The sequence below is a fragment of the Siphateles boraxobius genome, unplaced genomic scaffold (genome assembly GCF_051911475.1).
Source record: "Siphateles boraxobius isolate OS27281-9 unplaced genomic scaffold, OSU_SipBor_1 8, whole genome shotgun sequence".
Taxonomy (NCBI): Eukaryota; Metazoa; Chordata; class Actinopteri; order Cypriniformes; family Leuciscidae; genus Siphateles; species Siphateles boraxobius.
This window is the reverse complement of record NW_027509208.1, coordinates 35,491,521-35,635,699: the sequence shown is the minus strand read 5'-3', so window position 1 is coordinate 35,635,699 and position 144,179 is coordinate 35,491,521. Positions and strand designations below refer to the sequence as shown.

The 144,179-nt window shown below is 42.8% G+C and overlaps 1 protein-coding gene across 1 annotated transcript; it reads right to left on the bottom strand.

Moving 5' to 3' along the window:
* Positions 1 to 52,331: 52,331 nt before the first annotated feature.
* slc16a10 (solute carrier family 16 member 10) lies at positions 52,332 to 116,127 on the bottom strand. The gene is made up of 6 exons (XM_077220596.1): positions 115,645 to 116,127; positions 80,241 to 80,385; positions 77,552 to 77,981; positions 63,424 to 63,567; positions 62,715 to 62,943; positions 52,332 to 54,648 (listed from the first exon to the last, which is right to left on the bottom strand). The coding sequence occupies exons 1-6, from the start codon at positions 115,952 to 115,954 to the stop codon at positions 54,434 to 54,436; spliced, it is 1,473 nt and encodes a 490-aa protein (XP_077076711.1). The 5' UTR covers positions 115,955 to 116,127; the 3' UTR covers positions 52,332 to 54,433.
* Between the last annotated feature and the right edge of the window lie 28,052 nt (positions 116,128 to 144,179).

The window sequence follows — 144,179 nt, the reverse complement described above, 5'->3', positions numbered from 1 at the left end:
TGGTCCGGCGGGAGCTGAGGCGGCTGCGGGCGGACGCCCTCGGCGACGAACAGGCGGAGGATCTGAACTTGGCGGGCGGGTGAAGGCAGCAGCGTCCCTCCGAGGCAGGATGTGCCGGATGGCCTCCGTCTGTTTCTGAGCTGTAGAGAACTGTTGGGCAAAGTTCTCCACAGCGTCGCCGAATAACCCAACCTGGGAAATGGGAGAGTCCAGGAACCGAACCTTGTCCGCTTCTCTCATATCGGCCAGGTTGAGCCAGAGATGGCGCTCCTGGACCACAAGTGTGGACATCGCCGAACCGACCGCGCGAGCTGCAACCTTTGCCGCCCGGAGGGCGAGGTCAGTTGCAGTGCGGAGCTCACCCATGAGCTCACGGTCCGAACTTACAGGCTTTAGAGGGGTGACGAGGATCACCTCTCCAGGAAGCGGCCGCCGTTGGGCATAACTGCATCGCAACGGCCCGCTCCACCGGAGGGATAGCCTCGTAACCCTTCACCGCTCCCCCATCAAGGGTAGTGAGGGGGGAGGAGCTACTCAGGCGGTTTCTGGCAGAGAAAGGTGCCATCCATGCCCTCGCAAGCTCCTCATGCACTTCAGGAAAGAAAGGAACCGGGGCGGCGGACTGAGAACCAGTACGGCCCGCCCCGATATACCAATCATCCAACCGAGACGGCTCGGGACACGGTGGAGGCTTCCACACGAGCCCTACCGCCTCGGCGGCCTTTTTCAGCATAGCTGACATTTCTGGATCTGGCTCGGGCAACACTGGTCTACCGGAGGGAGGCAGTGCAGCCGAGTCGTCATCTCCAGAGTTCAGCTCCCCCTCCGATGCTGCGATTGACATCGTATCCCCTGGAGGGGCCCCAAATGACACGGCTGGCCTGTCCATTACAGAGGGACCAGCGGGATCAATGGGGAGCTCCACCGGTTGCGGTGTGAAAGAGGAGTGAGGGACCCACGGGGCCTGGCCGGGCGGATTACCCCTCACTGTGATCCTCAGATCACCCAGCTTGGACGGCACCCCAGTCTTTCTCTGGGAAGGTGACCCAGAGGAAGAACAAGGGCGGGGCCCAGAGGTGGGGACTGCACCAACGCTTTTGACGAAGGCGAGTCTAGATCTCAACACCGAGATGGTCATGTTCCCGCAGTGAGAACATGACTCATCCACGAAAGCTGCCTCGGCATGCTATAAGCCAAAACATGCGACACAACTTTCGTGACCGTCAGAGGGGGATAGTGCCAGACCGCACCCAGAAACGCACGGATGGAATGGCATCTTGAAAAAGACGCACTCACACCCGTGTTGCTCTTTTAGGAAATGGGACCGTCACCAGTGCCGGAGCACACAGGGAATGACCGCGGCAAACACTGAATAGTCTTTCAACCAACAGTGAAGCACTCACTTCTCGCCCTCTAACCAACCATCAACACACAAACAAACAATAGAAATTTGATGCTGTTAAAACAGCAGTTGAGAGCTGAGAAGCTCGCGATCACCGCTGCACCACGCTGTAGAACACCAAAACTCGAGAGGTCTTCCCGTAAGAACACCGACACACTCGCTCGTTGAATACAACAGCACTCTTCAGAGACATCAAAGACGAACGGCTCCGAAGCGAAATGGAACTAGTGCGTGGATCCACTTCCGTATTTATACCCGCGCCGCGGGGGCGGAGTGTGTGATGCAAATCACGCACGCCAAATTCCATTGGCTCGTTCAATAGTAATCGAAGATGATAGGCTCCCTAGCGTGATCCCAATTCAGTCGACGTCGACTACGTCTGACGTTATCGACTGAAAGGGAACAAAATGCTGGCCAAAATATTTTCCTACCGGCCAACATAATTTTTAAGATGTAGACTATAATCCTGTGTTTACTTGGGATGGGATGGGAAGGTAGCCTACATGTACAACAACGTCTTGTTAGCAACATATTGAGTCTGCAATTAATTTTACTGGCCAGCTTTGAATTTCAAATTTTTACCAGCTTATTTGACCGGTGACGTCTTAATAAACTCTGGGCGCTCGGCTCAGATCCTTTTTACCAGTATGAAGCCCATTTCAAAGGTTTCTGCAGCAAGCGCCAAGCACGCATGCTCAGTTCATCACTGGAGTTACGTGTGCACAACTTTGGGTGAGATATCTCAACAACTGACTTAGAATCATCCCTTTTCGATCCTGTACAATTAAGGTGAACTTGAAATAAGTCTTGTGTTCCCTTTCCTTAAAAAGCATCAACATTTCACGCCAAGGATAGTTTCAATCAAGTTCCCTTAACATCCTATATTAACTCTTTAGAACTGTTGCTGAATATGTTGATTATTACCGATCCATTTAAACTTAGTTTGTTTAAGTTAGTTCCTTCGAACTTGTGCTTCCCTCCAGATGAAACGAAAAGAAAGAATTCAGAACTCAAATTTAATTAAGAATTATTATTAAGGACAACAACAGAAAATTATTTATCATGTCCCGTATTTCAAGTTGGGAGTAACTATGAAAGTGGCTCCGACTTTTATGGCGCGAACGAAGCTAGCTACCATTAACACGATCTAGGCCAAGGCAGTTGACTAGTTGGGCTGTTAACTCATGGTTTTCGTTGCAGCTTGGCAAAGAATAAGTCAGAGGGTAATAAGTTAGACGCCATTTTTATTGAATGCAATTTACGTGAATATTATTTTATTAAATTGCATTCAATAAAAATGCACGTTTAGCCTACATAGCGACTGCTTTGTAGGCTAGATGCTATGTAGGCTAAACGCCATTTTTATTGAATGCAATTTACGTGGAAGAAAATAAAGTGTAACAAAATTTTAGCTGGCTTAAGTAGCACTATAGCTAAAACAGGGTTTTTCCTGGGTCAAAATTGGTCTTCGGTGGTGGCCGACAGACATTGCCATCATTTCTTGCCCTCTTTTTAAAAAAAGCTGTGATTTTTACCACTGGATTTCATAGATTTTTTTTTTTAAATCCTTCTTTGCTAGACCTGATAATTATTTTGGTATGTAATCATATCAATATCAAAAAGTAGAATAAAAAAGTAGCATTAAAAAGTTTATTTTAACTAAGTCTAATTTTCTACCATACAATTGAATAAAATTAGCAGCTATAGTTAACTACAACTTGCTTTGCACTGATTTCAATAATGTAGGCTACTAAATAGTGAAATAAACATTAACAAAGATTAATAAATGCTGTAGAAGTGTAGTTTATTAATAGTTAATGTCAACTAATGTAGTTAACTAGAGTTGAATAAATGGAACCTTATTGTAAAGTTTTACCAATTTGTTGTACACAGATTCAGATGTCTTGTGAGTTCAGTGTTGGACAGATCAGTTGTTATAACCATTCATTAAAGTGAATCGGTTAAAATGAGTCAATATAGTTCGCAAATCAGACGAGTCATTAGCGGACCGTGTACGCATTGTGTTATTATCCCGGCAGTTAGGACATCGCACAAGATTTGTGTCAACACAGAAAACGTACTCGGTTACTAACGTAACTTCGGTTCCCTGAGAGTAGGGAACAAGTATTGCGTAGCAAATACGCAATGGGGAAACTCCTTTTCCTCGAAATAATTAAGCAATCATTAAAACGCAGTACAGCTATGCACAGCAAACACAGCAGAGCGTCTAGCTCGCTCATTGGCTGTGCTGCGGCAACTGCACATCCAATGGCTGAGCGTCTCAGATGCACGAACCAATCAACTGACTTGGCACAGAGTACGTCAGAGCGCGCCTGAATAGACGTGGCCTAAGCCTATAAAGATTGCTCATTTCGGCCAATATATCAGGTTTAAATCGACTGAAGCAACACACCTGACAGATTGCAATAGTTTGGCAGGCTACGCAATATTCGTTCCCTACTCTCAGGGAACCGTGGTTACGTAAGCTACCGAGTACGTTCCCTTTCGAGAACGGTCACTTCTTATTCCGTAGCAAATACGCAGTGGGGATGCAATGTAAAACGCCACACATTAGCAACTGGCTGAATAAACTGGAGCCTACAGAACGACCCGAGGCTCGACAGAACAAGCCAAAATAAGTCTCCCAGCATAGTGACACTAACCAGACAGAGTCGGGTTTCATGAATAAAACTGGGCTCATAACAGTCCTAGAACCACTTGTGCTTATGGACAGTAACATGCTAGACAGATAAAAACCAGACACCGTCGGGTCAAATTATCACACAGAGAGGACCCTGGCCTGCAGGCAAGGTACCTCCAGATTTTAAAATCTGACAAACGTGGACGGCGAAGACCAGCCGGCCGCCGCACAAATGTCTTGAATTGGCACCCCACTGGACCAAGCCCACGAAGAGACCATGCCTCTCGTGGAATGGGCTCTAGCGCCTATGGGACAATCCTGGCTCACAGAGGCGTATGCCAGCGAGAGGGCGTCCACTATCCATTTGGATAGCCTCTGCTTCGTGACCGGAACACCTTTAGTGTGGCCACCGAAGCAAACAAAGAGCTGTTCTGACTACCTAAACGGCGCAGAACGATCTAAGTATGTTTTAGAGCCCTAACGGGACAAAGCAGATTAGCCTCCCTATCATCCTCCGAGGGTGGAAGTGCTGATAAAGTAATAACCTGAGCTCTGAACGGGGTTGACAGCACTGTAGGTACATAACCATGCCTTGGCTTGAGAATGACTCTAAAGTAATTTATCCCAAATTCCAGGCAGGAGGGGCTCATGGAGAGCGCCTGTAAATCCCCACACGCTTGACTTATGCCAAAACCAGCAGCAGAGCAGTCTTCAGCGAAAGAGGTTTGAGATCAGCTGGCTGTAGTGATTCAAACGTGGGGCCCTTCAGGGCGCCAAGAACCGTGCAAAGATCCCACGCCGGTACAGTAGGAGGCCTGGGAGGGTTTAACCTCCTGGCTCCTTTTATAAAACAAACCATAAGGTTGTTTCTCCACAATGACTGGCCAGCCACAGGAGCACGGTGAGCTGCCATGGCTGCCACGTATACTTTGACCTGCATCCAAAAGCTCTAGTAAGAAGGAGAGCACCACCGAAACTTTGCATGAGTGGGGCTCAAAATGTCTGGCTGAGCACCAGCCAGTGAATACAGACCACTTCAGAGCATAAAGGCGTCTCGTAGATGGTGCTCTAGCCTCAGTGATGGTATTTAAGACCTTTTCTGGGAGGTCCCCGGATACCTGTTCAGGGGCCATACATGGAGAGCCCATAAGTCGGAGCTAGGGTGCCAGATTGTTCCGTTCGCCTGTGTGAGGAGGTCCTTCCTCATTGGCACTGGCCAGGGAACATTGTCCGTCATCTGTGCCAGCTGGGACATATGCAACTCTCAGGATGCGCAGGTTGGACACAGTTGCATATATAGGACACCACCGACATGTTGTCTGTGCGGACCAAGACGTGGTACCCCCTGAGGTCTGGCAGCAAAATATTCAGGGCTAACCAAACTGCTCTCATCTCCAGGCAGTTGATATGTAAGCTCTTCTCCGGGTTCAGCCAGAAGCCGGAGGCAGGCCTGCCTCGCTTTCCAAGGGACCAGAGCTTCCACACAGAGCTGGTTTACCATAATGTGCACGCGGCCTGACCGCCATGCATGGGCTGGCACACGGCGCTTTAGCCAGTGCTGAAGGGGGCGCATATGCAGTAACCCCAGTTGAAGTAATGACGATGCGGCGGCCATAAGACCAAGAAGCCTCTGAAACTTCCTGAGGGGAACGTGCGCACCTACCCTGAAGGAGGCTTCCAGCTGTTGTATAGAGCAAGGTTATTTTCGTAAAACGAAAACTGAAACTAAGACTAAAACTATCAGTTAAAAAACATTTTCGTTAACTGAAATAAAATTAAAAATTTATAATACATGAAAAACTAAAACTAAATGAAACTAGCAAAAGTTATTGAATTATCAAAAATAAGTATTCGTTTTCGTAATTAATAAGCTCTCATCCCGTGCCGGAAAATCTGACATGGTTCAGTTTAAAACCAAACAGGCTGTATAATATATGTAGCTACCTGTAGATGGCGCTTTATGCATGGGCGGTTAGCTGTGGCTGACTGACAACAACATAAGTTAACTGATAAATACGACAGAGGACAGACATGAATGATGGCAACCGGTAGGAAACAACAGAGTCCTGTTTGGGACTATTTCGAATTTAATTCTGAAACAGGAAAAAGCAAATGCATTGTCACGCGGAATAATACACTTTGTGGTGTTGAAATTAAGGGCAAAAATCCCACAAACCTTAAAGTACATTTGCAAACCAACCATCGTGAAGAATACAAATCCTTCATGGCGAAAGATTCGGAAAGGAAGACTACCATCGATAATGATAAAGTCAACGAGGGTGCTAGTAGTTCTCAAACTCAATTGCAGCACCCGACTCTGACATTATGCTTCCAAAAATCTGAGGTTTGGCCAACAAATTCAAATGAACATAAGAAACGAGAAAAGGCACTGGTAGATTTGTTTATTGAGACTGGCATGTCCACTAGACTGTGTGATTCGGTAGCCTTCAAAACTTTTAATGCTGCCCTGACCGCAGATTCATCACTCCTAGTGCTGCACGGATCAATTCCTTAATTGCGCCTAAAATGCAAACTGCATCTCAGCGAGTAAAAGAAATGCTGAGAGAGACCCGCAAAGTCACTATATGTGTAGATGGATGGAGCAAAAAAGGTTTGACTGCTTCGTTTTTGGGTATCTCTGCATGTTTTTATCATTGCCCATCGAATCAATCGCAGCATGCTTTGCTAAATTTGCGTCGCATTTGGCATCCACACACCGGAGAAGCAATAGCCAATTGCATCGAAAGCACCCCGGACGAATGGGGTATACCAGAGAGCAAAATTTTGCTCATTGTAACAGATAATGGCTCAAACATGATCAAAGCAGTGGAGCTTCTAAAAAAAGCACACAGCGACAGCACAGCACAGAATGATGCTTCGGATAACGTGGATTCTGATGAATCTGAATCAGACTCCCAGGATGAATGTGTTGCTGATGAGGATGAAGGTAAGTTTGATGCTTTTTTACATTTATTTTTTATTAATTGCATTCAAATTGTAATGTTTATCTTTATTGCCATGCAGTGAGATTACATTTGTAGGGTTAAAATGTCCATAGAAAAAAACATGTGCAAAATACATGTTTAAGTATAGCCCTTAAATGTTTTGAACTTTCTTTTATGACAGACTTGTTTCAAGATGGATTCTCGAAATTCCAGCGAATGCCATGCATGGCACATACCTTGCAGCTTGCAGTTAAGGATGCATTGAAAGTTCCTAGTGCAAGTAATGTTCTCAGCAAAGCAAGATCAATTGTTCATGCTATACGGAAGTCCTCAGTGGCAAATGAACGGATGATTCAAAGGTATGCTTTGTGTTTTATATTTAACTTTCTTACACTTAACACACCCACAAACTGGCATATATGGATTATGAGGACTCTCCATAGACTATATTTCATCCCTCATCGCTGTAACTATATTTCATCCCTCTGAAATCGCTGTAACAAGAGCAGACAACTGTTAGAGACGATCAAATCCGGGTTTTAATTAGACAAACAACCACACTTGCATAATACACTTGTTAATACTAATTAAAAATGTAACATGCACAAAGTGTCCTTACAGATACATAAATTTACTTAAGTTGCCTAAATCATTTTAAAGTTTAAAAAGTAAATGTATACAATAACTGATAAGCATCAGAAAAAAACTTAGACAGTCATTAGTTTGTAGAAGGGAAAGATGATATTCTTACATTTTTTGTTTTTTTAAAGGTGTGGACGAACACTGATCCGTGATTGCCCCACACGGTGGAATAGTTCATTTGAAATGATCAAAAGACTGATTGAAACCAGACCTACTCTCAATGAAATCCTAGAAGAGCTTGGGATTGACACTCTTTTGAGCAGTGAATGGACAAAGCTAGAAAATCTCATGAAACTACTGGAACCATTTGCTGCACACACTGATCAACTTCAGACAGATAGCCAGTCCCTATCTGAAGTAGTGCCAGCCCTGCTGAATCTGGAAGCACATCTGCAGCAGACTACCATGGAAAAGCAAACTGTTCAAGTCCTTCTGAGGTCAATACGGCAACGCTTTGCTGGCATACTTGATCCTACACATGCAAAGTTTGATCCAGCAGCAGGTGCAGCATCTCTTATGGACCCATCTGTCTCCCTAGCTCTTACATCTCCAGAGATGCAGCATCTGAAGAGAGCAGCAGAGATATTTGTCTTGGATCAAGCTTTAAGAAATAGCCAAACTTCAGCCACATTGACAAATGATGCATGTGAACTACCAACAACTTCTGGAGGCACCAACAAAACCCTTAAGAAATACTCGTTCCACGCTACAAAGATCTTCAGCACTACTAACCGGGTGAATCCAGTTGATAACTCTGGCAGTGCAGTGCATGAAATGCAAAAATACCAGTGCAAAAATACCTAGATGAAGTGAAGCTAGACAACATTGGAGTCAGGCCACTAGAGTACTGGCAAGGACGGGTAGCTGTGTATCCAAAGCTTGCACCTGTTGCAATAGATTTGGTTTGTGCCCCTGCATCTCAAGCCTTTATAGAAAGAATATTTTCTGTTTGTGGACAGCTTTCATCTGGACTGAGGAACAGAATGAACACCTCCCTGGAACAAAGAGTCTTCTTAAAAGTTAACAGAAAATTTTGTTACTAAACTGATTTGTAAAATTGGACCCTACGCACACACTTGAAGATTGTTCTAGTCTGTTAGTGCACAACTGCATGTAATATTAACACTACACACATGCACATTTGCAACTTTTAAGATTGTATTAGTCTGTTTTTGCTCAATTAATATTCAACACATACACACACAAACTCAAAAAGATTTTATCTTTAATATGTATGTTTGTTCATGCATGTTCATCATGTATTATGTACATTTAAGGTGCATTTGGTTGGTTCTTTTGAATCTCAAATCCTTTTTATTTTTATCAAGAGTTAACTGTAAACTGCAAACATTAAATTTTTCTGAAAATAAATGTCTTGCTTTGCTTTCTTTGGACTTCACTGTAAGTGTTCTGTTAGCTGCCAAAAAACTGTAATTACTAAAACTAAAACTGAAACTAAATAAAATAAAAACTAAATAGAAATGTGTTTGCAAAATAAAAACTACACTAAAACTAACAAAACCATTAATGAAACGAACTAAAACTAAACTGAAATTGAAAACAAAATTGAAAACGATATTAAAATAAAAACTAATTTAAAAAAGCAAAACTGTAATAACCTTGGTATAGAGAGCGCGCGCTCTGGTGTGAGCTGCGCTCTCATTGTTACAGAGTTGATAACTGTGCCCAAAAAGATTAGCTACATTCTGGCTGGGTAACAATTTGCTCTTGGAATAATTGATCCTGAGACCCAGATTTTTCCAATGGCTGAGTATCATGGATCTGTGCGCCAATAATTCGGTCCTCGACAGAGACATAACAAGCCAATCATTGAGATAATTCAGCACGCGCACTCCCCATTGCCTCAGGGGAGAAAGCGCTGCGTCCATGCACTTCATGAATGTACGGAGTGCTAGGGACAGACCGAACGGGAAGATCGTGTATTGATATGCCCGCCCCTCGGAGGCGAATCTCAAGAATGGCCTGTGACTGTGCGTTATCTGAATGTGAAAGTAAGCATCTTTCAGGTCTACCGTAAAAAGCAATACCCCGGGAAAACCTGCGTGAGGATTTGTTTGGTAGTTACTCCGAATGGCCGTCTCATGAGGGCTTTTTTCAGATGTCTCAGATCTAATATGGGGCGGATGCCACCATCTTTCTTTGGTACCAGACAATAGCGGCTGTAAAACCCTGACTGACTCAGCGTGGGGGGAACCGGCTCGATCGTCCCTTTTGCTAGCAGATTTTGCACTTCGGTGTGAAGCACGTGAGTCACATTGAGGTAGCCTAATGAATGGGGACCGGATACCCGGGTGCTGTGTGTTTGAAACATACTCTTTTTGTGCTTTATTTGGGTCGATGTAAAAACAGCGTTTGTTAATCGGGGCACATGCTGCGCAACGGGCCCATTGACTACAGTATGAAAAACTCCAGCCGCCTGAGCTCAATACACACTTATTGAATTGAAACCTTACTGCACAAGTAACATAATAAGGAGCCCTTCCATTTAGACCTTATCTGCATTTGTGTTGACAGACGTGTATGAGATTGCCTGTGCGAAGCTGCTAGAGACTACAATTACCTCTGATCTAAATACTGAAGATGAGGACAACAGGCCAGAGTACATGAAGAGAAAGAATAGGTAGGAGTGGCCCATCATTTCCTTCAAAGCATTTGAATGGCCGCGTAAAAAGTTACAATACACCTGGCCAAACAATTAGGCCACAAGCTAGAGGGGCTTACAATGCACCCCCCCAACCTCCCGACACAACCAACTTTAAATTTGAGGGACCGAGTTAAAAATAAATTTTAACCAGTGATCCCTAACTCCCCCGACCCTAGGAAGGCTGAACAAAGTGGACCTGCAATCCAGATGAAAATAACAACGTTTCGATGGCATTACGGCAACAACACTCCAGCCTACTATACCACAACATCTCTTCTCCAAAGCAATATAAAAAAGCCTCGCCCCCCTTATTTCGTATTCTCGGAGGAGGGGTTTATGTAAATATTGGGGTTAGTGATGTCAGCAACCCTGGAGGAATGTCATGTAGTCCCTACCAGCTATTGCTGTAGTGCTTAGAAATTGATTTCTTTAAAAGCAAATATCTTCCTTTGCTTTGAACTTTGAGCGTTGTGACTTTGCAGATGCTGTTTATGCTCAAACAGCAACATTACACACTAGCTAAAGTTAGAAAAGTGAAATTGTGTTTTACCACCCCTTTAAATAACTAATGAGGTACATGTTTTTTGTTTCAGACTGTTCTCCTTGGAATGGTCGGAGGCATGGCTCTTAAAGACACTGTGGGGCAGATCCTGGAAAGAGCAATGAACACCTCTCGCTGGTGAGACTCATTAATTGGAGTGGGGCCAACCCAAAGCCTGCATTCAAAGGGCTCATTTTGAAAAGTGTGGTTCTGGGTGAGTGTCAGTGCTGGATAACTGCAATATGGTGACATCCAAATTAAGTTTTGGTGGTTGCTGAGTAACATCACATCATACCTGCAAACTAGTCTCTTTTCGGAGGAATTCGCCGTTTTGAAACAAAATGAATGAATGAATGAATGCAAGCACAATAAACTTCACAATAACAATTGTCTAGTTTAATATAGGGGTGATTCTCCAACTAGGAGCACTTTTGGCACTGTGAGCTTATGGAAAATTCACTCTCTTAAAACACAATTAAAACAATCTTCCTAGCTTCATTAATCATTGTCTTCTAACACAATATAACAGTTTTGGAAATTCCATGGAATATTATTATTTTTAACAGTTTTTCTGAAGAGCGGTTTCAATGATGTCATTTCCACCCCTTTTCAATTTATTTTATTACAATATAATATTGTAAAACTGATTATATAAGATTATGTATCAGTCAACAACATCAGTGGCAACCTAATCACTTAACAAAATAAATCTTTATACTTCATGAACTTAATACATTTTTATTTAAAGTTGCTAAATGCCACGAGTTGCCACGAGTTGGGATTTTTGCCTACAGCATTTCATTTTTGCTCAGGTCTATGTTTATTTTAAAGTCACTCACACATAGTGTATGTAATAAACTATTGATACTTGATTTAAAATACATTTAGATCTACATCATTGGTTATTCTTTTTTTTTTTTTTCTTAAAAACTGTAGTGGTGGAAATTATGGTGGAAATATTGTTTCTGTTAATTTTTTACTTAAATTGCCAGTCCAAAATATTTTTAACCATGTATTTTATTTTTAACATATAATAATTGAACAGTATACCACAAATGCAATTATATTAACCTGCTCAAAACATTAATTTCATTCAAAAAAGCTGTAGTGTGTGTGTGTGTGTGTGTGTGTGTGTGTGTGTGTGTGTGTGTGTGTGTGTGTGTGTGTGTGTGTGTGTGTGTGTGTGTGTGTGTGTGTGTGTGAGAGAGAGATAGAGAGTCTGAATGTAGTGTCATAGTCTCTGTGTGCATGAAACATAAAAATGCATGGAATGCCCCAGCTTTCTTGGAACGATATTGGGTGGTTGGCCCATCACTGACAACATGAAGAGTAGTCAATCCTGGGTTTTGCTCTTTCAGAAAATGCGAAACTTTGTTTGTGTGGGCCCAAATGACTGCTGGATCATGCCTCATGGAGGCGCTCAGGGAACATATGGACATCACTCCCTGTGTCCACAACCGTGTGCAATGTGGCCTGTTGGTGAGAGTCACCATACTGCACAGACTGGATTTCATTCCCATATTTGCTTCTCGGAGAAATCCAGATGCAAAATTAAGTCTCCCTCTCCCATCTTCTCCTTGAAATGGTGGATTGCCATGTATTGGTGCTTCATGTTGTATGTGTGTCTCCCAAATTTATTTTTCAGCAAAGATGAGAATTTTTCCAGTAAAGATTCCAGTGTGGCACAAACTTTGGTCTTGACTGTCAAATGTGTTTGAAACTTTACATTTGGCCCATTTTTTTTCTTTTTCTCCCTCTCCTCAGTAATGGACTTCCACTCATGCCACCAAACATTCTCACCACCATCAAAGGAGGCTGTTTGCAGCTCTTTTTCTTTGCAATTAACACAATCACGGAACATGCATTCTTTTGTGCTATTCTCACAACAGAGAGAGGCCATGAGGTCTTCAGCGTTGTTTGTATTAGTCACTTTACAATGCATCAACTTATCGGCCATGAATTGTGTATTGGCGCGTCTTTTGGCGCGTCTTTTGTCTAACCACCCAAAAGGGTCCGTGTATCTTTTGGTCATTTGATTTCCTGTTTGGAATGGAATAATGAGAAATGAAAACCAGCTCGTTTATTCGTTTTTTTGTTTAGTTTAAATAATGAAAAATTTGATTTTAGCTCGATTTTTCATTTTTCGTTTGTGGTTTACAAATCGGTTTATGGGTTCGATATTTCATTTGCACACGTGGGCGGCGCTGAAACGCCCCTTTCATCTGATTGGTCAAACCGCACCGCCTTCAGTACAAGCTTTTCTTTCTGTCAGGCAGAATAAGAGTCACGAGTGCGGCACAGACAAATGCACTTTAATAAAATAATATCTGAAACCACCACTCACTGTTAACTACGGACAATATTTGAAGCAGAAATATGTTGCTGGTCACGTAACTCGCGCTGCTGCGACTTGCAAGCGACCCCAGTAATGTGAGCCACAGTAGGCCTACATATGACAGATTATTTTAGCATGATGTATTTCCCATTGATAAATGGGTGGGAGACATATAAGAAAAAAGTGTTTATTTTTTACTTCAAATATTAGGCATAAATAGTATTGAGTTGTGTTGTAATGACTCTTGCATTTCCCAAAATATATGTGGTCTTATAGATTTTGTATTTGAAATTGGATTTATTCACCAATTTGTTGCATTCGTGCCTAAAATTGTCATATGGTGTGACATAAAAGTTATTTTATATAAAATGAAAATGGGATATACTCTCCCTAAGTAGCTAACTTCAACATAAATCCTTATTATTACTATCTTAAGATTTAACATTTATTTTGTGCAGATTTATTATATTTTGTATTGTTTTTCTAAATCATCATGCAAAGTAAGTCATCTCTCCTCAGCCTTTCCAAATATTTTAGATTAATTATGTTAAACCCGGTTTTAAATCTATGAAAATGCTTGTGACTCTTGCTGATACTATTTCTCTTGTGTTCCATTGACTTTTTTATGATTTATAAATAAGAAAGTATTTTTACTGGCACAATTCTCAATGTCACACAAAATTATATAGTGTCACGCTATATGATGAACTGCACCACTCCACAATTTGTCAATGCAAAAAACTGTATTCATCAGCATTATCTTCATTCAGTGATGCTTTAAAGGGATACTCCACTTTTTTGGGTAATAGGCTCATTTTACAACTCCCCCAGAGTTAAACTGTTGAGTTTTACCGTTTTTGAACCCATTCAGCCGATCTCCGGTTCTGGCGGTACCACTTTTAGCATAGCTTAGCATACATCATTGAAGTGGACAAGACCATTAGCATTTCTCCAAAAAAAAATGACCAAAGTGTTTCGATATTTTTCCTATTTAAAACTTGACTCTTCTGTAGTTACATCGTGCACTAAGACCGACGGAAAATGTAAAGTTGCGATTTTCTATGCTGATATGGCTAGGAACTATACTCTCATTCCTGCGTAATAATCAAGATACTTTACTGCCGTACCATGAGTGCAGCAGGCGTAATGATATGACGCAGCGCCTGAAAATAGGCTAACTTCTGTCAACTGCGCTGCGTCATATCATTACGCCTGCTGCACTCATGGTACGGCAGTAAAGTATCTTGATTATTACGCAGGAATGAGAATATAGTTCCTAGCCATATCAGCCTAGAAAATCGCAACTTTACATTTTCCGTCGGTCTTAGTCTAGTCAAGTCACCTTTATTTATGTAGCGCTTTTTACAATACAAATTGTTTCATAGCAGCTTTACAGAGATAACATGAAAGTAAAGTTGTAATAATATTGTTAAATTCAAAATTAAATGTTAAATGTCCCCAACTAAGCAAGCCAAAAGCCAATGGCGAATTAAGTCGAAAAAAGGCGACAGTGGCAAGGAACCAAAACTCCATCAGGTGACAGAACGGAGAAAAAAACCTTGGGAGAAACCCAGGCTGAGTCGGGGGGCCAGTCCTCCTTTGGCCAACAAATGAACAGTGTATGATTATGATTTAGGCGGCATAATAGGTCAGAAGTCAGATTGGATTCAGAACTTTCACAATATTTATCCAGTTCATCTGGTTAGGGGTCAGAGTCATCACGCCGGTATGGAGATGAGTTTGTTAGTGCACGATGTAACTACAGAAGAGTCAAGTTTTAAATAGGAAAAATATCGAAACACTTTGGTCATTTTTTTTGGGGGAAATGCTAATGGTCTTGTCCACTTCAATGATGTATACTAAGCTATGCTAAAAGTGGTACCGCCAGAACCGGAGATCGGCTGAATGGGTTCAAAAACGGTAAAACTCAACAGTTTAACTCTGGGGGAGTTGTAAAATTAGCCTATTTCCAAAAAAAGTGGAGTATTCCTTTAAGAGATGGAGGGGTTCATAATGCCATTCACTTCTTTTTTCCTTTTTCTGTATTTCTTTGGTGCATCTCTCCACATCTCTCTCATTTTTGTTCTTGAAGGAGGAAGAGACTGTACACTGAATGCCTTGAGTTTTCCCTTTTGTTTCTTCTCTTTATACCTGGTAATGAAAAATATGTAATTAAGACATTTCCGTTCCTTTCAGTTTCACCATCTTGATAATAGTATCATGTGTTGAAGTTACACTATGTTGTGGCCTAGACTTTCATCCCTATAGTAGGTGTCTGTTCTGTGTGAACTGGCATGATCTCTTTACATTTTCCTCCTTTCCCTCAGGACCTCTCTCCTTGCATGGTAAGCATTGAGTCTTTCCCTGTATTTTTGTGTCATCTCTTTACTTAAAATTTCTGCCTGACAGACAAAACATTGCATCTTTTAATAGGCAAAGCATTGCAAATATGGTGAAACATGGTTAAATTAAGTATAAATTTGAAAAGAAATACATTAATTGTATAGGTAATTTAATGTTCACTATTAAATTCATTGAATATGTTTTGAATAGTTATTTATTTATCATTAAAAAAGGTGTATGTAATATTGTGTGACAAATATATCATATGGTGTGACACTGTATCATATTACTGTTTTTCTAAGTCACACCATATGATACAGTGTCACACCATATGACGTTTTGTTCAGTTAAGCTAATCTCTTGGTTAACTAAAAACAGCTAGCTTATACTTAGCATGTAAATTGCCACATGGCAGGAATGATTTTTAAGAATTAATAAGTAAATTTGTATAAAAGTATTTAATTTTTATGTAAATAATGTCACACCATAAGACACAAAACATTGACCACTAGTGAGCATATCAGATACAGAGCTTTTTAATTAAAAATGAAAAAGCCAGAACTCACCTCTTGACCTTGCAACCACTCCAGAGATGACACTGCAACTTCCTGGTTGAGTGTGGACCTCTTCATCATAGTGATGTCCAAATTATTGCTCGTTCAAAATATAAATTGCAGTGTCACACCATATGACGCCCATTTTACTGACAAAATGTATTTGGCCAGAACTTGCTTTAAAATCATGCACAGACATCAACACTTTCTGTGTCTGTTGAAATAGCCTAATTCTGTTACTTAAACTGTAAATCTATCAATTATTTATACTTTGCTGATATATATTGTCATATTAGTAAGGTCACACATATCCCCGTCAGTCACACCACATGACAATTTTGATGTTTAGATAAAATTTTGATGTAGAGGTCTTTATACTCCAACTACAGCTATGGTATGCTGTAATAATATCTTGTCAGAGGAACAACATGAAGATATATATTTTTAACAAATACCCATTTTTATCAGGTTATGACATCATGGACGGGTAGAATTGCATGTCATGTCTCCCACCCAAATACAGTGCAAATAGTTCCGTCTCTTTGGATAAAAGGCAGTGTTGTGCCTGAACGCGTTCATTGAACGATAGTTCATGAACTCGTTCATATTTTGGGTGAACGTGAACTGAACGTACTGTATTACTGCCTGGTGAACATTACTGTGAACTCGTTCATTCTGGTGTCTGTGAACGGCACGCTCTCTCAATTTAACTTCGTTCAATAGGGTGCCAGATTTTTATAGAGCCTTACAGGGGAAAACACGGCTAAAACACACCGTAAACAGGCCTTAATATATAGCGGACAACAAAAAGCAGCAAGGAGGCGTCATACGATCATTTAAACGAGTTTTATGACAAGGTTGGTGAGGATGGGAAAAAATCTTACATTTCTGTTCAAACTTTGCCCGCCGATAAAATAATTGCTGTCTTTGGTTCTATATCGGCTGTGGTGGCAATAATTTTGAAAAATCATAGCTCGGAAAAAAACAACTATGAATGAACTAGTTAGAAAATTTTAACTATGAACTGAACTAGTTCATTTTAAAATTTGTGAACTGAACTTTGAACTAGTTCATGTAGATAGACTGAATAGACTGAACTGTACCATGATAAAATATGTCCGTAACATTAGATGTCCGTAGATCCCTTACGGAACAAAAATATATGGGAATATACTAAAAAATGCAAAATAAATTTCCATATGTGGGAAAGTAGTGCTTATATTTTTCAATATACTGCAATATATGCTTTGACCATGTATGGCTATATATTAATGAATATAAAATATTTATAAATCAAAACAAAATAGCATTACATGTAATATTCACAAAGTTTTATCTTTTATTATGTAGCCTACATATATTGCACATACATGTTCCCATATAAATGTGAATGTATGTTCACACATATATTTACACACACATTCACGGAATGAGTTACTTACAACAGATTTCTAGTTCCCAGCATGCATTGGTTCTGACTATTAAATGAGAGCAAATGTTAAAATTGAGTGTTATTTAATGTGTTTTGCTCAATATTAATATGGGGAGATCTATCAGTGTTTAGTGTTTTATTATTATTATTTAATTTAAAAGGTTTTCTGGTATGTCAGAGTTTTTGGGGTTACCATTGTGCTGAAGAATAGAGCCTGGTTAGGTTGATGATTGGCCTAATATCATCATTACTATAGTTACTATATTTTATATGTAATGGCTGTGCACTCCTCAGCACAGTGATAGTGTCTTGGCTAAATACTTTTGCTTCTGTTAATCAGCTTGGAAATATGAAACAATTAATGTAACTAATTAAAAAACATAAGTAATATATTACATTATACATTATTATGTTTTTATATTGCATGAGTAAATATATCTGCAATATATTACACATGCAGGGCCAAATCTGATCACATATACATAATATATTATGAAGTGTATTGCTGAATATAAAATTATATATATTATGATATATTAGTAAATATATTGTCACATATTTTTAATATATGAAAAGCAGCAATTCCTTATGTATTATTCAATATATTATAATATATTAACACAATATATTATTCTATATATTTTCAAATATACTGTTAAACCATTTAATATATTGATCATTCATATATGGGAAATATATTTTTGTTCTGTAAGGGTTGACCTACCCATAACGGTTACATTAGAGTTAGGAGATAACACAGTTTGTACAGTATAAAAATCATTATGTCTAAAGTTCCCTTAAAACATGAAAACACAACAACCCAAATGGGATATATCCTTGTTGTGTAAAACATCTGTTCATAATCTGTGAATACACAATTCCAATACGAATAGCACTGGGAGACGTCTGGAATAACTGTGCTATGATCAATATGCATTTTTAAGCCAGCTAATTTTACAGAAGGCTAATATTCAGAATGTCCTTCTCGTATACAAATGGTCTTCCTTTGTGAAATATGGCAGACCACCTTTTTTAAACTGTTATTTAAGATATATTTGTGCATAAATGTTTGCATTCAAGTTTTTCGTACAGACAGACAGACAGACAGACAGACAGACAGACAGACAGACAGAAAGAAAGAAAGATAGATAGATAGATAGATAGATAGATAGATAGATAGATAGATAGATAGATAGATAGATAGATAGATAGATAGATAGATAGATAGATAGATAGATAGATAGATAGATAGAACCTTTGTCAGATATTTTAAGATATGCGCTCGTCTTCACAAAAACTACATGCAGGGTTTTTAAACATCTCATGTGGAGAAATATAGGCCTATAGTTTATTCTGGGCAGTATGGCAAGCCATGGCAAAAAGCAGGCTAACTTGTAGACTATAGCCTTGAAAGGAAAACAAATTTGCTGAGTTAAAACAGAGTTTTTGTTGTTGAATCATATTTTTTCTAGTAAAATATTGAGCTCATGACAAATAAAAGTTCCAGATGGACAAAAATTAAACGCAAAAACTAACAATATCTTAAAAGAAACTGGAGAGTGGCAAACTTTGAAGTAGGGTTCAAGTTTTAATTAGTTGTACAGCTTGAAATGTAAAGCTTGTTCTCATACACAGATATGGCCTATTTCTGAATAAAATTCATGCTTTTATTTGTCATTTAAACTGATGCAAACAGGAAAACAGAGTAGAAAGACGTATTATCCTGTCGCCCCCTCTAGTGGACAGCATTAAGTATTACGCCTTCATTGCTCAGATAACGCAAGTCAATGGATTTTTTGGGGAAAGTAAGTCTGACCAGTTAGAAAAGATATAAGTGAGTCAGACCAGTCTGAAGGTCTGAGCAGAGTTTGGGGAAGCATTAAAGTTCTAGGCGGAGTCAATTTCTCATAATAATATTAAATAATAATGTTTAAATATATGCTGCCTTTCTCAAGCCAACATAATAAACAGAACTCAGAGAAACACCAACCAATTCAGTATGTAATAAAATTGTAATAATAAAATAATAGTTTTATAGTGTAAAATAGTTTTATAATAAAACTAATAACATTTTAAAGGTATGCCGTGCTCTTCAACTGACTTGATTTGAATTAATCCCATACCCTGCTAATTGTGTATACGTTCTGTACATTCACTGATTCTGTTCTCTCTTTTCTGTCTCTTTATTTTCATGTGAACTGAGTAGGCTACACATGCTTACATTTATAATATAAACTTTATTTCTATTAAATTTTCAAAATTATTTAGGCCTATAGGCCTACTGTAAATGTGTCACACACAACTTTTGATGTAAATAAAAGACCAGAGTGGTAAATGTTATGAACATATGATCATGTTACAGTTCAGCCTATTATTGATTTTTATTTCCACTTCCCTTTTATCCAAAGAGACGGAACTATTTGCACTATATTTATCAATGGGAAATACATCATGCTAAAATAACCTGTCATATGTAGGCCAACTATGGCTCACATTACTGGGGTCGCTTGCAAGTCGCAGCAGCGCGAGTTACGTGACCAGCAACATATTTCTGCTTCAAATATTGTGCGTAGTTAACAGTGAGTGGTGGTTTCAGACATTGTTTTATTAAAGTGAATTTATCAGTACCGCACTCGTATTCTGCCTGACAGAAGTAAAAGCTCGTACTGAAGGCGGTGTGGTTTGACCAATCAGATGAAAGGGGCGTTTCAGCGCCGCCCACGTGTGCAAATGAAATATCGAACCCATAAACCCGTTTATAAACCACAAACGAAAAATGAAAAATCGAGCCAAAATCAAAAAAAATAGTTTTTTAAACTAAACAAAAAAACGAATAAACGAGCTGGTTTTCATTTCTCATTATTCCATTCCAAACAGGAAATCAAATGACCAAAAGATACACGGACCCAAAAGGGACGCCTCTTGGAGAATTGTGAGTAAGTAATCTTTTCCTCAGGAAATTATTTTAGGAACTTCTCACGAAGACGTTGCATAGATTCATTCAAGAAACGCTACTGCATTTTATTTTTATTGCTTGTCAGCGTTTCTTTTTTTGCTGTTGTGGCCCTTGAATTTTCATCCCATGAGAGAAAGGTGATGATTTTCTCCTAGTGGTGGTGCTAATTTAGTTAAATTGCAAACCTCAATTATACTTTAAGGTTTCTGCCCCTCTCGCAGTCATCTTCAAGAACTTTGCTGAGATGCCCAATTCTCTCTGTGCAAATTTCATTAGCCTGTACTTCTGGAGAATTTTAGAAGACACAATTGCTGTTTTTTTGGCAGATGTTTCTTTCCTATATTTCTCCCTCAACTGAGAAATGATGGTGTTTTGGAAGGTTATTTTTCTTGGTCCCTCCACCATTTGTCTTGCCGCTTTACTCCGTGGTGAGTCATTATGACAGATTTTTTTCTGTAGTCTGGCGAACCTTTTCTTATACTTCGGGTCGGGTTTTCTGGGATAGTCCTAAAATGGTTCAGGTCATACTTCTTGACAGGCTGGAAAACTGGGTCGGGTTTTCTGGGATAGTCCTAAAACGGTTCAGGTCATACTTGGTAGGGAGAGGTTTTTATGTGATTATAGGAGACCATACGTCTGAGTGGAGATCCATGACGTGCAGAGTCCCTCAAGGCTCAATTCTTGCGCCACTCCTATTCAACCTGTACATGCTCCCAATGAGCCAAATAATGAGATATAACCAAATCGCTTACCATAGCTATGCAGACGATACACAGCTCTACTTAGCCCTATCGCCTAACGATTACACCCCCATTAACTCTCTGTTCCAATGCATTGATGAAGTAAACAATTGGATGTGCCAAAACTTTCTTCAGTTAAACAAAGACAAAACTGAAGTCATTGCGTTTGGAAACAATGATGAAGTTCTCAAGGTGAACGCATACCTTCAGTCTAGGGGTCAAAAAACAAAAAAATCAAGTCAGGAATCTTGGTGTGTCTCTGGAGTCAGACCTTAGTTTCAGTAGTCATGTCAAAGCAATAACTAAATCAGCATACTATCACCTGAAAAATATTGCAAGAGTTAGATGTTTTGTTTCCAGTCAAGACTTAGAGAAACTTGTGCATGCTTTCATCACCAGTAGGGTGGATTATTGTAATGGACTCCTCACTGGCCTTCCCAAAAAGACCATAAGACGCAAGGTGAGCTGAGCTGCAACTGTCTTATTTTTACATTTATTCATTTAGCTGACGCTTTTATCCAAAGCGACTTACAATTGCTATACATGTCTGAGGTCGCACACCCCTGCAGCTCATACAGAACGCTGCCGCCAGGATTCTGAGCAGAACCAGAAAATATGAATACATCACACCAGTCCTCAGGGCTTTACACTGGCTGCCAGTTACATTTAGGATTGATTTTAAAGTATTATTACTGGTATATAAATCATTCAATGGCCTAGGACCTCAATACATTGCAGATATGCTCACTGAATATAAACCCAACAGATCACTCAGATCATTAGGATCACATCAGCTAGAAATACCAAGGGTTCACTCTAAGCATGGCGAGTCCGCTTTTAGCTACTATGCCAGCCGCAGCTGGAACCAGCTTCCAGAAGAGATCAGATGTGCTCCTACAGTAGTCACATTCAAATCCAGACTCAAAACACATCTGTTTAGCTGTGCATTTACTGAATGAGCATTGTGCCACTGTTCGTCCGACTGTTTGTACTGTATTCTATTTTATGTTTTTAATTATTCTGATTTCTTTTGATTATTTCTGTATTTTATCTTTTACTCTAAACTGTTTTAATTATTCTGATTTCTTTTGATTATTTTAATTTCTTCTATGTAAAGCACTTTGAATTACCATTGTGTATGAAATGTGCTATATAAATAAACTTGCCTTGCCCTAATTTCTGTTGATATTTAACTGGATCAGCTTTTATTCTGTCCCTGTATTCCTGTGACTTCTTGGCCACCGAATTCGGCATCTTAAATATAAATATAGATACATACAAATAAATATAGAGTGTACTGGAATGGTGATATATAAAGTTCTCAGTCCAAAAGCACAAATATGTAATGAGAACACACAAATAGCACACAAAAACGGCATGTATATTATGTCCAAAGCTGCGCCTTTAATTTCTTAGAGGTGGAAATGATGGAGGTGGACATTTTAGGAGTTTTTCTGCAATATTAGCACACCCTCATGTCATGCTTAGCTACTTTTGGACTTAGCATGTTGTTTACTCCTAATAAACATAAATAAATTACTTTCATATTTGTTGTACATAATTCAACCGAACTACAGCCATGATGGAAATGACGCTGAATAAAAATACTCTGTATAAAAGCTTGAGTTACCTTGATTTATTTTCTTGTGCTGAAGTGCACTTATGCCTGAAGTTTCATCTTCAACTAATAGGTCCTTTCACTAATAATTCCATGGTTACCAAGTAAATAAAATATTTAAGGTGGATGTATTAGGGTGGATTTTGTTGAGGGAGGTGGAAATGACGGAAAACCTGGGGACAGACATATTTTATTCCAAAAATAGTTTAAAATTGTGATATACATATGGAATTTCGATGGTATGATATTATTTTATTTGTCCTTAAGACAAACATGTTAAAAAATATTTTTTAAATCGATCCTTTAATATAAATTTTTAAAATTCAAAGAGGGCCAGTCTGGGCTGGGGACACGCATACAACTGCAAAATCTGCTAATAAACAGCCTTGCAAAAGCATTTTTAAAAGAAAACAGGGGCAAGATTTGGTGGTTACTAGGATGTTGGAGCATGAACTTCATAATGAAAATGTATTTGTGCATTTGTTTGTTTATTTATTTACAAAAAAAAGGCCAAGGACACAAAAGTGCCAGTAGTACACCCATAGACTGAAGTGAGACCATAGAAGTCTCTCATTCTTTTTCTGCTCGATCACTGTAGCACCTCAGTTCAAGCTAACGGCAGCGCAAGCGCACATGACCTGATCATCTGTTCCTCTTTACAGCACGAAAAACATCGAGAATGAACACAGGGCTCCACATTAACACTTGTCTGCTTGCCTGGGGAAAGTGGATTTTTCCAAGTGAAAGAGAGTTTTACTTGCCCCAGCGATCGAAACGCGAGAATGATTCTGATTATACATTCAGTGTAAACAGCGATTGGTAATGGATAGTGTATTTCTGGTCGCTGCGCTGCCTGTCTATTTGTGAGAGACATTAGTGGAGAAATCAAAACAAATGAGAGTAACAGCACACACAAATAATTCACAGAAAAAACATACAGAGGTAAAAAATTTGAGTTTTTTTATTTATAATATATGATATAGTTAAGTAACATAACACGACTAAGGGAGCTGTTCTATAATATCACGATTGCAAATGTTACATTGAATTTATAGTTTAATAAACAAGTAGCCTATTTAATATGTAGTCCCTTACAATTTAGACGCAATATATGCTGGTTTTGTTCTATTTCACAGTCGAAAATAGTTACAAAAGAAAAGCTGATTGATTCAGCATTTTGAACAAATCGTTTTAATGAATGACTCAATGATTCATTTATTAAGACGGTCACTTGCCGCCACCAATTGGCTTTATGCACAGCTTCACTACTTCCTGAACTTCAGCCAGCCCTTTGTTTCCTGTCTGTCATTATTGGACAAACTGATTAATTCAGGTGTGCCTGGCCTCAGTAACAATAATCAGGCACACCTGGACTAATCAGTTTGTCCAATAATGACAGACAGGAAACAAAGAACTGGCTGAAGTTCAGGAAGTAGTGAAGCTGTGCATAAAGCCTATTGGTTTATTGTTTAAAGGTAACATTGATTTTATTTTATTTTATTATTTGTTTAAACCTCAATCTCATAAAATAATTTATTACAACTGTAATTTTGCAGTGTAAATTAATTAATTTGATTGATTACAGCCCTCATTATTAAAACTGAATTTGATCATTTGTAAGAATTTGACATGAAAGATAACACATATTTAGTAAGGTTAGAAAAAAATGTCCTTTATAAAGGTAAATGACGCCCTGGTGTAAAAATGACAAATATGCAGATTTAAAGTCCCTGTAAAGGCAATTTAAAAAAAAAAATCTAAACACATTATAAATGTTAGGAATGTATTGCTAAAACACATTACAAAGACTGTGAACTGTGAAGTACTGAATTGTGGAGTTAGTCCGTTAAACAGTTCCCTTTCGTAGTCACTCCGAGTTACGTCGGATGACGACGAATGGGGGTTTCGCTTAGAACACCTATCGACTTCGAGTATTACAAAACGAGCCAATGGCGATGAAATGCCATGGGTCTGCGGAATTTGCATAGCGTAGCTCCGCCCCACCTCGTGGGTATAAAAGGAGGCCGCTCGGCAACATGCAGATATGTTTTCGCTTCGGAGCCAAGAATATTTCTTCACTCCACAATCATCTCTGACTTCGCTCTATGAGACGAGCTTCTCTCTCCGGTGTTGGTGTGACGGCGATCTGCAGCGAGCTCACAGTGCCTGCTGATCTGTGCAGTGATCTGCCAGTGTGTGTGTGTCTTACTGTGCGCTTCAACATCGCGGAGTTTTTTTTTTTTCTCCTCTCATAAAAGAGCTCGCACGCGGCACGTCTTTTTTAAGACGGCTCGCCCGTGCATTTCTGGTTGCAGCGGACTGGTATCGGACTCTGATGGGCACGAGCGCTGTCTAGTGTGTTTGGGCTTTGATCATGCTTGAACAGCGCTCGTGGATGACTCATGTTCTCTCTGGGAACGTGATCATCGCGTCATATATAGGTCGAGACTCGGTGAACTCGCAAGAGTGAGAGTCCCCTCATCCACTACCCGATCTTCGGCTGGTGGACAGGGTGACCTGAGGGTGTTGGTCTGGAACAAGGCGCCGACTCTGTGTCCACGCCCCAGCCCCCCCTCTTTAATGACGGTGCCCGCTAGCAAACTGATGATTCCACGAGTCTACCCTCGGGTGGCCCGTGTGTTTTCATTTGAAGCTACAGAGGATGATGCTGTGTCTGTAGCAGCATCACTAGGTGGGCTTGATTCTTCTGGAAATGACGACTCTTCACAGCTGCCACCCTTTGGTGTGCATACGGCTGTGCCTGAGTCTGATCCGGAGATGATGGCCATGCTTTCCCGGGACGATTGGTTTTTGGGTGAGGCCGCCGACGCGTCCACGGCAAACCCCAATATCTTTCCTCCCGGACGTGCATGATGAGTTCACGGGTCCTCTCGTTGGTCTCATCCGCCTTTCCTCCCCTCAGGGGCCGCTGCCCATGGGTACACTGGGGTTCCCCCGGTTGAACGCTCTGTTGCCATGCTACTGTGTCCTCAGAGTGCTTCCCGGCGCAATCCTAAGCACCCGTCCAAGCCTGTAGTTCTTTTCGTCACAGTAATCTGTGGCGAAATCCTATAGTGCCACAGGACAGGCAGCTGTCTCACTGCATCCCATGACCGTTCTGCTGGTCTACCTGACCCAGACGCTCATGGACATGCAGGAGGGCGGGACTGACCCGAGGCTCTTCAGTGAGCTGCGCGCCGCCACTGACCTTGCTCTCCGAGCGACGAAAGTGGCCGTACGCTCTCGGAGTCAGGTGATGTTCACCAGTTTGGGGCTGACCGGTCTGATGTGCAAGATGTTGGGCGGACCCGTCTGCTCGACACCCCCATCTCCCAGGTCGGCCTCTTCGGCGGTGCGGTTGAGTGCTTCTGCCCAACAGTTCTCAACCGCCCGTGAGCACATTGAGGTTATTCTGCCCGACGGCCCCGCCGTCCGCTCAGATCCCTCAGTCTGCCCACCGCCGAAGGCTCCCTCCCACGGTTCCAACCCCGCCCGTTCACCCGGGCCTGGCTCTGGAAGACCGTAGGGGGATGCCACAGCCCTCTCCAGCCCCGCACCCCGCTAAACGCCGGGTTAAGCGGCACTTTTGAGATGGGCTGCTCAGAGATGAGACTCAGTTCTTTCCAGGAGTTGGTAGCAGGGCCACTCCTTTCCCCGGTGGAGGGCTGGGGAAGAATCCTTATTCAGAAAGAACTGACTCTCTCCTCTCTGAGCATACAGAGTTCTCGGACGACACAGAGCGCCGCCCACAAGCCGTGCTCTCCTCATCCCCCTCTGCCCCAGAGGTGGTTGACACGGCGTGCCGTCCACGGACCGTTTCGCCCCTGTCCCCCTCTGTCGCCAGACCCCTGACAGAGCAGGCCCCCGTGGAACGCTGGTCCTTCCCTGGCCTCCTCTGTCAGGGTGCGGTTATGACCTTGCCCCCACACCGGGCCGCTATGCCACCCTCGTCTGGGCTGGTCATTTCCGCTTCGCTGCACCACCGGGGGGACGTCTGTGGTTCTTCACTCCGCTGGCACAGTTGGGAGCCTGCACTAGAGCTCCCTATCTGTTCCGCTGGGTCGTGCGAACCATCGGCTCGGCTATGCGATTCAGTTCGCACGGTCTCCTCCCGGCTTCACGGGAGTCCGCTCCACTTTGGTCGGTGGCTATGCCCCTATCATGAGAGCGGAGGTTGCTCCCTACTGGCGAAGGGTGCGATTGAGACTGTCCCTCCAGCCGAGATGAGGTCCGGGTTAACAGTCCCTACCTCATTGTCCCGGAGAAGTCTGGTGGGTTACGGCCAATCCTGGACCTATGCATCTGAACCGCTCCCTTCTCAGGCTGCCGTTCAAGATGCTCCTGGCCAAACGCATTTCTGGATGTGTGCGGCCACAGGATTGGTTTGCAGCGATCGACCTGAAGGACGCCTACTCTTATGTCTTCGTTCTCCTTCGACTCAGACCGTACCTAAGTTCTGCTGTCAGGGCGCGCGCATGTCAGTACGCTGTTCTCCCATTCGGGCTAGCCCTGTCTCCTCGCGCCTTCACAAGGTTGTTGAGGCAGCCCTTGTTCCTCCATGGGAACACGGGGTTCGCATCCTGAACTATCTCGGTGACTGGCTGTCTTAAGCTCACTCCTGAGACCAGGTTTGTGAATACAGGGACCCAGTGCTCCGGCACCTAGCTCGTCTGGGCCTTCGGGTCAACTGGGAAAGGAGTAAACTTTGCCCCGTGCAGAGGAGCTCTTTTCTCGGCATGGACTTGGTCGCCTTCTCCACTCAGCCATTAAACAAGAGTGCGGTCCCATTGAAATTGTTTCAGAGGCTCCTGGGGCATATGGCATCTGCAGCTGCGGCAACGCCGCTCGGATTGCTTCATATGAGACCGCTTCAGCTGTGGCTTCGCGATCGAGTCCCGAGGTGGGCATGGCATCATGGCACGCTCCGAGTTACAGTAACTCCGACCTGTCGTCAGACCTTCACCCCGTGGTGGAACCTCAGTTTCTACGGGCCGGTGTTCCCCTAGAACGAGTTTCCAGGCATGTTGTTGTCTCCACAGATGCCTCTTCCACGGGCTGAGGCACCATGTGCAACGGACATGCTGCCGCGGGCTCCTGGACAGGACCCCAGCGCCTTCTGCTTGTCAATTGCCTCGAGTTGCTGGAAGTACGCCTTGCCCTGCACCGTTTCCTCACGTTGCTCAGGGGTCAACACGTACTAGTCCGTTCAGACAATACCGCGACTGTAGCGTACATCAACCGTCAGGGTGGTCTACGCTCCCGCCGTATGTCGCAACTCGCACGCCACCTCCTCTTATGGAGTCAGAAGCACCTGAGGTCCCTTCGTGCTATCTACATTCCGGGAGATCGGAACTTTGCAGCCGACGAGCTGTCACGGTTTCGGCCATCTCCGGCGAATGGAGACTCCATCCCCAGTCGGTTCAGCTGATTTGGGACCAGTTCGGGGACGCACAGATAGATCTGTTTGCCTCTCGACTCAACCCATTGCGCCCTGTTCTATTCCCTGACCGAGGGCTCTCTCGGCACGGATGCACTGGCGCACAGCTGGCCGCGGGGCCTACGCAAATATGCGTTTCCCCCAGTGAGCCTTCTCGCACAGACCTTGTGCAAGATCAAGGAGGACGAGGAGCAGCTCATTCTGGTTGCGCCGTATTGTCCCACCCGGACCTGGTTCTCCGAACTGGTACTCCTCGCGACAGCACCTCCTTGGCCAATTCCTCTGAGGAAGGATCTCCTTTCTCAGAGACGGGGCACCCTTTGGCACCCTCGACCCGATCTCTGGAGGCTCCACGTGTGGCTCCTGGACGAGACGAGGCAGGTTTGAGTACCCTGCCACCAGCGGTGGCGGCTACCATCACTTCCGCTAGAGCATCGTCCACGAGACATGTCTATGCGTTGAAGTGGAACCTCTTCGTCAACTGGTGCTCTTCTCGTCGAGAAGACCCCAGGAGATGCTCGATCTCTGTCGTGCTTTCCTTCCTGCAAGATGGGTTGGAGTGAAGGCTTCTCCCTCCACCCTGAAGGTGTATGTGGCCGCTATCGCCGCATATCACGAAGCAGTTCAAGGTAAGTCTCTGGGGAAGCACGACCTGATCGTCAGGTTCCTGAGAGGAGCGAGGAGACTGAATCCTCCTCGCCCTCCTCTCTTTCCCTCTTGGGACCTCTCAGTGGTCTTAAATGCCCTGCAGAAGGCTCCCTTTGAGCCTCTGCAATCAGTTGAGCTTAAGTTCCTGTCTATGAAGACAGCGCTCCTGGTTGCATTGGCCTCCATCAAGAGGGTAGGGGACCTGCACGCATTCTCCGTTGACGAAGCGTGCCTGGAATTCGGGCCCGGTCACTCTCACGTGATCCTGAGACCCCGGCCTGGATATGTGCCCAAGGTTCCCACCACTCCCTTCCGGGACCAGGTGGTGAACCTGCAAGCGCTGCCCCGGGAGGAGGCAGACCCAGCCTTGGCACTGCTCTGTCCAGTACGCGCTCTCCGCGCTTACGTAGACAGAACGCAGTGTTTCAGGACCTCAGACCAGCTCTTTGTCTGTTATGGTGGGAGACTGAAGGGAAAGGCTCTCTCAAAGCAGAAGTTGTCCAACTGGATAGTGGACGTCATTGCTTTGGCTTACCAACAGCAAGGCCGACCGTGCCCCCTTGGTGTGACAGCCCACTCCACCCGGAGTGTGGCTTCCTCTTGGGCTCTAGCACATGGCGCCTCGCTGGCAGACATTTGTAGAGCTGCAGGCTGGGCGACACCCAACACATTCGCCAGATTCTATAATCTCAGAGTGGAGCCTGTGTCCTCTCGTGTACTCGCTTCAGTTAGCTAGTACTGGACCCGCTCAGGTGTCTTCGCTTGCTCGCCATTCCACTCCACGGACTGGATACGTGCGATTATTCCTCAGGTGAGCCTTCCTCTTTGAAGCCCTGAGTTCCTCCAGCACTGTTGACGCTGGCGCCAGTGTCTAATGCCTGGGCGTCGGCTAGGTGCCTCCGTGTGCATGGTTCCTCCCTGAGTAACCCCCACATGTGTATTTCCACTGTAAGCCTCCTTGAGCATGTGTCTTTCCCTTGGCTAGCCATCTTGCCCTCCTGGAGTTGAAAGTTGCCACCCCTCGGGCTGGTCACTCCAGTGTTCCTCCATATGTAGCCCTCCGGCCATATGTGTATCTTAAGTCCTCCCTAGGGGTAGGCATGCTGCGGCATATCTCCTCTGAGATATGCTTCCCAGTGTACCTTGGTATTCCTGTGTTAAGTAGGACTCCTTCGTCTGTGCCAGTATCACGACAGGGGGATCAGACTTTCGCAGGGCACTGGAAGACAGCTGTGAAGGTGGCGTGATTTCACGGGGACCCCCATTCGTCGTGCGAAGACATATCTGCATGTTGCCGAGCGTCCTCCTTTTATACCCACGAGGTGGGGCGGAGCTACGCTATGCAAATTCCGCAGACCCATGGCATTTCATCGCCATTGGCTCGTTTTGTAATACTCGAAGTCGATAGGTGTTCTAAGCGAAACCCCCATTCGTCGTCATCCGACGTAACGTCTCCGTTTCCTACTCAGGGAACGAGGGTTACATATGTAACCGAGACGTTTTTCACCATTGATATTTTATGGATTTTTTGGGTGGGGCTAAAAGGGTACTCGATGACGCACTGGAGCCCCTGAGCTCCTGGCCCCGCCCCTATCTGATGACGCACTGGAGCCCTTGAGGCTGGCCGCTCCACTAACAATATAAATAGAGCACATTCGCATCAGTTTACCGCTCAATCGCGAGTTACTGTCAGCATTATTAGTTACTACAGCTTACAGTTTGCTAGTTAGCTATGTCTTCGTCAGGGAAATGCGTACTACCTGGATGCGATCACGTACAAAACAGATCGGTGTCCTTATTTAAATTTCCTAAAAACGATCACATCAAGAAGAGGTGGATTCATTTTGTGAAGAGCCACCTTGATGGAGAGCTGAGGATCAGCACCAAAACCCGCCTCTTTAGTGATAATTTTACACGGGATAGTTTTATAAACTTTCATTGGAGACAACTGGGATTCACTGATAATCCGCTGTTGTGTTACTGGTGAATGGGGCCGAACGACTATCTCCCGCCTCGGCCTTCATCCTGTCGCGTCGAAAACTGGTGACATCATTGGCAGTGCGTGCCCACTAATGAGTGTAAGATGCCTTGTGCGCTTATGTTAGCCTATAATTAACCAAATAAGCTGCTAGGAGCATCCATTCCGGCTGTAGCGGATGACAGTTGATTGTGGCGACGGCAGCTTTACCACGAGTGGGCGTGGTTTCAGGGCAGCCAGTGGACACGCCCCCAGCGTTTGAAAGCAGAGACTACTGTTCATTTTTTCAAGATTTTGATAGCTTATTTTATGTACTTGGCGGCTTTTTTTATCATTCAAATTTGGCTGGGTGTCTAATAACACATTTTTCTGTGATATGACAAACTCAGAACACATACTTCATTTTGACTTTACAGGGACTTTAAGTGTAAAAGCTGATGAGAATATTTCTTCAAAATAAATTATATTTACTTATGACAGACACCATTTAAAAAGTTTGACAATTATGTCATTAAAATGTATTATAATATTATTATAAAAACTTCTTTATGTGTGATTTAAATGGAAGTAGCTTACAAAATAATATTTTTTACTTTTAATATTAGAATGATGTACCAACTGGGGTTACCAACCTTATGGTCTACTTTACAGCATTAGTTGAGAGATATTTTTTTCTTGTTATGTACTGTACCTGATAGGCCCCAACTTAATCAATATGGAATCAAATTGTGTCAATATTTTATTGTAAAATAAATTCCTTATGTGTGACTTAAATGGAAGTAGCTTACAAATAAATATTTTTTTACTTTTAATATTAGAATGATGTACCAACTGGGGTTACCAACCTTATGGTCTACTTTACAGCATTGGTTGAGAGATATTTTTTTCTTGTTATGTACTGTACCTGATAGGCCCCAACTTAATCAATATGGAATCAAATTGTGTCAATATTTTTATTTTTATTTTTTTTTAACTTGAAGCAAAATGTTTTCTTGTCAGAATGCACCAGAATGCTTCATTTTCATGTTAGCATCATAAAAATATGTTCCCATGGGGGATGATGCTCCAGACTCCCCTACAACACATTACTTCGTAAACATGTCACCTTTTTCACCACTTGTGAGTTTGCAGGTCTGTCACATGTCATAATGCCCTTTTCTGTCTTGTGTTTTTCTCAGATGCAGTGCGCCGGAATGCCCTGATTAAAGATTCTACAGAAAGGAGTAGAGCTCCTCATGACCAGGGATCTCATGTACAAAGACTTGCGTTGAATTCATACTCAAACATTGCGTACGGACAAAGCTGTAAATGTGCGTACGCCCAATAAAAAACAGATGTATGAATCTCTGCGTACGAAGGATCCCACACATATTCTCTTTGTACATCCCAATTAACGTAAAAATGAGCGCACATGCACGAGCACAATGCCCCACCCAGTCTCCTCTCCTCCCTTAATTAAATACATTTAAATATGGTAATGAGTCCACTTTGGCAAAAGAAAGGAGTAAGAAAATGGCTAAAGCAAGCGGCAAGAAGCGAAACTTTACAGAAAGTGAATTGGAGGTGCTACTATCGGAGGTAGAAACGAGAAAAAAAAATATTTGGAACTTTGTCCTCCGGAATTAATAACAAAAGGAAAAAATATGAGTGGGAGAGTTTGTCTGATGCCGTCAATGCGGTGGGATCTGAAAGTCGCACTGTAAATGACCTTAAAAAGAAATGGTCTGATATAAAGGTGGACGTTAAATGGAGAACTGCTGCGCACCGACAAAGTGTGGGCAGAACAGGCAGTGGTAAAGGGGTCGGTGAACTTACACCCTTTGAGCAGAGAGTTGCCTCAATTATGGGTGACACCTTACTCTCTGGAGTAGTATCTGCTGCTGTGGGAGACTCGGATTTACTACAGGACTGCCACGAAGGTAACCAATATTATCTGCACATTTATTGAATGGAAATGTTTCCGATTCACGTATGCAAATTCTTCTTCAGATGGCGCCTTTATAGCAATGTGTGTGCAGTCGATCGCTCCGATTACATTAGAAAAACCGGCTATCGCTGCAAACTGTGTTTTAATGTTTGGCTGGTCAACTGCATCGTATGGAAACTTTATATACCTGGTAGACATGCGGATGATCCCGACACATACCGCTGGCATTGCGAGGCTCGAAGACGACTGGCTTATTCCTGAGCGGTCTGCCAGTTCCCTTTGGAAAGAACCAGTTGCCAGGAAACCAAGTGTTGTCAGCACCTGCGTGGCTCCTCGCTGTCTCTCTCTCTAGATTTGGACCCAACTCAACACAGAGCTCCAAGAGGATAGCCCTTGGAAATCTGAAACGGCTGATAAGCCAGTCATCATCCTGGGCCAGAAAATTATTGTGGTCCCTAAAAACTCGTTCTCTTCGGATTCTGCCATTAGCAATGTCCTCTAATAAGGCCAAAGCTGCCATTGCCATAGACTAAGGGTTGTATCAATTTGCATACTTTTATACGTTCTTACTTAATTGCATAGTTGATAGAATATTCCCATAAGGCTCGTGTGACAATATATGTAAATTATTTTATAAATTGGAAATTAATAGCAATGCTTCCCACAGGTGGTAGTGCGATAGACTTGTCGAACAATTCGTTGTGTAATGTTTGCAACTTTACTTCATTGCCTGTAAGAGTCGCCAACGGACAAAAAATATGAGAAATGTACGTACGCCAGACATGAAATTGGCGTGGAGGAACGCACATTCTCACGTTGATTTAACTGTTAGTACATCCGACCGTGAGCGTGAAAGCTGGCGTACGCAAAGTTTTTGTACGTACGCAAGATTGATACATGAGGCCCCAGGTGTCTGCAGCTTTAGACTCTGATAGGGATATAGGGGCCGAAGCCCCTATTGGTTATAATAGGGTAATATTGGTTACCTTCGTGGGCGAACAGGCAGACCACGTAGACAAAACTCAGAAAAACAGTGGGCCAGAATGAAATGTTTAAGTTAAAAATAGATATTGTAAAAAAAAAAAGTATTTGAACTCCTTGTTGATTTTACATGAATGCTTTGATATTATTTCAATATCTGTTATTAAAAATGTTATGTTTTTGCGTGGTCTGTGTGTGGGTCTTTCTTGATGCGGACTGTCGAGTGCAGCGTCACCGTGGCAATACATTTTTTTTGTGTCTTAATCACGAGCCCTGTCGAACCGCGTTTGATAAATGAAGGACACAAGTTAAATTACCAGAGGAGATGGTGAGTGAAGTGTGGTCAATAAAAAAAATGCATTAAATATGAAAACTGTCTTCCTTGTGCTGTTTTATTTTCAGTTTATCTTGCATAAAGAACGGCTGTTTAGCAATTTTAGTATTAACCTGACACGAATGGATATCAATAGTTTGACAAACCCAAACAAGGACCTGGAATGGAGGGGGGCTTCACGTATCTCACTCGGGGTTCCGCAACCAGGAACTGTTAAAACTGAGCGCCCGCAGAGCAATCGGACCTAAATAGGCTCTATGCAGCAGGGATTGTGACGTGTTTCCGACTACACTCTCTACTGGGCTAACAGTTTCATGCCGAGGATAGGCCGAGTGTTTTAGCTTTAATCGGGCCGCTTTTTCAGCCGCGCAATTTTTGCTAATTACCTGGGAAAGCCCTAATATTTGAGGATCGAGTTCAGGGCTGGACTGGGACAGAAAATCGGCCCTGGCATTTTGGCCCAGACTGGCCCACTACATATGATCATAAACACCACCCATCTTTGCACACCCTTGAATATGTTCAACTCCTATTCATTGAAACCACTAATGGCATGTAATGAGTGAGTAGGAACGAGTGAGAGTTAACAGATGAAATAAGTACAAAATTGTAATTTATTAATACAATTGAACTATACTCCGCAGTGATGCATCAAAAAACAAGCTATAAGCTGCATTGGCATAGCAATACCAGTGTTTCCCACAGGATCTTTTGTGTGCATTTTAATGTTAAATTCATCAATGTGGTGCACTTTGAGAGTTAAAAATTAAAAGCTCCAACCCATTTTTAGTGTGCAAATTAAACAAAGAAAAAAAACAAACCTCTTTTAGTATAAAACTATATTTACTATATTACACTACTACATAATAATAGTTATAATTTATCTCAAGACAGTAGCCTAATAGCCATATATTGTAAAACAAATGCACTGAAAAATAAAGAAAACTTTCATAATTAGTTTTGTACTAATTTATAAACTTGAAAGAGATAAGCACATGATCTTTTATTTTGACGGAAACTGCATCAAGCTTTTATTTTGGTTGAAAACATGGATACAAACGCGTCTCATTAAACTTCTAGTAAATTGCTGTAATCGTCAACAATGCAGATGTGGAAATAATGCGTAACTAGGTAATGGGTTCCTACACTCATAGCCAAAGTGTTTTAAAAAGTAGTTCTGCTTACCACAGACTCTACACTTTCTCATCTCTCTCTCCTGATCCTCCTCACTATCCTCCTCATCAGCCACTGGAGCTGATGAAGGTCCTGCTGCTGCAGAAAACACATATTTTGACAAATTTTACAGCGTCTGCTTTTCAGGGCCTATATCTATTTTTCACGCTATTTCTTTGCACATTCCTTGCGTTTCTTCTCCATCTCTCAGACTATAGACCAGTGGTTCTCAACCCGCGGCCCGTCGCAAATGCTGATGCGGCCCATGATGCTGATCACGTAAAAAAAAAAAAAAAAAAACGTATTGTTTTACAATTCATATTTCATTATTGTTTTTATTTTATTTATTAAACCAATATAAGTTTGAACAATATTTATTTTTTTGTCAAAATAATTTTGGTGATCATGTATGGTACTGGTTTCACATATGCGCAGTACTGACGCAACTATGAACTCACAATAACACAGTTAACGCACACAATTGCAAGCGCGCGCTCTGGCAGATTTTAAACGCATCAATTAACGATCAAAATGGACAAATTTGTTATTAGAGGAGAAAAAAGATGCGAGGAAAATACTGATAAAGGAACACGTGCAAACAAGAAGAGTCGTAGCATCAGCAGTGAAGGTAGGAAAGTGCTTGAAGAATGGAAGAATCAGTTTGCTGTCAACGAGCGAGATGGACAGCCTTTCTGCTTCCTCTGTAATAAAATACTGGGCGTATGTAAAACTTACAATGTCAAAAGGCATTTCGATACCACCCATGCAACTTTTGACACGAAATATCCACCTGGATCTCGGGAAAGAGCTTTCAAGATAACTAGTCTTGAAAAAAATGCCATTGTTGAACAGAATACAATGCGAGCTAGCTTAAAAGTGTCTCAGGCCGTGACATTAGCAACGTTCAAAATTTCCTGGCTCCTTGCCAAACACGGCAAACCATTCAGTGATGGAGAGCTAGTTAAGAACTGTTTTCTGGAATCACAATGTCTGTTTGATGACCTGAGCAACAAGAGCGAGATAATTCGCAGGATAAAAAGTTTACAGCTCAGCAATGACACAGTTACTCGTCGAATTTCTGAAATGTCTGAGAATTTGACAAAACAACTAAAAATTAAGCTAGCCACTGCTTCAGCACTCAGTTTGGCTGCGGATGAATCGACAGACATCGGAGATGTTGCTCAGCTTTGCATTTGTGTGAGATGCGTGAATTCTGAGACTTTTGAGGTTACAGAAGATTTATTGGCATTGAAATCGCTACATGAACGAACAAGGGGCGAGGACATTTATAGAGCACTTAGTGAAGCATGCAAAGACATGAACGTACCGGAATCCTCAGTTGTCTCCATCACTACTGACGGTGCGCCCTCAATGACGGGAAAACACAAGGGTCTCGTAGCTGAAATGCGAAAAATCTCCCCTGACTTGTTGGCATTTCACTGTATTGTGCATCAACAAGCACTATGCAGCAAGCTCGTTGATGGATACTTCGTGGAGGTTATGAACACTGTGGTCAAGGTGATCAATTTCCGACCGTACAGCACCGCCGTTTTATTACGTTGTTGGGCGAACTGGACAGTGCTTACGGAGACCTCATTCTGCACAGTGAAGTGAGATGGCTAAGTCGTGGAAAAGTCTTGCATCGCTTTCTGGCTGTTCTCCCCGAGATAGTAAACTTTCTTAATGACATTGGCGAGGGAGAAAGATTTCCAGTCTTGAGAGACAATGAGTGGAAAACGTCTACGGTTACGTATGTAACCCTCGTTCCCTGAGTAGGGAACGGAGACGTTACGTCGGATGACGACGAATGGGGTTTCGCTTAGAAAGCCTATCAACTTCGAGTATTACAAAACGAGCCAATGGCAAAGAAATGCCATGGGTCTGCGGAATTTGCATGGCGTAACTCCGCCCCACCTCGTGGGTATAAAAGGAGGAAGCCGGCAGCAAGCAGATATGTTTCTTCGCTGAGGAGCCAAGACTGAGCTCAGGCGATCCCCGCGGTACAGCGGAAAGTGGCAGGCAGACGTAACGTCTCCGTTCCCTACTCAGGGAACGAGGGTTACATACGTAACCGTAGACGTTCCCTTTCGTTGTCACTCCGAGTTACGTCGGATGACGACGAATGGGGTTACCAGTCTAATCACGCCACCTTCTCAGCTGTCTTCCAGTGCCCTGCGTAAATCGAGATCCCTGTCAGCCTGGACAAAGGACTCCATATAACACAGGAATACCAAGGTACACTGGGAAGCATATCCCAAGCTAGGGGAAGTATGCAATTAATGCCAGCCCGGAGGGGGGGGACTTAGAGAATACACATATGACCCGAAGGAAGCATATGGGAAACACTGGGGTGTCCAGCCGCAGGTGGAATATTTCAACCCCAGGGGTGGCAAGGTGGCTTGCCAAGGGAAAGACACACGCTCAGAGAGGCTTACAGTGGAAATACACATGTGGGGGTCGCTCAGAGGAGGGACCATGCACACGGGAGGCACCTAGCCGACGCACAGGCAATAGACACTGGCGCCGACGTCAGGAGTGCTGGAGGAGCTCAGGGCTTTCGGAGAAGCTCACCTGAGAAAAATATCGCACGTATCCAGTCCGTGGAGTGGAATGGCGAGCAAGCGAAGACACCTGAGCGGGTCCGGTACTAGCTGGTTGAAGCGAGTACACGAGAGGACACAGGCTCCACTCGGAGATTATAGAATCTGGCGAATGTGTTAGGTGTCGCCCAGCCTGCAGCTCTGCAGATGTCTGTTAGCGAGGCGCCATGCGCTAGAGCCCAAGAGGACGCCACACTCCGGGTGGAGTGGGCACTCACACCAAGGGGGCACGGTCGACCTTGCTGCTGGTAAGCCAAGGCAATGGTGTCCACTATCCAGTGAGACAACCTTTGCTTGGAGAGAGCCTTTCCCTTCAGCTTCCCACCATAACAGACAAAGAGCTGGTCTGAGGTCCTGAAACACTGCGTTCTGTCTACATAGGCGCGGAGAGCGCGTACTGGACAGAGCAGTGCCAAGGCTGGGTCTGCCTCCTCCGAGGGCAGCGCTTGCAGGTTCACCACCTGGTCCCGGAAGGGAGTGGTAGGAACCTTGGGCACATATCCAGGCCGGGGTCTCAGGATCACGTGAGAGTAAGCCGGCCCAAATTCCAGGCACGCTTCGTCAACGGAGAATGCGTGCAGGTCCTCAACCCTCTTGATGGAGGCCAGTGCAACCAGAAGCGCTGTCTTCATCGACAGGAACTTAAGCTCAACTGATTGCAGGGGCTCAAAGGGAGCACTCTTCAGGGCAGTTAGAACCACTGAGAGGTCCCAAGAGGGAACGAGAGGAGGACGAGGAGGATTTAGTCTCCTCGCTCCTCTCAGGAACCTGATGATCAGGTCGTGCTTCCCTACCGACTTACCTTCGATGAGGTCATGATGTGCGGCAATGGCGGCAACATAGACCTTCAGGGTGGAGGGAGACAGCCTTCGCTCCAGCCCCTGTTGAAGGAAGGAAAGCAAAACACTGATCGAGCATCTCCGGGGGTCTTCTCGGTGAGAAGAGCACCAGTTGACGAAGAGGTTCCACTTCAACGCATAGACGTGTCTCGTGGACGACGCTCTAGCGGAAGTGATGGTAGCCACCACCGCTGGTGGTAGGGTACTCAAACCTGCCTCGTCCCATCCAGGAGCCACACGTGGAGGTTCCAAAGATCGGGACGAGGGTGCCATAGGGTGCCCCGTCCCTGAGAAAGAAGGTTCTTCCTCAGAGGGATCGGCCAGGGAGGTGCTGTCGCGAGGAGTACTAGTTCGGGGAACCAGGTCCGGTTGGGCCAGTAAGGGGCAACCAGAGTGACCTGCTCCTCGTCCTCCCTGACCTTGCGCAAAGTGTGCGCAAGAAGGCTCACTGGGGGAAACGCATACTTGCGGCCCTGCGGCCAGCTGTGCGCCAGAGCATCCGTGCCGAGCGTGCCCTCGGTCAGGGAATAGAACTGGGCGCAGTGGGTCGAGTCGTGAGAGGCAAACAGATCTATCTGCGCGTCCCCGAACTGGTCCCAAATCAGCTGAACCGACTGGGGATGGAGTCGCCATTCTCCAGGGAGGGGCTGAAGCCGTGAGAGCTCGTCGGCTGCACAGTTCAGCGCTCCGGGAATGAAGATGGCTCGAAGCGACCTCAGATGCTTCTGACTCCATAGGAGGAGGTGGCGAGCGAGTTGTGACATACGGCGGGAGCGTAGACCACCTTGATGGTTGATGTACGCTACAGTGGCGGTATTGTCTGAGCGGACTAGTACGTGTTGACCCCTGAGCAACGCCCGGAAGCGGTGCAGGGCAAGGCGTACTGCCAACAACTCGAGGCAATTGACATGCCACAGCCGCTGGGGTCCTGTCCAGGAGCCCGCAGCAGCATGTCCATTGCACATGGCGCCCCAGCCCGTGGTGGAGGCATCTGTTGAGACAACAACATGCCGGGAAGCTCGAGCCAGGGGGACACCGGCCCTGAGAAAATCGAGGTTCGACCACGGGGTGAAGAACTGACGGCAGGTCGGAGTAACTGGTACTCGGAACGTGCCGCGTTGCCATGCCCACCTCGGGACTCGGTCGCGAAGCCAAAGCTGAAGCGGTCTCATATGAAGCAATCCGAGCGGCGTGACCGCGGCTGCAGATGCCATATGCCCCAGGAGCCTCTGAAAAAGTTTCAGTGGAACCGCACTCTTGCCCTCGAATTGTCTTAGGCAAGTCAGCAGTGACTGCGCGCGCTCGCTCGTAAGCTGCGCGGACATGGCGACCGAGTCGATGTCCATACCGAGAAAAGAGATCCTCTGCACGGGGCAAAGTTTGCTCTTCTCCCAGTTGACCCGAAGGCCCAGACGGGCTAGGTGCCGGAGCACTAGGTCCCTGTGTTCGCAAACCTGATCTCGAGAGTGAGCTAGGATCAGCCAGTCGTCGATATAACTCAGGATGCGAACCCCTTGCTCTCGAAGGGGAACAAGGGCCGCCTCGACGACCTTCGTGAAGATGCGAGGAGACAGGGCTAGCCCGAAAGGGAGAACCGCGTACTGGTATGCCTGCCCCTCGAAAGCAAACCGGAGGAACGGTCTGTGTCGAGGAAGAATGGAGACATGAAAGTAGGCGTCCTTCAGGTCGATCGCTGCAAACCAATCCTGGGGCCGTATGCATTCGAAAACGCGTTTGGCGGTGAGCATCTTGAACGGCATCCGATGAAGGGAGCGGTTCAGCACGCGCAAGTCCAGGATTGGCCGTAACCCACCGGTTTTCTTGGGGACAATGAAGTAGGGGCTGTAGAAGCCGGACCTCATCTCGGCTGGAGGGACAGTCTCGATTGCACCCTTCGCCAGCAGGGTGGCAATCTCTGCTCTCATGATAGGGGCATTGCCACCGACCAAAGTGGAGCGGACTCCCCTGAAGCGGGGAGGAGACCGTGCGAACTGAATCGCATAGCCGAGCCTGACGGTACGCGCGATCCAGTGGGACAGACGGGGAAGCTCTAGCCAGGCTCCCAGGAACTGAACCAACGGGATCATGCGGGCCACAGGCGTCCCCCCGGAGGGGCAGCGAGGCGGAGTAACTGGCCCAGATGTGGACGGCATAGCGGCCCGGAGAGGGGGCACAGTTAGCAACCGCACCCTGGCAGAGGGGGCCAGGGGAGGACCAGGCTGGTCGTCCCGCGGGGGCCTGCTCTGCCAGGGGTCTGGCGACAGAGGGGGACAAGGGCGAAGCGGTCCGTGGACGGCACGCCGTGTCAACCGCCTCTGGGACAGAGGGGGGCGAGGAGAGCACGGCTTGTGGGCGGCGCTCTGTGTCGCCCGAGAACTCTGTGAGCTCAGGGAAGAGGGGATTGTTTCTGTCTTTAACCACATTAGGGTGCTGCCCACCCGTGGGTGAGCAGCGGGGAGTGGAGAACAAAAGATTCTCCCCCGGCCCTCCACCGGGGGAAGGAGTGGTCCTGCTACCACCTCCTGAGAAACAATCATCATCCCTGAGCAGCCCGTCTCAGGAGCGCCGCTTGGCCCGGCGTTTAGCGGGGGGCGGGGCAGGAGAGGGCTGTGGCGCCTTCTTACGGCTTCCTCCGCGACCGGCCCTGGGTGGAGGCTGCTGCGTGGTCCGGGCGGGAGGGGCGGGAGCCGCAGGAGGGCGCCCTCGGCGGGAAACAGGTCGAGGCGTCTGCCCGGCCGGCAAGGTGGAGGCAGCAGCGGGCCGGCGGGGCAGAATGTGTTTGATGGCCTCGGTCTGTTTCTGGGCAGTTGAAAACTGTTGGGCAAAGTCTTCAACTGCACCGCCGAAGAGGCCGGCCTGGGACAAGGGGGCGTTAAGCAGACGGGTCCGCTCAGCGTCCCGCATGTCAGCCAGGTTCAGCCACAGATGTCGCTCCTGGACCACAGCTGTGGACATCACCAAACCCAGGGAGCGCGCGGTAACCTTCGTCGCCCGGAGAGCAAGGTCGGTCGCGGCGCGCAGCTCATCAAAGAGCCCTGGGTTTGTCCTACCCTCGTGCATGTCTCTGAGCATCTGGGCCTGGTAGACCTGCAGAGTGGCCATAGCATGCAGTGAAGCAGCCGCCTGTCCCGCCGCTCTGTAAGACTTCGCCACCAGGGTCGACGAAAATCTACAGGCTTTGGATGGGTGCTTAGGCTCGCCCCGAGAAGAAGCACTCTGCGGACATAGTTGCATGGCAACAGAGCGTTCAACCGGGGGAAGCCCAGTGTACCCACGGGCAGCTGCCTCATCGAGGGGAGGAAAGGCGGATGAGACCAGCGAGCGGTCCCGAGAAGACAGGGGGGTCTTCCAGGACTTCGAGATCTCATCATGCACATCCGGGAAGAAAGGTATTGGGGTTTGCCAAGGACGAGGGTCGGCGGCCTTACCCAAAAACCAATCGTCCAGCCGCGAGCGCTCAGGACAGGGTGGAGGCCTCCACTCAAGTCCGATGCTCGCGGCTGCCCGGGAAAGCATGGCCGTCATCTCCGGATCAGACTCGAGCACAGCCGTATGCACACCGGAAGGTGGCAGCTGTGACGAGCCCTCACTTCCAGAAGAGTCAAACCCGCCTAGTGATGCTGCAACAGACATGGCATCTTCCTCTGTAGCTTCAACTGAAGCCCGCGGGCCACCAGAGGGTAGACCCGCGGGAATCAGCAGTTCACTAGCGGGCACCGTCATTGAAGAGGGGGGCTGGGGTCGCGGACACATAGTCGGCGCCTTGTTCCAGACCGTAACCCTCAGATCACCCTGGCCACCAGCCGCAGGACGGGGGGTGGATGAGGGGACTCTCACTCTTGCGAGTTCACGGAGTCTCGACCGTAATGACGCGATGGTCATGTTCCCACAGAGAGAACATGAGTCATCCACGAGCGCTGCTCTAGCATGATCAATGCCCAAACATACTATGCAACGCTCGTGCCCATCAGAGTCTGATACCAATCTGCCGCAACCAGAAGTACACGGGCGAGACATCTTTAAAAAGACGTGCCACGTGTAAGCTCTTTTAGTGAGAGAAAACTCAAGTGTTGAAGCACCCGGGGAGAAACGCACCGACTGGCAGACCACTGCAACAGATCAGCAGGAAGCACGCTCTCGCCGTAGATCGCCGTCACACCAACACTCGAGGTACTCGTTTGTAAAGCTGACAATTCAGAGATGGCTTGTGGAGAGAAGAATACACTTGGCTCCGAAGCGAAAACATATCTGCTTGCTGCCGGCTTCCTCCTTTTATACCCACGAGGTGGGGCGGAGTTACGCCATGCAAATTCCGCAGACCCATGGCATTTCTTTGCCATTGGCTCGTTTTGTAATACTCGAAGTTGATAGGCTTTCTAAGCGAAACCCCATTCGTCGTCATCCGACGTAACTCGGAGTGACAACGAAAGGGAACAAACGTTGCTTTTCTTTCAGACGTCACAGCTCACCTAAACAAGCTGAACCTACAACTTCAAGGTGACGAAAAACATGTTGATGACCTGTTGAGCTGTGTTGAGAGTTTCAAAATGAAGCTAGGGCTGTACACGGCACAACTCAAAGATGATGATTTAACTCACTTTCCACTTCTGAATGACGTGTGTGAGGGTGTACTGGACATACAACAAAAAGAACGATTCGTTAAAACACTCAGTCAAATGCAGGAAAAATTCACCTCACGTTTTTCTGATTTTGAGAAAATAAAATCTGCAGGACATTTCATCGGAGAGCCATTGACTTTCCCTGTGGAAAAAATCAAGGACTTGGCTGCAACTTTCGGTTTGTCCCGCCGCGCACTCGAAGATGAACTGATGGATGTTCAGGCAAGAGGACACAGCCATACCGCGCAACAGTCATCCTCAGTTACAGAAATGTGGCGAAACATCTCTGGACAAAACCTCCGATTATTAAGTTCAAAAGTGCTTTCCATATTTGGGTCGACATACATTTGCGAACGCACATTTTCTGCAATGACGCGCATCAAGTCAAGTTTCCGTGCACGTCTTACAGACTGCAACTTACAGTCACAACTTCATTGTGCTGTTACTCCTTTTGAGCCAAATTTCACCAAATTGGTCTGCTCCCGACAACATCAGGTGTCCCATTAATGGTAAGTAGAATTATACTCTCTAATAATAATAATAAATCTAACTATAATCATTTAGATACCTTAATGCTCAATATCTTAGTTTGCATTGGTGACGCCAAATGTAAATGATATGCGACCCGTGAAACTTGAACTTAGACATAGTGTGGCCCACTGAAAAAAAAGGTTGAGAACCACTGCTATAGACAGATACACACTTGACACTGCTCGCTCACTCAAAGCACAAAGGGGAGGTGTTTAAAGATGTGATTGGGCCAGCCCAGTGTCAATCAAGAAAACAACCAATGGGCCGTTGATCTACGTGTTTCATGGGCCGGTCTGTCATTGGAAAAAAATATGATTTTTTTTTTTGATGTACGAGTTTTATGGGCCGTAAAAAGAAAAAGAAAAGAAAAGATGTATCGGCCCAAAAAGCACGTCGGCCCACCGGGCATTTGCCCGGTATGCCAGATTACCAGTCCAGCCCTGATCGAGTTTAATATGATAGCGTCGCAAATGCGAAAACATTGTACTATAATATGGTGATATCAGAAGCAGATAGATGAACTTAACGTGATGTGATATTTATGAGTTCCAAGACTTCTGAAGGTGAATTTGCATTTCCCAAGGATCTTCTTTACTTTCGGTTTCCGCTCAGAACGCGCATGCACAGAGGCCTCAGAGCGACAACAAATAAACCCCGCCCATCTCTCTTCTTCTTCGTTTAGTTTTCTGGCGGGTTTAATTCTATTGTGAAGAACGTTTAGCGCCTCCTATTGTAAACTAGAGTGTATGACATCATGACTTCCTCAATCGCTAAACCTTGCTTTCATCTGTTGTTCTTTATTTCTATTAATTTCTTTCCACTTGTTTCCTTTTTGAGTTATAATTTCTCTCAATTTAATTATTTCTGAAACATTTTGTAATTAATGTAGGCTACACTCCACATCTCTTTCAATATACATCACATGTAGCCTATCTGTGTTTGTTTTATTCATGATAAATAGATTATTATAATCTAGTAAATGTGATATCTTCTGTTTCTGAAGGGTTTCAGTTTCACTGATTAATGAATCTTGTAATACTCTTGGTAATGAACTGCAAATACTTTTTGCACCAAGCCCTATAAACAGTGTATAAACATAAGAGATGTTTGTGCTGAGATCTTCATTGACCAGCAGGACAGTCAAGCTCTCCAAGAGTTCTTTAATTAAATTGAGAACATTAAATGTACAAAGAAAGAAGCAATCACAACACAGAAGAAACAAACAAGAAAACGGGCAAAAAAAAGTAAAAGTACAAGACGGGTTTATTTCAACGGTTTTAAAGGCTTCTAGATACACGAGTTAGAAAGAGTCCCAAAGTAACTTCAGCAAACAAAACATAAAATACTTTCTGATATTTGTGTATATTCATTTTTTTTTTAATCTTATTATATGTATTGGAAGAAATATTTCAATAATAATAATAATGGCAACGCCAAAATAAACGTACTAGTGTCTCTGAGTGCTGTTTACAAGAAGAACAATTTGTATTAATAGCTTTTTGAATTTCTATAAGAAAGTATTAACAGGATAAACACGATGGATAATCTGAAAGGTAACTTCTCTTATTTTGTTAGTAATTAAGTCTATTCTGAATTTATATATATATATATATATATATATATATATATATATATATATATATATAAATAAATCACTGAAAATAAATGATCAAAGACAAGGCAAAATAAAAGCTCAACTGGGTCAAATGCCTTGTAAAAGTAAAAAAAAAAAACTTTGCTCTGAAATCAAATCAGAAAAATCAAGGATGACTAAAATGAATCTGACAATGTTATAAAGGTGCCTATTGTATAAAGCCAGACTGAGGTGCATTATTAGATAGCTCATAACTCTGTGTAATCATCAGAGTTCAGTAACAGATTGGGCAGTTTTCAGTGAGAAGCAGATCCGTCTTATGTTTTAGGATCAGAGTAATCCAGGGTTTTTTCTTCATTCTGTCCCTGATGGAGTTTCGGTTCCTCGCCACTGTTACTTTGGCTTGCTTAGTTGGGAATATTTAATTTAATATTCAACAATATTATTGATCTGCCTGCATTGACATCATTATATGAGAACTAAACTGAGCTGGATGATGACATCACGGTTTTCTCCAGAGCGGCTATATAGATAGATTAACTAAATTAATAACTGTCTTATATCAAAAATGAACCATCATCTCTGAACTAAAGGTGATGATACACAGGGCAACTTTTTGAGCAATGTTGCTGGGCAATCTTGCCGAGTGATTGTTGCTTGGGCACCTATTGAAAATGGGCAATAATTTGCCCAGCCTTCACCACCACCTCACTATTCCTCCAGGAACATCAGGTGAGAAGAGCACTAAGGGATGTAAACCTGAGGCGGCTGGACCCGACGGAGTACCAGGGAAGGTACTTAGGGCCTGTGAAGACCAACTAACGGGGATTTACACCAAGATCTTCAACATCTCTCTGACCCGAGCCATAGTTCCATCTTGCTGGAAATCCGCCATCATCATCCCAGTTCCAAAAACATCAGCTTGGAAAAGCCTGAACGATTTTAGGCCCATTGCACTAACATCACTTGTAATGAAGTGCCTGGAAAGGCTGGTTGCCAAGCACATCAAGGCCTGCCTCCCTCCATCTTTAGACCCTCACCAGTTTGCCTATAGGGCAAACCGCTCCACGGAGGATGCTATCGCCATCACCCTCCACTCAACGTTGAGTCATCTCGAACACCCAGGCAGCTATGTAAGACTACTCTTCATAGATTTCAGCTCAGCCTTTAATACAATAATCCCGGACATTCTGATTAAAAAACTTTTGGGCCTACACCTCCCTCCCTCCACCTGCGCTTGGATAAAAGATTTCCTCTCAAACAGACCACAACAAGTGAGACTCGGTCATCATCTCTCCTCCGCCCTTACAATCAGCACTGGCTCCCCTCAAGGCTGCGTGTTGAGCCCACTCTTGTACACTCTTTATACATCTGACTGCTCCCCCTCTTATCCCTCCAACCTTATCATAAAATTTGCAGACGACACCACGGTGGTCGGTCTCATCTCAGGTGGAGTTGAGACAGAGTACAGAGACGAGGTCCAACTACTGTCAACCTGGTGTTCATCAAACAATCTACTGTTGAACACAATAAAAACTAAAGAGATCATTATAGACTTCAGACGAAACAGCACAGCCCACGCCCCACTCCACCTGAATGGTGAATGCGTGGAAAGGGTCTCATCTTTTAAATTTCTGGGAGTGCACATTACCAAAGACCTCTCTTGGTCCATTAACACTAAAGCAATAACAAAAAAGGCCCAGCAGCGACTACACTTCCTGAGAATTCTCAGGAAAAACCATCTTGAACAGAAGTTGTTGGTGTCCTTTTACCGGGCAATCATTGAAAGTGTACTCACTTATTGCATCATAGCATGGTATGCGGGATGTTCGGTGGCAGACAGGAGGGCTTTGCAGAGGGTCATAGGTTCAGCCCAAAAGACCATAGGGTGCCCCCTTCCCTCCCTGGAAGAGCTTGCCAACTCCCGCTGCCTTAATCGGACTAGATCTATTCTCAAAGACACTGTCCACCCTGCACACCACCTGTTCAACCTGCTTCCCTCTGGGAGGCGCTATAGGTCAATGAGAGCACGCACTGCCAGATTAACAAAGAGTTTTTTTCCCTGGGCCATACGTTCACTGAACAAACAATAACCTTGTGAAATAAAGGAAATTCCTCCTTTCACTATCCTCCTGTCACGTCCACCCACATTACCTCTAGATATGATCTCATCTTTGAACATTCTCTTTTTTAATGCTGAAACCTGCTGCTATGTCGAAACCTGCTGTTATATTATACATATGTGTGTGGGAGGGTGTGTGTTGTATGGGAGGGAGGGGAGTAAGGGATGGGTGTTTGTTGCTTTCTTGTGTGTGTTTATATTTATCTATTTAAAGCACTGATCTGGAGTAGCTCTTGAAATTTCGTTGTGTTAATACACTGTATTTATGCAATGACAAATAAAGCTTGAATTGAATTGAATTGAATTGAATAAATGTCTATCTGGATAATTTAGACCGGTCGTGGGCCCTGTGTCTCACCTGATTGCCCGTTGACGGCAACATTGCCCAGCGACATTGCCCAAAAAGTTGCCCTGTGTATCATTACTTACTTAAGCTAGACTGTGACACTATTTTCTTCTGGAAACAAACTTTGTTCCATTATTTTCAAGTTATCTCTGTAAAGCTGCTTTGAAACAATCTGTATTGTAAAAAGTGCTTTATAAATAAAGGTGACTTGACTTGATGAGTGTATTTATTCAAAATTCATAAAAGTTGTGTCAATTCGTGAAGATTATCACAATGATCAAAGTGTGTAAGAATAATGAACTTTTGTTGGTCACAGAGCTTATTTTATGCAAAAATCCGAAAGCCATTGGAGAAATAGCCCGTGTGATGTGAAGTTGCAGACTGATCTCCAGAAACACTCCTCCTCGTGTAAGTCTTCTGTGAGCGTCTGTTAGGGGGAATCGCTCGGGGTATACGGACAATTTTGAGAAGCGCTGGGGTTAGTGCTCCGGTTTTCACAAGTTAGATTCTGTTTTGCAAGGGAAAATTAAGACTCCTCTCAATATCCAGTGTTTAGCCTTTGAAATTATAGGGAATAATAGTGTGAGTGAAGAGCCAGCTCTGTCCAATGTCTTTATGAGCATGTATATTCTGTTAAGAGTGTCGCTGTACACACACTCTTTGACAAAACGTACTCGGTTACTAACGTAACCTTGATTGCCTGAGAGTAGGGAACGAGTATTGCGTAGCAAATACGCAGTGGGGAAAACTCCCTTTCCTCGAAATATTGAAGCAATCATTTAAAACGCAGTGCAGCTGTACAGCAAAACACAGCAGAGCGTCTATCTCGCTCATTAGCTGTGCTGCAGCAACTGCACATCCAATGGCCGAGCACCTCAGACGCACAAACCAATCAACTGACTTGGCGCCGAGTACGTCAAAGCATGCCTGAATGGGCGTGACCTAAGCCTATAAAGATAACTAATTTCGGCCAATATATCAGGTTTAAATCAACTGAAGTGACACACCTGACAGATTGCAATAGTGCAGCAGGCTACGCAATACTCGTTCCCTCAGGGAACGGGATTAGTAACCGAGTATGTTCCCTTTCGAGAACGGTCAATTCTTATTGCGTAGCAAATACACATTGGGGACGCAATGTAAAACGCCGCACATTAGCAACTGGCTGAATAAACTGGAGCCTAGAGAACACCCAGAGGCTCGACAGAACAAGCCAAAATAAGTAGATATATAAGTAAATAAGTAAATATTATTAATAATAATAAAAAAATAATAAGTAAATAACCAGACAGAGTCGGGATTCATGAATAAAACTGGGCTCATAACAGTCCTAGAACTACTTGTGCTTATCTGAGGCCGCCCAGGCGATTTCTATAGGACACCACCAACATGTTGTCCGTGCGGACCAAGACGTGGTGTCCCCTGAGGTCTGGCAGAGAAATATTCAGGGCTAACCAAATTGCTCTCATCTCCAGGCAGTTGATATGTAAGCTCTTCTCCGGATTCAGCCAGAAGCTGGAGGCAGGCCTCCCTCGTGCAGCACTCCCCAACCTTGGTTGGAGGCATCTGTGAAAATCACTTTCCTCCTGGAGGCCAAACCCATAATTACACCCGACTGGTACAAGTTCTGGGCTTTCCAAGGGACCAGAGCTTCCACACAGCGCTGGTTCACCATGATGTGCATGCGGCCTGACCGCCATGCATGGGCCGGCACACGGCACTTTGGTAGTTATCATTCTGAATGGCCGTCTCATGAGGGCTTTGTTCAGATGTCTCAGATCTATGGGGGCGGATGCCGCTGTCTTTCTTTGGTACAAGAAAATAGCGGCTGTAAAACCCTGACTGACTCAGCGCGGGGGGAACCGGCTTGATTGCCCCTTTTGCCAGCAGATTTTGCACGTGCTTTGCACCGAGGTCTCGATGACCGCCTGAAAACGCGGGGGTCTGCAAGTGAATTGGAGCGAGTAGCCTCGCTTTATGATGTTCATTGATACATCGGGGATGGCTTGCCAGGCCAGGGGCCTTGTAGCTAGAGGTTGCGCTTAGCAGACCTAGAGCGACTTCCGTTATCAGCCGCAGGGCGGGGCTGAGGTATCCGAGGCACTGTTCTCACTGGCTGCGGAGGCGGCGTGCTCTTATGACAGCTTGAGGCAGAACTTGAGATGAATTCTGTGCCTCCGTGAACCTCTCAGAAAATCCTTTCACGTGAGAGAACGGTGCGAGGCCGGTGGCGTGAGTGATAATGAACGTCACCTGTGAGACGCACCGGTCTCGCATCTCGCATCAGGAGTAACGCGCTGTCAGAGAGCCCTCACAGCTACCATCGAGCATGGCGGGCAGAATCCGTCGCCATGGACGCTCGAGGTGGTGCGCTGGAGTGAGTTGCCGGGGGGGTTTGTGTATCGTGCTCGCTGCCGGCCGCCTGGGTGCTGGCGTCAAGGAGGGAGCGGAGGAGTCACCACCGTGAGCCGCGAGCCAGAGCCTGCTACCGTCCACCATTGAAGGGGAGGAGCAGGGAGCGGGGGAATCCTGCCGGCTTTCCGAAACCGAGCAGCCGTCGCCGTCCACCAGGCGGTGGAGGGTTGTTGAGCCGTCCAACGAGCGCTATCCAGCGTCACCGCCAGGCACCACGGAGGAGATCGCCAAGCTGGTGGGGGACCAGATGACATTGCATTGCGGGATCGGGAACCGGAGCAAGGTTGTTTTTTTTAATCCCCACTCTCGGATCTGTCGCTTGAGTTTATGTTGTGTTTTGTGTGGCCAGCAGTCGTCCGTGAGGGGCTGCTGGCTTATACTTTTGTTTTTGTATTTGTTTTATTTTAGTATTAAAATCTTTGAATGTTCGCCGGTTCCCACCTCCTTCTTTCCACAACTTTGAACCTTGTTACATACACTGTGTAGGAATTTCTCCCATCTAGCAGTGAAATTGTATTTTGCATTCAAACGCATAGTGCTCTCTAGCGCCTCACTTTTTCTAATGCGTGTTTTCTAAGCCATTATGTACCAAGAAACTATACCTGGGTGCACTTCCAATATCCCCTCATCGAGTTTAAACTATACATGTTCTATTGTTATGCTGCCTATATAATGAATGACACAACCAAGCAATGAAAAAAAATTGTAATTTAGACCGTAACATTGACTTACCTGTCGAGAAGCAACTTCAGTGTCCCTTTCAAAGTCTTTCTCCTGCATTAGCTCTTTCCACCTGGGAAAAGCTATTTACCCTCGTTTTTCACATTTCCTTTTAAATAAATTTTTTTGTTTTTTTGGCGACGAGAATTCCTTCTTCTGTGGCTCGGCATAAGTATGATCCTGCATTATGAAGGACCGTGCAGTGGAAATCGGGGCAGTGACAAGCGCCTCTCACTGATTTCCCTGTCCGTTTCAGCTGGTTTCAGTCTCTGGCTCTGAACGTAAACGCGTTGTGGAAGCGTTTAGGTAGGCTAGTGCTTTTTGTCCCTCTCTGCTATTATAGTTAGATGGTGGAACGACATGGAAACAAGGGGGTAATCCATCAGCCGGAAGTTGAAGCCTCGCGGGAGCCGCCATTGTAGCAAAACTTCACCTGCTGTTAGCATTCCATTGACTCCCATTCATTTTGGCGTCACTTTGACAGCGAATAACTTTACATCTTAGACGTCCAAAGACTTCATTTGTCCATTATTTATTTCTAAATAAACATGACAATGTATAAAAGGCTTCATTACTTTGTATCTTACGTTATGGACCCGTAGAAGCCGTTTTTGTTAAAAACAGGCTAACGATTGCGTCATAATCACGCGACTTTATGTCACACAATAGAGACATTACCGGAAAGACAGGAGGAGAAGCTCGCAGGCAATCTTTTAATGTCTATGAGGCAATCGGGGGGACATAGAGGAATAAAGTCAAGGGAGAAGCCCATAGATAGAGAGTCCTTAAAAACAACAGGAAAAAATGTTCAACAACGTTTATGAGGAATTAGGTGATTCAGATTTGTTTTGCCACAGCTACTAGAAGATGTACAACTGTCAGACTGTCGTCACGCTCAGTTTGAGCCTGCGCAGTCGCTCAGCCATCAGACAGGAAGTGCAATAATCGGGCTTCAGTCTTCTCCATTGAAATCAATGGGGTCGCTTTGTCCATTTCTTTTACTGTCTATGCATGGAAGCCTCCATGGACTTACCCATCCCATGTAATTAAAGATAAGAAATTTTTCGCATACGAGGATAAGTCAGGTCATTGGCAGAGGTTATTTTACACCAATGAGGACATATTTATGAATAAAGACATTGATTCTAGCTAAGAAAATACTTAAAAAACTACACAGTGTACCTTTAAAAAAAAACTGAAAAAAACAAAAGCAAATATGCTATGCCATTCACAAAACGATTATCTAAAAACCATTTCATTAATAAAACCAATAATGTTTTCTTTATTGTTGTATTCATTTATACCAAGTGTGTTGTACATACAACAAGAAATAACAGAAGGTAAAATCATGCAAGTCATGAGATCAAGGTCACTAAAATGAAGCTGCAGAATCATAACATGTATTCAACCATCTGCATTGAGATCATACATAGAGAAAAATAGTTTCATGAGACTGACAGTTTGTTATGAAACTATTTTCGGTAGCACTTTCATTTACAGTCCTGTTTCGCATGTACATGTGTACTAACTATAATCATTACAATAACTACATACTAACTTTGGTAAGTACACTGTAAGTGCAAGTACAAAGTGCAATGGTATATTTTGCCTTACTTGTTAATCAGTATATGTCATTTTAAATGTTACAATCAAAGATAAATGGACAATAAGATTTCATTAAATTCCTCAAGAACTGAAGTCAGTAATATTGGTGTTTAGCTGAGGTCTGGAGAAACTTTACATGTTATTTTACATATATTATTACCCTGAGTAAATCACTGCCGCACTCATCAAAACCATTGCATATTTAATATCACAGAATATGAGGTTACAAGAAGCAGAACCTTCTCTGGCTTGGTGTGCAACAGTGATTTACGTCAACAGCATAAATAAAAAAAAAATAGAAAAATGATTATGTACAAAAAATATACAAAAAATCTTCCCAAAAACATGGAAATGGTTTTAAACCAAAGAGAAATGAATAAACTAATCAAGAGTTAAGACACACTCTCCATTGAGCATCGGAAAACATCAAGCTTTTCCTCTGAAATGTTCAGTTTTTTTTTTCTACTGAAACGAATAGAATCTTTTCATTGTCAAATCAATACTTTATCTCTGTCCAATAATCATATTGTCGAGGCACTAACGAAAGTTGTTGCAATACATATGTGAAACAAGTAATAATACTCATAAAAACACAACAGAAGAAACATGGGATGTGTGAGAAGTGGCACGAGCATTTGAGGATGAATGTCAATCGAGGTAGATCACGGGACCAGAGTAACACTCCTATGGATCATCTGATCATGTGACGACTGTCCTGAAGAGACACGCTGCCATAAGCGTCATGCATGAGACTCAGACATTATTACTCGCTGATAAACTAAATAAACGCCTCTGCGGATATGCTGTTTTTTTATTCAAGGCCTCATTGGCAGTAAATGTGAACATGATGCATGCAGTTGAAATAAAGGGGAAACTCTGAGATCACAATGGCTGTTTGGCTCAATATAACCAATCAACACCATTGTTTTTTAACATCGATAAAAAAAATATCATTTCAACTTCACTGCATAGCAAACAATCCCAGTTCATTTCAATAATAATATGCTGATATCGGCACTGGTTGGTAAAGCTCATCATCCTGTAAACGGTCCAGATCAGCCGTGTCAAACACAGACGCCATGAAACACGCTTCACTCCTCGACCAAAACACGATAATTTCTATCTGCTCTACACATAAAAACAGCATTAATGTTTCTTCAGTGGAAATATTTCTTAGATAATTGCATATTGCATGATGTCTGCTCTAATAAAGCGCTCATCTGCATAAAGAAATTAAGACATATGGCTGACATTCCCAATTAAAACAATCATACGAGTTACGCATTATAGTCTGACATAAAACAACCTAGATTATAAGAATAAAGGAAACATACAAATACTTTCTAACTAGTTAATATAAGATCCCATGAATCTCCTCTGAGCATGAAGGTTTCAGGGCTTCCCTTCATGAATGATTGTTCATGTTACACCATTTCCCTTTTAAACCCTAAAAGTTCAGTACAAAAATATTTTTCTGAAAGATGCATAGCTCAAGAATCACAATATTGTAGAAGCCCTGTTTGGTGGCCGTTCCTGCTGGGATATAAAATTACATAACACACACACACACATCTGAACACACACACACATCGGCCAGTCTCTACGCTGTGAATGTTCCTCAGATGACAGATTCAGGGTCTTGGTTCTTGACACCTGTATGGCTCTTGTGCTCCAGCATGTTTTTTTCTGAACACACATACACACACACACTCACACACACATGGGTCAGTCTCTGCGCTGTGAATGTTCCTCAGATGACAGATTCAGTGTCTTGGTTCTTGACGTCCGTGTGGCTCTTGTGCTCCAGCATGTTCTCTGTGGTTTCGGCTGTGGCGTCAGCCTCCTTCCTCTTCCTCCGCGCCTCCACCCACGGGATCACACACAGCACGGCCCCGCCAATGAGTGGAGGGATGCCTGCCAGGTAAAACGCCACGTCATAGGTGCCCAGCCGGTCTCTCAGGAAGCCTGAGTATAGAATCACACACAGACCTCAGATCAGCTCAACGCACTGCCATCTGAACACACGACTGAGACGCTTGTGCTCCATATTACTGCTTTCAAATCTGTGGCATTTACGGTACTAGTGATGGGCGCTTCGTCATGTGATTTCAATAAAGGAGGCTTTGTTATTTCATAACTGTTTATAAATTTGGCGATGATCTCTGTGAAGCCATGAATCAGTAGTGATGGGAATCAATTGGTTTGCAGAATGATTCACTGTTTCAAAAAAAAAAAAAAAATAATAATAATAATAATTTAGCTGACGCTTTTATCCAAAGCGACTTACAATTGCTAGATATGTCAGAGGTCGCACGCCTCTGGAGCAACTAGGGCTTAAGTGTCTTGCTCAGGGACACATTGGTGTCTCACAGTGGATTCGAACCCAGGTCTCTCACACCAAAGGCATGTGTCTTATCCATTGCGCCATCACCACCCCTTGTTTCAAGACAACACCTGTTGGTCAAAACGGTGTAAATGCAATGAAAACGTCTCAGGTTACAACTGTAGCCTAACCCTAGTTCCCTGAGTAGGGAATGAGACGCTGCGTCGATGATGCTTTGGGAACGCGCAATTTTGGGTGATTGGGTCTGAAGTATATGTGTCAACTAGTCCAATGGTGAGAATGAGCGTCACGAGCGGGTGACGTCATGACCAGGAAAGGATAACAGCACATCCGGTCTGATTGGTGCTAGCTTCGAAAAGGCCGAAGCAAATCGATCACAGGGATGTAGGAAGTATTGCAAAGTGACACAGCGTCTAGTTCAGAGCCGGCGCCAGCCGAGCGCTGATGAGGGGGCGTCTGAAATACCGAGAGGGGGCGTTCACATTAACGCACGTCACCACTTTTTGCCAGGGTCGATCTTCTCCCCACCACTTTTTAAAACATCTTCGCGGCACGGATGTACCAATATCTATCCATTTCTACATCTCCAGTTAACTAGCAGAGGATTCATTTTGTTCGTTTGTCAAATTAGAGTTGTTCTAGCGCTGAAATGTGTTGCTTTTTAAATCAAGTGAAGTGATCAAAGTGCTCGTTGCCGCTGCGATCAGTGAAGCGGATACAGTTTTGTCTGGTGGCTCGCGCAGTTTTCACACTGACGCGCGTTTCAATCTATCGCTGTTTCGGAGAGACTCTATTCGTTACGGTGAAATCACAAAATAAAATGCACACAAACGTGTCCCTGCTTGATATAGACTGTTATAGACGATTGATAAGACGTTTTGATGAGAGAGAAAAAAAACTTTTTGCTAAAAAGGCTTAGCCTTCCTGGCCACGGACTTGAGACAATATACAATTCGAGTGAAATTTTCTCCCTCAAAAGCAGCCTGACTACTTCTACTAGTTCCTTTTATAAAGAAATGCTGCACATAATTGCTGGTCTAGGATCAGTTTCCTCCACTCCATAACCAAATGATAAGCGCGACTGGGCTGGCTCAGCTGTGGTGTGTGGGAAATGACGTAAACTGCATCCGTGCGCACGCGCAGAGATAATTCATGCGCGTGATGATTCATTTTATGCAGGATTTATGCTTTTTTTCGATAAACAATTTTTAAATAAATTAAAGCAATATAATTTATAAATTGCAGGATTTATGCATTTTTTTCGATAAACAATTTTTAAATAAATGAAAGCAATATAATTTATAAATTGCGATGTTTTTATTAAATTGTGATCACTTTAAATACAAATTCATTCATTTGCACGTTGTGTCCGAGCCCGGCCCGGCCCGACAAATTAACTGAAATTATGAGCCCGAGCCCGATTTAAACCCGACGATTTTTTAATACGTGGGTCGTTATAACTGACGTTCTCAACTACTTTCTGTTACTTTCCCCCGCCCGCAACATTATTGTTTTGTCCCGCTCCTGCTCACAAATAGACTTTTTTTCTGTACCTCCAAAATACAAATACTACGTGTCACCATCATACACATCAGACATCAGCATAAATGCTCCTGATAAATTTGTTACTAAAGCATTAACTTTAAAGCTTGTTATTGCTTATTAAAGCACACATATAGTTGTTCTTGTTGCTTTTCTGCAACAGATGAATAAAAATGTATTAGTTTTTATATGTTTTATTCATAAATATTTCTAGTTTGAGGGAGTCCCGCGATTCGCGAATCGTTTTATTCTCCCGCAACCCGCACACACAGAGTGATGTGCATTACCGCCCGCGCCCGCGCTCGGCCATCAAATCTAGTCCCGCGCCGCACTCGATTGCGTTGGGAGTGCACGTCTCTAGATCGAAGGCCCGGCCCGGCCCGAGGATAGTGACGGGAAATATCGTCGGTTCGGGTCAAGTTCGGGCTCGGGCAGAGAATCTAGCAGCTAAGCTCTAATTGAGAGTGACATAACCACAAAACTAAACAACGAGTGCATCATCAACGCATGATGCCATGTCTAAACGCAGGATTTTGCTGCATTAGGTAAGGCAATGTTTATTTGTATTGGCTGCCAGGCATACAGTACTGCTTGTTTTTTTGCTCAAATTAACAGTTTGTAAACGTATAGTTGCGCTAATAACAAATGAGTTAACGGGAGCGTTTATACTGGGACGTTTAAGTTGTTGCTAGGCGACGTTGGTTAAAACTACATGGTTAGGAAATCTATTTAAATGCAGGGGAAGCGCACATCTTAGCCTTACCCTGGAGTTGGTTCACCCTCCGCCTATGCCGACTCTCCCGATTGCCCCCGATATGCATTATTCAACCTTGAAATTATGGAATATCCGTTCTACAGTCCGTAGCCGTCGTGTGATCTTTCCCGTATGAGAAATTTAACGTAATGCTAGGGTGAGCGAGCACGCAAAATCAAACGACCAATCAAAATTCGACTTTGTCTAACAGACTGTCCTTAATTAAAATATTATTAATTTAGCTTAATATTCACAAAAACAAGAAAATGTGTAAATGTAATTGGCAAATGTGATTTTTAAATAGCATATTTTATCAGTAAAATTTCGTTTACATTCATGGTGATCTGAGGGGGCGGGAGAGTCCCGTTGAGGGGGCGTCGCCCCCTCACGCCCCCCCGTGGCGCCGGCCCTGGTCTAGTTCCCTACACATTACCTCTCGAGGGAATTCGCGCTGCGTCAATGACGCTTTGGGAACGAGAATGCCTGAACGCCATACGGCCAAGAACCTGTCGTATTAAAACTCTCACGACATGAAAACTCTAGGCCCAAAGTTATCCATGTCTAGGTCATAAAATCTGACAAACGTGAGCGGCGAAGACCAACCCGGTGCACCCCAGAAATTAGGGCCTTGGAGGCCGCCATACCCCTAGTAGAATGGGCTCTAGTGGCCAAAGGTGGAGGCTGGCCCATAACCTAATATGCAAGTGATATAGCCTCCACTGTCCATTTGCTAACAGTCTGCTTGGATACAGGAAGGCCTTTTTTAGGGGGCCCAAAGCACACCAGCAGCTGATCAGACTTCCTCTATGGGACAGATCTGTGGACGTAAGTGTCCAGTGCTCTGACTGGAAAAATTAGGTTGTCCTGCAGTACGATAGGCCGTGGTACATTGGTTGGAACTTTAGGTACATATCCAAGTTTCGGATAGAGGAAAGCTTTGACCATCCCGGGTGCAAACTCAAGACATGAAGGAGATACCGACAGGGCCTGAAGATCTCCTACTCTTTTTATTGAGGAAATGGCTAGAAGGAACACAGTTTTGAGGGTCAGAAACTTTTCTGAGACAGAATCAAGAGGCTCAAAGGGAGCGACAGATAAACATTCTAGAACAAGAGCCAGATCCCAAGCTGGACCTCTGGAACGAACTGCAGGCCTCAGCCTCAGGGTACCATGAAGGAAACGTATAATAAGAGGATCTCTTCCAACAGATAAACCCCCCAGGGGCGCATGGTAGGCAGCAATGGCCGCAACATAAACCTTCAGTGTGAAAGGAGATAACCCTGAAGCAAAACGATCTTGTAGGATCTCAAGTATTGAACTAATAGTGCAATTAACTGGATCCCATTGTCTTAGATTACACCAAAAGGTAAACAGTCTCCATTTTAGGGCGTATAGCTTCCTCGTGGATGGAGTTCTGGAGTTAAGTATGGTCTCTACAATCTCAGTTGAGAGACCAGAGTCTATAAGTGGGGCCCCCTCAGAGGCCAGACCCACAGGTTGAATGTTTCTGGGCGGGGATTGAGGATTGTTCCCCCTGCCTGAGATAGAAGATTTATGTGCTACGAAAGATGATGACTCCTCCATATACCCTGAGCTGAGCGGCCTTCCATTACCGCTCCCCAGCCAATGAGAGAAGGATCTATCGAGGGGGAGACTCGATGGCAAAGAGCTCCTAACACTGGACACTGGGATACATATAACCAAGGCACGGAGACACTGTTGTGTTATCTTGATCATATGGAGTGGGTTTCCCCTCGGGGAGAACCCTTTGGTCCTGAGCCACCACTGTAGGGGCCTCATGTACAGCAGGCCGGATGGTATATTGTTAGATGCAGCTGTCATGAGGCCCAACAGCCTTTGAAACTGTTTTACAGTGAGTGACTGGCCTAGCTTTATCTCCTTAGCAACTGTGGGGATCGAAGCGACATGAACAGGCGAGAGAATGGCCCTCATTGTCACTGAATCCCACATAACACCAAGAAAGGTGTGTTGGAGAAAGCACACTTTTCTTGGCATTCAATCTCAACCCCAATTTCTTCATATACGTGAGAATGACATCTCGATGCCGAACCACCATCTGAGCCGACTCAGCCAGGATAAGCCAGTCATCTAAATAGTTCAGAATGTGTATGCCCTGCAGTCTGAGCGGGGCTAGAGCTGCATCTACGCATTTCGTGAACGTGCAGGGTGATAGAGCTAGAGCGAATGGAAGAACCTGAGAGTGGTAAGCTTTTCCCTCAAAAGTGAACCTCAGGAACTTCCTGTGTTGTGGAAGGATGGAGACATGGAAGTATGCATCTTTCAGATCTATCGTGACAAACCATTCCTCGGATCTGATTTGAGACACGATTTGCTTCAAAGATAGGGTTTTGAATTTTATCTTGTTTAGATAAACAACGGCTGGCCATTCAATATTTAATTTAGACACAGCGCAAGACAGTACCTCCACCACTAATGCGCTGAGGAAGAAGCTGGAGTTTCTATTTCCCCCATTTCGATGCTCAGCACATCTAGTTCCTTGGAACTAGACAGCTGATGCACCGGGGCCTTTTCCGGAGTGGAAGGAAAATGATGCTGTACTGCAAATCACAAATCCCAGCACTGTTTATACCAGTGGAGCTTGAAGGTTATGAGTATATGTTTTTGAGTTAAACATGTTTTATAAAATATATATTTTCATTTAAAAAAAAAAAACATAAATAATTTTCATAAACTACAACCTCTTTTTTTCCTTTTTTTCTACAATTTTCATTTCAACAATAATCAGCCAAGGGTCTTCTTTAAAATGAGACCAAACTTAAAGGGGTCATATAATGCCATTTTTGTACAAGTTAATATGAATCTTTAGGGTCTAAATGAAAACTTTGTAATATACTTTTATTAAAAATTCTCATTAGTATTTTAAGAAAACACTAATTTTACATGGTCAAAAACAGCTCTGTTTTCAGCACACCGTTTCAGTGTATATGCATTTAAATGATAATGAGCTTGCTGACTCCGCCCCTCTGTTCTTTGGGGCGTTTTTGACACAATGCACGTGGAGTGTTGCCTTGACAACAGTTGATGGTATATTTTGGCGAAAGAATGGCAGCGGGAGTCTCTGAGGACACATCTGTAGTGTTGCCATACCAATTTGAACCGGAGTCGGACCTGGAACAAGATGATGGCCCCGAAGAAGTTCGACCATTAAGGCTCGAACAGGACGTTTCTGAATGGTTGGTTAACGTAATGTCACTTTGATCTATTTTTGTATGTAGCCTACTGTCAGGGTAGAGTAGTGGGATAAAAACGCTATGTGTTTACTGTATAGGTTAGTTCGTTGACAAATTTATGTTGAAAAACATTTTTTTGGTAAATGTCATAAACCAGTCTGTTTGTTTACAACACACAAATGTTGTAAAACTTGCGCATGACATGGTGTTCTAAAAACACTGCGCTCAAGTTCAAATCATTTCTATTTTTAAAAAAACGCTCGAGACCTTATGTTTTTCACCCATTTCACTGCCCATCCGCGTTCTGTATGAACGAGCCCTTATATTATTTAAGTTATAAGTTATAAGTTATACCGTTCCAGTAGGCCTACACACCACATAGAGACGTCCTGCTGTAGTCGTTGCTGCTGCTGCTGGTCGTCTTCAATCTCAGCCTCGGGATCTGATTCTGGATCAAAAATGTATGGCTGAATCTGATTGTTAGCCATGGTTTATTTTCGGATGTCACTCACAGCTTCCAGACGCTCTCAACGCAAAAGCTTCGCGCGCTCGTGTCGTGATTATTTAGCTCCGCCCACACGGTACGCCTCCACCCGCTCGGGTTTTTCCGGAAAGACTCGGTACAGCCTATCTTTCTTTTATAAATATAATAAAACTAAAGGCTTTTTGGAGATATGAAGGATGCAATACTACTTTATAGGTACTCAAGATTAACATGAGATTGAGTGAAACTGAGCATTTCACCCCCCCTTTAAGCAAAAATAAGAGATCAGATAACATCAATTACAGTATTAATAGTCTTGAATCATGCATTTGCAAGATGTAAACAGTATTGTGCCGGTATTGTGTTACCATTCATCTTCATGCAGTTATAACTGTTTTTTTTTTACATTACTTAATCAGTAACATACAAGTAAACCAGGTGTAACTTAGTGTTAGCACGTTAACTGTAACACCTGCGTACATAGTTTTTAATAGCACAATAACCATAACGCGTTGGTCATTATAAATGTGGGATTATGAATTATATTGAGAACGTCGTAACGTTACATAGAATACATGCCATAATGTACCCTGAGTAGCCGCATTCATCGTGAAGCGTTCAAGCGATTTGCAACGATTAATATGTATCGTAAAAGGTTAATAAAACGTTATACTCACTTCTTCAGGAGGTGCAGCAGGAACACGAATAGTTGGTACCGATTCCTTGTTCAGGAGCAGCTTCTTATCAAAACCAGCTTTATACTGACCCTCGTTTAAAAAGCAGTCTGGTGAGAAATGATTCGCGCAAACATGAACGCATTTACGTTGATCGTGGGGAATATTCCCATCGTAAACAAAACTCAGCCACTGCGTCTTCAGTGGTTCAAATTTAGGAACATCAAAATGATTTCTGTGTTTGTTATTGCACCCAATAACAGGACAACACAATCGCTTAGACGCCATTCTGCTCCAGTGTATCAACAATGATGGACTACGATGACAGCTCGCTCAGTGCGGGGCTGTGTTGAAACACTGCTGTCAATCAACAACCGTGGGAGGGGCGTCACGCGCCGTGTGACGTCACACGGTGAAACGGCTCGATTTGAGACAGGGGAATACATATAAGGAGATTAAAACAAAAACACTAGATGGATTTTATCATTATATGATGGTTGTGTACAGGTACTGCCAACATACATTGCAGTACAATCAACTTGTAAAAGTGCATGTACCATTATATGACCCCTTTAAGTCTGCATTCCCAAGCTTAAAAGTTTTATGTCAGTTTTTTGACATGGACATTTCTGTCCTTCAAGGACCTCAGAGTAACTTTTTAAAATTGCTGCACACCGGTTAAGAATCTCACTTAATTAACTTGTTCATTTGGCATTTTATTTGTAATGTTACAAATGTGTACTCAGACATTAGTACTGCATCAATTGTAAATCTCCCAATGACGCAGTACCTACTCCAACCAACAGGTGGCAGACGATAATCACATTTCAGTCAGTTCACCTTTATTTCTCTAGATCAGGGGAGCCCAGTCCTGTTCAAACACAGCTGACCTGCTAAAGAAGATCTTCAGCACTTGATCATCACAGAGAGGTGTGTTGAGGTGCTTTAATGCCATGTTTGAACAGGACTGGGCTCCCTGATCCAGATCGATTCACTGCAGGACGCTCCACACACACAGTACCTGCGATGGGTGGCCCGACAGTCATGGGGATGGACATCATGCCCAGGAGGAAGCCGATGGCCTGCGACACGTTCTGGGAGCCAACCAGCTCAAAGGCGATGGGAGCCATGATGCAAATGAAGCAGCCGTCGAACAGACCCATGAGCAGACACACAGCGATCAGCCCGCCGAACACGTGACACAGAGGAATCATCATGGACATCACCCCGATCACCATGAAGGAGGACACCTGGCGAAACACAGCACTGCTGAACCTGAGATGCCACGACAGGGGACAGCTTCTGTGACTAACTGAGGTTAATGCACTCAACTAATGAAACCTGTGTTATCTAATTGTCAGTAGCTCACCTCTGATGATTAAACGGATGAGTTATAAAAAAAAAATCACCCCCTCAGAGTCGTCATGAAGGGCAAAATTAGCTATATAGATGAAAACCTCTTTTTGTACCAGGCTTTAAACATATTTTTTTCTGCTGTAAAGTTGGGGATTTTAACATGGGGGTTTATGGGATTGACTCTCCTTTGCAGCCGGTCTCTAGACTAGCGGCCAGTCGATGAACTGCAGTTTAAGTCACTTCCGTGTTGGATTCAAGAGAAAGACCAGAAGGTTGCCGCTTGATTTGAATCAGTCATTCAATCAATGCCTCCTGAGTGAATCATTATCTGACTGGCATGGGAAGGTCAGGCGAGTGTTGAGTTGGTCTCTCACCTGCAGGAAGACTTTGTTGACTCCGGGCACATAGTCCGCCACTCTACCGAAGATGAGGCGACCCACGCCAGATGTGACGCCGATACACGTCAGCAGGACCTCTTTGTTAGCATCCTGTCCAAAGCGCTCCTCGACATGCTTCATCTGATAGTGAACACACACACACACACACACACACACACACACACACAGAGTGAACACATCTGCATTCAAATACATAATACGGTTTAATCATTGAATAAAATATCATTCACTTGGCCATTAAGTTTCCCACAGACTGTGTGATATTGTGTTTGATTGTATGTGATGACAGTGAGCTTAAGAATGACTGACAGCACCAGGTGGTTTAAAAACAGCCCGATTCTGCAGTAAACTGACACACACAACATAACACTGCTTTAAAACACATTTTAATAGCTTTAAAAAATAGTGGTTCTTCACTTACTTTTGAAAATAGTGTTTTACTTAGACATTTACCTTGAAATCAAACATTTTAATTTGCACTTTTTTCAAACAACAATAAAGTCATTTGGAAGTTGAGTATAATTTATACACACTACTGCCACAGTTATAGTTAGTTTTGGTTTCATTTTCTATCCGTCTGTTTAATCACCTGTTTGCCCGTGGTCCTTTGCTCTCCTTTTACCGCCATAATCAGTTGAATATTCATTTAATCATCACAGCTGTTTATTATTTAGTTCATGACCATGTGTATTTTAGTCTTGATGGACATTTTACGGCTTTCCGTGTTTTCAATGTTAAACGGTAGGGTGCGCTATTACACATCTTCTGAATGAGTACAGAATCTCCTGATCAAAACACAGGAGAAGAAGAAGCTGAAAGAGTGATCTCATAATATGTAAGCAGATGCACATGTAAAATAACACGATCATCATACATTAAACAGCATATAAATCAAAACTGAACTCATGTTCATTACTGAACGAAATGTCAACCGAGGATGAGCTACAGGACTGTGAAACTTGAGGGGTGTTGATGGACTCGATCTACGTCATTTGTGTTTTAATCATCGTTCTGAATCCCATCCGAACAAAGTCTTTGATAAAAACGTAATTTCAGCTTTTTGTTTAAAATGTTGATTTTTTTAATGAAACTAACCCACATTTAAGTGTTGATAAAAAAGAATGAATGGAGCTAGAATATTTTGAAGTGTTGGTGCTTAATGTAACACCATCTAGTGAAAATGATAAATCACATTTGAGATTTGTGCTGGCTACTGTATACAGGCCACAAGGGCACCATACAGACTTTATCAAAGAATTTGCTGACTTTCTTTCGGAGTTAGTACTGGCTGCAGATAAAGTCCTAATTGTTGGTGATTTTAATATACATGTAGAAAATGAAAAACATGCATTGGGATTGGCATTTAATGCAGAACTAAGTAACTTTTTTACCTTAACCGAACAGCTTTGGAGTCATTGTAATGTTTATATTACTGATTTCGTGTTGAATGGTGGTCGTCTCGCACCCCCCTGGTGCCTGTGAGCCGCAAAACCACCCTTGCAACTTTGGGTCGGCGGGCCGGCTGCAAAGCCGACTCCGTGTTACAAATATGTTCGACCTATCACTTCTGCCACTAAAGATTGCTTTATAAATAATATTCCTGATCAGTTTCATCATCTCAGCATCCCAGATAGCTTAGAAGAACTCGACGTTGCGACAGAAACTTTTGACTCTCTCTTTTCCAGCACTTTAGACACAGTTGCTCCTTTATCCTTAATCAACAACATGTATGTTAGACCCTATACCGTCTAATCTATTGAAATCGACTGCTGGCAGTAGATCCTTTTCCTATTTAGCACCAAAACTTTGGAACAATCTTCCAATCTTCCTGTGTCGGCAGAGATTGTGTCAACTAGACTCTCCCCTGTGAAGGCCTCATTGACACGACAGCCATCGGCACTGATCCTCAACAAACCCGTCTCCATACCGGCGTGACTCTTCAACCAGATGAACTGCATAATATAATGTTCCGATCCAATCTGACCTCTGACCTGTAATACCGCCTGAATCACAATCCTATACTGTTCGTTCATGGCCAGAGGAGAACTTCCCCCCGACTGAGCCTGGGTTCTCCCAAGGTTTTTTTTCTCCATTCTGTCACTGATGGAGTTTCGGTTCCTCGCCTTTCTTCGCCATTGGCTTTTGGCTTGCTTATTTGGGGACATTTAACTTTATATTTAACAATATTATTACAACATTATTTTCCTGTTATCTCTTTAAAGCTGGTTTGAAAAATGTGTGTGTGTGTGTGTGTGTGTGTGTGTGTGTGTGTGTGTGTGTGTGTGTGTGTGTGTGTGTGTGTGTGTGTGTGTGTGTTGTGTGTGTGTGTTCATGTTTATATTACATTGTAGGGACCAAATATCCCCACAAGTATAGTAAAACCTGAAATCACCTACATTGTGGAGACCAGCCAGCGGTCCCCATGAGGAAAACAGTGTATAAATCATACTAAGTAATGTTTTTTGAAAATGTAAAAATGCAGAAAGTTGTGTGTGATGGGTAGGTTTAGGGAAAGGGGCAAGTTAAGGGGACAGAATATACAGTTTGTACAATATAAAAACCATTACGCCTATGGAGAGTCCCCACAAAGATTTGTGCTCCTGTGAGTGTGTGTCTGTGTGTGTGTGTGTGTGTGTGTGTGTGTGTGTGTGTGTGTGTGTGTGTGTGTGTGTGTGTGTGTGTGTGTGTGTGTGTGTGTGTGTGTGTGTGTGTGTGTTGCTCTGGCGGGTGGGCCGCTCCTCTCTCAGTCTTCAGATTGGTTTGTTTCTGGAGGAGGACTGAAACGCCCACACTACATCTGCCTCATGTGTTACACATCCTCCTCTTCTGTACCAATCAACCTCTGGACCTGATCTACTCCTGTGTTTTCTCACTGAAGTGTGTGTGTGTGTGTGTGTGTGTGTGTGTGTGTGTGTGTGTGTGTGTGTGTGTGTGTGTGTGTGTGTGTGTGTGTGTGTGTGTGTGTGTGTGTGTGTGTGTGTGATGTCACACAGGAATTCGTATAGAATGAACAGGCAGGAAATGGGGAGTGTGTGCAGCAGTAAATATGAATTATGGGCATTCATGATAAATGACTAGGTGGTGTCTCTCTCTCTCTCTCTCTCTCTCTCTCTCTCTCTTTCTCTCTCCCTCTCTCTCTCTCACTCACTCACATACTCAGACACGCACGCACGCACACAATCACTCACTCACTCACTCACTCACTAACACACACACACACACACACACACACACACACACACATACACACACACACACACACACACACACACACACGTTGCAGGAAGCAGGTTCAGGTGTCTGTCTGCTCTGCTGAAACAGAACAGACGCTAAAACAGGCCCCCTTCACTGCCTGTTCATTCTATATGAATTCATGTGTGACCTCAACAGACACATACACACACACACACACACACTTACACACACACACACGCACACACACACACACACTTCAGAAACAATTCAGAAAACACAACAACAATTCAGAAAACAAAATAACAATTCAGAAAACACAACAACAATTCAGAAAACAAAATAACAATTCAGAAAACACAATAACAATTCAGAAAACACAATAACAATTCAGAAAACACATTGACAATTCAGAAAACACAACGACAATTCATAGAAAACGGAAAAGGTAGGTACATTTTGAGAATGGCAAACTTGTGGCTGATTGGACGAGACACCTGTCAATCAAGCTTTAAAGGAAGTAAGAAATTTGTGATCAACTTTGTTTTGCTAAATGCGAAAATGGAACACATTAAACATTACTTTGAAGAAGCACATTTATATGCCGTGATTGTGGACATGCTTGTGGACATGCAGGCGAAATACCACGACATTAAAATGAGCTTGTGCTCAAATGGCTTAAGTTTATCGCACCCATCAACATTCCAAAGATAGTTCGGTCCCATGGAGTGATATGCAGACATCCCAAGTCTCCCGGAAGTTCCCCGCATATTGATAGCGGCTCCCAGATGCCCGCAAATTATTTCAAATCTCCCGGAATCTAGAGCTCGCGGGCTCCAAACCGTGTAGCTCACGGCAGAGAGGGAAAGAGCGAGAGACCTTGCGACCATTTAAATATTTTGTAGTCATCTTGTAAATAGTTTTAATATCGTGGTATTTCGCCAGCATGTACACAATCACAGCATATGAATGTCCTTCTGCAAAGTAATGTTTAATGTGCTCCATTTTCGCATTTAGCAAAACAGAGTTGATCACAAATTTCTTACTTCCTGTAAAGCTTGATTGACAGGTGTCTTGTCCAATCAGCCACAAGTTTGAGCCATTCTCAAAATGTACCTACCTTTTCCGTCTTCAATGAAATGTTATTGTGTTTTCTGAATTGTTATTTTGTTTTCTGAATTTTTATTTTGTTTTCTGACTTGTTATTTTGTTTTCTGAATTGTCGTTGTGTTTTCTGACTTGTTATTTTGTTTTATAATTGTGATTTGTTTTGCACCTCTCGGCCACTGTACGAAACCCTTCACAAAGCACAACACCGTCCTGCAGTTTCTCTGATAACATAGTGACGACTGACAGCGTGTCACAGCGTCGAGGGTGTCCAACACTGCAGAAATACTTCATGTCAAATGAAAATAAGCGTTGGCAGCCAATGGCTGTGAGATGCAAGTGCTAACATCTGTCTACAGCATTTAAACATAAACAGATTGTGCAGGAGTTTGTGTGTAATTCATATTCTATTTCAGTTTGGATGCTGTCATAATGAATAGATTTAGCGGGTTAACACAAGTGTATTAAATTGACAGTGTATCTTTACTTTGGGCATTCAGAAACGAAGCTTGCAGACTCGCACTACTACACTTCTGAACATCTTTGTCATCAGTCATTTTGGCTGTTGTTCTTTGAAGGCAGTTTGTAAGGAATCAAAAAACCCTTCAGTGTTTAAGGAAAGCTCTGAGTCAGTCTGTCACAAACTAGATGTGAAACAAGTCCAAGCAGTTTCACAGTGCACGGAATGATGACGATAGTTTCTGTGTGAGCGCAGGTGAACCGCTGGCCTTTATCTGCTGGATCAGGATCATAAAATAATAAAGAACGGACTCTGACTGCTGAAAGTGCTCATCTGCATTTCTTGGTCCTTCAGCGCATGACTGCTTACCTCAGCAGATCAAGAACTGCAACATCAGCATCTGTCTGTGCTCGAGCAGATCACGAGACCAGAGGTTTCCTCCTACACACACTCTCTTTCAGGATCCCTCATCCACACACACTCTCTCTTTCAGGATCCATCATCTACATACATACTCTTTCAGGATCCCTCATCTACACACACTCTCTTTCAGGATCCCTCATTTACACACACTCTCTTTCAGGATCCCTCATCTACACACACTCTCTTTCAGGATCCCTCATCCACACACATACTCTCTTTCAGGATCCCACATCCACACACACACTCTCTTTCAGGATCCCTCATCCACACACACTCTCTTTCAGGATCCCTCATCCATACACGCTCTCTCTTTCAGGATCCCTCATCTATCCACACACACTCTCTTTCAGGATCCCTCATCCACACACACTCTCTCTTTCAGGATCCCACATCTACACACACACTCTTTCAGGATCCCTCATTTCAGGATCCCTCATCTACACACACACTCTCTTTCAGGATCACTCATCTACACACACTCTCTTTCAGGATCCCTCATCTACACACAGTCTCTCTTTCAGTATCCCTCATCCATACACACACTCCTTCAGGATTCCTCATCTACACACACTCTCTTTCAGGATCCCTCATCTACACCCACTCTCTTTCAGTATCCCTCATCCATACACACACTCCTTCAGGATTCCTCATCTACACACACTCTCTTTCAGGATCCCTCATCTACACACACTCTCTTTCAGGATCCCTCATCTACACACACTCTCTTTCAGGATCCCTCATCTACACACACTCTCTTTCAGGATCCCTCATCTACACACACTGTCTTTCAGGATCCCTCATCCACACACTAGTTATGTACACTTACCTAAAGGATTATTAGGAACACCATACTAATACTGTGTTTTACCCCCTTTCGCCTTCAGAACTACCTTAATTCTACGTGGCATTGATTCAACAAGGTGCTGAAAGCATTCTTTAGAAATGTTGGCCCATATTGATAGGATAGCATCTTGCAGTTGATGGAGATTTGTGGGATGCACATCCAGGGCACGAAGCTCCCGTTCCACCACATCCCAAATATGCTCTATTGGGTTGAGATCTGGTGACTGTGGGGGCCATTTTAGTACAGTGAACTCATTGTCATGTTCAAGAAACCAATTTGAAATGATTCTAGCTTTGTGACATGGTGTATTATCCTGCTGGAAGTAGCCATCAGAGGTTGGGTACATGGTGGCCATAAAGGGATGGGCATGGTCAGAAACAATGCTCAGGTAGGCCGTGGCATTTAAACGATGCCCAATTGGCACTAAGGGGCCTAAAGTGTGCCAAGAAAACATCCCCCACACCATTGCAACACCACCACCAGCCTGCACAGTGGTAACAAGGCATGATGGATCCATGTTCTCATTCTGTTTATGCCAAATTCTGACTCAACCATCTGAATGTCTCAACAGAAATCGAGACTCATCAGACCAGGCAACATTTTTCCAGTCTTCAACTGTCCAATTTTTGTGAGCTCTTGCAAATTGTAGCCTTTTTTTCCTATTTGTAGTGATGATGAGTGGTACCCGGTGGGGTCTTCTGCTGTTGTAGCCCATCTGTCTCAAAGTTGTGCATGTTGTGGCTTCACAAATGCTTTGCTGTATACCTCGGGTGTAACGAGTGGTTATTTCAGTCAAAGTTGCTCTTCTATCAGCTTGAATCAGTCGCCCCATTCTCCTCAGACCTCTAGCATCAACAAGGCATTTTCGCCCACAGGACCGCCGCATACTGGATGTTTTTCCCTTTTCACACCATTCTTTGTAAACCCTAGAAATGGTAGTGCGTGAAAATCCCAGTAACTGAGCAGATTGTGAAATACTCAGACCGGCCCGTCTGGCACTAACAACCATGCCACGCTCAAAATCGCTTAAATCACCTTTCTTTCCCATTCTGACATTCAGTTTGGAGTTCAGGAGATTGTCTTGACCAGGACCACACCCGAAAATGCATTGAAGCAACTGCCATGTGATTGGTTGATTAGATAATTGCATTAATGAGAAATTGAACAGGTGATCCTCGAGTGTATGTCTTGAGACCGGTCTTGGTCTCGAGACCTGTCTCGAGACCACTTTTATGTGGTCTCGGTCTTGTCACGGCCTTGACGGTCTTTGGTCTTGGTCTTGTCTTGGTCTCGGACCTCTCGGTCTTGTCTAGGTCTCGCTGTCTCAGACCGACATAGTGGTCGGGGGATTTAGCAATACAATAATACAATATCCACAACGACACAACGTTCGATAATGCAACAGTATTTTCATTTTCGTGTGACTCCTTTCGCCTATTTGAACAATGTAGCTATATCTTAATGGTCCAGTGGTAGAATTTTCACCAACCGTGTCAGAGGTTCTGGGTTCTAATCCGCACTCATAGTTTTTTTTTTCTCGTATAGTTTATTTTCTCATCAAAACCGATTATGTTCATCAGTGGTTGTATATCAAGCAGGGACACGTTTGTGTGCATTATGTTTTGTGATTTCACCACAACGAATAGAGAGTACACTAGCAGTGTTGTGCCTGAATGCGTTCATTGAACGATAGTTCATGAACTTGTTCATATTTTGGGCGAACGTGAACTTAACGTACTGTATTACTGCCTGGTGAATGTTATTGTGAACTCGTTCATTCTGGTGTCTGTGAACGATGCGTGGCGCACTCTCAGTTTAACTTCGTTCAATAGGGTGCCAGATTTCTATAGAGCCTTCCAGGCGAAAACCCAGCTAAAATACACCGTAAACAGGCCTTAATATGTAGCGGAAAAAAACCCCAATCTGGCAACACCAGCCACCAGCGTCGCACCGCCGCATGCATGATCAAAAAATGCAGGAAGGAAGCGCGTCGTATGATAATTTAAGCGAGTTTTATGACAAGGTCAGTGAGGATGGGAAAAATCTTACATTTCTGTTCAAACTTTGCCCGGCGATAAAATAATTGCTGTCTGTAGTTCTATATCGGCTGTGGCAATCATTTTGAAAAATAATAGCTCGCAGCAACATATGGAAAAAAAGAACTATGAATGAACTAGTTAAAAATTTTAAATTATGAACTGAACAGAACTAGTTCATTTTAAAATTTGTGAACTGAACTTTAAACTAGTTCATGTAGAAAGTGAACTTTCCCAACACTGTACACTAGTCTGTTTTTTTCCCTCCGGTCTCGACTTGGTCTCGGTCTTGGTTTCGACTTGGTCTGTCTTGGTCTTGGTCTTGGTCTTGTCTTGGTCTCGATACCCTCTTGTCTTGGTAGTGTCTTGATCTCGGTTTAGGCGGTCTTGACTACAAGTCTACCACACACACACACTCTCTTTCAGGATCCCTCATTTACACACACACTCTTAAACTGTTCACTGCACTACTGAGAACATGTCTGTGGAAATGTAAGTGAAGTAAGTGAAACTACAATCACACTGAAGATGAACCGGGAGGAGTTTGAAACATTTAAATTATGGTTTTTCAGATATGATCTTTCGTGCAGTGTGTAATACAGCTGTTTGTGAATGTAAATGATCTGCAGAGTTTCACAGATAATTGGAGTTATTGTCTCCTAAAAGAAAGAAGTGAATCCAGTCTCACTTCCTGCTCGACCCTGTTACATAGGTTTCTAAGTAATTTGCATAATGTCAGTCTATGATCTTGATTGGCTGAGCAGTGTCTCTTAGCTCCACCCTCAAACACTGTAGTTTATCTGAGACTGGAAGAGTTTGGTTTGTGTTGTTCATGTTGAGAAGACACTGTTTTCTGCTGACAAAGCAAATCCACTTTGATGAGATTGATACGGTAAAACCCACACCATCGTTACTGTTCGTATCACTGTGTATCAAGAGCTGAGATTCAGATATAATAATGAGCGATTGCATGGGCGTAGGTTTGGTCTCAGCTTTGGTGGGGACATCCATCCCCCCCCCCCCCCCCTTCCCCCCATTCTATTCTTAAAAAAAAAAATCCATTAGATTAAACTGGGAAGGGTCATAAAACTTGCATATTGTTATCCTAGGTTTACTGCTTCTATTGTTCTCAATTGTAAGTCGCTTGGATAAAAAGTGTCTGCTAAATGAATAAATGTAAATCTGTTGTGGTTTGATGCGGTCTTTCCTGCATACAAAATGGTTAATTAATTTTGTAGTCTATCCTATGGCTAGCAAGTTTAACCCTCCTACCAGATATTGTTATTTGGATATTATCAATCAAGTAATGATTCATTATATTTGAATAACCAACAGTGTTAACTTTCGCCTTTTTAACATTGCCAACATGTTTTTCCAGCACATGTGTCTAGCAAGGAGGCTACACTCACAAATACATTACATAAACAGAATGTAGAAACGAAAAATGTCTCAGATGATCCATTGTTTATGACTGCAAGATTCTAAGTTAAGGTAGGCTAATTAACATTCAGTGACTTCGTAGCATTCTATCATGATAGCGCAACTTCTATGAGTCTATCCGTGCTGCACACCCCTAATTAATGCTCCTAATCTTGAAAGATTGCAGAAGCTAGGTTTAACTGTAACAATATCCTGGGTAACCAGGATCACCAGTTAATACTATTTTCCACAGTAGAATCTGCATTTGAAAGCCTGGTCAGTCACTGCTACTGCTAGTTATTTGTGTGGCTAGTTATTTTTGCCTACTTACACTCTGCTTTATGAAAAAGCTTTGTATGTCCCCTTTCTTCTTCTTGGGTGACATAGCTGATCTACAAAGTACAAAAGGGGCAAAAAACGGAATATTAAAATGTTTTACTCTGGCCTTTGTATATGGCAGGCAGAGAGACAACCCTGGTAACTTACCATCGGCGTCGTCACGCGCGCACACACGCACACACCACCCGCTCGCTGCAGGTGAGTGCAAGCACAAAAAGTAGTCCCGGCCCGCGCGTGTAGCCTGCCCGTCAGATAACCCGCCGCCAATCAAATTACGGCGTATCTTGTACTGTCGTCGTCCTGGCCGTTGGAATCGATCCAAATAGCAGCGCAAATATCAAACTACCAGTTCAAAGGAGCTTGCTAAATATTGGTGGGGACAAATTTGTCATCTCAAAATATTGATTGGGACTAGTACCCAGCGTCCCCCCCTAAACCTACGCCCTTGGCGATTGGTTTCTGACCAATCACAACAGACTGGGTCCTCTGACCAATCAGAGCAGAGTAGACCAATCACAACAGACTGGGTCATCTGACCAATCAGAGCAGAGTAGACCAATCACAACAGACTGGGCAATCTGACCAATCAGAGCAGAGTAGACCAATCACAACAGACTAGGTAATCTGAACAATCAGAGCAGAGTAGACCAATCACAACAGACTGGACCATCTGACCATTCAGAGCAAAGTAGGCTCCTAGAAAGGTGGGTTTTAGAGAGACTGTTGCATAGAAACTGTCCTATATTTGATTTTACGATCATTTCTCATATGGGTGTATGTGTGATTCAGAGAACAAACGAACGCACAAAAAACATGTGTACGCCTCTCTTCCAGATGTGAAATCTATAAAGATAATATGGCCAAATTCCAATAGCCAACAGTTCAATATCCCGTGTACAAAGTTTTTCCTTAACACTGATGTGTCCGGGGTTGCTCCATCTGTCATTCGCAAACATAACTATCACTCCTCCCCTCTTCTTGCGGCTCTCTGTAGCTGTCTGAACTGCGCTCTCACAATATGAAATCCACTAAGGGAAAGATACAAGCATGCAGTAAGTTCATTCAGCCACGTATCCGTGAAGCACATGAGGCTACTCTGCCGATACTCAATGTGTAGCTGTGTTAGCGCTGTTAGCTCCTCTAGTTTGTTGGGGAGAGATCTCATATTCCCCATGACAGCAGACGGCAGACATGGTTTATATCGTCTTTTCCTTTCACACCGTTTTTCTCGACACCCTCTCCTTCTCCCTCTAATTTCCACAGGAATATCTAATCTCTCCACAGAGAGCAGCTGTGTGTTACACAGCGCTAACAGCTGTTCGCGTGTGTAAACAATGGAATCGTGGCTGACCGGGTATCCTGATGCCAATAGAACCAAGCCGAAAATATAAAAAGCCAAAAAGTAATAACTGACATTATTTCCGATTAAACATTAACTGGCGGAGCCCCTGCAATACCGCTGCGGACCCTCTAGGGGTCACGAACCCCCGGTTGAGGACCCTTGGGATAGTTAATTTGAACATGCTCCTCCCGAACTTCGTTAATGAAATATAATTTGAACTTGAGTCGATCACACATTTGAGCACCTCAGAACTTGTATGCTAACCACTAGGCCACGAATACAAGAGCCAATGTCAATAGAAAATATATGAAGCAAACACAGTGAGGTGTGTCTGAAGTGTGTGCTGTCAGGAGTAAAGCGGAGATCGCTGTGAGGACCTTCACAATAACACCCTGTGCCCTCTATCCCTGAGGAACATGTTTTTGTTTTGACGTGAACAGTTCAAGTGTGCTCCTCAGCCTCTGTCAGATGACAATGACACGCTGAGATGTGTGTTTGTCTTCCGCTAACCCAGCAGGATCCTCCACCCAGAAAGAGCTGACCATAACTGACCGTTTCCCGGCTCTCCACAGATAAACAAGCTCTTTCCCTTTCACTGCTGCCCATCATCCACAATCTGCAGGGCAACTTAACCTGCGCAAAACACATCTGCAGATACTACAATAACAGAGCTGATGTTTATGTAGAGCTACACCCCGCGCTCCTCAGATCAAATTGACCTTATATTTCAATAAACCTGAGAGCACAAACATCCATCCACGCAGGAGTCCAGCGCGAGGCTGAAGGAAGCGCACCGATACTCTGCTGACGTGGCTGCCATCTCAATCAACATCTCAAGCTTCAGTAGACAACACACACGCAGTCTGTTCCTCGCACAAAGGATTGCTTGACTTCAAAAGACTGAGAATAAAGCCATGTGAACTGCTACTTTGATGCTTTCTGAATCTCACAAGCTACAGTTAGGGTTAGTCTCAGATAGTCTGACGGCAGATAAAAATAATCGGTAACACTTTAATATAATGTTCTGTCATTAATGAATAACTACACAAGAACAAATGATTAACACACTATTAACATTCTAGTAACTGCAATTAATTAACTAGAAACTTTGATTAATGAAGTAGTAAGTAATAGCACTCAGTTGAATGAGGTAGTTCACTATTAGCTTATCAATAACTACAATTTTTCCTACCTCACTGAAGACTACTAAGAACTACTATAAACAAGTTCATAATTAATGTGAATAATGCAAAATGTATAATTAATTCTAAAGTGAAGATCATGGTAACCCACTAGTAATGACTCAAGTTTTACTACATCCTTCAGAAGGAATTACTAATTGTTTGGATCAGTATTATAAAGTAAAGAGCACGATAACTACTTGTAACTTCTAATATTGTAAGTTTTTGAGGTTTGGGTAAGGTTTTGGATAGTAATGACTCAAGTGTTACATTTTTCTAAAGGAACTACTAATTATTTAGATCAGTATTCTAAAGTGAAGATCATGGTAACTCACTAGTAATGAGTCAAGTGTTACCAAATCCATCAGAAGGAATTATCCTTACAAAACCTTACAAAAACCTCAAAAGTTTGAAATGATTTCAGTCATTATTATGGAGTTATGTTTTTCACTTTATAATACTGATCCAAACAATTACTAATTCCTTCTGAAGGATGTATTAACACTTGAGTCATTACCATGATCTTCACTTTAGAATTAATTATACATTATGCGTTATTCTTGTTAATTATGAACCTTTAAATAGTAGCACTTAGTAGTCCTCTGGGAGTTATGAATAAATAGTAGTTATTGACAAGCTAATAGGGAACTCCAACATTCAACAGAGCATTATTACTTATTCGTAAATCAGAGATTCTTGTTAGTTAATAGTAGTTATTAGAATGTTAATAGTGTGTTACTCATTTGTTCCTTTGTTGTTATTCATTAATGATGGAACAGTATTCTAAAGTGTTTCCAAATAAACAGTAAATAAATTACTTTCGAGTAATTTGTTACCAAAGTGTGCGTCAAATATGCTAAACACGGAAGCTTGAACGTGTGTGTGACGCACTAGAACAGACCTCATTGATTCTTGAGTGTCACACACACACACTTTGTAAGCTTCTTTTCCTTTTAAAGGGTAATTAAACACTAAAACAACTGTTTTTAGTTAATTATCTGTAAGAATGGAGCTCCATAAATGCTGTTAATTGATTCCAGTAATTTTTTTGACATTTGGGCTTACAGTGTTTTAATTCCACAATATATGGTTTAAAAACGTCTGAGTGCTGCCCTCTTCAGGTTGAACGGTGGCTACTGCAGTTGAATTTTCCTATTGGTGGTTGCGGTGGTTCGTGACGCAGCGGTTGTTGGTGACGTAAGCAGGTTCCATACAAAGAGATGCATCTCAGCTGACAGCTAATAATTAGCTAATAATTAAAGGATCAGGTTTAGGATCGCCGATACCGATCAGTTAAAACAAATGCTTAATCAGCACCGGTCCTTGAGGGGCATCACACACTAAACGACCGAGGATCACACACACTACCAAACTTTAAAGTCATTCCGAAAACATCAAACTCTCGAACACTTGCCTCTGAATGGATCTCTGAAGCTAAAAATCTGAGTCTGTGTCAATCAAACACTATGTGATTTTTTTGTGAAATCTGTCATTTTAAATCTGCAGACTGGCTCTTGCGTCAGCTGCAGTTGACTTGTCCAGACTATAAAAAAATCGAGGTAAAAACCAGTACAAATGTGGCGCAGCGTATTGCAGGCTAAAGTCATGGGGGTTTGAAACAGCATGAGATATGATGGGAGTCCTCATATTTGTGTGAACTATCCATAACATTCTAGAATCACTCTGAATCTGAAAAACTGTGAATCGCAGCTATTGATGTTATAAAGTCAAAGGCAAAATAGAGAAATCCAACACACTTACCAGATGAACGTAAGGCACATAGTATCCGTACAGGGCCGCAGGGATCCCAAAGGCCCATATGCGGTATCCAAGAGACTTCCAGATGTGCACGTTAAACACCTTGCTGAGCGAGGGACAGCGGCTGCCCGACTTGCTGCTGCTGACGGGTTTGGGAAGCAGGGGTTTGTATGTGAGTCCTGCCAGCATGAGGATGAACATGAAGATGGCCAGCACTCGCAGCGTGTGTTGGAGTCCCACAAGCTCCAGCAGGGCTGACATCAAGTACGGGAGTGTGATGGTGAACACACTGCTGCCCGCCGTCACGATGCCATTCACCAGGCCCAGTCTCTTCTTGAAGTAGTGACCCAGGATCACCAGACTCGGTTGATACGCAAAACTGCAGCCGCATGCAAAGACAATGCCATAGGTGAAGTACAATGGCTCGAGAGACCTGCAGACAGAGAGAATCACCATTAGACTGCATTGGTGCTTTGATAAGAAAGGCACGTTGGGTCAAGGGAAAGGAAGACAAAAGAACAGAAGAGAACAGGGCCTAGAACAGAGCCTTGTGGGACCCCAAGGTGTCATGTCATGTCACCTTTATTTTTAAAGCGCTTTATGCAATGCAGATTGTTTCAAAGCAGCTTTACAGTGATAATAGGAAAATAATTATTCAATGATACAAACGGGGCTCAATTCGGCTGTAAAGCAGCTCCTAAAAAGAAAAACATTTCATTATTCAGCTGAAATCAATTCCGTTGTAAAGATCATCAATTTATTAAATTAGTTAATTTGATCTAGACAGCAGTTCTGGAGAAAATTATGTCATCATCAGTTCAGTTGTCATATAATGGTGTCAATAATTAAATTAAATAATTGAATATTAAGTGTCCCCAACTAAGCAAGCCAGAGGCGATAGTGACAAGAACTCAAACTCCATCAGTGACAGAATGGAGAAAAAAGCTTTGTGAGAACCCAGACTCAGTCGATCAGTTCTCCTCTGGTCTACGACCGAACAGTGTTTGATTATGATTCAGGCAGCATTACAGGTCAGAAGTACAATGTTGTATGTTTCAATTTAATGTCCTTAATTGAACTCTGGGTTCCTTAGGAACAGGTAAAATGATGGAACAAAAGGACTTAATAACTGCCAGCAGGTCCGCACAGTCCTTTAAATCATGCGCCAGAATAAAAATATTTTATTGTCAGGTGTTCAGGATAAACTGCACATCTATACACCATCCACTGCTTATAGACAATCCCATTGTTCCCTGTTGACTCTAGCTGAATTTACATGGACCCTAATAGTCCGTTTGTAATTAGACTAAATCAGAATTTAAAAAAAGGTAAAAACATTTGTCAAATCTGATTTAGAAATCACAGGGATTGTAAGGGGTGGTTTAAACCTTTTATAATCCATTGGGTAGTCCAATCAACACACTCACCTTGCTCTCCCAGCTAACTAGGTGCTGAGACCTATGTTTCAAATCAAAATAAAGTTGACACATGTTTGACGTTTGTCAACTTTATCTCCTGTCTATAATAAAAGATTTTTAGAGTGCAGACCTTTTTTGCATTTTTAATCCATTGGATAGGACATGCAAACACTGGAACGGATTGAAAACCGAAACGCGGAAGTTCTGCGCATGTGCAATGATGTGGTGTAATGATGTGTAACGCACGGAACAAGCTGTTCTTGTTTTTGTTAAATATAGTATCATAAATTATGTCAATCTGAGCTTCCACTCATCATCTGTGAAGTGCTCTAGGACAGTCCTTGTTTCGGACTCTCATCCACAGACACCTTGTTATGTGCGCTGGAGGACATATTAGGACCTTAAATAGATGAATATTGTTGTGGCAAAAATTAACAAACCATCGTATCACTGCATAAGAGACACTCTGAAACCAAACTGTCTTTTAGAAAAGTATTTATTCTTGCAAGAAGGAATCAGTCTTCAGTGAGTGAGACAAGATTAGGAAGGGCTGAACAGTCTTTATTACATTTTCCAAGGTTACAGTCTGTGTCTTTTCTTGAGACAGGCTGCCAAATAAGGAATGCACTTGTTGCATGTGCTCTTTATTTTCACTGACTGACAATAGGACCCTGAATTTAGCTGCACCCTGACCTCTAGGACCAAAAGGCCTTGTTCAGCTGTTCCTACGGTGCTTCACTCTGCACGTTCACAGATACAAATATATCTCTTGTTCAAGCATCACTCCAAGTGAGAAGAAAACCATATTGCATTCCCTTGCAATGTCTATTACTGATCAATGAATTTTAAAATTTCCACTACAATATGAAGTCTGCTTTTTAAAACAAAGAAAGGAAGCGATGACAGGATGATGGTTATTCTGTGCCAACAGCTGGAAACTCTGTAAATTCGTACAGTTTGCGCATGTCAAAAGATCAAATCAGATTTGAAGCATGTGATGCATAAACATGCACATCAGCCTGCTCACTTTATTTAACGTTCATGTAAACACTAGTATGTTTGGATTCATCAATCAGATGATTTTTACCTGTTCGATTGAAACAAAATGTGTCCATGTAAACGTAGCTACTGAAAATAAAATCATCCAGGAAGTACAGTAGAGTGTGGAAAACAGATGAGCAATAAGTGCACTCACCAGTGAAGGATTAACATCTACTTGCAGTTACTTGTGATGCTAGCATAAATTTATATGAGATGGAATATGATGTACTTACGTGACGAAGGAACTGGCCAGAAGTCCCACGACCCCGACCGCCGCTCCTCCAATAGCCGTGATCCGGCATCCCAGCAGATCGGTGAACACACTGACGATCGGAGAGCAGAAGAAGATCATGCCCATCGAGAGAGAGCCGACCCATGCTGCACACACACACACACACACACACACACACACACACACACACACACACACACACACACACACACACACACACACACACACACACACACACACACACACACACACACACACACAGAGAGAGAGAGAGAGAGAGACACCATTCATAGAGAGTTCATGAAACTTCTGTTAGATACTTCTAAATGCCTTTACATATGTGATAATCTCCTACAACCAGCTCATTATAAATGCTGTTTTTAGGCTTTACATGCAAATCACTACTCCAGCAATTCAGTCTGGACATAAAACATGACCAGATCAAATAATGCGTCAGTGTTATCAAGAGCCAAACAAAACAAGGAAATAACTCAGTTGGGATGAGGTATTTTTCATTTGTAAAGCATTTCATTCACTGCAATACACAAAATGAGCTTAAGAATTTCAATCACAAAATAACTATATAGGGATGTATGACCCTACAGTGATTTATTGTCAAGATTATTCATACTGTGCTATTGGATTGGCACAGTCCTTACAGGATCCTGCATCTGTCACTTTTCTTCACACAAACAAATGCAGACAGAAACAGAGAGAGAGAGAGACAGAGAGAGAGAGAGAGAGAGAGAGAGAGAGAGCAGTGCAAGGGTCAGTGAGCAATCCTGAACAAACACACACACACACAGACATATATTTCTGTCATATTTCTGTCACATGACCTTCACCGTTTTTACTTCAGGAGCCAGATTTTACATTAATAGACATCAAATGGAGAGCAAAATTGTTGTACAAAATAACTGTCCTTAATTGAACTTAAAGTAGATGGCATGAATTTGCAGTTTGATTGAATACACAAGCAATCAACACATGATTATATGATTATTCATGTTTTATTATCTGCACTCCTGTTGTCTCAGAACCGTGTCCCTCTGACATATATTAATGTCCTTTATGCTGCAGTTTCACATGGGAAGTAAGAAAGATCATATGATGATCAGGGTTCGGGAGCACGTCTCTCTCTGACAGAAACACACGCACGCACGCATACACACACACACACACACACACACACACACACACACCTACTTCCTCAAAGAAAACCACGTGACATTCAGATATCCCATTTATTCTGTTTCGCAAAAACTGTGCCACATGATAGAGTCTGAATCTGCACATGTAAAAGCTTCGCAATTTCAGAAAAATACAGAATATATTATTTTATAATGAGAACAGAACCAGTGGTGTTTGGCATCACTGTCAGACACTGTGTTATGAACTGTCACATAAGGTTTTCAGTAATGTGTGTGTTGTTTAGTGCTGTGCACACTCTTCTTATAGCAGTCAGTTACGGCTGTCAGAGATGCAGTGGTGATGGTGTTTAAAGCCGGCTGGACGTTTGCTCCTCAAACGATCGATTGACTTTGTACCGCTGATCAAGCCCTGTGTGAGAACTTGGACATTTCGATTTGTGTTGACAACAAGACAGCTAGCCCTCTAGTTTTCTGTACAGAGACCCATGTAGGGAGGAGGACACTGGTTTATTTCCCGCTCCCTGTTTTGTAGTTAGCCAGGTAAGGTTATATTGATTATTTTTGTCCGGTTTCTCTTCAATGTCAAGCTAAACGGTTAAATTAGATGCCGGCTACTTTCGTTTATTGCTTTGGCTTTTCCCCTCCTGATTTTTTTCCTGATTATTATTACCTGACCTGAGGATTTCTGTCTTGTACAGTCAAGTTTGAGGGTGGGAGATGAGACTCTGGTTAGTGTGTGGGGATGAGGTGCTCGATTTATAAACACGCTTTTTTCTTTTCAAATGCTTTGTCATATTTATTTACTTTATACAATACAGCTTCACATTAATATTCAGTTCAACAACTGGCAATGTAAATGTTCAATAACAAGTAAATCAGTTACAAAACAAGTTCAGTTTCAGATAAAGCAAGTGTCATTACTCTGATCTCTTCAGTTCAAGTTCTGTTCTCATCCGTGTCAATGCAGTAAAAATAATATCACTGAATATGAATGTTCTTTTAAAGCCTAGCTGAGCGTTATCGTTATGTTCAGAATATGCTACTGTAGATTTTAAAGGAATATTCCAGCTGAAATGCAACTGAAGCTCTGAGTTCTGTTATGAAATAATAATATCAGCTGAAGCAATTAATTACTTAAAATTTAACTAGTTTAAAAACAATGATGGCATTTCTGAAATGACAATGACTACAATAAATAATTACTCTCAGTAATTACTCAATTACTTGCAAATTGAAAAACAACCAATCAAGAGTGACTCCTGTTCACACTGGATCTAATCATGACTGTATGAACTGGATTCAGTCCACTTCACTGCTGGCAAGATGATTTACAGTTTTTTTCAATCGCTAAACGACAGTGAGCACAACTGGAGCTACATGTGCAAAACTCTAACTACAGTCTGCACTACCAACAGTCACCTGAGCTAAACAGTTCACATCACCTGCAAAACTCACTCCAAGCAACACAACTCTTAACACATGGCTCAAAACAGGCTCAGTGCAACCAAACACTATGCACAACCCTCACTGAGATAACACACACTGTCACTCAGAACACACTGAGGGTAAAAACACTATCATCAAACACCAATACAGAAAATACAAACTTTTCATCTTTACAGTTTGAACTATTTCAGTGTCTTCATAAAAAGTAATATTTTTTTCAAAGAAAAGAGTGACATTCTTTCAGATGATTTATTTACATTTTTAGAACATAATTCTTTACGTAAGGTAAATGAAATTAGCAGTTTGCTTCAATCTTCAGTTTGTAGTAATTTACGGAATTACAGTAATGAGAAAAAAAATGTAGAAACTAAAAGTACATACTGTAATTCGAACAAATAACAAACAAGACCTGCTTAACCTTTCAGCTGAAATTGCAATCAGCAGTGTTTGAAAGGCACAAGGCTGAAATCTATTCTGTTTTGAATGTGTGGTTCACGGTTTTGATAGCAGTGTGTTAGCATTTGAACAAAGTGCTGTAAATCCACAGTGTTGTGCAGGTTGTGGTTAAAGTCATGGGATAAGTGTGTAGAGTTTTGAAAACTGTGTTCAAGCAATGAAAAATGAACTAGAGTTTGGTCCACATGAACTGCTGCTGTGCAGACTGTAGTTAGAGTTTTGCACATGTAGCTCCAGTTGTGCTCACTGTCGTTTAGCGATCGAAAAAAACTGTATTATTGAATACACGACTAAGGCCTGAGGTCTTCTCTTTAATCAGAAACTTCAACTCCCGTAATGCACTCTCGCCCGTCTCTCCATACAACTGATACACAAATGCAGAGTGGTTTTAACAAAGACCTATAGCTGTCAAAAGTCCACTGGATAATAGAAAAAACCTACGCTTTTTGCATCATCTAGCAGACTTGTGTGTGTGTGTGTGTGTGTGTGTGTGTGTGTGTGTGTGTGTGTGTGTGTGTGTGTGTGTGTGTGTGTGTGTGTGTGTGTGTGTGTGTGTGTGTGTGTGTGTGTGTGTGTGTGTGTGTGTGTGTGTGTGTGTGTTGTTATGTTGTTATGCAGAGTTATGTTCTCCTCTTCCTGAAAACCAACTTCCTGAGTCCCGCAAACAAGCAGATCTGCTCCAAACGCTTGAGTCCGAGATGTAGATATCCAGTCCATTTCCTGTTTCCGCTGAGATCCATCAGTGACACACACTGGACTCAGAGTCAAGAGCTCAGCAGACACTGCATTTACAACCAATAAACTGACTTATCTTCTGTTTTCTAAACGTTACACGAGTAAAACACACCACATCTCCTGTTTGCTTATTCAAATTGTCCGATTAGAGAAGCATGTAAGCGTAAAGCAGTGAATCTGACAGGAAATGATGCACTGAGCACACAGGTTCTGGATCAGATTATCCCACATGAACACTGAGGAAACCTGACGGTCCATGTCAGATTCACAAACACTGTTATTAACCGACATGATGTTGAACATTATCACACTTGATGATAAGATTGTGAATGTTATCATGGAGTCCAGAGTGTATGAATCAGTGTTCTGCTGACACACACTTCAGATTCCTATCAAATCGCTTTAATTTTTTACAAAAACAGTTTTATTTTTTTTCTCAAAATACATGTTCAAAAGGGAAAGCAAATCAAAAAGGATGTCTAATCAATTGAATTCATTTTTTACATTTACATTTTTCAAAATGTATTAACTAAGAAATGTAGTCTGTTTTTTTAAAAAATATGTATACATATATATATTGTGTCATTGGTAAAATTGTAAACATTCTAGGGCTTCCCCCTAATAGTCAACTAACTGTTAGTCGACAAGACAAGGCTTAGTTGACCAAATGTATTAGTCAGGAAGTCGCAGAAAAAAAACCCACAGGAAGTGGCTAAGTCCATGTAATAAATGTCGTGCAGGAAATCCAAATGTTCATCTGTCATTCATTGACCTCGAACATGGCTTATCATTTGAAACATGCAATTATAGCCTATGGTTAGCCTCTTTCCATGGCCATTCACTCTAATGTTAACCTAGATTAACGTGTGCATGTCCAAGCTCACTTACATTTATCCTGATAACAGTGAAAAGAACTTGAAATACTCAGTCATTTTTGATCATAGAGTAATACATCATTTGAAACTGTAAATTGTGTACTTTTATTTGTTTACACTCACAATAATAGCAAAATGTTGTGCTTTTGTAGAATAAAGAAAGTCTCGGTCTCTGCAAACTTCTTTCTGGAGCGCGTTACAAAAATGAACCAAAACCCATATTCATATTACAAGCATATACTTGCCTCACATTCATATTCTATACATCTAAAGAAAGCTTGAAATGTCTACAATTCGATACTCTCTGATAATGTAATCCATATGAAAGGTGGATTTCTCGCTTCCGCTATATGTGGAGATGAGAGTCAGCGTCGTCAACTTCATCTTTGCAGCGACACTGACTCAGAAAACACTAGTTCATTAATAAATTATTAAAATGTTCAGTAAGTCTCCTTACTGTTTTTTCTGACACATTCAAAATCATTACTTTTACCAGTGTGCTGCTACAAGTGTTATGCTTGTGCTTAAAGGACAAGTTAGGTATTTTACACTTAAAGCCCTGTTTTAAGAAATCGTTCCTGATGAAATAGAACGTTTAAGATTGAAATTTGGACAAATGCTGCTGTCCCGAGAATTTTAGGTTTCTGTGTTAGCACCCCCCACCTCCACAATGGTTTCATAGGGGCACTGGAACAATATCATTCATAAAACGCATTAAACTTTAGTTTACAAAGACGTGAAACTCACCGAGTGGTCCAGGGTGTTTACTGATATGCTCACACAAAAATCGGTGCAAAAGATGCTATAAAACAGTTGACGGCAGAAATTTACTTCCACAGTAGGAAAAAAATACTCAATGGCTACCATCCACTGTTTCATTACCAACATTCTTCAAAACATTTTCTTTTGTGTTCAACAGAAGAAAATAATGAGTAAATGTTGACAGAATCTTAATTTTTTGGGTGAACTGTCCCTTTAAAACAAACTTTTATTTTGGTGGGTTGTAGAGCAGTCTTCATATTTCAATAGAAGTCTTTAATATTCACAAACACAAGTCCATATGGCCATTTGATTAAGTATATAGCCCTACTTTTGCTTTATTCATCTGAGTTTGGCTAAATTCCATGACATTCCACATTATACAATAAATTCCATTTTAGTGACATTTTCTGTCTCAGAGCCCTAGAACTTGCATAGTTTGTGACGTAGAGTTACACCGAGCTCAAATGAATACTTCAAACAGCTTCATTAGTGAGCTTTTCTTAAATATTATGTTTGGATATAGTAGTGTTGGTGCTGCACTGAGGCTCTTCTAAATTCATCCACTAAAAATATCCGTCAGACGGCCACTCTGGCATTGTGCTGCGTCTCAGCTTGGTATTTTCAGCATCCTGCCACAAGTGTTTTTAAGATGGCATGTTCAAGTTAAAAATAGTCCCACTTTTAAAGACACATCCTGAGAGCCCTGCCTGCTGTCCCGTCGCACTGCGCCTCCTGACAAACACAACTGAAATTCAATTTTGAATTAGAAGAAGTAGAATTAACATGAAATCAAAACAAGCATCCTTAATAACTACAAAATTAGGTTTATCATGACAAACTGTGAATGATGGACTGACAAAACATTGTCTGACTTTTTAAATAGGTTTAAAGTTTGACATTTTAAGGTTTTATAGGTCTTACAGACAGACCTTATAAAAACCTTTATAAAATATGTCACATATTAACATTTTTACTTTATTTCTTTATATTTAATGAATGATTGTACCAGGACGGAAGAACACTTCATTTCCTAGAATTCTCAGAATAACCTGTTGAATTTCTCTGAACTAGAAGTAAAACTCCATTCATTTTCTCTATAGTGGAATTGATTTTGAACTTTAAAGACAGACATATTTTGAGCTACGAGTTTGTTAATCGATGGTATTTGCTTTTGTTGAAGCCATCAGCATCACCCTGCATTATTATTTTAACTTATTTTTTTTAATCGTGTTCAACAGCAGAACTCCTCGTTAAAAAATCCATTATACATGATTCTGCAAAGAAATTATCAATCACAGAACCGAAACAAGCAAAATCTCCCCGAAAGAACACAATTTAGTGCCGCCCACTGCCATGATGCACTGCACATGATGTAATAAAGTCAGTCTCTCTACTCGAAAACTACAACGTTTGTATGCATAATATGCATATTTTGCAATAAATGTAAAATCAAGTTGATATTTACAAATCAACTTTTATAGATCAGTTTTTAATTTGATTACATCATCAGCAATGCTTCATGGGATTGTAGTTTCTTTACCTCATTAAAGCTGTTAAGTATACACATTTTGTCTTGTCTGATTTTCAAATACTTGTTAGCCTCACATCAACATTTGTAATGTTGTGATTCAAGGATATAATGCTTTAACAAAGATAAAATCCAAATGGGCAACATTGCACTCCAGTTCAGTATATTCCACTGCCTGTTATTCTCATTCAACTTCCTGTAGGAACTGTTGGGATTTGTGTCTGCAGATTTGCAGCGGAAGCATTGTTTAACATCAGCGGGCTTGACGAAACAACTGGTAAAGACTGGCACAAACACATCTGTTTGCACTTACAAAAACATCTACAGGCCGTATAATTCAAGTTTTTGAAAGTGCTGGTTTGGTGTGCTGTACACACACATACACAAACACACACAGCCAGAGCGGCGTGAAGCGTTAACAGAAGCCAGACTATTAGTCTGGTTTACAAGGCTGTTTCATCCTCTCTTCTGGGCTTCAGAGCGGCTCAGGCTTCATCCCACTGGCCTTAGGCTTTTCCTGAAGATCACAGAGGGGTTTATGCTCATTACCGTACCATAGGCCTTCCGTCGGCCGTTTTACCAGAGCATTTCCTAACCTCTTCCTCAGAAACACCGGGACACTGCCTGGACAATTCTGATACTTTCCTCATGATGACTTTGCAAAATTCACTGGAACATTTGCTGTACATCTGCAGGACGGCACTGGCAGGCTTTATGTGGGATTCTCTAGGGGAACTATTGCAGACAGCTGGGAAATATTACGGGTAATTTCAGCGCTGGAGGGTTTGGCAAGAAGAGCCACTCGCAGAGGAAAGGCCACGATATACAAGCGAAGTCGAAATATGAACTAATGTGACATAATTTTGAAAAAAATTAAATTCATTCCAAAACTAAGTTTTCTTCAAGAGTTACTAAGAGCTTGCCAAAGCAAACGTTCCAGAAAAGTTCGCTCTGGCTGGTAAATGTCTTCGAGCTACCATTTGTCAGTGGCATTTACATATGTGGGAGTGGCTCTGAGGCTCCACCTTCTTTGAGGATTTCCAGTTCATATCTTCTGTTTAGTCCATCAAGGTCTGTTGTATAAAGTGTCGTTTAAATAAATGTGATGTGACTGGATAGTGAGAACTTGCTCAAACATAATCCATATCGCTCTGATCAGATGCTTTCTGAACTGCTGTTTTCTTGCTGCTGGCATATTTGTTGTGTTTTGTTTTTTAGAGGAAAGTGTGCTGATTTAAACACTCTCAGCAGTGTGGATCTCTAAAAGTATATCGCTGCAAAGGTATTTCAAACTGCTTTTTATCCCTTATCAAAGAACGAAACATAATATCAGGCTCTGAAGTTGTATCCCATCAGCTCCTCTGAAATGTTGAGTCCTCAAGGCATTCAGATGAGAAGTGTGTGGCTTCAGTTGAGTAAAGAGGAAAGTGATGGGAAGGCTGGTTTGAAAGGAATCTCGCTCTGCTCATTTTTAATTTACAAAGAGGCAGAAGATTTCCACAGAAAACAACTTATATTCCTGATGTTTCCATGTCTCCTGTTTCAGTACCTGTATTAATAACCTCTGGTCACACTTTACCTTCCAGTTGTGTTGAAAATCAACACTACGAAAACAACTATAGCTTCAAGTAAAAACAAATAACTTTGTAGCTTGTCAGAGACTAAAACATAAAATATGTCACCAATATAATAATATCCATCTATTTCTATTGTGTTAGGGGTCAAGCCACATATTTTTATGTTCAAAATGAGCTGCTCAGACACTAAATAAATGTTTTTTTAGGGATTGACTGAAATTTCGGCCACCAAAAATGACAATTTAGTTTTTTGGCCAAAAGAGAAAAAAAGGCAGAAAATATGAGTCATACAGATAAGAAACTGTAAAGGGTATACTTTTATCAGGCCCTGAGCATCTGTTGTGGCTCCAGCAGTACACTGGCTTTCCCACAGAGCGCTGGAGTTATAGGGTGATGTTGCCACTCTCTAGAGTCGCAGCGATTGGTGCTCCTGTAGGATGGTCCTCACGGTTCCTGTGTTTACCCTACCAGTTTATCTGTCAGGAACCTTCACCTAAACCATGTGTCCACACAGATCAAATGCTCTGTTGACTATTAACTGACATGTGCGGCAGCGAGCAGAGCTGCACGTGCCGTCTATCACTAACTCCACCTGCTTCACTGAGATAGCACCAAGGCCAGTCCTTGGCTGCGAATGTAACCGCTGATGTCTAACTCGATAGAAGAAAACATCTCAGAAGTCCAACTAACAGTGAAGGTTCTGGCAAGGCTCTCTCAAAGTTATCTAAACCATTAATAATGTTCTCAAAATGTCAGCACAAAAAAATTATGTTCATGGAACTTTTTTTTTTATCTATGAAACGTTTGTGTTGGACGCTCATCCGTTTTTAAATGTAACAACTTGTTTTGGAATGTTCAAATGTAACGTTCCAATAAAGTTTGCCATATGATCAAATGGAATATCCTTAATTTCTGAAACATTTTAGTTGAACTTTTGTCTAATGTTTTTTAATACAAGTTTCAGAATGTTCCGATAATTAAAAATGAACACATTTGAACATTCAGAGAACATTAATAACCTTTTATAACTTAATGGGGACGTTAACAATATGCTTTGTCCACTGGGCAAGCATTGAGTTCACAGCATGAAATGAGGCTGGAGTGACAGACTTGTGTTTTTATTTGTCAAGGTAATGTCAATAGAAAGTCTTGACAACAGTCCATCTCAAACAGCCTCTGCTGTGGGGCACAAAACACAAACAGCACAGAGACACACACACACGTCAAGAGTTACTGACTGTTCTTCTACTGCACTGCATGACCAATAATAATCATCGTCTTTGCCATTAGATTACCACACAGTTCCCTTAACTCGAGCAGTAATGGCAAAATAGATAACAAAATAGATGAACTAGATATCTGTGTAGTTTCTGTTGATGGAGATCAAACACTGATCTTGTTTTGTTGTGTTTGTGGGAATGTTTAGAGAAGAAATAAATGGTTGTGTGATCTGAATCACTGTGAACATGTTAAGACATGTCTGCGGTCGATCGCAAACAATAAGATGAAAACCCAATCCATCACACACTAATCAAAACAATATTTAGGCCAGAACGAAATAGCTTCCCAAATATTTACGCACTTACTAACTATTCACATCTATTTCATTTGATTTAAATAAACATATTTTTAAAATGCATTTATTCAAATTGCTTAGAATCAGCATAAATCTGTTCATTTTGTAAATCTGACCTGTTTCTTACCTGTAGATTTACAGATGAAGTGTGGTATAATCCACACTTTTGATTGGTTTGATTGGTGAGTGGCGCTAAAAGCGTGTTTAGTTTTTTTCGGAACAGATGCTTGTGAATATGGCAACGTTTTATTACATTGGAGTTTGTACGTATCACCGCAGTTCTGAATTGAAAAGTCCGGTAAGTGGCGCTGAAAGCTTAATGCTCCATTTTAAAATAACGTACAGCTACACTAAACCCTAAACCTACCCGATGGTGTTAACAAAAGCAAATGTGACATAAAAGCAAAATTATGCTGTTTTCGCTTGTTTAGGAACTCTTGTCTTTGAGCTCTTTTATCGTGACTCGTCTTTCCCGGGATTCGTACCCAAACTCTCCGCATCACAAGTATAATCCTGTAGCAGCTGAGCTACTCAGTAAGCTAAATACATCAGTAAAACTCAACATATGGAGCTGGTTAAGTGATGCAAACTCCAAAATATATTGTGAAAACCGTGTCCATGTGTAAACAAGTCTTTATTAATTCATAATCTGCCCCTGTAATCATAAGTGTGTGTGAAAACAATTAAAAGTGCTTGATGTTTTACTGCCTCTAGTGTTCATTTCTGTTAGAAACTGCAGTGAAATGTATGTATTGGTACTTATTTTGCATTTTGCAGAAATGTTGCCCCAGGTATGTTTCTCCAGTGAGCCTGTGTTGCATCATGTATGGTCTTGCTATTGGCCTTTACCAGTAATGACATTAGTGTACTTTACATTTTCCAGAGAAAGTGCTTCAGAAACGTTCAATGACTAATACATGTTTGACAGAGACTGCAGATTAACTGAGGCAATATCTGGTGAGATGAGGAAACCCTTCCTGCGACTGAGCAGCCCAGACTCGTAGACATGAACAGTGATAAAAGTGTAACCCTGTTGAAATATATTCATTCGGATAATATATACAGTTTTTAATAAATAATTTCATAGTTTAATAAATAGAATTTAAGGTTAAAAAGTTAAGATTCCTTGACCAGCAATGAAGTTGATTTTGCGCAATGAGAGAAATGTCTATTGGGTAATGTTCATGGTTTACTGAATACAGCATTTAAAATGTTAAATATTTGTTGGGTAATAATATATGTGAAAATACTTTAAAGATGCCTGTAACAATAGGAAGAAAGAGTTACTCAAATGTTTTGTGAATTTTTTTTATTTCTGAAAGTTTTGTGAATGAGCCAATCACATTTGAGGTCAAAGGAGAAGGAAGTGGAAAAAAAAAGAGCGTCGAAGAAGTGAGAGAAAAACGCGCGTGTTTTGCGGAGAGAGAAACACGGTTAATGTTAATGAAATGCACCAGTTTAAGTTAGCCGCTGATCTAGTGGTTACAGTGTTTGTGCATGGACTTTTCTATCAAGCTAGCAACCAGCGACCACGATTAGTGAAGCTTGTGTGGGGCTGTGAGACCGACGACGATGATCAAAGACCCGACGGAGCCGGATAGCGTTACCGAGTGGTGGACTTTGCCCAGATCGTCAACCATGTGACTCTTCATCTTCTCTTCATCGCGAATCCTCTCCTCCTGTCTTCTGCTGCTGACGCTTTGATTCTGTGCGTGTGAGGTTACATTCACATTGAGTAAAGGTAACTTACCATTTTTTGTTTGGCCTGTGTGGTGAAGCAGCCATTTGATTTGAGGCTACAACGTACCCGAGCTACATTCAGGCCTGCATCAGTTGAACATTTGAAGGGTATTTCAAATTCCACTAGGGTTTTGCCGGCTGTTTTATTTTCTTGGGCCCTTATGTGTTGAATGTGAATTTGGATGCATTAGTGATATGAGGTGATTTTGATAAGACACATTTAATTACTCTTTCTAACTGTTTCTACTTTTTCCTGAGTAAATCTGTTATACATTTTTCTATATAACAGTTGTGGTCACTGACTCTTTTGATATTTTAAGTTAATTAAGGAAAAGAGTATTTTTTGGTTTAATTGTGAAAGTGTTTACAGGATAATAATTCCAATACATTTAATTTCCGGTTAAAGTGTGTAAATATTACTGCTTAAATAGTGATTTAAAGGGAAAGAGTATTTCATATTTAATTAGCAATTACACACACACAAGTTAAACACTGATTAGTTTATTAGGGAAACCTCACTTATTTGATTGTATAGATTTTTAAAGAACTCAGGATAGCCACCTCTCATTATAGTCCAACACGCTAGAGAGGCGCTACATAAATTGGAGGCCCTGCTTGGATGTTTAGTGAGGGTTTCTTGTTTATTTTTATACATTTTACATTGAAAATTAGCATTCTGAAGTTATAACTAGTGCTAACCGATAAGCTAATATGGAACGTATGAAAGAGCTAGTATCAGATTTAAAGGGATGGTGCCGTGGCGAGGCATTAACTGTCTATAAAGTAGCTGAACCTCAAGCTGCCGTTTCAGCTGTGAATGCCTCAAAACCAGTAGCCAGCTCCCCACAACGATCATTCAAAGTATCGGAGGAACATTTCTGTTATCGATGTGGTGAGAGTGGGCATTTTGCAAGGAAGTGCCAAAGCCCAGAAAACCAGGCTAAAGTTATCAAGAGACTTATCCAAGCTTTGAAGCTGTCCAAGAACAACCAGCCGTCAAGTGATGCCACCGCTAATGCAGTTAACTGTTCTGTTGAGAAAAGTACAGCTGACATGCCTGAGGGTGTGCCTATTCCTGATGGGTTAGTTGGGCCACCTAGCCTGGTGCCGCTGAGGGTGAATGGACAACCCTGCACTGCTCTATTAGGTAGTGGCTATCAGGTGACGATCATTTTTGAACCCTGGTACCAGAAGTACTCGTCTGATATCCCCATTCAGCCAGTATCTGGTCTTTCCCTGTGGGGTTTAAGTGAGTCTGGAGCTAGTTACCCTTACCGGGGCTACGTGGAAGTTGATGTGGAGTATCCAGCTGAGGTGGTAGGAACGCCACAGACTGTAACTGTCCTAGCTCTAATATGTCCTAACCCCAGGACTGAAGATAAGACATCTGTTATGGTGGGCACCAATGCGAGCCATGTTAGACGTCTGGTGAATCAATGCAAAGATAATGGCATTGATGTCACCCGAACACTAGGCACTTCGGGTTTGTGTCAAGGAAGATCAACCTGTTCTAACGGGTGTTGCAGTCCCAGTGCTAGAGGAGGAGGCTGGTTGTGTTCGATGGATGGGTCCAGGCCCTTTAGTCTTACCCCCTGATGGTGACACTCAGGTTGTGTGCAAAGTCGAGCTGAAGAAGCCTGTTGCTCAAGAAATCCTGATGATAGACTCCTCACCAGCCGCTGTCTTACCTGCTGATGTGATTTTTCATCCCATGGTTGTGCCCAGTGGGGCATTGGATGTCAACAGTTTGAGAATACTGCTCAAAAACGAATCTTCAAGAGAAACTTCCATACCTGTGGGTACAGTGTTTGGATGTGTGTACCACATTGATTCAGTTGCGACGATTCCCCCTAAGGAGACGGTTTCCGCTGACTTTGATGAGAGCATGATAAATTTTGGGGACTCTCATATCTCAGAACAATGGAAGAACAGATTATGTAAGAAACTGGCTCAGAAGTCTCATGTCTTCTCAATGCACGAGTGGGACGTGGGATTAGCAAGAGGAGTGGAGCACAGAATCCAACTTTCTGATTCCCGGCCTTTCCGTCAACGATCGCGCCGGCTAGCCCCTGCAGATATCGAAGATGTGAGAAAGCATTTACAAGAACTGCTGCAGGCAGGGATCATAACAGAGTCGCGAAGCCCCTACGCGTCCCCAATAGTTGTTGTTAGAAAGAAGACTGGGGCTATTAGGATGTGCATAGATTACCGATTGTTGAATAGCCGAACTATACCTGACCAGTACACAACACCATGCATTGAAGATGTGCTGAATGCCTTGACATGGAGTCAGTGGTTCTCTGTACTGGATTTGCGTTCAGGCTACTACCTGATAGCTATGTCCGAAGAGGACAAAGAGAAGACGGCATTCATTTGCCCGTTAGGATTTTTCCAGTTCGAACGAATGCCTCAAGGCATTACTGGGGCACCAGCAACCTTTCAAAGGTTAATGGAGAAGGCTGTCGGTGACATGAACCTGGACGGCGTGATAGTGTTTGGAAAAACTCTCGAGGAACACGAAGAGAGACTGCTCAAGGTCCTAGATCGTCTCGGTGAAGTTGGGCTGAAACTCTCAGTGGACAAGTGCCAGATCTGTCTGCCAAGGGCCAAGTACCTGGGGCACATCGTGTCTGCAGAAGGAGTTGCCCCAGATCCAAACAAGATTGAGGCCGTCGCTACTTGGCCCGTGCCAACAAACCTGAAGACGTTACAATCTTTCCTAGGATTTAGCGGCTATTACCGCCGATTCATTCAGAACTATTCTGACATTGTTAGACCACTGACTGACCACACAAAGGGATATGCTCCAACTCAGAAGAGAAAGTATGCCCAAGATGTAAACAAAGTCTACTTGAAAGAATCTGAGCCTTTCGGGGAAAGATGGGACAAATCAGGTACAGATGCGTTTCATCAGATAATTCACTGTCTGACACATGCGCCCGTCCTGGCATTTGCCAATCCACAACATACATACATTCTGCATGTGGATGCAAGCTTGAAGGGTATTGGTGCTGTTCTTTACCAAGAACACCCTGAAGGCTTGAGACCAGTTGCCTTTGCTAGCAGAAAAGTCAGCTCTGCAGAGAGAAACTACCCCATACATCAGCTGGAATTCTTGTCACTCAAATGGGCAGTAGTCGACAAATTCCACGACTATTTGTATGGGGCAAGATTCACCGTACGTACTGACAGCAATCCACTTACGTATGTGCTGTCCACAGCCAAGCTCAATGCGGTGGGGCATTGCTGGCTAGCTGCTCTATCGACGTACGAGTTTGATGTACAGTATCGCCCAGGCCGACAGAATATTGATGCCGACCTGTTGTCAAGGAACATGTCAGAGGAGGACGACAATGGTTGGGTGACTATACCTCAGTCTGGAGTGAAAACTATCTGTCAGAGAGTCTGCATCTCAGAGTCTGCACGCAGTATACCAGTCTGTGTTGCTCAGATTGGAGTATCTCCCCACTGTGTTCCTGACCTGTATGCGTTTCCCACACACATGGAGTTGAAGTCCCTGGAACTCATGTCCAAACTGAGTCTCAGGAAGGCTCAGGAAGAGGATGAAGCCATTGGACCGGCCATCCAAGCCATCAAACATGGGCGCTGGCCAGAGGAGGGGAACGTGAGTACTGAGTTGTCCAGATTGAAAAGAGAAGCTGGGAAGCTGTCAATGAAAGATGGATTGCTGTACCGGTACAGTAAGAGACCATCCGGAGATGTGGTCAGTCAACTCATCCTGCCAAGAGAGTTCCGTGAGATGGTTATGCAGGCCATGCATGATGACCTCGGGCACCTTGGACAAGAAAGAACTGTTGACCTGCTCCGAAGTAGATTCTTTTGGCCTAGGATGTCGATGCAAGTGGAAGAATACATCAAGAACTGTGGGGAGTGTGTCAGTTACAAGACCCCTATACAGAGAGCTGCTTCGTTGCACCAGATCGTAAGGCATGGGCCTATGGATTTAGTGTGCATGGACTTTCTTTCCATGGAGCCTGACTCCAAAGGCATAAGTAACGTGTTAGTGGTCACGGATCATTTCACGAGATACGCCCAGGCTTTCCCAACTAAAAGCCAGAAGGCTCATGTTGTTGCAAAGGTCCTGATTGAGAAATATTTCATACATTATGGACTGCCTTCAAGGATCCATTCGGACCAAAGGAAGAGATTTTGAGAGCCGTTTGATCCGAGAACTGTTGACCTTGATGGGGATACGCAAGTCACGGACAACGCCGTACCATCCGCAAGGAGACCCGCAGCCAGAATGGTTCAACCGAACTCTGCTCTCTATGCTTGGTACGTTAGGCCGGGAGAAGAAGTGTACGTGGAGTCAACATGTGCCTCACTTGGTCCATGCGTACAACAGCACCAAGTGTGATGCCACCGGGTACTCGCCTTACCATCTAATGTTTGGCAGAGAGGCAAGACTTCCTGTTGACTTATGCTTTGGAACTTCCCCAGATGGCATAGAAGAGGCGTCTCACACCCGATATGTCACAAAGCTGAAGGAAGACTTGAAGCAAGCCTACAAGTTAGCCTCCGATGCTGCAGACAAACGGCACCAGAGAAACAAGAGGTTGTATGATCGCCGAGTTACCTTTCAGTCCATAGGGATCGGCGATAGAGTACTGCTCCAGAATCTAGGCCTGAGAGGCAAGCACAAACTGGCAAGCAAGTGGAGTCCCGTATGTTGCCGTTGGAAAGATGCCAAACCTACCTGTGTTCAAGATCAAACGGGAGGATGGAAGGCTAGTGACAAAGACTATACACAGGGACCACCTTCTTCCAATTGGACAGCTTGTGAGAATGCCACCTACTGACCAGGTTGCTGATCCGCCTGAGAAACCCAAGACCAGAGCAGGCACTCGTAAGAGAAGTCAAAGAGACTCAACACCAGAGACTCAAGAGTTACAGGAGTTTTCTGATTCGTCCTCTGACACGGAGTATTATGTCACTCACCGCGTCACTCGGGGAGAGCCTGTCCCGAGGGTGTTAAATACTGCCAAGCCAGTAATTGAATTAGAAGATGACCCTGAAACAGAACAGGAAAATGACACTAAAGCTGAACCTGTCCATGAAGATGATTCAGACCCAGAAGAGGTTGGCCACAACTCTGAACCAGAACCCGAGGATGAGGAGTGTGATCCATAAGTAGCTCTGGAAGAGACTAGTGAAGCTGGATCGAAGTCTGACCAAGAAGAAGTATCTGAGCTCCAGGAGGATAGAGTGCAGCCCAGCTCTGAGCCTAGACCTAAGAGAACTGCCAAGCCAACTATTAGACTTACCTATGATGAACCTGGTAGATCAAGAGATGAGCCTTTGACTCCACAGAGGGATAGTCATAAAAATAGGGAAACACTAGACATATTAGTTATTATGCCCTTAGGACTCTTTTGTTAGTTTATTAGTGTCTAATGAGGACACTCAGACATTTAAAAGGGGGAGGGTGTAACCCTGTTGAAATATATTCATTCGGATAATATATACAGTTTTTAATAAATAATTTCATAGTTTAATAAATAGAATTTAAGGTTAAAAAGTTAAGATTCCTTGACCAACAATGAAGTTGATTTTGCGCAATGAGAGAAATGTCTATTGGGTAATGTTCATGGTTTACTGAATACAGCATTTAAAATGTTAAATATTTGTTGGGTAATAATATATGTGAAAATACTTTAAAGATGCCTGTAACAATAGGAAGAAAGAGTTACTCAAATGTTTTGTGAATTTTTTTATTTCTGAAAGTTTTGTGAATGAGCCAATCACACTTGAGTTCAAAGGAGAAGGAAGTGGAAAAAAAAGACCGCTGAAGAAGTGAGAGAAAAATGCGTGTGTTTTGCGGAGAGAGAAACACGGTTAATGTTAATGAAATGCACCAGTTTAGTCAAAGTGTTCAACAAGGACTCTTGTAAGAAACTTTAATGGTGATAATTTTGTCTGTGTGAGTGACCTACTCTGCACACGAAGACATAAATAAGTTTAAGTTAGCCGCTGATCTAGTGGTTATAGTGTTTGTGCATGGACTTTTCTATCAAGTTAGCAACCAGCAACCTCGATTAGTGAAGCTTGTGTGGGGCTGTGAGATCGACGACAATGATCAAAGACCCGACGGAGCCGGATAGCGTTACCGAGTGGTGGACTTTGCCCAGATCGTCAACCATGTGACTCTTCATCGCGAATCCTCTCCTCCTGTCTTCTGCTGCTGACGCTTTGATTCTGTGTGTGTGAGGTTACATTCACATTGAGTAAAGGTAACTTACCATTTTTTGTTTGGCCTGTGTGGTGAAGCAGCCATTTGATTTGAGGCTACAACGTACCCGAGCTACATTCAGGCCTGCATCAGTTGAACATTTGAAGGGTATTTCAAATTCCACTAGGGTTTTGCCGGCTGTTTTATTTTCTTGGGGCCTTATGTGTTGAATGTGAATTTGGATGCATTAGTGATATGAGGTGATTTTGATAAGACACATTTAATTACTCTTTCTAACTGTTTCTACTTTTTCCTGAGTAAATCTGTTATACTTTTTTCTATATAAAAGTTGTGGTCACTGATTCTTTTGATATTTTAAGTTAATTAAGGAAAAGAGCATTTTTTGGTTTAAATGTGAAAGTGTTTACAGGATAATAATTCCAATACATTTAATTTCCGGTTAAAGTGTGTAAATATTACTGCTTAAATAGTGATTTAAAGGGAAAGAGTATTTCATATTTAATTAGCAATTACACACACACAAGTTAAACACTGATTAGTTTATTAGGGAAACCTCACTTATTTGATTGTATAGATTTTTAAAGAACTCAGGATAGCCACCTCTCATTATAGTCCAACACGCTAGAGAGGCGCTACAACAGTGTGTGTGTGTGTGTGTGTGTGTGTGTGTGTGTGTGTGTGTTTGTGTGTGTGTCAGCTGTGTTTCACACCAGCCGCTCATGTACAGTCTTCAGCCGCTACTGTACGAACAAAACCCATGTCAGTCACGTTTCTCTGGCGGTGAATGCTGTGATGATGTCATCTGTGTGATCATGATCAGGAAACACCAACACAGAATAATATCATCATCACTGATAATGAGGACGTGCTCAGATGCTATTGAGCAGCGAGCGGCAGGAACTAAGAGCCCAAATACGCCACTGCAACATGCGAATGTTTATTTATGATATATTAATAAGCTACTTAAAGGATTACCGGTAGTTCACCTCAAAATGAAAATTTCCTAATAATTTACTCACCCCAATGCCATCCAAGATATCCATGTCTTTCTTTCCTCAGTGGAAGAGAAATTAATTTTTTGGAATAATATAGATTAAATAATATAGAATTCGTAGACAATTGGAAAAGTTTTTGGGGCAAACCTGGCCCGTTGAAAAGAGATGGAATTCGTCCCTCCTGGGATGGTGCTGCTCTTCTCTCTAGTAATTTGGCTCATAGTCTTAGAGATAAAAACATGACAATCTGGGGCTCAGGTCAGGAAGCAGACAGACTGGCTAAACCAACCGTCTGCTAGCGGCCTCACTTATTGTTAATAATATGATTTCAGATTATAACCTAGATGTGCTGTGTTTGACAGAAACCTGGCTAAAACCAAACATTACATTACTTTAAATGAGTCCACCCCGCAAGATTACTATTATAAACATGAACCTCGTCTGAAAGACAAAGGGGGAGGTTTTGCTGTAATTAATAGTAATATTTTCAAAACCACTAAGAAATCTAGTTTTAAATATACTTCTTTTGAAGTGTTGGTGCTTAATGTACAAAATATATAGTGTAAACGATAAATCACGTTTGAGAATTCTGCTGGCTATTGTATACAGGCCACCAGGGCACCATAAAGACTTTATCAAATAATTTGCTGACTTTCTATCAGAATTAGTATTGGCTGCAGATAAAGTACTAATTGTTGGTGATTTTAATATACATGTAGATAATGCAAAAGATGCATTGGGATTGGCATTTAATGACATTGTAAACTCAATTGGAGTTAGACAACACGTGTCAGGACCTACTCATTGTTGTAATCATACTCTAGATCTAATATTATCACATGGAATAGATGTTGATGCCGTTGAAATACTGCAGCAGAGCGACGACATCTCAGATCATTATCTAGTCTCATGTAAATTACATTTAGCCAAGGCTGCAAAGCCGACTCCGTGTTACAAATATGTTAGACCTATCACTTCTGCCACGAAAGATTGCTTTATCAATAATCTTCCTGATCAGTTTCATCATCTCAGCATCCCAGATAGCTTAGAAGAACTCGATATTGCAACAGAAACTTTTAACTCTCTCTTTTCCAGCACTTTAGACACAGTTGGTCCGCTGCGCTTTAAGAAGATTAAAGAAAATAGTCCAACGCTGTGGTACAACGAGCACACTCAGGCCCTTAAGAGAGCAGCCAGAAAAATGGAGCGCAACTGGAAGAAAACAAAACTAGAGGTATTTCGGATTGCATGGAAGGAGAGCTTGATTGCTTACAGAGAGGCTTTAAAAGCATATTAGAAGAAAATAAACATAATTCTAGGTATTTATTTGAAAAAGTGTCTAGCTAACGAAAAAGAAAGCTTCACAGCAGTAATGACTTTATGAACTTCTTCACTTATAAGATCAATAATATCAGGGACAAAATTATAACTATGCAACCGTCTACTACAGTATCGCATCAGGGAGTGCATTGTAGTCTCCCTTAGGAAAAATTTGATTCATTTGTTGCTATAGGAGAAGAAGAATTTTGCAAAATCGTTAACTCATCTAAATCGACAACTTGTATATTAGACCCTATACCGACTAAACTATTGAAAGAGATGCTTCCAGAGGTCATAGATCCTCTTCTCAATATCATTAATTAGTCTTTGTCTCTAGGATACGTACCAAACCCTTTAAGCTGGCTATGATTAAACTGCTTGTTAAAAAAACGCAACTTGATCCTAGAGAAGTAGTCAATTACAGGCCGATCTCGAATTTGCCTTTTCTGTCAAAGATATTAGAAAAGGCAGTATCCTCACAACTGTGTTCCTTTCTTGAAGGAAATGCTATCTGCGAGGATGTTCAGTCCGGATTTAGACCGTACCATAGTACTGAGACTGCTCTCATTAAAGTCACAAATTGCTCTTATCCGATCGTGGTTGTATCTCTCTATTAGTGTTACATGATCTTAGTGCTGCATTTGACACCACTGACCACAACATTCTATTAAATAGACTCGAAAACTATGTTGGCATTAGTGGAATTGCACTAGCATGGTTTAAATCATACTTATCTGACCGTTATCAGTTTTAGCAGTAAATGAAGAGATGTCTTATCGGTCAAAAGTTCAGTATGGCGTACAACAAGGCTCAGTACTAGGACCGCTGCTGTTCACTCTGTACATGCTACCGTTAGGAGATATCATTAGGAAACATGGAATTAGTTTTCACTGTTATGCTGATGATACTCAGCTCTATATTTCCTCAAAACCTAACGAAACTTACCAATTCACAAAATTAACAGAATGCATAGCTGATATAAAAAATTGGATGACTAGTAATTTTCTACTACTATATTCTGAAAAAACATGGATTCTAATTATTGGACAAAAAACGTCCACACGCAATAACCTAGAATACTGTTTAATACTTGATGGCTGCTCTGTCAAGTCTTCGTCGTCAGTTAGGAACCTGGGTGTGCTCTTTGATACCAATCTCTCATTTGAAAGTCACGTGTCTAGTGTAAAAGTGCATTTTTCCATCTTAAAAATATATCTAAATTATGTCATATGCTCTCATTGACAAATGCGGAACAATTAGGTCATGCGTTCATGACCTCAAGGCTAGATTATTGTAATGCTCTACTGGGTGGTTTTTCCTGCACGCTTAATAAACAAACTACAGTTGGTCCAAAACGCAGCCGCTAGAGTTCTTACCAGAACCAGGAAGTATGACCATATTAGCCATATTAGCACTGCATTGGCTCCCTATTAAACATTGTATACATTTTAAAATATTGCTGATTACTTACAAAGCACTAAATGATTTAGCTCCGCAGTACTTAAGCGGGCTCTTAACCCATTATAGTCCTTCACGTCTATTGCGATCTCAAAATTCTGGCCAGTTGATAATACCTAGAATATCTAAATCAACTGCTGGCGGTAGATCCTTTTCCTACTTGGCACCAAAACTTTTGAACAATCTTCCTAACATTGTCCGGGAAGCAGACATAGTCTGTCAGTTCAAATCTAGACTAAAAACACATCTCTTTGGCTTAGCATACACATAACACATTATAGATTGCTATAATTCAATGTTAGGCTGCATAGTTTAGATCAGCCGGAACCGGGAACACTTCCCATAAATCCTGATGTACTTTGTACATCATAAAGAAGGATTGCGTCTACGCTAATATTAGTCTCTCTGTTTATCCCGAGGTTTACCGCAAACCGCCGGATCCAGGCCATATCCAGATCTGATGAAGGACCATCACATGGACGACGACAACGCATCCCTGAAGTGCCAGCCTCATCAACACTGTGAAGGCCTCATGGACACCTCAACAAACTCATCTCCATACCGGCGTGATGACTCCGACCCCTAACCAGATGAACTGGATAAATATTGTGAAAGTTCTGATCCAATCTGACTTCTGACCTATTATGCCGCATAAATCATAATCATACACTGTTCGTTTGTTGGCCAAATGAGGACTGGCCCTCTGACTGAGCCTGGGTTCTCCCAAGGTTTTTTTCTCCATTCTGTCACCTGATGGAGTTTTGGTTCCTTGCCACTGTCGCCTTTTTTTGTCTTTATTCGCCATTGGCTTTTGGCTTGCTTAGTTGGGGACATTTAACATTTAATTTTGAATTTAACAATACAATTAGAACTTTACTTTCCTGTTATCTCTGTAAAGCTGCTTTGAAACAATTTGTATTGTAAAAAGCGCTATATAAATAAAGGTGACTTGACTTGACTTTACTTGTAGAAAACATTTCTGGATTTTTCTTCGAATAATGGACTTTATTGACAACCAAAGTTTTGAAGTCCAAATCAATCCAGTTTCAAAGGTCTTTGAAGTTCTTTGAATGGACTGTGCACGATCGCAGCTGAGGAGGGGGGTCTTATCTCGCGAAACGATAGTTAATTTTCAAAAAAAAAAAATATATATACTTTTTAACTACAATTGTTCGGATTGAGCTGATCTGCAACGCTGGGAACTACGTCATAACGTTGAAAGGTCAGGCTCGATATCGCCGGCGTCGGCGGAAGTACCGCCCCATTGTTTACAAAGCGACCAATACAATTTGAACTATCCTCCTTCGCACGGATAGTGGGGCGGTACTTCAGCCAACGCCGGCGATATTGAGCCTGGCCTTTCAACATGATGACGTAGTTCCCGGCGCGTTGCAGATCAGCTCAATCCGGACAATTGTATTAAAAAGTACATATATATATATATATTTTTTTTTTTAAATGACCTATCGTTTTGCGAGATAAGACCCCCCTCCTCAGCTGCGATCGTGCACAGTCTGTTAAAGCACTTCAAAGACCTTGGAGGCTGCATTGATTTGGACTTCAAAACGCTTGTTGTCATTGAAGTCCATTATTCGAAGAAAAATCCATAAATGTTTTCCTCAAAAATCTTAATTTCTCTTCCACTGAGGAAAGAAAGACATGGATATCTTGGATGGCATTGGGGTGAGTAAATTATTAGGAAATTCTAATTTTGAGATGAACTAATCCTTTAATTATAATAAGTGAACATGGCAGCTAACTGATTACTATTCACAGTTGCCGTGTTCAATTTCCATTTCCACACAGACAAAAATGAGATTAAAGCTAAATCTGAACGTTCAAGACTATAACCCTGAAAGATGCTCACTGAAAATAAAACTTGATTTCTTACACCTGAACTTTGGCATTAAAAGATGATTCCAAACTTTTAAATAGGACTTCCCACTGAAAATGGACACTAGAACTGGTAAGTCAACTAAAAATAAACCACTTTCACATATTTTTTCATATATAATAGACTTTACAATCATTTATGGTAAATCGCTAAATCCCGATCATTCTGAAGTCTGTACTAATGTCTTAAATATGTTGCAATTATTCTTATGCATACTTGTTCTAAATGATTTGTATAGAATATGAATGTTCTGCAAGAGAACTAATCTGTGTGAGAACTGTCATTGTCACATGACCAGCACTATAGCTAAGGCCCTTATATACTTCAAGAGAAATCGAAGAACGTACTGATTTTTGAACAAACCAACTTTGGCAAGCTGGAGTTTGAAACAGTTACCAAAGTTTAAACTCCTCTCTGTACTCCAATTGGTCCGTGGTAATGATGTAATAAGTAGGTGTGGCTCTGAGGCTCCGCCTTCTTTCACGTGGAAATCTTTTCTGGTTAATTTCGTCTGTTGAGTCGGTCGAGATCAGACGCACGCGAGTGAAAACATGAACACACTGGAGAACTGCTGCTTTATAGTAGAAAATGAAGTTGTACTTCTGATGAAACAAGACACTGTTTTCATGTTTAATACGGTAAAGCTGCTTGATTTTAAACAATCTATTGAATAAAATGATATTTAAATAAACGTTACGTGACTTTACTAGAGTGCTGAGTTGCAGAGCTCGTGCAAACAAACATATTCATGCTGCTATAATAAGATGCTTTTCTTATGTTTTATTATTAAAATGCTTGCTGTTTTCTCAGCTTTGTTGTGTTTAATTTGTCAATGAGAGGAATGAGCGCAGCATATTCATCTAACCATCGCTCTCAGCAGTGTGTGCGGCGTCAGATGTTCATAACAGTATATCACTGCTCATGTATTTCAAACAAATTGCGTAATTTTCAAAGAACGAAAAGTAACTTTTGGCAGGTCACATGTTCCTCAGGTCAACTTGACTCTCTCTCTAATGAACCTCCTGTGTAACTCAGTGTCTCTGTGTCAGACAGACATCAGGGAGACGGAGGAAACAGACGTGCACGTCTAACATCATTACACCAGTCATCTGTAGGCCAAACCCCAAAAGAGACACTAATAACAGGGTCTGTGAAGGTTAGGATCATTCAACATGTCGACAGGAAATGCTGCTCTACTGGACATGCTCAGTTAAATTAGAATCATTCAGAAGAGAAACATTCGCAAGCAAACGAACAAACGCTGAAAGTCTTGTTTGCACTGCTTACACAAGCCTGATGCAGTTTCAGTAGCTTTAAGAGAGAATTGAAGGAGATTAAACAGATGTCAACCTTGCTAGGTGCTCTGAGTTGTTGCTAGGTGCTCTGAATTGTTGCTAGGTGCTCTGCGTGGTTGCTAGGTGCTCTGAGTGGTTGCTAGTGCTCTGAGTAGTTGCTAGGTGCTTTGAGTTGTTGCTAGGTGCTCTGAGTTGTTGCTAGGTACTCTGTGTGGTTGCTAGTTGCTCTGAGTTGTTGCTAGGTACTCTGAGTGGTTGCTAGTGCTCTGAGTAGTTGCTAGGTGCTCTTGAGTTGTTGCTAGGTGCTCTGAGTGGTTGCTAGTGCTCTGAGTAGTTGCTAGGTGCTCTTGAGTTGTTGCTAGGTGCTCTGAGTGGTTGCTAGGTACTCTGTGTGGTTGCTAGTTGCTCTGAGTTGTTGCTAGGTGCTCTGAGTGGTTTCTAGGTGCTCTGAGTAGTTGCTGGTGCTCTGAGGTGTTGCTAGGTGCTCTGATTGGTTGCTAGGTGCTCTGATTGGTTGCTAGTTGTCTGATTGGTTGCTGCACAGCCTCTGCTGTGGAGCACAACACACAAACAGCACAGAGAACACACACACATACGTCAAGAGTTACTGACTGTTCTTCTACTGCACTGCATGACCAATGATAATCACCGTCTTTGCCATCAGATTACTACCCAGTTCCCTTAACTCGAGCAGTAATGGCGAACTAGATAATAAACTGGATGAACTAGCTATCTGTGTAGTTTCTGCTGGAGATAAACACTGATCTTGTTTTGTAGTGTTTGTGGGAATGTTTAGAGAAGAAATAAACGGTTGTGTGATCTGAATCACTGTGAACATGTTAAGACATATCTGCTGTCGATCGCAAACAATCAGATGAAAACGTACTCGGTTACTAACGTAACCTCGGTTCTCTCTAGAGAGGGAACGTGTACTGCGTAATATCTTACGCTATTGGGAAAACCTCTTTTCCACGAGATATTGAAGCTAAAAATTATCCTTAATTTTGAATTAATGTAAAACGCTGTGCAGCAGTATGCAGATATGGGCAGGACGGCTCGCGTGCCTATTGGCTGCCCTGCGGCAACAGCAGCAGCCTATCGAGAGAGGCGCTGCGTGACACCATCCTATGGGGGCATTTCGCGCCCATTTCGTCACGTCCCGCCAGAAAAGGCGCAATCTCGCACTATAAATACAGCTCGATAAGGCTGGTACACTGGTTTTCATCGCCGAAGCGAACCAGAGCTGTGTATGCACGGCAAGATACGCAGTACTCGTTCCCTCTCTAGAGAGAACCGAGGTTACGTTAGTAACCGAGTACGTTCTCTTACGAGAGTATCTCTCTTACAAGAGTATCTCTCGTACTGCGTAATATCTTACGCTATGGGGAACACAATGCAAAACGCCGTGCGTACTGGGATCCGACACCAAGGTCCCAAGGGCAGTAGCCCGGGGCTCATGTAGTGCATAATCACCATAGACTCACAGAGAGTCGGAGAAGAGAGGCTGCAAGCATCATTCCCCATGAAATAGCATCCTATAGGAGCTAGTTATGTTAATAGTGTTTGACACAGGCAGGGTGAACGTGTTCAGCCTGAACTGGGTAATAGTACGGGTTATTCAACACCCATAGAGCCGTTTTATCGCTCAGTTAGCGATACATAAGCAAAACTCAGCATCTGGGCCGGCACAGCGGGGCAGATAGCACTGAATTCTATACCGACAGAAGCTTGGCTTGTAAGGCGGGAACCTCTAGGTTATAAAACCTTATAAATGTAGACGGCGAGGCCCAGCCCGCAGCCGTACAGATATCCTGCAAGGTAACCCCACTATACCACGCCCACGACGAGGCAACGCCTCTCGTGGAGTGCGCTCTGACACCCAAAGGACACTGCAGGCCCTTAGAAGTGTAAGCCAGTGCTATGGCGTCGACTATCCATCTGGATAGGCTCTGTTTTGATGCGGCCAGTCCCTTGGAGCGTCCGCCGAACAAAATGAAGAGCTGCTCGGTCTGTCTGAAGGCAGACGAGCGGGACACATAAGCTCTCAGTGCCCTGACAGGGCAAAGGAGACTCGCATCCTCCTCCTCATCATGAGCTGAGAGAGCGCACAGGGAAATACCCTGGGCCCTGAACGGTGTGTTGAGGGATTTGGGCACGTACCCGTGCCTTGGTTTGAGTATGACTTTTGAGTCATTAGGCCCAAACTCCATACATGACGCGCTTACAGAAAGCGCTTGTAAGTCCCCTATGCGCTTCACTGAAGCGAGAGCCAAAAGAAACACCGTTTTGAAAGACAGATGCTTCATGTCTGACAAATGGATTGGCTCGAACGGGGCACCTTTCATGGCTTCCAAAACCGTAGAAAGGTCCCACACCGGGACTGAAGGAGGTCTAGGAGGGTTCAGCCTCCGAGCTCCCTTGAGGAATCGCACGACTAGGTCGTTCTTCCCCAGTGACTGGCCAGACACAGGTTTTGTGAACGCTGCTATGGCCGCCACGTACACTTTGAGCGTGGATGGGGTCATGCCCTTATCTGGGGACAGAAGCGCCGTAGCGCGTTGTCGACTGCCATCATTTCCAGACAGTTTATGTGTAGGAGCTTTTCCCGTTCTGACCACTGGCCAAAGAACGGTCTGCCCTCGAGCAGCGCTCCCCATCCCGAGGTGGAGGCGTCCGTGGACACCACCGTCACACTCGAGGGAGTCCCCAGACTCACACCTGACTGATACCAGTCGGTTTTCTGCCAAGGTTCCAAAGCTGAGACGCATTTCAGATCGACCCGGAGGCGAAACCGACCAGCGGTCCATGCCCCGGTCGGAACTCGCGCTTTCAGCCATAGCTGCAGTGGGCGCATGCGAAGCAGACCCAGCTGGAGCACTGAAGCTGCTGAGGCCATGAGGCCCAGCATTTTCTGGAACCTTTTGAGCTGGACAATCGAGCCGCGGCGAAAGGATTTCACGGCGCGCTGAATGTCCCGTTCGCGCTCTGGCGACAGACGCGCTGCCATGAATAGCGAGTCCAGCACTGTTCCCAGAAAAGAAATGTTCTGGCTGGGAGACAGCGAGCTCTTCGCCCAATTGACTGAGAGACCCAGATTCTCGAGATGTTCGAGTAATGTGGCCCTGTGTTCTATGAGCTCTGATCGTGATCGAGCTAGAATCAGCCAATCGTCCAAGTAGTTCAAAATTCGCATGCCCTGAAGTCTCAGGGGTCCGAGAGCCGCGTCCATGCACTTCGTAAATGTACGGGATGCCAGGGACAGGCCGAACGGCAGGACTTTGTATTGGTATGCCTGGCCCGAAGGCGAATCTCAAGAATTGCCTGTGACGTGACGCTATTTGTATTTGAAAATAGGCGTCTTTCAGATCTATTGACATGAACCAGCCCTCCTGGCGAACTTGCGCGAGGATTTTCCTGGTTGTAATCATTCTGAACTGGCGCTTCATGAGCGTTTTGTTCAGCCGTCGCAGATCTAGAATGGGTCTGAGACCCCCGTCTTTTTTCGGTACCAGAAAATACCTGCTGTATAGACCCCCATCGCTCTGAGCCTGAGATAAAGGTTCTATAGCCCCTTTGCTCAGTAGTTTCACTATCTCGGCTCGAAGTAGATGAGATACTTTGTTTTTTACCGTCGTTTCGACTCGCGCCGCGCAAAGGCGGGGGCGTCGAGTGAACTGCAGCGAATAGCCTCTTTTTATAGTGTTCAGCACCCATTTTGATACCCCGGGAAGCTTTGCCCACGCATCTGCGCGAATAGCTAGAGGTAGAATGAAATCTGGGCTCTGGCCGCGGCATAGCTCCTGTGTGCTGAGAAATAGACACTGTGTTTGCAGTGTGCGAGGCGGGGGGTGCGCTGATCACAGCAGGCAGCCCGACCGCGCTCGGCTTCTCTCTGACAGGTTGTGGAGAGAAGGTGAGCGGGACGAGCCCCGTGGTGTTCGGCATGTCTGTGCGGGAATGTGGGCGCGGGAAAGCGGGCACACTCACTGCAGTGAGAACACTGTCGGCTCGCGCCGATTGAATATGTGTTGGTTTCGTTTTTACAGAAACCGTGGGACATGTTTCGTGTAGTGTTTGTGGGCACTGTATTGTGGGCACGTACACTACATTTATTGCACAATCGACATGAGTCGATTTTATTTGTGCTAGCCCTGTATTGTGATGGGCTGTGTCTGCGTGTGGGAATGGGCACTGAGACGTGGGCATTCTTACAACACTCATAACACCGTCGGCCGTGGCCGGAACACCAGAAAATAAACTCTTTATTGGATTTATCTGGGTAGCCGTAAAAACGGCTTTTGTGTGCAGGCAAGCGGGTAAATGGACTGGCCGCAGCGGGATTTGAACACCGTCGCTTTCCCAGAGAGGCTAGGAAGGCTTTGAGACCTCGGGCTTGATTTCAATCCTCGGCCGGGGCCCGCGCTGAGGGGGGTGGCGTCCAGCAGAGCGAGAGCGCGGTCTCTGTTCTCGGGCCTGGCGGCGTTGAGAAGCAGCGGCGCCGGATTGTGTGGGTTGAGGCTGGGAGCTCCGGGCAGGCGGCTGTTTAGAGCGACCTGCTGCGGAACTAGAGCGCTTCGGGAGGAAGTGCTTCATCGCCTGTGATGTCTTTTTAACTTCCTGGAATCTGTCCGCGAAATCTTTGACGGCAGATCCGAAGAGGCCAGCTGACGAAATGGGCGCGTCGAGGAATACAGAGCGCTCCGCTTCAGTAATTTCAGACAGCGTCAACCACAGATGTCTCTCAGCCACGGTGAGAGAGGCCATATTCCGCCCAATGGCCTGTGCAGCTGATTTTGTGGCGCGTAGAGCCAGGTCTGTAGCGCTCCGCAAATCTGCAACGCTGATCGATTCAGCGCCTTCCTCTTCCATTTTTCGGAGAAGGTCGGCCTGGAAGATCTGCAAGATGGCCATTGTGTGTAAAGCTGACGCGGCTTGCCCGGCGGCGGTGTAAGCGCGACCGTGCATGGTTGACGTCACTCGGCAGGCTTTAGATGGTAGCGTCGTCTGCGCTCGCCGTCCAGCAGAGGGCGGGCAGAGATGGGAAGCTACCGCTGCTTCCACTGGGGCAAGAGAAAGGTATCCTCTGTCTTTCGCACCGTCCACAGTGGAGAATGCAGCCGAGACAGAGGTACGCACCCTGGCCGAGTGGGGGGCGCCCCAGGACCTCGCGACTTCTTCGTGAAGCTCGGGAAGAAAAGGCGCGGGCCTGGATTGTGACGGCGAGTGGTCCTCTTTGAGGAAGCATCCGTCCAGTCGGTTGCGCGCAGGCTGCGTGGGCGCCTCCCAGTCGATGCCGAGGTTGTCGACGGCTTGAGAGAGCAGACGCATCAGCTCTGATTCAATGCCGGCTCGTTTTCCAGAAGGCTCGCGGCTAGCAGGGGGGAGATCCACAGAGCTTGCCCATTCCTCACTATCTGATGCCAGGAGAGAACAGACCGCGGTTGTTTCGTCGACCTCAATGGCGGAACCGGCGAGCTTTGGTGGGCAGGAGAAGAGCGAGCGAGAGCCGCATGATCCTCACCCAGGCAGGAAACGCAGATGACATGACGGTCCCCGTCGCTGAGTGTGGCTCGGCACGAGCCGCAGGATCTTTGCATCTTGAAAAAGACGCAGCTCTTTTAGCAGAGAGAGAGACAGTGAAAAAATGTGTGTCGCAGCGGCGAACACACACACACAGTAATGAAAGGATATAACGCCGGAAAGCGTAGCAGGTACGGCGGCTAAAGGCGGCGATGCCATCGACTTCAGACACAAAGGCTCGTCCCGCTGTGTGCTTGTCCTCAGACGGCGTTGCTTCTCACTCCGGATCCAGCGATTCGTGATGCTTCGCTGAAGAGATGAAAATCAGTGTACCAGCCTTATCGAGCTATATTTATAGGGCGAGATTGCGCCTTTTCTGGCGGGACGTGACGAAATGGGCGCGAAATGCCCCCATAGGATGGTGTCACACAGCGCCTCTCTCGATAGGCTGCTGCTGTTGCCGCAGGGCAGCCAATAGGCACGCGAGCCGTCCTGCCTATATCTGCATACTGCTGCACAGCGTTTTACATTAATTCAAAATTAAGGATAATTTTTAGCTTCAATATCTCGTGGAAAAGAGGTTTTCCGCATAGCGTAAGATATTACGCAGTACGAGAGATACTCTCGTAAGAGAACCCAATCCATCACACACTAATCAAAACAATATTTAGGCCAGAATAAAATAGCTTGCCAAATATTTGATTTAAATAATCATAATTTAGGTTTTTTTGGAACAGATGAATGTGAATAAGACAACATTTTATTACGTTGGAGTTTGTACGTATCACCGCAGTTCTGAATTTAAATGTCCGGTGAGTGGCGCTGAAAGCTTAATGCTCCATTTTAAAATAACATACAGCTACACTAAACCCTAAACCTACCCGATGGTGTTAACAAAAGCAAATGTGACACAGCACAATAATGGTCTAGGTGCTTTGAGTTGCTGCTTGGTGCTCTGAGTGGTTGCTAGTGCTCTGAGTGTTTGCTAAATGCTCTGAGTGGGTGCTAGGTGCTCTGTGTTGTTGCTAGGTGCTCTGAGTGGTTGCTAGGTGCTCTGAGTAGTTGCTAGGTGCTCTGTGTTGTTACTATGTGCTCTGAGTTGTTGCTAGGTGCTCTGAGGTGTTGCTAGGTGCTCTGAGTGGTTGTGAGGTGCTCTGAGTGCTTTGAGTGGTTGCTAGGTGCTCTGAGTGGTTGCTAGGTGCTCTGATTGCTCTGAGTGGTTGCTAGGTGCTCTGAGTGGTTGCTAGTGCTCTAGGTGGTTGCTAGGTGCTCTGAGTCGTTGCTATGTGCTCTGAGTGGTTGCTAGGTGCTCTGAGTGCTCTGAGTGGTTGCTAGGTGCTCTGAGTGGTTGCTAGGTGCTCTGAGTGGTTGTTAGGTGCTCTGAGTGGTTGCTAGGTGCTCTGAGTGCTCTAAGTGGTTGCCAGGTGCTCTGAGTGGTTGTTAGGTGCTCTGTGTGGTTGCTAGGTGCTCTGAGTTGTTGCTAGGTGCTCTAAGTTGTTGCCAGGTGCTCTGAGTGGTTATTAGGTGCTCTGTGTGGTTGCTAGGTGCTCTGAGTTGTTGCTAGGTGCTCTAAGTTGTTGCCAGGTGCTCTGAGTGGTTGCCAAGGTCTTCTGACTGGACTCTGAACATTAAGGCATGTCTGTGGAAATAGTCAAGTTTTATACAGCGCTTTCAAAATTTATACAGCGATTTCACAATACACATGGTTTCAAAGCAGCTTTACAGAAATTTGTGATGCTTATAATATCTTAATATCTTATATTCACACTTAAAGCTGAGTAATAATAGTTTCATCTTGTGACGGTACAATCAATCATGCGGCTGAGATTTGCTTTATCCCAGTGAACAGGAGACGTTTTGTCAAGATTCTCTCAAAGTTTATGAACAAACGTTCTTCCAGTAACATTAATACAACATTCTTTAAGTTATCTGGTCTTAAATAATGTCCTCAAATTTTTTTTTATATTATTACTAGTTTCAGAACTTTCAGAGATCATTCCAAAGTAAATTTCACATAATGTTTGAGGACTGCACTTTATTTTAATCCTGTTTCCCATGTATACTTAGTACAGTAGTTACAATAACTGCGTAATAACAAGATATTAACCCTGAACCTAACCGGTCACATGTTACACGTAGTTAATATAGTAATTACTATAAATTGTGCTTAATTACATGGAACTATCCCTAAACCTAATCCTTAATCTAACCCTATTACAATGTAACACTGACACCTTAAAATAAAGTGTAACCACCTGACCTTAACCCCTGTAGTTACCTTATATTACCCAGTATTTTCTTAGGTAAGTACACATACTGTAAAATAAAGTGAAACAATCTGAAGGATGATAAAAGGGAATGTTCCCTTATAGTTCAAATGTTTTTTTTAAATGTTACTTCTTAATGTTACTGTTTCAGAACGTTCAGAGAACATTCAAATGTAATATTAATGTCCCATAAAGATGATACAATGGAATGTTTCCTTAACGGTCGTATAAAAAAACGTTTTTAAAACATTTAAAATCTGTATGTGTTGAACATTCAGAAAACATTCAGAAATAAAGTTTTCGTAACTCAATGGGAGCATTAGCAAACGTTATCAGAACAAATTTCTGTTATCTGAGATCGTATATTTACGCAAGTATTTTTCTTCTGCTCTTATGGTTCGTGAGATTGTTTGGCGTTGTGTCAGACGGCAGATGTGGAACGTGACCTCTGACCTCTGACCAGCGCTGGCATGAGTGTGTGAGTGACGAGCGACAGCTGGAGCTGATGATGCAATCTTCACCAGGCATTACGAAGGACACCTTTAATGGCACCTTGAGACAACCGTATGACTGACAAAAACTCCTGACTGCAGTGTTCAAACCACTGTAGATCACAACGTTACATGTGAATGACTGTAACACACTTGACCATAATAAGCTTCATTATAATCATGTTCAGTGTAAGATGAAGAGAAACGTCATCATCATCATCAGCTCTTTATGTTGAGAGCGTAATAAACGTTCAGATGTAGGCCTAGATGAGCTTCATAAACACACTCATACAGGATCGTCTGACACAGAAGTGCTATAAACACGACAACATCCCTATATTATGTGCAGCTTTATATAACATCTGTTAACTATCACACTGCACACGCTTTAAAGACTGTTCTTCCAACAACACTGAGCACTGAAAACATGTGTGCTTTTGCTTTAGCTCGGACGAGCGGCAGTAAATGGTGATCATCTACAGGGGAAATCAATCATTGACAGAAACACACTGATGAGACGCCAGTGAGAAAAGTGAAGCGTCCGCCTCAATGTCTTCTGCCACGATCGGTCGAACGGGCTTCGATCAAACAAATCACATCATTCTGAACCAGTTTGATATGTAAAAACTGACTCATTTCACTACATTCAGCTCAATAACAGTAACGCAACAGCAATCACACCGGTTCTCTAATCGTTCAGCACAGGACTGGTGTTTTATAAATCATACATTCATTTCCACAATCACATTTCCATTGCTGCTAAACTTTCCCTGCCAGTGGTTTTGAATGGTTGGTCAAAACTATAACTTAACTGGTTGAACTAAAACACCAATATTATCACGAGTTTGCAGTGTTTTTATACAATAACACATTTGCACATAAGGCACATTTGTAATGTGGTAAGCTTTGTCTCACAACAAACTCAAGTCAGACCACATTTTGAGGGTTTTGTTTCTGTTGGCCAAAACAATGATTTAACATAAATCTCCATTTAGGAGTTTCATTGTTTTTTTGTTTTGTTTTTTGGTTTGTTTTTTGGTTTATTTAAGAGGGGACAGTGCAATTTCATAAAACACATGAACAAACATGGTTAAAAAGCCAGAATTAGCCAAAAGGCTATTTTTCATCTGTAGTCCCCTGGCCAAGATGTAAAAGAAGCATTAAAATACAAACATGAAAATACATTTACAAGTCTATGACAAATCAATAACTACAATATAAATGACACTATAAATAACTCACGACATACAATACCAATTACAATATTTAAACACACACGGTATCCAATTATACAATAAAGCACAACAGGCTTGGCTTTTAATGTTGGCAGACATACATGTTAATGAGCCAAACTTCTTTGTAAAGGACTTGTAAGTGGTGAGCTGTTTAACCCCCTCAGGTATTGAGTTCCATTCAGCTCCTAGTCTATGATTTTGTATGTGTGCTACATGTACTTACAATAGTAATAACAGAAAATCATGTATAATTACAAGTGATTAACCTAAACCAAGCCCTAACTCTATAGTAAGTACATGTAGTTAATTAAATATTACTCAGTAATTATTTGAGTAATTACAATGGTACAAGGGTTACACTTTATTTTAAGGTGTCATTGTTACAGTGAAATTATATATTTCAGTAGCCTACTGAGTAATATCAATTAACAACATTTACTTACTAGGTTTAGTGTAGGATTATGATTTGGTTGAGGTTTAGTTGCATGTAATTATGCATAATTTACTGTTATTATTATGGTAAGTACATAAAACCCATGTAACAAGGACACTGTAAAATAAAGTGTTACCAAAGAAAGTGTAGCAACTATCCCCGGTGTATTTGTGTATGAAGCAGACAGAGCTGTAGGATTGTGTGGACACACACTTCACTCAGTCTCAGCTTTGCTGATGATCATTACGGTGAGTCAGGGGAACTTCACCAGGTCTGAGTGAGTGAAGCAGACAGAGCTGTAGGATTGTGTGGACGCACTTATTTCAGGGTCAGGCTCGCTGATGATCATTACAGTGAGTCAGGAGAGCTTCACAGTGACGCGCGTTCGAGCCCCCTCACCGACACGTGCTCGCGCTGTCGATCACGGAAATGGCTGTTACCTGTTTTGAAGCGGAGGTCGGCGTCGTTTTCCCCGGAGCCGAACTCTTTCAGCAGCGCCACGAACATGATACCGAAGGCGTTCTGGATGCCGAACACCGAGCCGTTGCACCACATGGAGGCCAGCATCACCACCCACCCCCAGCCGCCCTCCGGGTGCTCGAACTCCGCCGGCGCCTTCTCCCCGCTCTCGGAGACTCTACTGCCGCCGTTCTCCTCCGGCGCGGGCGCGGCATGAGTCGTCTCGCCGTCGGAGTTAGTCTCAGTCATGCTGATTTTGTGTGGCTCGCAGTCGGTGTGAGTCTCAGTCATGCTGATCGTGTGTGGATCTCCTGTGAGTCTGCTGTGAATGCAGATACACTGCGCTGATGACTGTTACACTGTAGCAATAAGCTATAAATACAGATGAGCTGCAGGAGGCGGGGCTACAGACAGACCCACCGCCCGAGAGCGTGTCAGATGAAGTCTCCGCCTGGAGAAGTCTTGATGAAGCACATCTGTCCTGCACGGACACGCGCACTCAACAGCTGCATCTGGCCGCGTCACTCATCCTGTACCTGTATGCTTTATTCACAGAGATGGAGGGAATGATCATTGACATCAGCTGCGGCACCACAATAGGAGTGTGTTTATAAGCACATACACTGAATGTGTTGAAGACAGACTCCAGTAACTCCTGCAGCTGGACTGCATCAGTCTACGTCACTGTCCGCTGCACGCGCGCGCGCTCTAGTGTTGTTAAAGTGATGCACACACACTCACGCTGACACTCGACAAATGCGAGGAAAATGAGCTCTGACCAGTTAATAAAATAATTTACTGACCTTCACACTGTTGGGGAATTAAATCGCTCGTATAAATGGGTCCCAGGAATAGACCTTTGTCCTCTGTAGTGGACATTATATTTTAGGGAATATCTCTGACACAATACATGTCACAGTCTGGATGTCCTGTAAAGAGCACATTCAGGGCTTTTCAGAGATACCAAATATTTGAAGGTTTCACCATAAAAATAACTTATCCTTGGTCTTTAAAAATGACTGACATTCGTTTAGTGATTAAATGTAGAACTCTTATGGAAATATGATAAAATATTGTGATTTTTTAAACCGAGCTACTTTTCAAATTGTAATTCATAAACCAACATCTCAGGAAAATGTTATGGCATTTCAAATCAAAATATGACTTTCTGTTACAAAACAGGGCATTGATTTCATACATGCCCCCAATAGAGGACACCAGGACTTAAATAATGACTCAGGCACAAGTGAATAGGGAAAGAAATTATATATCAATATTCCTATGAAATATTAGATTATTATTATTATTACATTTTGCCTATTATTACTCCCAATTTTGCACTTCTTTTTTCATTACATGTTGCCCCAAGAACACATTATTATGCAAATTAGATACCGTGTATACATTGTATTGAATGGGGATATTCAGTTATGGCCATTTAACCCAGATATTTACATAAAGTAAAATGGTGTATCAATTCATTCTGTTATATCTTTCATAACATAAGTGAGAATCGTTTTTATACAAATTTTTGGTAAAAAGAAAACCTGAAACTCAAATATTGATAGGTGAATGAAAAAAAATCCCATTGTTTTTGCCTATACATGAAATTTCATGTAATTTAATTATTTAAAGGGCACCTATTATGCAAAATTCACTTTTACATGGTGTTCGAACATAAATGTGTGTTGGCAGTGTGTGTACACAACCACCCTATAATCAAGTCAAGTCTCATTTATTTATATAGAGCTTTTTACAATACAGATTGTTTCAAAGCAGATTTACAGAGATAACAGGAAAATAATGGAACAAAGTTTGTTTCCAGAAGAAAATAGTGTCACAGTCCAGCTTAAGTAAGTCCAGCGATGTTTCATTTTTGTTTTAAAAAAGTTATTAATTTAGTTCATTTATATATATCGCCTCTCTGGAGTAAACCATGATGTCATCATCCAGCTCAGTTCAGTTCTCATAAAATGCTGTCAATGCAGGTGTTACCGGCCTCAGACCTAGGGGAAATCTGGGCTGGCAGCAAGGTTACACAGGCAGTGAAGCACTGTGCACCTGTGAAACACTGTGAAATAATAAAGAGACAGACAGTATAAGCATCTTTCCCTTGGCGCGTCAGCTTCTGAGATCGCAAAACTTAAGTAACTGTAAGCATTTTTTGAGTTACATATAAAGAAATAACTTCATCTGCACACTCACTGATTTGTAATATGACTCATACGTACTCTCAGTACCTGAATACACTCCTGTGATCCATAACCAATTTCACCAAAGCAATATATGTATATATATATTTACACGTTACATACTATATGCATAGAAGAATAAGTACAAAATAAACCAAGAAGGATTCACAGAAATGTCACTTTTAGGTTACACACATAAGCAAAATATTCCCACACACAAATGGGTATAGCTTAAATGTACCCAGTCTGAAAAATACATAAATCAATAATACCTTTGAAACCCGAACGCCATGTTTCATACACCATTTCACTCTCATTACCTCGTGTCACACATTTCCACGACAGGTGTAACCGTAAAGCACTCAAAATGGCGATCGAATTATAACTGCGTCACATGTACTTAACTACTCAGTTTAACCCCAAATATAACAAATACCCTCACATTAATAATGCGATTAAACATTAAAACAATGTCATCTGTCTTGAAACGCTTTTAAATGTATTTACTAACCGATTAATCTGTTTATATCTATAACCTAGGGCTGGACGATTTTGGCTAAAATCATAATCGCGATTAATCGAACAAGTTACCTCGATTCCGATTGTTGAACGATTATTTAAAAAAAATCTTTCTCATGTGTCACTGGCAGGTCTTATACTGTAAATATGTTCACGATTATTTTTTTGAATGAAAGAATGCATAATCCTATATCTTTTTGATTCTAAAATAAGGAAACACACAGATAGCTTTTAATGCTTACTTATTAAATATTTCAAACAATTGAATCAAACAAAGCATACAATGCTCGAAATAAAAACGTCTAATAAAAAAGTAATTAAGTTTTAATGTAAAAAGAAAGTTTCCTCAAAATGTAGAAAATAGTTATTTTTGTAAACAAAATAAATTATTGTAAATATTGCCATCTTAAAAGTAAAATATAAATTGTATAAAACTAAAAAAACTAATCCTTTTCATATTGTGTAGCATTTGTAAATGCTTGTGTTATCGAAACCTGCTTTGTGGAGTGGAGGCACTTGTTGCTGGGCGTTTGTCAGTCTCTCTCTTTTTTCGCGTGTTTCTTTGGTACAAGCGGCTCCTGTTGCTGAGTTGACTCAGTGTTTGAGTTCCCTTTCACACAGAGATTCCGGAAAATACACGGATAAAGTGGCCCGGGATTTGACCCGGGTTCGTTTGACTTTGGTTCATTCCAGTGGCGGTTCTACATTGAATTACACCCTGGGCGAGACCACCTTCGAGCACCCCCCTTACAAAAAATAAAATAAAATAAAAATAAAACACAAAATTATCCACAAACAGTCATATTTTATCATAACAACTAAAGTTAAAGAGAACATTATATTTCTCAATTGCACAAATCCTTCATTACATCCATCATTGCCAAAGGACAGTGGACACAATTCTGCACAAACTATGACAGTGTAAGTTATCAGAACTTTAATATACACTATATACATAAATGTGCCAAAAAATATATACAATCAGATATATAAAAAAATTAACAAGAGCAGAGAGCAACAATAATATAAAACATTAAGAATAATATACAAATAAAATATAGAATAAATATTCTATAGCACAAATACTTTATCACACAAATGTGAAAACACTAAAGAGAATCATTACACTATTGCACTAAGGCCGTGTGTCCACCAACGCGTTTTTTCACGCAGCTGGCGTAAAATTCCAATTGTTTTCAATGGGAGCGCCGCGTTTTTTAAACGCCATGAGCGTAACGAGGCGCTGAGCGAGTATTTAACGCTCAAGAGCTGAGCGCCCGGCGTTTTTTACTGGTCGCCGGGAGTTGAAAAATGTTCAACTTTGGGTAAAACGCTGCGCTCATCACTGTCACTTTTTACACAGCCGTCCAATCACAGTGGAGGAGGGGCGGGACAAATACCACACGACCAACTGTCACAACATTCTTTCTGTACAACGACGTCTACCAGCAGAGCTAACCGAACAAAATGGATGAAAAATAAATTTTTAGTATGAAACAAAATTATCTGCGAAATCAGTTACAAGTAAACTGTGCTGTGGATATTCTGTATCATAGCAACGAATCGTCTCAACTGAAAAACGCAGCGCTGCCAAAACGCTCTCAAGCGCCCACGGCTAGGCGTTTTCAGCAGAGCGTCCAGCGTTTTCAGCCGGCTAAAAACGCTTTGGTGGACACACGGCCTAAGAACAGAACATTGGCTGTCATCATGAGGCCATTATAACTGTGTCATGAATATTTTTCTTGACCTCAACTACAGAGGTACAAATTGAATTAGTCATTAAAATGTCATTGTACCACTGTAGTTGAGGTCAAGAAAAGTATACTTGAAACTACCTACAGATTTGAAAATTCCGTTGGCTAATTACAGGGCCTAACGTTAACCCAACTGATGGAAATAAATAATAACTGAACTTGTAACAGTTTTGTTGAAAAGCACAATATTATGGTGAAATTAGATCTCGTGTTTGTTGACTTAAAACCTAATTATTGTTGTAAGCATAACAATCATCATAGCAAAAAGGCTAAGAAACGTAAGAGACGAGTTACCCACAATTAACATTAGCCCTTCATTCATGACAACATGGATAGCCTACCGTAATCATACCACAGAGAGAACATAGTTTTTGCTCGTTTCTCCTCTTCTTCTTTTCTTTTTTTTTCTAAATTGTGCACCTGATGGCTTTGACCTCTTCCTGTCCATCTCTGTTTATTTAGCACTCGACAATCAACAGATTTCCCATCCCCCGCCCCCAACACTGTCACTCACGTAACGAGTCACGACCAGAAGTCAAGACTAAACCAATTCACCTTGGTGAGGTGACCCACATAATCGTTTTGTATTACTTATTTTTATTAGTCATTTTCAGAATTCATAAAAACAAAAATTTGCAGGAACTATAGGCCTGTATTTATAATATTATGAATGAAATGTGCGTTATTTAGGAAGAAAGTCGAAGTGGTGTGACTGACTTTAGCCCACTAATTCCATTAGAGTATTGCTGATACAGTGCTCCTGCTACGCGCTGCTGCACCGCCTCTGCGTGCGGTGTGTGAATGCTCTAATCTGTTAACATGGGCGCCGAAAAAAATACGCACTGCTAACGCGTGCAGTGTGAAACCGGCGTCACACACGGCAACTTCAAGCAGGGGCGCCAATTTGCCAATTCCCCACACAGTGAAATGATATAATAGAAAACCACTTCGCGGCGCAGAGGATTTTTTTTTAACTGCTCGTGCCGCCCCCCATGTGACATGAAAAAATGCCGCCCCGGGCAACTGCCTGGTTCGCCCGTGCCTAAAACCGCCACTGGTTCATTCACACTGCCAGTGATTTTCCGGAATCAAGAGAGTGCGTTCACACAAACACACACAACCCGGAAAGACACGTGACATGTCCCAGCGGCGTCTATAGTTTTGCTTATGAGCTGCGATTTCTCTCGAGAAACTATGCTTGTGCATTTTTTTCTCTGATTCGATCATAAACTAGCGCTTTACGAACCGTTTCACACTGGCGAACGATCCCGGCCTAGCGCCATCATTACGACACGGCATTGATTATGGCATTTGTTCACACAGCGCGCGTTCCGGGACTGAACACGGCAATGTTACTATGTCCCCAACCTGGCATCAATCCCGGGTCGTGTTTGCGTTCACACAGAAGGTGTTTGTTCTGGCAATTTCCCGGGATCAACCCGCTGTGTGAAAGGGGCTCATGTTGCTTCAATGTCGCAGACTGGACGGGGCGGAGTTACGTGACTAAACACGCGTTATTATGTTTTAAGGGGAAAGTACATTAACACACAGTGGACGGAAATATTAATAGGATTAAAAAAACGAAATAACCGACATGGTAAAATTACGTCGGTTATAGGCTCTGAATTTCGGTTTCGATTATTTTTCGATTAATCATCCAGCCCTACTATAACCGTCGAGTTAATCAAATCTATATAAACACATTAAAACACGAAAAAGTTACTTCAAACACTTCACAGTTACTTCCTTAAACCTTCTCGTTTATCTCATGAACAGTTAGAAGTATGCCTAAAGTGTATTTTATTTACCTGTGAAATAATAAAGAGACAGACAGGTTAAGCGTATTTCCTTGGCGCCGCAGCTTTACTTCTGAGATCGCACCCGGGAGGAAGCTAGTCTCAATAGTATACTTCACAGGAGCGCTCCAGCACCGTCCGCTGGTGTGGCGGCGAACTGATTCCTAACTGTTAGTGTTCTTATTCCAAAAATGGCGTTTTCCATTAATTATCGGGTAACATCTTTTATCACATCCGTTACACTCTCCCCTGCTTTAAGGGATGCCTCCAGGTATTCAGAACTAATCCAACAGGATAGAATAAAGTTGTCCTGTAGCGAAAAGAATTATTCGTCTGATGCAGAGACAAGTATTTGAATTTAAACAGTCCTGTATTGCTTGTTCTGTTCTGATCTAATTCTAATATATCCACACAGGTGGTGAAAGATAGTGGCGATGATCAGGTACGACAGGGTAAGTATGAATAGGATACAGTACGCAAGTATGTATTGCATTCACTCCTGGTCCCCAAGGTTGGTATGTGGGTTGTCCCATTCGATCATATGTGAACACTTCCTTTGCCTTTACTGCACGTGAAGATCTCCGCAGGGTACTGTCTTCTCCATTCATTAACTGAGCATCCGGTTCCACTTCAACGTCAGTATCTCCATAACTACTTCTAGCTATGCAGTCATCAACTTCCTGATGTTCCGGAGATGGCAACGGATCAGCTAGTGTTTGCATAGGTTCTGATGTCACAACTCGAGGTTGTTGTTCCTGTGATACATGAGTTTGTACAGTTCTGTGGTGTTCTGGTTCAAACTCTTGTGCAGCTACTCGAAGATCACTGTTTAAGTCATGATGTGACTGTTCTCGAGTGACTTTTTCTCTTTCATATACTGAAACTGATCTGGGGTTACACGCATGTTCTTCATCGTTCCCAGAATCACTGGAGTCATGTTCAAAGATGTTAAATCTGTGACGTCGGCTGTTCTTGTGGAGTTGTTTCTGTGTCCGATTATTATCCTGTCCATTATATTCAAGTGTCAAATCATTCACAGGCAACAGAAGATTACGGTGTAGAACACGAAGAGTGCGATCACCGGCTTCTGCTTGAATTTGGTATACTGGACCACCTCCCATTCTCTCAACAACACGGTGAACCTGGTTCTCCCAGTAAGCACGGAGTTTGCCGGGCCCACCTCTCTCGGATAGGTTACGATCAAGCACACGATCACCGGGCTGGAGCACAATCCCTCTGACTCCACGATCATAGTTTCTTTTTCCTTTTGCAGAACTCTTTTTTACTGTTTTCAGTAAAATTATCAGAGCAATTGCGGGGCTCTTCCAAAGAGAAGATAGAATGGTGAATACCCCGTGGCTTCATGCCTCGAACAATTGTATTCGTGCACTATGTGTGGTAAGTGGTCTTTCCATGCAGATTTCTTGTCCTCTGACAAAGTTCGTAGCATCTGGAGAAGTGTTCTATTCAAGCACTCAACGGGATTCCCCTGTGGATGATAAGGAGTCCTTCGAGAATGAGCAATGCCAGCCAGTTGCTGAAGCCGTTGGAATAAGTTATTCTCGAATTCGCAGCCCTGATCATAGTGTAACTTCTGTGGGTACCCAAAGCGTGGTATAAAGTCATAGAAAATCTTCTCCTCAGCCGTTTTTCCAGATTTGTTCCGTGTCGGGTAAGCTTGAGCGAATCGAGTAAAATGATCTACTAGAACCAAGATATAATCATAGCCACCCTTACTCTGTTCAGGATGCAGATAGCCTACTGACAGTATTTCAAATGGTGCACTGGTTGTAATGGATGCCCATTGGTGCCTTCTCAGGAACGGTAGGTCGCTTCTGCTTAATACATGGACACTGGCGGATGACATAATTTTCTATGTCACGCTGCATGAAAGGCCAATAAAATCTCTGCCTCGCTAGGTGAGTAACTTTGTCCGCTCTGACATGTCCCATGTCGTCGTGAAGGTGTTTGAGCACCAGAGACTTTAAGGAATCAGGTAGAACCAGTTGTCTATGTTGTCCTGTCTGTCTGTATGGAATTCCTTGGTTAAGTCACAGTTTGTTCCATTCATGAATTAACCGTCGTGTAGGAAGTCTCATTTGTCTCTTGTCTTTGTCATTAGGATTCCACCCTCTCTCTTTCAATGCAATTACCTCACCGATGGAAGTATCCCCTTTCTGAGCAGTACGGATATCTTCTGGAGGACAAAGGTGTACTGACCGGAAGTAAACTATCATCACTGGAGCCCAGTTGAAGAGCCGCAACCCATGGTACTTCTCCTTCCCTCTTGGCTTTGTCTCCCTGCCATATGGCAGCCACCACATCTGGAGGTAAAACCTCAGAGTACTCTCGGATGTGTTCCAGAAGCTTCCAGAAGCAAGTGCTTGGCGGTACTCAAGATATAGGTGAGGGGATTGTTATCGGTGAATGCAGTGAACGTGGGGGCAGAGCCGGCCAAGCCACTAAGCGACCGTTGCAATTGCATAGGGCCCCGTGGCCAGCAGAGGGCCCCCTAGAGTCACTGCTAGCTAGTGAAAAAATAATAATAATAATAATAATTCGCAAACAAAAGTAACATAAAATTAATAAATAAAAGGAAATGGGCCTACAGCCGCTCTTTATCAGGCATCATGATAAGCACAGAGTTGTTATTTATTAATTAGTTCTTTATTATGACAAATCAGCTGGGAGCTCCCCACGAGGGCGCGCGCGAGTCTTGACCCTGACTGACCTATGATGTCACTCGTTGTCACTTGGTCAGTCAGTTAACGACTTGTCGACGATGTCTGACAAGAAACGCAAATATCTTTTAAATAAATGAAATTATTTTCTTTATTTCATTGCAGCTCAATCAACCACTTCTATTCCTGGTTCACAACACAGTCATATCACCCAAGAAGCTGACAATGCTGGTAAGTTCTGTGTTTTAGTTTGTTTAACCTATAGAGATAGATACATTCCCCACTTGTTGTAGTGTCCTGTCCTTTGCTCATAAATGAAATCTGTCATAAAGGTGAGTGTGTAGTAGCTGTTTCTATTGAAATGTTACCTTATTCTTTTTATTGTAACTATTGATCTTCTTTGTGGTGTTTCAGATGTTATTGTTAATTTATTTTATTTGAAAATTCAAACATTTTAAATGTTCTATTTATTATTTTATATAATGTTTTATTTAAATGTTATTCTATTTGTTCTATTTAATTTAAATTATGTATGCTGTAGTTTGTGTGCCTCTCAAACTCTGGTGTCAATTAAAAAATTATATTTGGTCAATGAAAATCACTTTATCAGTATTTTTATTCAGCAAGTTCATCAGTGTTTGTTCGGTCTTGCACTGCCATTCAGCTCAGTGGTATCATAATTTTCCTGTTAGACATCAAACACAGTAGATAACATAGCTGTATAGTATGGTGTAGTTATATGGTAGTCATTGCTTTTCTTTAGGCCTTACTTAAAACGGTCAAAGGGGCCTCCAACCAAATTTTGCTTAGGGCCCCCAAAGGTCTAGGACCGGCTCTGCGTGGGGGCATAGTAAAGGTAATCTCGGAATTTATCGCAGATGGCCCACTTCAAGGCAAGGAACTCAAGCTTGTTAGAATGGAGGTGGTAATTCTTCTCAGCGGGTGTGAGTGTCCTCGAGCCATAGGCGATAACGCGTAGCTAACCACCTTGTTCTTGATAGAGTACAGCCCCCAGACCTTCATTGGATGCGTCGGTGTGAAGGACAAAAGGTAAGTTAAAGTCTGGGTAGGCCAAGATCGGAAAAGTGGTCAACATATCAACAACGCAGGCAACCACATCACGGTGTTTAGAAGTCCACTTAACTGGTGTCTTTGACGGCAGCTGACCCTTTTTCACGCTTTGCGTAGTCGTTCTCGTTTTTCCAGGTTTCTCTCCAGATTTATTCAGACTCTCCTGGAGCTGGAACAATGGTCGGGCGATTCTGGAAAAATCCTGAATGAAGGACCGATAATAGCCCAAAAATCCCAAAAGAGCTCTTACTTCACCAACATTCTTCGGTTCCCGCTACTTCCACTGCATCACTGCTTCCAAGTCTATGGGATCGACTTGAATGTCCTCACTTGTCACTAAGCGTCCGACATACCTCACTTGGCGCTTAAATAGTTCACACTTCTTTGGTCTTAGTTTCACACCATGCTCCCGCAACGGCAAAACACTCTCTTCAAATCTTTGACGTGATCTTGGAATATTTTGGAGAAACAGAGAACATCGTCTAAGTAAGGAAAACAGCATTCATCCCTCAGACCACTCAACACACCTTCCATACACCTCTGGAAAGCTGCCGGTGCGTTGGAAAGGCCAAAAGGAAGACGGATCCACTCGTACAATCCCCACGGCGTACTGAAAGCTGTCAGGTGCCTAGAGTTCTCTTCAACAAAACCCTGGTGATATGCACTGCCCTGATCAAGGATAGAAATCCACGAGTAACCTCCCAGGCTATCTAATAAGTCCTGAATAAGTGGAAGGGGATGACGGTCGGGAATGGTTTTGCTATTTAGTCCACGAAAGTCCACACAAAGACGTAAGCTCATATCCTTTTTCCTTATGCAGACCACAGGGGAGGAATAAGGTGATACGGACTTCCTAATCCATCCATAGTCTAGCAGCTTTTGAACGTATTCCTTAACCTCTCTATACAAGGGTTTTGAAACTGCGTTGTAAAACTTTTGGACAGGGGTGTCATCTTTTAAGTAGATTTTGAGTTGCAAGTCAGAAATGCAGACAATATCGGTGTCATCTTCAGCAAAGACATCTGACAGGTCATTTAACACACACTTCGCAATCTCCTGCTCTTCCTCAGCCAGATGAGACAGATCGACAGGAGGAAGCCATTTGTCTTTGGTCTGGTGGGTGTTTATATGCGTTTCCCTACTTGTTCTCAAAGTCTACTCACAAGTACACAATTGAGCTGAACACAAGTGTGCTGTATTCTGAGGTGTTGGCTCACAGTTTATGGATGAATGTTTGATTGGTTTTAAATCAAGTATATCTTCAAGAGTACCAAGAACGGTTTTCTTTGCAAGATAGGTGCCATGTTTTGTCGAGTTCTGAATCGGGACTTTGATGCGCTTAGATGATCCAACAGGGACATCAACTAAAGCTGGGAACACTTCCAGACCCTCCAGGCAATGATTCTCAGGGCGAGGCTGAAACATCATCGTACCTCCACTGTGTCATCCTCGAATTCTACACTGCACTTCACGAATCTTGCCTGCGGGAATATTTATGCCTTTCTTGCCAAGGCGGACAATACACTCTGGCATTTCTGCGGGTATAATAGTCTGAAGTGTAGAGACTAATGCTTCCACGGCGCTATCACTGACACTGAAAGCTTCTTTTAGTATTTTAGTTACGTCAACGTTGTCATGCTGATCGAGATTTGCTTTGATCATTTCCGAAATTACATTACTACCTAAGAGAGGGTAGTTGCAGTCGTGACTAATAAGTAGTAGAACTCGGATTGTCACACACCCATGTTGCTGGCTACGTATTTGAAGATCGATCTCTGCCCATCCATCAAGCGGAATCTGAGTATTGTTGGCAGCGGCAATCTCAAGAGAATGGTTAACCAACAACAATCCAAGCGGCTGTATTTTCAGATAGGGTAGTGCTTGCTCAATCCACGATTTGCTCACCATGGTCACTTGTGCCCCTGAATCAAGCAGCATCTGAAGAGGTACTCCATTAATGGAACATGAGACCATGCATCGCTTACCAATGAGTTGAGCTACTCTTTTCTTTGAATCTGACTGGTACGGTGGATATGACTGCAAGCGTTTTGGTATTTTTACTTCTTCTCGGGGCTCATCACTGCTTAGGTTCACTGACTGCCCCTCTCCAGCGACCTCTTCCCGTTTCCCGACAAACTTCGTTGGAGACAGCCAATGGCGCGATGTCCTGCCTGGCCACAAACAAAGCAGTGAAGTCAGTTCTTTTGTTTTTTCTGTAAACAGTCATTACATTTACCTCTGGTCTCAGATAATGGTGGTTGGGTGCGATCAGTAGCTGAACGACAATCTTTCAGCTTCACAGTCTCAGTGGGGGTGAACATCTGAGCTAGATGCTTGGTTAGAGAAGAAACGTGAGCAGTTAGTTCTTTGATAGCATCACGGTTTGCTTGAGAATGCTGAGCTGCGCTTACAGTAACTGGTCTGTTTTTACCGACTGAACCTAGTCTTTTCCATCGCCCTTCTTCTTCAGCTGTTGATTTTGTTATTTGCTCCAAGAGCAAGTCGTCACTAACCTGCATGTCTGACAGTAACGGTTTAAGATCATGTCTGACATGGCTGTTTTTCTCACTTAGCCACTGATAAAGTGTGTGTATGAAGGTGCCCTGAACAAGCTCTTTGTGATAGCTAAACCCTACACCAGGTGTCACGTTTTAGTGGGTTATGAGTTCTGTTTTGAGATCTTGTTTCCCCCCGTCTTTTGTGATTTTGGTTCAGTCCTGCTATTTTTTCCCGCTCCTCGTTTGTGTTCAGTTTCTTCGCCTGTGTTCAGTTAATTATCCCATTAGTCCCAGTTCTTTTAAGCCCTGTGTTTTCCCTCAGTGTTTGTTGGTCGTCGTCCTTGTATGGTTGTGTTACTGAATTCCTGGAGTTTGTTATTTTGTTCCTGTATGTTCCTGAAGTTAATTTTGTAAATAAATCAACTACTTTGAAGTTCCTGCATCCTCGTCTTCAGCTACCTGCACACACCCTGACAGAACGACCAACCAAGACAAGATGGATTTGGCTGGCCATGACCTGACGGATTACCTCATCAGGATCCTGATGGAGAAAGGTCGCTGGTTCCGTCCAGCACCAAGCCCTCTTCGCCGCTGGTTCCGTCCAGCACCAAGCCCTCTTTGCCGCTGGTTCCGTCCAGCACCAAGCCCTCTTCGCTGCTGGTTCCGTCCAGCACCAAGCCCTCTTCGCCGCTGGTTCCGTCCTGGCCCCGTCTAGTTCCGAGTCCCATGATGTGCTGGCCCCGTCCAGTTCCGAGTCCCATGATGTGCTGGCCCCGTCCAGTTCCAAGTCCCATGATGTGCTGGCCCCGTCCAGTTCCGAGTTCCATGATATGCTGGTCCCGTCCAGTCCTGCGCCAGAGCCTGTTGATCCTGCGCCAGAGCCCGTTGATCCTGCGCCAGAGGGGGTTGATCCTGCGCCAGAGCCCGTTGATCCTGCGCCAGAGCCCGTTGATCCTGCGCCAGAGCCCGTTGATCCTGCGCCAGAGCCCGTTGATTCTGCGTCTGAGCCCACTGATCCTGCACCAAAGCCCACTGATCCTGCACCAGATGCACCAGAGCCCACTGATCCTGCACCAGAGCCCACTGATCCTGCGCCAGTCCTGTCCAGCCCAGAGATCCTTCACCGCTGGTCCTGCCCAGCCCAAGACCCTCGTTGCTGCCGGATCCCCCCTTTCCTGTCAATTTCCCCATTAAAATTTTGGGGGGGCGCCCACCCGAAGGGTCCTCACCGCTATGGCCACCCGAAGGGTCCTCACCGCCATGGCCACCCGAAGGGTCCTCACCGCCATGGCCACCCGAAGGGTCAGCTCCGCCCTGGACGCCCGAGGGTCCGACAGCTCCGCCCTGGACGCCCAAGGGTCTGACAGCTCCGCCTTTGACGCCTGAGGGTCCGACAGCTCCGCCCTGGACGCCCGAGGGTCCGACAGCTCTGCCCTGGACGCCTGAGGGTCCGACAGCTCCGCCCTGGACGCCCGAGGGTCCGACAGCTCTGCCCTGGCCACGCCCACAGCCTGCTCCACCCTGGCCACGCCCACAGCCTGCTCCGCCCTGGCCACGCCCACAGCCTGTCCCACCCCGGTTCCCCGAGCTACCAGCTCCGCCCTGGAGGGTTCCTGCTCCTGTGCAACCGCGCCCTAGTCAGCCTCCAGGGCGCCCACCCTCCCACCCCTTTGGATGTTATACGGCGTGAGGACGCCGGGGAGGCCTTCGGGGAGGGGGGAGGTACTGTCACGTTTCAGTGTGTTATGAGCTCTGTGTTGAGATCTTGTTTCCCCCCGTCTTTTGTGATTTTGGTTCAGTCCTGTTAGTTTTTCCCGCTCCTCGTTTGTGTTCAGTTTCTTCACCTGTGTTCAGTTAATTATCCCATTAGTCCCAGTTCTTTTAAGCCCTGTGTTTTCCCTCAGTGTTCGTTGGTCGTCGTCCTTGTATGGTTGTGTTACTGAATTCCTGGAGTTTGTTATTTTGTTCATGAATGTTCCTGAAGTTAATTTTGTAAATAAATCAAATACTTTGAAGTTCCTGCATCCTCGTCTTCAGCTACCTGCACACACCCTGACACCAGGATTTTGTGACTCAAAAAGTACCCGCTGTTTCAGACCCATTATCCTGTTTATCACTTTGTTTAGCATTCGTTAACTCTTGAAAAAGTTCAGTCACGCTTTTGTCTCTAATGTGAGAACGCAGAAATCGTTTCAACTCATTAACAGTGAGATCATCCTTATTAACTAACATCTCTCTGAATGTACCAGGTTTGGTTATTTTAAGTACTGCTCTGATAATTTCAGACCCACCCTCTTGCAACCCTTCATCCATTTGTTTACAGAGACAATTGAAAGACATGTCACAACCTGTATCACAAATTTGACCACCATGTAACTCAAATTCTCTTCGTGGTAAAAGAGCTGAAACATCAGACAATCTTACAACATGGTCAGAAGTGTTAGATGAGTTCATCCTACCCAACGGAGCAACACCACTGTGGTCAGGCATACCAGGCATTGATGAAGTGACTTCTCTGGTAAGTGTATCGACGGTGTCTCTGCCCTGAAATGATACGTGCACACAAGGCTCTCTGTCCATGTGTAATGATTGTGTGTTAGTGTCTCGGTCCATGTGAAACAATTGTGTGATAGTGTCTCTGTCCATGTGAAATGGTTGTGTGTGTGTATCGCTGTCTATAGGGAATGGTGTTGTACCAGCTTCTCCCCGGTTACCAGATGGAGTGTAACCCCGGTCCTGTGTTGTCGAATCTCCCGTCATGACAGCTGCCACGTTACCAGGTTCAGCTGCTCTGGTGCCTGGCGCTGATAGAACGTTGTTGAGCAGGTCAAACAGGAGGAGAAGTTGAGTCATGCCCTGCAAAAAAATCCCGGACGAGCCCCCAGTTGTTACCGGCCTCAGACCTAGGGGAAATCTGGGCTGGCAGCAAGGGTACACAAGCAGTGAAGCACTGTGCACCTGTGAAACACTGTGAAATAATAAAGAGACAGACATGATAAGCGTCTTTCCCTTGGCGCGTCAGCTTTACTTCTGAGATCCCAAAACTTTAGTAACTATAAGCATTTTTTGAGTTACATACAAAGAAATAACTTCCTCTTTACACTCACTGATATGTAATATGACTCATACATACTCTCAGTACCTGAATACACTCCTGTGTTCCATAATCAATTTCACCAAAGCAATATATGTATATATATTTACACGTTACATACTATATGCATAGAAGAATAAGTACAAAATAAACCAAGAAAGATTCACATAAATGTCACTTTTAGGTTACACACATAAGCAAAATATTCCCACACACAAATGGGTATAGCTTAAATGTACCCAGTCTGAAAAATACATAAATCAATAATACCTCTGAAACCCGAACGCCATGTTCTATACACCATTTCACTCTCATTACCTCGTGTCACACATTTCCACGACACATGTAACCGTAAAGCACTCAAAATTATTATTATTAATTATTTCCATTAATTATCTGGTAACATCTTTTTGTCACATCCGTTACACTGGCAGATCAATATTATTGTTGAATATTAAATTAAATGTTAAATTTAATGTCCCCAACTAAGCAACCCAAAAGCGACAAAGGCTAAAAGGGCGACAGTGGTGAAGAACCAAAACCTTTTTTTTTATCCCCAGAAATCATAAGCCGTGTCTCAGAACAACCCGTTCTCAGATTCTGGGCAATGTGATGTACTTTTGCACAAGCTCCTCCCACGACTGTTGACGGACACTGCTGTATTAGCATAGACTCCACCCCTGCGTGAGCTGTACACAGGCCCGCCAATGACAATTGACTGTCACTGCTGTATTAGCATAGACTCCATACCTGCGTGAGCTGTACACAGGCCCCGCCCACGACCATTGAATGACACTGGCATATTAGCTTAGACCCGTCCATAGTGAGCTGTACACAGGCCCCACCCACGACGATTGACTGACACTGACGTATTAGCTTAGACCCGCCCTTAGTGAGCTGTACACAGTCTAACATTGTGCTTAATAAACTGGTAAACTTTGTATCCATAAAACGACTCGATGAGCTGTCAAAAAGTGCGTGCTCTCACTTTCATTTCTGCCGTGATCAGTAACATTAGGCCTATCGCCCTGGAGGCTGTAAGCTGGATCATGAACAGTTGGTACTGATCCATCCTCGAGTAAGAACAGGAGTAAATGGAGACTGCTATGTTCATTCTTACATCATAGAGAGTATTAGGGGTGCAATCTGTCACTTTAGAGGGATTTATGGCCCCCCATAAAACCCCGCCCCTCTCCGTTTATGACACCATGGGAATATCCCACGCTAGACCACGCCCCTTCCAGATTGGTCATGTGACAGTGGGAATTCTCCAAGGTACTCAACCCTCCCCTCCCTCCCGCTTTGGGTTGAACCCCTGTGCATGGAATTTCCTCCCACGCTAACTCCTCCCCTTCCTCCCCGTTTGGTCTGAACAGATTAAGCGTGGAAAATCACCCACGATCACTAGGGCTCACTGTAAAAAATGTTCAAAATGATGAAAAGACATTAAAAACAATATATTTTCATTTTTAAAGAAAATGTATAATAAAGGCCATAGTCAGAGGTGAGATCAGTGTGTTTTATTTTAAAAGAGCTCTTTCACATTTACATTTGAAGTTGTACTTTTCACAATCACATATAAAAATACATTAAAACAATGTGTATCATTAAAGCACATACATTTTAAAAGCATGAGTTGCAAACATGTTTGATTGAGGTAGAAGGACTCCTCAACTCCAAGCCACTGGGATACGTGTCGACAGATGTAGCCGATGCGGATCCCGTAACTCCTAACTACCTCCTCATGGGGCGGCCCGACTCTTCGCTTCCTCAAGTGGTGTACCCTGAGTCTGAGATTCTCTGTCGGAGAAGATGGCGGCACAGTCAGGTGTTAGCTGACCAGTTTTGGACCCATTACATACGGTACTACTTACCTTTTTTGCAGTCAAGGCAGAAATGGGTAAAGGACACAGAGAATCACACTGTTGGTACAGTGGTGATGGTAATTGACCAAAGGTTACCTCGTGCATTGTGGCCTGTGGGACGAGTCACGAAGACCATTAGGAGTGTCGATGGTAAAGTGAGGACTGCTGAGGTGCAGGTGGACAAGAGGACCTACACCAGACCAGTGGCCAAGCTCATTGAGCTGCCGGCCATCCCGGGTGATGCCTCGACAACAGCTCCTGTGGATAGTTGAGCCTTTCCAGGAGATAATTCCCACCGTGAATTATAGGGCGGCTGTGCAAAAGGATCAAGTGATGTGAGTCTGGACAGAGCATGGACAGCGAGTGTTCACTGAGACCACGCCCCCTTTCTGACATGTTGCGACATGCCCTGGCTTGCAGAGAACGGCTGACAGTTTAGTTTCAGTTCATAAGTTAAGCTTCAGATTGTGTTCGTGTGCGTCAGTGACCACAAGTAAGTTGCAATTATATTATATAGATAAGTTAATATTAGTTATTTATGGTTGAGTTTATAGTCAGTGAAAGCCTTTATCTCAGTTGTATGTGTAGCTTGTATGGCATTCTTATTGTAGTTCACATTTCAGGACATGTTTAGCACTGTTTATTTAAGTGACTAGGGAGAGTTATTAGACTCAATTGTGTTATGTTAGTTAACATCAATGTTTATTTCATTTCATTTAGAACCACACCTACACTGTGAAGTTTATAAGAAATAGTGCCTGTGCATCTGTATTCCGAAAGTGTATATATTAAACCATTCAACAAGTATCCCTGCCTTCCGTGTCCTGACTAGACACCCCATATTGGTGACTAATTTTCGTAACCAGTAGAGCCCCATTACACCTTCGTTTCGGTGAGGAAGGAACATCTAGTGCCCAAAGAAGACAGAAAGGTGCTCAAGTCCATTGGTATGTCTTGTATTGAAACAACGCTGTAATATGTAGTACATAATTTGATGTTGACAATTTTACATTGTACAGGTTATCACTTGGTTATTGACCAAGTGAAGCTCTTGAAACAAGTGACAGAAGAGTAGGTTGTCTTGAAAGAAATCAAGCATCACTTGCAAAGGCTCAAAAGAGACTATGCCTTTCTTAAAGATCTTTTAAAATAGGTTACTGTTGATATGTGAGCCTGGACCACAAAACCAGTCACATGGTTAAATTTTCTGAAATTGAGATTTATACATCACCTGAAAGCTGAATAAATAAGCTTTCCATTGATGCATGGTTTGTTATGATAGGATAATATTTGGAAATTTGAGGTTGCAAAAAAATCGAAACATTAAGAAAAACTCCTTTAAAGTTGTCCATTTATGTTCGTGATTTTGCTGCATTAACTCACCAAAAAATAAATGTTTTATATATTTACGGTAGGAAATTTACAAAATATTTTCATGGAACATGATCTTTACTTAATATCCTAATGATTTTTGGCTTAAAAGAAAAATCAATAATTTTGACCCAAACAATATATTGTTGGCTATTGCCACAACTATACTCGTGCGACTCGTGATTGGTTTTGTTATCGAGGGTCACATGGGTAAAACTGTTTTTGTTCTGTACTTAGCTTATATTATGTGCTGCAATATTATATATTTATATAATACTTCAATGTGTATATTATATAATGTACTGACTGCTGCTTTGTAAATTTAAACAAGGAACAGGCAACTCTGGCCCTTTTGCGTTCTCCTTTTTGAGGTTGAGAGTTTGCCTCCAACCCTAATTGAGCACAAATGAAAATTTTAACCAAAGTCTTCAGGTTTACTTGTAGACAAAAGGCAGGAGGGTTTGAGGTGGAGCTAAATCTGCAGGACACTGGACGCTGAGGGCCAGAGTAGCCCATCACTGCTTTAAATTACGCAGAAAATAAGCTGACCTGACTGTCCATTAAACAACTTAATTTGAATTGTGTTTTTTGTTTTAATTTCAGAGCAGGACTAGAGAACGCCTGACAATGGGATGTTGGGACTTCTTCCTCTGGTTGAGAAAGATCTACACCACATCAGTGATCACATCTTCTGTTCATCTGTTGTACTGTTGGGTACAAACTGTTTAGACAAGGAAGAAGAACATGAACATGATATAGACATGTACAGGGAAGAGCGAAAAACCAGTTTAGCTGTGATAATGAATCATTATTTTCATTAACACATATCAAATCTGTATTCTGTATCATATGTGACTGAATATGATTCTCTGGCCCTCATTTTGTGGCTTCAGCAGCTGTGAATGAATTAATATGATATATGTTAATATATTTTTGAAGACACATTTTTATTTATCTTGAATCTCATTTGTCTTTATGCTACTTTACCAACTTTATGATGTGTCCTGCAATAAATTGTTGTGTAATAAAGTATGGTGAATATTGTGCATTGAAAGTGGTGTTTGGTGCAGTAAATGGAACATTTTAATTGAGAAATTTTAATTTTTTATTTCTTTAGTTTAATTCATAATTTAAAAACAACTGCATATAATTAATAATTATCATGATTACTTTACTTAGGACATACATATTTAGATTTGGTAAATTATATTTCGGACACCAATGCAACTATGTAGGCATGCATGTATGGTAGTTTTCAGTGAAATAAAGGGAAGCTATGTGAATAACAAGAGGCTCCAGTGGGCTATCATGCTATAAACAGTTCAAACATAATTGGAGATGATCCATGTTAATCATTCTAGTACATCTACGGCATTTAAAAGAAAGCATAGACATTACTGATGTCAGGTGTAACGGACAGGCTTCCGCACCGCTCCCTCTCCGCCACCGGAGGGATCCTTCCCCGGAATATTAACCACCCTTAGGAACTTCACTTCCCATCATGCCTCTTACCTGGGACTGATTACGCGACACACCTGTACCACACTGATTGCACACACACCTGCATGTCATTTACACACACATAAAAGCCACTTCCACAAACCACTTCTCTGTGAAGTAGGCTATTGCATTGCCCTGGCTTTCAATAACGAGCGTTTATCTCTGAGTTTGCTGTTCTGAATACTGATCTTGGATTGTGTACCCCGACCTCTGATTGTTCTCTGCCTGTCTTGACCCGGATAGCTCTTTGGATTTGTCTACTGCTGCCTGGCTTGTCCATTGCCTGTGACCCCGACCTTCCCTTTGTTATCTTCGCTGCTACTGTCTGCTGTTGATATACCCTGCCTGTTTGACCATTCTCATTAAAGCTGCAAATGGATTCCTCAGCGTCTGCGCCCTCATTACATCAGGCATATAAGCAGCAATCAGAGGGGGTGAAAAGGAAATGTTGGCACTGTTTCTTCGTTGTTTTACTGAATAGTGCATTATCCCTGTGTAATAGTATGTTGGGGCTGGGATAAACTATTATTTTTAAAACGATTAATCTAGCGATAAATTTTTCCAGTCCGATTCGATTATCTCCTCATTAATTGACTAATAGCAATTTATACATGTTGATTTACATATCTGAATGAAAAAAAAACATGAATTCCTTAACATTGCAATATATTTTTATTGCTCTTAAAATTCCAAAATAAAAGACTATACAAGTGCAAAGTAATGAATTCTTAGTCAGAGGTAGCATTCAATAAAACCTTGAAGCCTTGAAAATAGGCCTAGCTTAATAAAAAAAAGTGCAATCTGTCACGACACATTAAAGGGTTAGTTCACCCAAAAATGAAAATTAAGTCATTAATTACTCACCCCCATGCTGTACCAACCCCGTAAGACCTTCGTTCATCTTCGGAACACAAATGAAGATATTTTTGATTAAATCTGAGAGGTGGATCACTGCTACATAGGCTGCCAGAGGGAATGAAACTTGACGGCCCAGAAAGTCATTAAAGAACATGTTTAAATAATCCATGTGCCTACAGTGGCTCAACTATAAGTTTATCAAGTGACGAGACTACTTTTTTCCCGAAAAAAAAAACATAATAACGACTTTATTCGACTATTCCTTTTCATTCCTTGTGGGCCTGAGACGAGAGTTCAAGAGATTTCCACGACGCATGCGCGAGAACTGAACAAGAAGTATTAGAAGAAGAACGTTGGCCGTTTCTCAAAACCAAGAATGCAAAGAACGGACTTGTGTTCTTGGGGAGAACGCTCTTGCTAGTTGTTCTTGGAAGAATGAACTTACAAGGTGACGAGCACACAGAACGCTGCTGACAGTTTGAGGCGATGTGGTCTTGCTGGTTTTGCGAGGCAATACCCCCGCACAGCGCCGTCTTCAGTACCCAAACATAACAAGAATTATTGATGATAACAGCCAGGTTTTTAGCATGAGTGGCCGGTTGGCTCGCTAGCTACACCCGCGTGCGCTTATGGAGATTCTTCACTACCGAAAATGTTTGAGCATATTTTCGATTCGCCATAAATTTTCGTAAAAATGGCAATATTTGAAATCTACACAGTATATTTCTCGCATCAAATGCTATCAGAAGTGAATTTAGTGATGAAATATCATACGAAATTGTAGAAAAACGACTTACTGTTGTTCTGCCTTTCTGCTCCACGCTCCTTCCTTGAATGCCGAAATGAATGCTGGGATATATCTGCCGTCAAGTTCACACAAGTTACCAACCGATGCATCCTCGGTAAAATGGGCGTGTCAAGAACACTTCCGGGATTTTTAACCGTTCTTGCCAAAATGCAAACTTGTGTATTGAGACAGTACTTGGGCAGCGAATGATGACGTTTCACAAGTCCACAAGAACACAAGTACAGACAAGAACGCATATTGAGAAACGGCCGTTCTCTTCTCAGTTCTCGCGCATGCGTCGTGGAAATCTCTTGAACTCTCGTCTCAGGCCCACAAGGAAGAAAAGGAATAGTCGAATAAAGTCGTTATTATGTTTTTTTTTCGGGAAAAAAGTATTCTCGTCGCTTGATAAACTTATAGTTGAGCCACTCTAGGCACATGGAATATTTAAACATTTTCTTTAATGACTTTCTGGGCCGTCAAGTTTCATTCCCTCTGGCAGCCTATGTAGCAGTGATCCACCTCTCAGATTTAATCAAAAATAACTTCATTTGTGTTCCGAAGATGAACGAAGGTCTTACGGGGTTGGTACAGCATGGGGGTGAGTAATTAATGACTTAATTTTCATTTTTGGGTGAACTAACCCTTTAAAGAGCCACAAAATAGTAGGCCTATTTATGGTTTAATTTTCTTTGACTGACCAAATTTGAAAGTTGAGACTTTATTAATTGTTCCTTCTTGGTTCTGTCTGTCAGCGCGTTGTCAGTGTCCTCTATGTATTTTTCATGACATATAGAGCAAGCGCATACTTGCAGCAGTCTTGCACGCGCTTGGAGCTCGTGTGAATTGCACGTATAAAATGAAGTTAAGGAACAACCTCGATCCATCAGCAAACGCCACATAGATCGCTGCATTTCACTGCGCTTCATGACATTTTTTTTCCTTTTGCACGAAGAAGCCGTTCGCCGGAGATGCGGAGTTCATTCATGATTATTGCTGCCGGTATAATAATGATCCTGGCGCAGGGTCTGAGTGAGTCATTTAGCCTACTCTTTAAAATAAAATACTTTATTTTACTCATTTAAGACTGCTCTTATGAGGACACTCGATAAAACGGACAGTTTTGGCATAATTTGTGTGTTATGGTTCGATCAAGCCCGAAAGAGAACTCGATACTGACGCACATGTTTCTGTGTGTGTGTGTACTTTAGACGTATTTTTTGCGTCGACGTAATCGATGACGTCGATGCGTTGTCCCAGCCCTAGTGTGTGTAGATCTGTATAGATTACTGCGTTTCCACCCCTAGGGGCCCAGCAACGGCCCCCAGAAGAGCAAAACAAAATACACATTTCAAATGGCTGTAACTCAAAGTCCGGTTTGTGTATCAAAAAGAAAATCGGCAGGATAACTGCTTATGCTATGTTTTATATTTTAAAATAATAGGCCAGCCATTTGTAATTTTGTCAATTGGCCAGCCAAAATGCATTCTGTCATTTGTGTGTCTAATTTTTATATTATTTTTGTTTTGCTCATGAGCTGCTTTAAAGCTGCAGTAGGGAGTTTTGAGAAAATGTTGACTTAGCCTGAAAATTTGAACAAGCACAACTTACAGGTCCAACCCCCTTGCTCTCTGCTGCGCTACAGCCCTCCCTCCGCAGCTCCTCCCCCACAGCGGAGCCTGCCGTGAACGCGCAGGCTAGTAAGCAGGACCACCGATGACGGGCGGATTATAAAGACTTATGGAACATTCACTAATAGGGACGAAACATCAACAATATGCTTTACATTGACTATGCCCTGCCCATACTTTGACTACAAACTTGGTCCTCAAATTATGTATTTTGCAATACATGTAACTTTATAACGTTGCACTCTTTCTATAAGTTATAAATAGCGAGTAAGATAACGTTAAAGGATTAGTTCACTTTTAAAAAAACTTTTGCTGATAATTTACTCACCCCCATGTCGTCCAAGATGTCCATGTCTTTCTTTCTTCAGTCGAAAAGAAATTAAGGTTTTTGATGAAAACATTCCAGGCTTTTTCTCCATATAATGGACTTCAATAGGACACAAACGTTTCAAGGACCAAATGACAGTTTCAGTGCAGCTTCAAAGGGCTTTAAACGGTACCAGACGATGAATAAAGGTGGTATCTAGCGAAACGATCGGTCATTCCAAAAATAAATAAAAAACTTTAAGTTTTATAAGCACAAATGCTCGCCTTGCACTGTTCTGTGATGCACGTTCGTGATCCTGTTCAAACTCGTTCATCAAAATGAACAAATCTTTTTTCGAGTCATTTCGTTTGTTGAATGAACGAAATGACTCTGAAAAAGACTCGTTCAAAATGAACGAATCTTTTTTTCGAGTCATTTTGTTCGTTGAATGAACGAAATGACTGGAAAAAAGATTCGCTCATTTGGAGAAACGAGTTCGAACAGGAGAGTCACGAACGACGGTACGCGCTCGCGCTGTGCAAGTGATTGACACTGCTAAGACATTCCTCCTGGCTCTGATTGGTTGTTTCTGACCGGGAGCGGTGTATTTCTGCAAATGGCAGTAGGACCACAGGGAGGAGCCAGAGGAGCTTGATTTTTTCACAGATTATCTGTCTCATATTCTACTGTCAGGACATAATGACAGTTTTAACAAATATCTGGTTACAAAAGTTACCTACTGGAGCTTTAAGAAGAAAATTGGAGATCTCTTCAAAATCTTGGATCCATGACCAACAACATTTCCATCTCATTATCCCAGTTTTGACAGCATTTGTGATTTCATAATTTTGGACTTTTTGGAGTAATTTTTTCTCCAATCTATCTCTAGAAAATTACTAAAGCAAAATGGAGTGACCAGTATCATTGTTTTGCCAACAAAAATTATTCTTTGACATTTTTTGTCTATCTTTTTCTTTGCCACAGAATAATTTTTCTCATGCTTTTAGCCCTATAGTTGTTTTATATAATAGCCCTTATTATTCCAAATCCAGCCTCAGTTTGAACTATTTGGTGAGTTGAGCACCCACTTGTTTCTTTCAGGACTGGACTTATACCTTCTGAAAAAGCAGAGAGGGTTAGTTTAGCAGAGAATATAAAGAATTGCTTATGAGACCAGTGAATAATCAGTATGAATAAAGTTAATATAATAATTAATCAAATTTGAAGCAGTCTCTATAGAGTGGTCATTGGAGTTGGCCCCCCTCTGGTGCCCGTAAGGGAAGTCCTTTTGTTTTTAGATCATGTGCAATTTTATTTATATTTATCTATTAATATATATCATTACATTTATTGGTTAAATATATATTTTATTATTTTAACTTACTTCATATTACAATAATCTGCAAGGTTAATATCTTGAAACAATTGTTTTCCTTCACTATTTCCTTTACTTTTAATACACATCATTTATTTATACATGTCCCTGAAGCTCATTCACACATTCTTTGTCCCCTATTTTTAACCACCGGCACAGTCAAGCAAGACACAGGATCCCACAGACACACACTCACAAGCTATTCTTTACTCAACTCCCTCAGTTGTACTCACTTTCTTTATAAACAATACATTATAAGCTTCACTGCTACACTTCCCCTACACAGCGAAAAACAATAACTTTAAACTATAAGATTCACTGCTACATTTCCCTTACACAGCGAAAAAAAACAATAAGGGACTGTTCGTTTTTATTTAAGGGGCTACCGATGGATTTTTGAGATCTATAGTCAATGACTTGACCCTCCCTTCGCCAGCAATACATTTTTCTATGACCCTCCAAAATGATTGTGAAAAAAGGCATGACCCGATAATTTATTGATTACTTCTGTTCTATACTGGTTTGCGCTTGGCAAAGATGTTCAGATACCTACACCAAACGTGCATTAAAAAGGGTCATGTACAGTGCGACATATATCTACGAAAAGACTGGTCTGTGCGATGAATAAATAGGCTGCACGCGTGTGATACATTTTTGTAATATAGGCTACAGTAGCCTGCTTGTGCTAATGCCATATCACGATTTTTGATCCTGGGTGATTTAGTGTCTCCACGATCTGCTTTTGAAGAAATATGGTAGTAGCCTATCGCTACAGAGCACATTCTATCAGCTGCAGTTCTGGCGCCTCGGGCTGGTTTATACTCGCCGCGTCCGCACGAGCGCGAAGGTGCACACGGCAGATTTTGCTTGGCTGTGTGTGTGTGTGTGTGTGTGTGTGTGTGTGTGTGCACGGGAGATTCTGTAACTGCGCACCCAGTTTGTGGGTCTAGTAGTTGCTTACATGTAAAAAATGAGCCTACAATAGCAGACATAAGCCCTTTTAATTATGGTCCATGTTTTATAAAAATGTTCTCGAAGAAAATATGTAAGTTATTGTTAATTTAGTTGTAAATAAATGTTCTCAGATTCATTTATTTGCTCTAATGTAAGTAATAATCTCAAGGTTTACTGCTTTACACGATTCTTTTGTAGTGTGGTTTTGGTGGTGTAGCCTAAAATTAACATTCACCTGTGTACTTTACTTGTTCTCACCCTTGATTCCTGATGGTTTAGAACAGTGGTTCTCAATCCTGGTCCTGGGGACCCACAGCTCTGCAGAGTTTGTATGTCTCCCTCATTTAACACACCTGGTTCCGGTCATCAGCTCGTTAGGAAAGAGCTCTATAAACTGAACTGGGTGTGTCAGATAAAGGAGACATATAAAATGTGCAGATTTGTAAGCAGGGCTGGACTGGGACTAAAAATCGGCCCGGGAATTTTGGCCCAGACTGGCCCACTACATATAATCATAAACACAACCTATCTTTGCACGCCCCTGAATATGTATAGGCCTACTAACTCCTGTTAAAACCACTAATGCCATGTAATGAGTGAGCAGGAATGAGTAAGAGTTAATAGTCAAGTCAAGTCACCTTTATTTATATAGCGCTTTTTACAATACAGATTGTATCAAAGCAGCTTCACAGTGATAACATGAAAATAATATAACAGAGTTTGTTTCTAAAAGAAAATTGAGTCAACGTCCACCTTAAGTAAGGCAGATCAATAATATTATTGAATATTAAATGTCCCCAACTAAGCAAGCCAAAAGCCAAGGCAACAGTGGCAAGGAACCAAAACTCCATCAGGTGACAGAATGGAGAAAAAAACCTTGGGAGAAACCAGACTCAGTCGGAGGGCCAGTTCTCCTCTGGCCAACGAAGGAACAGTGCATGATTTATGATTCGGGCAGCATTACAAGTCAGATTGGATCGGAACATTTAGAATATTTATCCATTTCCATCTTTTGGAAGTCCAAGTAATCACGCCGGTGTTGAGACGAGTTGTTGAGGATCAGTGCCGTCCACCATAGAGGGTCCATATCGCCGGTGTTGAGTCGTCTCTTCACAGGCTTTGTGATTGGCGTATCTGAAGTCTCTGTGAAAGGCTGGATACAAACTGGAGCTGACGAACGCCGTTTTTCTCGGGACTCGCGTCCCGAGATAACAGCAGAAAAGCAAAAAGGGAAAATAATTAGCATAGCTGCTGTTCATGATGATTTCCATAACACGGCCGTAAATGATAAAAAACATGAAGACAGTGATTCTTGCGTCCCAGAGTCACCCCCCTCCGTCCCCCACTCAACTCAGCCCTGCTTACTGACCTCTACATCCCTCTTGCTGCTGAGACCCAACCACAATCTCTCCGCAGCCCAACCATACACGCCGACCCGTTTGACTAAGGCTGTCGAGCCCCACTGTCGTCGTTAAAGCAGGTTCAGTGGCAACGGTTCCATATGGCATAACACCTACCGCAAAACACAATATCTACCCAACCACCCGTCATTCACGCAATATACACAGGAAGGTAATGACTGTAAATACTATGCAACCTATACAAATAACCTACAGACTCTTCAAGTTTTATAATATTAAATGCATTTGATCTGATTCAGCGGTGGTATAAAAGGTAAGCATTATGTAAATGCTTGGCTAAAGAGATGCGTCTTTAATCTAGTTTTAAACTGGGACAGCGAGTCAGAGCCTCGAACAATATCAGGAAGGCTATTCCAGAGTTTTGGAGCTAAATGTGAGAACACCCTTCCTCCTTTAGTGGACTTAGATATCCTAGAAATGACCAGAAGCCTCGAATTTAGTGATCTTAAAGAACGCGATGGATTGTAGGGCGATAGAAGGTCCATTAAATACACAGGAGCTAAACCATTTAGGGCTTTATAGGTCAGTAATAGTACTTTGTAATTGATACGGAACTTGATAGGTAACAGTGTAGAGATGATAAAATTGGTGTTATATGATCATATTTTCTTGACCTAGTAAGAACTCTAGCAGCTGCATTTTGCACTAACTGTAGCTTGTTTATTGAGGATGCAGGACAGCCAGCTAATATAGCATTACAATAATCTAGTCTCGAGGTCATGAATGCATGAACTAACTTTTCTGCATCAGAAACAGATAGCATGTTACGTAGCTTTGTAATGTTTCTAAGGTGGAAAAAGGCTGTTCTTGTAACATATGAAATATGATTTTCGGAAGACAAG

What these genes read in the sequence shown, in the direction of transcription:
- slc16a10 (XM_077220596.1), bottom strand. Translation starts at nt 115,954, where the DNA reads ATGACTGAGACTCACACCGACTGCGAGCCACACAAAATCAGCATGACT. An exon ending in ATGTGCCTTACGTTCATCTG is followed by an intron (nt 63,568 to 77,551) that starts GTAAGTGTGTTG and finishes GTTCACTATCAG; the next exon opens with ATGAAGCATGTCGAGGAGCG. An exon ending in TGTCGGGCCACCCATCGCAG is followed by an intron (nt 54,649 to 62,714) that starts GTACTGTGTGTG and finishes TTCTATACTCAG; the next exon opens with GCTTCCTGAGAGACCGGCTG.